Genomic DNA, 134114 nt, shown 5'->3' with positions numbered 1-134114 from the left:
GGCTCTGTGTACAAGATAGAGGATTCTATCCTGGGAAGCAGCAACTCTGAAAAAGACTTGGGGTCATGGGGGATAATCAGCTCCCCATGAGTTCCCAGTGGCCAAAGGGGTAAATGTGACTCTTGAAGCCATACATAGAGCAGAATCTCAAGTTAGAAATAGAGAGGTTCCATATTTGTGTACTGAGCACTGGTGCAACCACTCCTGGAAAATTGTGTCCACTTCTGGTGTCCACAGTTTGAGACAGATGCTGATACATTGGACAGGGTTCACAGAAGAGCCACATGAATGATGAAAGGATTAGAAAACACTCCTTGTGCTGACAGAGTACTGGAGCTCAATCAAAGAGAAGGTTAAGCGGTGAGCCTAAGGGAAGAAATATTTACTAATGAGCTCTTCACTTTAGCAGATAAAGGTTAAGAGCAGACAATGGCTGAAGTTGAAGCCTAGGACAATTCACACTAGAAATAAAGCGAGCATTTTTAACGTCAGGGTTTGGGAGCCATTCACCGAGGGTTGTGCTGGATCCTCCATAACTGGCCTTTTTTAAAAAAAATCAAGATTGTGTGATTTTCTAAAAAAATCCGCTCTAAACTCCTGTGGCTATTATTTTCAGGGAAATTCAATGGCCGATGTTAAACAGAAAGTCAGACCAGAGTGGTTCCCTTTGGCCTTGGAATTTATGAACCTGTGACTCGCTGTGGGTGTTTGAAATTTGTCCCTTTGGGATCCCCTCTTCCACCTTTCCTCTTGTCTCATCTTCTCTTTTCTCTTATTCCATTTCTTCCTGCTGATCTTCTTCCTGGGATCATTGTAATGAAAGTCTGCATCATCATGGAAATGCACAAGAGGACTGAATTAAGGGTGCCCAGGGCAACACTTATTTGGACATTTGCTAACAAGAGAACGTAAAATTTCGTAACCTTGTAATCGTTTTTGAAACTCTTGACTTTGTATTTCCTAATTATTTTATGGTTTATTTTATTGCTGAAAGCAAACTTAAGTAACGTTAAATGAAGGGTTTTTTGGTTTGTTAATTTACTTATTTTTTTAATATATAATAGTTTTTTCTTTCTATGTACTGTTTAAACAATGAAGCTCTTACTCATCTGTTGTTTTCAGTATATATTTTATTGCCATTTTTATCTTTGTGAAGGTCCCTTTTTCACCACTCAATGCTGTGTTTATCAGAGAATTGAAAGTAATCTGTATTAAAACAAAACTCATTTTATGCAACTTCAGTTTCCGTGGAAAGTTCTAAGCTATAACCCTGAATGTGCAAGGAGCAGATAATCAGTATCCAAGAAAAAGAGCTGGAATTTTTCATCTCATTTTCACCTAGTCCTTACTAAGGAAAGTAGCAAACAATTGTCCTTTGTAAAGAAACACTGCACCGTACTACAGTACAAACCCAAATGAGCACAGCAGGAGGCTATCCCGGGTATCCACATCTGGCCCTGTTTCATTACAAACTTCCTTTCTGTAATGATGTTCTGGTAATAAGGGGGCAATCAGTCGTCAAAGGTAGCTCTTGCCATGGTAGCCAGGTTGCTAGTCATTCTCCCCAAGTATGCAAATGAACTGGAGGGACAGGGTGCTGAGTGGTGGATCCTCTCTGATGTCACAATGCTACTGCTCAGCCAGCACCAGGTGGCAGCAAATGTGCAGTGTGTATGAGGGGAGGAGGGGAACAGGGTTTCCCAGGGCTCCTGTTTCCCCAAATTTCGTAAAGAAGACAACAATCTAACTACATAGAATACACATTAATGATGATTCCACACACATGATAATTAGTCACTGAAATTTGATTCAAGTCCCGCATGGCTTTTTTAGAAACAAGGGTTCCAAAAAAGGAGAGACCTTGTAAAACAGAAAATGTTGATGCTCTGGTGTATTTGCAGTTGTGTTAAAATTGAATACTGTGACTTTACATGTTGGGCAGGGTTTCTGTACGAGCTTGCATGCTAGGCAGCTCAGTAAGGCAGAACAAAATTGGGATTTAGCAGCAGTCAATCAGCAGGTACCCAGTGAGTTGTGCCTCTCTGTTATAGGCAGTAGCCTATGTTCTCTCCCTCTGATTTTTGGGTTCTTATGTACTGTTGTTCTGGTCTTAATATTGACAAGATATTGCAAACTTTCAGCAAGAGTATTTTATGTTTTCTCTAACTTGTCTGCTTGTGTGCCACAAAACATAACAGCCACAGTCTAAAAAAAAAAAAATAAAAAAAAAATCTGAAGCCAAAAGTCCTTTCGAAAAAAAAACAAAAAAGAAAGTTTTCCAGCAGAACAGTTAGTTCAGCTGGGAAATGTTGATTCCTTTTAATTGAGACATTCCCTGGGAACACGTCCGTCTCAATGAGATGTTGTTTGGTGGGCTTCCCGACCAAAATGGAAGAGTGGGAGAGTTCAAAGGTTGTTGTAGGAGAGTCACAGCATTGCCGCCCTCACTGCCGTCCTGCCTTCAGACCTGGGCTTGGAGGGAAGCAGCCACCAACCTTTCTGAAACTACAAGACATTCCCAAATGTGGAGGTGGCTCTAGCGGTAGCCACAGGGGTCAGAAGCCCTGAGCCTGGGCACCCAGAGATGTGGCTGAAGCAGAAGCTGCCAAGGCTAAAGACCTGAGCCCAATGACAGGCTGATGCAGTGCACTTGCTTCTGCACTGCCTCTGGAGGTGCATCTGATATCCCCATGGAGAGCAGCCATACAGGGGAAGTTCTGTCCCAAATCCAGAAGACAAACAGCTAGGAGGCCCCTACTGGGGTGCTCCTGCCTGGGGGGCTCCCAGCAGGACAGGGAGATCGGATTTCATGGGGCAGGGCTAATTCGATCTAGCCAAGAAAGGCACAACAAGAACCAATGGCTGTCAGCTGAAGCCTGAGAAATTCAAATGAAATGTAAGGCACACATTTTTTACAGTGAGAGACACTAGCCACTGAAACAAATTACCCAGGGGAAAGGTGGATTCTCTGTTTCCAGCTGTCCTCCCGTCACAACTTGTTGTCATTCTGGAAGGTGCCTTTTAGTGAATTACTACAAGCGATTGGGCTTAATATGGTGCTAAGTGTGTGAAATTTCATAGCCTGAGAAATAGAGGCCGGATTAGGAGATGGAATAGTTTCATAACCTCTATGAAAAGCTCAGTGTGGGGTGAGGAACAGACTCTGCTGTTTTACTGGGTAGCCTGCTTGCTCCCCAGAATCAATAATGAGCAATTGGGGTGATCCGGGCTGCAGCTTAAACATCCAGCTGGGCTGGCCAGGGGCAGACATCAGGCTGGCCAGGGAAAGGTGGGTGTGGCAGTGACTTCACAAAGGCCTTTGGCAGGAACTCAGCCTATTGGGCAAAGATGATGAGGCGTCTGTGACCTCACAGAGCTCCCTTGCCAACAGCCGGGCAGGACAGGGATGCGGGGCGGGGGGAACCTCAGAGACCCCTGTAACCTTGCTGCAGCAAGCCTCCATCTCGCGTTCTCTCGCTGAGGACCAAGATACAGTTGCTGTAGAGGAGATTCTGTGCGTGTGTTTTTTATTTCTTTGTGGATTTGTTTCAAAGATATTGTCATCTGTGTAGAAGGTAAGAAAAAATATAGGCTCTAAGTACAAGATAGGGGACTCTATCCTAGCAGATTCAAAGGCATCACCACCCTCCTAGTGAAAACATTTTTGCTAATATCAAAGCCTTCCACACTGCAACTTGAGATCATTGCTCCTTGTTCTGTCATCTACCAGCTCTAAGATTTCATGACAATCAATCTTTCATTAGGAAAATAATTCAAAAATACAAATACAAAAAACTTTGAGTGAAATCAATCCGTCCTGATCTTTAGTGTCTGGGAGTGTGGGTCTCAGGGACCAGACTGAGACCTTCATGGGCTAGTAACACCCAGGAAGCCAGTAAACTAATTCCAGTTCTCTTAGCATCCAAGCCTCCCTAATCCAAGGAACACCTGAGGGCTGCGGGAGACAGAGGGGTGCTGAGACGGTCTAACTCATGACTGAAAATACAGAGAGGTGTTATTGGCTTTGGTTGGGGGACAAGTAACAAATCTGTTGGGATTCTTACCCCAAACAACAATCGCCCATTGTCCTTTAGAGCACGGGGTCCCTAACACGCCTGACTTGCTCAAATCTCTCTCCTGCTAGGACTGAGAGAATTTCCTCCATCCCCCATGATACCGAGGGAAAGAGAAAAGAAGTGACCTCTCTTTGGTCACACAGCAAGGTCATGCCAGAGCTAGAAAGAGAAGCATAAGAAACAAGTTGTATCAAAATGTTTTGCATTTCAAACGAACTGATTTCTTAAACAAAGGCAATTTGATGTGTGGTTAGTGAACAGAAATGATACAACCGTGGGGTCGGGGCCGGGGCCGGGGCCGGGGCCGGGGCCGGGACTGGGACCGGCACCGACACCAGTGCCGCAGGGCCAGAGCTGCAACCGCAGGGCCAGAGCCGCAACCGCGGGGCCGGGCCTGGACTGTCACTGGTGCCGCGGCGCCGGTGGTGCAACCGTGGGACCGGCGCCGTCACCACAACCGTGGGCCCGGCACCGGCGTCGCGACCGCAGGACTTGGCCGGCACTGGCGCCAGAGCCGCAGCCGCAACCGCGGACCTGGGCCGAGAATGGTGCCCGTGCCGCGGAGCCACAACTGGGGCCCCGGGCCAGCACAGGCGTGGTGGAGCCGGAGCCGTGGGACCAGGCCAGGACCAGCACTGGCGCCGTGGGGGCTGGGCCAGAGGCGCGGGGCCAGGGCCGGGACCAGCACTAGCGTTGCGGGGGCCAGGCTGGAGCCGTGGGGCCAAAGCTTGGGACCCTCAGCTGGGGCCGGGACAGGACGGGGCTAGATCTTCAATGCAGGATGAGGATTTTGGTTTGAATTGATTGTTTTTTTAAAAAGTGCTAAGCAGATGCTACACTGTAAGAAGAGGCAACAGAATCAAAAACTGAAAGATTGTTACTAAAACCAATGAAGAGCTGCAGAGAGTGGAGACCCGGCAAAGCAAACAAATGAATCCTGTGAGTAACTAACCTGAAAGCAAATGGGGAAGAAAAACTCATCTGGGTAATTGTGGCTCTTGGGACAAAAATTGGGTTCCTGGTACATAGCCTGGCTGAGATCATCCCTTTTCCCTGGGATTCAAATGTCATTCTCTGTGTGGTGTCCTTATTTTATTCCTAGGAAAAGGATCCCCAAAGGAGGTGTAAGGATCCGGGACTCCAGTGTCTGCCAGAAGCTTCAGCCACCTTCACAGGTAGAAGTCACTGGTTTTCCTACAATGCCACTAGTGCTTTTCCTGCTCTCCAGGTCTGCTCCCTCCAGCAGGACAGAGACACCCCTTAACTCCCTGAGTCCTGATTTCCTGCCATTCAAGGGGCTGAGGGTTTGCATTGCCCCCACCTCAACCATCAGAGACTTTTCCTATGGGAATCTCCCCAGAGCAGGGGAGAAATCTGTTCTTCCATTAGAACCAGTCTGCTCAGTAAATCCACCCACACTGACCTCATCTCAGCTGCTTTGTTTATCTGAGATTAGTGGTATCTTTGGAAAACCCTTAGCGTGTCGGGGTGTGAGGTGGAGCAGGGGATGCAGGAGCACCAGCAGATTCCCCTGAAGAATACCACCCTGTCTTTCTCTGGTCAGGTTAGAGCTCACCGTCCATTGCGGAGGTGAAGACCGGATGAAAGCTGCTGGATTGACCTTGATGTGCCATGTCCTTGTGTGGATGAAGGACCTACGTCTCAGAGATGGCCAGCAGCAGATGTAACACGTGTGTCCAGGAATGGGCTAAATAACCTACATTGAGAGGTAAGTAAAATCGTGGCCACATGTAGACATCACAGGAATTGGTGGGGATTGACCCAGGGTCCTTCAACACAAGCCCCTCTCACTCACTGTCAACAAATCCAGCTCCACTCACTAGACCACACCCCATTGCAGAGCCCCAGATCCCAGGAGCCCTGATTCTCAGACCCAGGCCTCACATCACAAGGCCAAACCTCCTCCCATTCTGGGCGCTGTAGAAGGGACCATTGGCAAAACCCCCCTCTACATTCCCCCTGTCAGAGACTGCGGCCACGGGTGACAAGTGAATGAGCTGAGATCTCCCCTGTGGGAATCCGAGGGGCTGCACATTTGGGGTTTCACAGGGATGGCCTCTGGCAGCCATTGACAGAGTGTTCCTGGGAGGAGATTTTCCGTCTCTAACCAAGGGTTTCTGTTCCCCCAGATCTCAGCCGCTCAGCAGAATGTGGGAGAGCCGAGTGCTGATGGGCTAGAGGGGTCCCAGGAGTCGCTGTGCAGCAGGGGCAGGGTCTGCAGTCACCATGGGCCAAACCCTGCACTCCAGACAACCCAGGCTGTTTCCCTGGATTGTAAAGGGGAATTTAGCTTGGGGAATCGGTTGCTGGTGCCTATGTCCACAGCTGGGATGTTTTCATGAGGCTACTCAATGGTCCAAGAGAGAGAGGAGGAGCCTCTTATGTACCTCCCGAGCACCCGCTGGTGCCTGGACTGATTGACACCAGCTTATCAGGGAGCTTCCTATTTCCTGCTGCTTCCCTGAACCCGCTTGAGGAGAACAGACAGTCAACTGAAGTAGTAGGAGCCGGTTAGGCCCTTAAGAGGCTGAGATCTTCCCTCACTCAGGCCCTGCTACCAGCCTGCTTATTTGTCCCCTTCAAGTGAGTGTTGAGAGCCACTCTAGCTGGCACAGAACAGCAGTCATGAGTGAAAGAAGAAAACGCCCCCTCTGGGGCAGCATTCAGAAAAAGAAAGAAAGCAAAGGAAGCTTTTCTATTTAAGCAGGAAGGAGCTCTCCTGAGATACAGAGACACACATGCTCACGCTGAGCCTTCCGGCCCCAATGAGGATGTGAGTGGTGAGGAGATGCCTGATCTTCCAGTTAGTCAGAGTGCAGGTGACCTGGCAGCTACTGCAGCATCCATATCTCCATCTCAAGTGGATGTAACCATGCACATTCCTGAAGAAAAGTGTAGCTCAGAGAAGAGTGTGGTGGAGGCACAAGAAACAGCTGCTGCTGAGTTTAGTTCCTTAAATCTAGATGATCCAGGACCGTGGACCCACTTGAGCAATAGCCTGAAGGACTTACTTGTACTGCATGGGCCACAGCAAGTGAAAAACTTCATGTTCCCCAAAGACAATGAAAATAGAAGTTTCCATCCAACACATTCCTGGTGTGAAATCCCCAATGGTGACAAAGTAGAGAGGCCATGGCTTAGGTACTCCAAACCCCAGAATGCTGCCTACTGGTTTTGTTGCAAAGTCCTCCAGTCTAATGTTCCAACCACATTGTGTTCTACAGGAACAAAGGACTGGAAAAATCTGGCTAGAAATGTGGCATGCCATGAGAGGGCAGCAAATCACCAGAGAGCATTCCATAGGTAGAAAGAACTTGAGAGGAGCCTAAGATTAAAGGCCGCCATAGATGATCAGCATGAAGAGAAGATTGCATCAGAGTTCTGAAAAGGCTCTTTGCCATTTTGAGAGGGCTTGCTACCCAAAACCTAGCACTGTGTGGCACTTCAGATCAGCTGCATGTGCCAAACAATGGAAACTTCTGCATAGAACCTCCTCACCGCACAAGTTCCCCAATCCACAACCCTTTCTTTAATCATCATAATAATTCATAATAAACAAATGACTATTCATCAAAAGAAAGAAAGAACGTCCTAGTTCTTACATCTCCTGCTTTCTTTGTATGTGTCAGTCTTCTTTAGATCAGAGGGGCTTTGTATCAGGGCGTGTCCTTACTTTCTCTGTCTTGTAAAGCGAACACTATTGACACTGACGGATAAATAATGGAGACATTACCAAAAAAAAACCCCAACCCTTTGTCATAAAGACTGTTCTCCTCAGTAAAGCAAGCTATAAACATTAGGAAATGCACAGAGGACTAAAAGGCTGCAAAGTGAAGCACTCTCAAGTTAGGAAATAGCAGAATGAGCATTGCCTGTGCAACGTTAACTCTGCAAGAAATGAGGCAGGGACCCTACAGGCAACAGACTCCTTCAATACCCAGCCCCAGAGCAGAAAACCCTGTGCACTGAATGAGGAAGGGGTCCCGTGGGAAAAAAGTACTATGGGATCATGTCATCAAAGTCTGCATCATCCTGCAAATGCACAAGAGGACTGAATTGAGGGTGCCAGGTCAACACTTCTTTGGACATTTGCTAATCTGAGAATGCTTCACTTTGTCACCTTTCCATCCTGTTTAGAAACCTTGACTTTGTATTTCCTAATGATATTATTGATGAAAGCAAACGTAAGTAAGGTTAAATGAAGGGTTTTTGTTTGTTAATTTCCTTTGTTTTTTTTGTAATAGAAAGAAAATCTTTTATCTCTGTGCTGTGTAACGGGGTGACCCCCCGCTCCCGCCTGGAAGGGGTTGGAAAAGCCTGCAGAGGGCTGGGGCTGGGCAAGGTAAAACCCTGGCTGATTGGAGGAAGTGGCTGCAGCTAGGGCCACGCCCCAAACTGAGCAACAGGGCCTTCTAAGGGCTTGGCTACACTTACAAATTTGCAGCGCTGCAGCAGGGTGTGAAAACACACCCTCTGCAGCGCTGCAAATTGCGGCGCTACAAAGCGCCAGTGTAGTCAAAGCCCCAGCGCTGGGAGCCGCGCTCCCAGCGCTGTCCGTTATTCCCCACAGGGAGGTGAAGTACGGACAGCGCTGGGAGAGTTTTCTCCCAGCGCTGGCGCTTTGACTACACTTAGCGCTTCAAAGTGCTGCCGCGGCAGCGCTGCCGCGGCAGCGCTTTGAAATGCAAGTGTAGCCAAAGCCTCAGAAGGCCAGGGAAGCCAGAAGGATCAGTCTCTCTCTGGTTGTAGCGGGAGATGGGCCTGGCTGCAGGGAGCTAGAGACAGGTAACCTGACTGGAGCAGGGCCTAGCAGAAGGCCAAGAAGTCCTGGGAGTTGTAGAGGGCAGCCCAGGGGTAGGCCAAGGCAGCAGGTCCAAACCCTCCTTGCCAGTGCTGAATGGCTGATACTGCAGCCTGCCCCAGGGCACGGGGGTGAGACGATGACTGGCAGTAGCCGTATACTCAGGTGAGGTGGGGATAGTGGGTGGGGGGTTCCCTGGGCAGGGTAGACTCTGAGAGAAAGGGGTTACTGCCAGGGGGCAGCACCTCAGCTAAAGGGGCACCGGGTCCAGGGAGGGGCAAGGGGGCCAGGGGCCAGGCGGATCACCGGCCTGCAAAGGGCACTCAGGAGCTGGAATGAGCTGTTTCCCAGAAGTCACCAGCAGGAGGTGCCGTGGGGGTGAGTCCGCACCTCTACAAGCTGTTAAACAGTGAAGCTCTTACTCATGCGTTGGTTCAGTCTCTATTTTATTGCCATGGTTATCTTTGTGAAAATCCCACTTTTACCACTCAGGGCCGTGCTGATCAGAGAATTGAAAGTAATGCAATTAAACTGTATTAAGACAAAACTCATTTTATGCAACTTCAGGGTCAGTGAAAGTTCTCAGCTATAACCCTGAATGTGCAAGAAGCAGAGAAACAATATCCAAGAAAAAGAGCTGGAATTTTTCTTCTTGTTTTCACCGAGGCCTTACTGAGGAAAGTAGCAAACACCTGCCCTTTGCGAAGGAACCCAGCACCGTAGCGCAGCACAAACCCCACTGAGCACAGCAGGGGCTGTCCTGGTTATCCAGCTCTGGCCCTGTTTCATTACAAACTTCCTTTCGGTTCGGTGATGATGTTCTGGAACAAGGGGGCAATCAGCTGTCAAAGGTAGCTGTTGCCATGGCAGCCAGGGTGCTAGTCATTCTCCCCAAGTATGAAAATGAACCGGAGGGAGGGAGTGCTGAGTGGTGGGTTATCGCTGATGTCACAAGGCTACTGCTCAGGCAGCACCAGTGGGCAGCAAATGTGTGGTGTGTATGTGTGTTTGGGGGTGGGGGTGAGGCTTTTCCAGTGCTCCCGTTTCCCCAGATTTCCTAAAGAAGCCAACAACATAACTACACAGAATACACATTAATGGTGATTCCACCCACATGATGATTAGTCGCTGAAATTTGATTCAAATCCTGCATGGCATGTTTAGAAACAAGGGTTCCAAAAAAGGAGAGACCTCGTAAAACAGAAAATGTTGATGCTCTGGTGCATTTGTAGTTGTGTTAAAATTGAATACTGTGACTTTAAATGTTGGGCAGGGTTCCTGGGCGTGCTTGCATGCGAGGGAGCTCAGTAGGGCAGCACACAATCGGGGCGTAGCAGCAGCCAGTCAGCAGGTACCCAGTGAGTTGGGCCTCTCTGTTATAGGCAGTCGCCTACGTTCTCTCCCTCTGATTTTTGGGTTCTTACGTGTGGTTGTTCTGGCTCCTAAGAAACAAATTAGCGAGACTTTGCGAACTCCCAGCAAGAGTATTTTATATTTTCTCTAACTTGTCTGCTTGTGTGCCACAAAACATGAAAGGCACAATCTCATCCAAAATGAAATGAACTTATGAAGCCAAATGTCCTTTTGAACCCAAAACTGGAACCATTTCATTCTGGTAACGTTGATCTTACTGAAGCGCTTCACTTTTCCTTCCCCTTTCACAGGGAGGAGCCTAAATTAGGTTTCCCTAAATCCATGATTGGAATAGCGATGCAAAGCCTCACTAGAAGCCAAGCAGCTCGGAAAGAATGGGATGATCCCAATACAGTCGAACCCTGTTTATCTAACCCTCTATTATCCGGTTCTCCGTATTAACCCAACAACCAGAGCGCACACAGGTCCAGAAGTGGGCAATCTCTCCTATGGTCACTAGATGGTGCTGCAGCCTGGCACTTTCCCATTCATGCGATGATCCGACGTTTTGGTTAACCAATCTGGCCCTGGTCCCAATTCGATTGGATAAAGGGGGTTCCGCTCTCCTTGTGAGCGATGGTTTGATGCAGGGGATCTGCTGCTGGTGTTATTCCTTGTGGAAAAGTACAAATTGCAAAACTGATGGGAGGGGCCTTCTGAGGTGGTAGGGAGGGGTCACGCTGTTACCTGCAATGTACACAGGCCCCGCAGCAGGGACGCACCTCGGACTGTGCATAGAAACAGGTTAAAAGTGCATCACAACAGTCAAGCCGTTGTCAAGATGCTATTCTGTGCAGAGGACTGTAAGACAGCCCCTGTTCCTGATCTGATGCCTGAATGCCGTAGGGATATCCCACTCGAGAGCATTGAGGTGTGTGAAGAGGTTACCGTAACTGAAAAGACAGTGGTCATGGCTGTGCTGCAAAGTCACCGGCAGGTATTATCAAGCAAGCCAGGCCTGACTCAGAAAAGTTGCCTAAGATGAACAGTGTGGGATCACAGCCTGCACCCAGCAAAGCATGCTGCAGAACTGGTACATTGCAGCAGCAAGATCTTAAGGAGATGGCAAGCCTGCTGGACAGGGAATAATTAAAGAGTCAAACAGTCCCTGGGATGAGGAGGTTGTTTTGCTGATGTTTACAGGGAGCTCCTCCCGAGTGTGGGGGGCAGAATGGCAGAAAGCACAAAGGGGCTTGTTTGAAGATTTAACAAGTGAGTGATGGAGGCTAGCATCACGGGCCATGTAACTGCGAACACTGTGTGCCCTTAGCCCAGGGGTGGGCAAACTGCCCCATCTGCAGGCACCGCTCCTGCAGCTCCCATTGGCTGTGGTTCCCAGCCAATGGGAGCTACAGGGGCGGTACTTGGGGCATGGGCAGCGTGCGGAGTGTCCTGGCTTTCCCTATGCATAGAAGCTGGATTGGGGATGTGCTGTTGCTTCTGGGAGCCACATGGAGACACGGCACTCGTGTTTTTGTTGGTCTTATCTGGACTCTCTGCAATTGGTCCACATCTTTCCTGAAAAGTGGTGCCCAGAACAGGACACAATACTCCAGTTGAGGCCTAGTCAGCACGGAGTAGAGCAGAAGAATTAATTCTGTGTCTTGCTTACATCACTCCTTCTCTTACCTCCATATTACAAGTGACAAACAGAGGCAAAGGGAGACTAAACCCAGGTTTTTTTAAAGGTATTTAGGCCACAAAAATCCCTTTGATTTCAATGAGGATTAGGAACTGAAATCCCTTTAAAAAATCTGGCCCTAAGTGATTTGCTCAAGGTCACAAAGGAAGTCTGCAGTGGAGGAGGAATTTAAACTCAGACCCCTCAAGTCTTAGGCTAGTGCGATAACCTCTGGACCATCCTTCCTTTCTCATGCGTATGTATAGTGACATGTTTCTGTCTATCTAACCCCAGACATAACCATGTCTCTGTCTATCTATCCCCATAGAAAAACATCCGTCTGTCTAGTGTCTACCTGTCTGTCCCTGAACAGAACCATCTGTCTGACTATCTAGCTATAAAAACACTTCTCCATGTACACCTCCCTTTATTTAATTGTACAGTGATTTTAGGTGAGGGCTTTGGGAACTGAGATAATAGCAGTGGCAAATGGAAGTAATTTACAATCTGAGTATCTCCTCTTTATATCATCTGCTAAATTAACCAATATAGTTCAAAAGGTAGTGGAACACGCAGGGGGAGATGCCTATATTGCAGAAATAACATATCAGTGGATAAAGGAGAAGCTGTAACACCGTTACTGAACACTGTTTCTGAAGGGACATGGCGCCTTCCTTCATTATCTGGCTCACGTTCCATTTCCATATTGTTTTCTCCTGTAAATCACATGATCGAAATTTCTACACATTGACTTAATGAGTGAGAACTAGCTCATATTTGTACTCCAGTACTGATGAGAAAAACCAGTCCTCATACAGGGAGGAATAATTTTCTGGTGTATTGTCCTCCTCAGAGTGTCCTTCACCTCCTTGTTCCTCAGGCTGTAGATCAGCGGGTTCAGTATGGGGATCACAAGGGTATGGAACACGGCAACCGTTTTGTCCCAGTCCACTGAGCTGTCAGACGAGGGTCATAAATATGTAAAGATCAGGGTCCCATATAAGATGGAAATGACAGTCAGGTGGGAGGCGCAAGTGGAGAAGGCTTTGTGCCTTCCTGTCATGGAGTGGATCCTCAGGATGGCAAAGATGATGTAAATGTAGGAGATGAGGATGGTGAAAATGGTCCCTATTGGTTCTATGGCTGCAAAGATGAAATGCACTAGTTTATCAATGCGAAAGTAAGAGCAGAAGATTTCTTGGAGTGGGCGAATATCACAGAAGGAATGATCGAGGACATTGGAGTGGCCGAAGGAGAGACTGAATACGGTACATGTATGCACAGTGATATTGACACAGGCGCATAGGTAAGTGCGGAGATATAGAAAGAAGGAGACACACATCAGGGTCCAAATGGGGCTTTGAGTGATCACTACTTCCCACCATCTAACACAGATGTAATGAGGCTAAGTGGTGTCCATATAAAGAAATGAAAACTACTGATTATTCCTCAAGAAAGGCTTTTAATGACTTACAGCTATAAATGCAACACAGAAGACAAGCACAAGTATAAGTAAACTTTTTTACTACTATTTTTAATACTGCAGTACTAATATAATCTGAGATTAAATTATCCCAACACTACCATTCTTAATACTATAGTGTTAGTACAACTTGAGATCAAAACAGCTCGAGCAACCCAGACTTTACTCCATTACCTTATTTTGCATGCAACCAGACTTTTTTACTTTAAAACCTTACCCTACCGGGAATATATCACCTTCTAGTTGACCGCTCTTTGAATTGGTCAGATAGTCGGTACAGTTCAGGTTTCCTCGGTTCAGGGGGTGCAGGTCAGACCGATCAAAGAGAATAACTTCTTAGACCAAGACACACCCACACACCCACCTGAAGTTCTACACATTTAATCTCATCTGCCCGTCGCACTTTGAAGTAGGTCAACCAATCAGGTTAGGCCAAATTTAGTGTTATCGCTTTGGCTGTATAATTTATACTTACTTTTTTTCTTGTAGCCAATTATTGTTTTAGTTCATAAGTTATGCTCAAGGAGATAGCTTATTTCTATGTAGTCCATTGTCTCAACTGTGGTTTTCCTTAGTTTTCTAGGTAACTTACCTCTAAATGGGTTATTGGCTTGATTGTGGGTGAGGTTATCTTGATGACCTATGCCTAAAGGCCTAGCCTATCAAACCCACATAGGAATCAGTTTTTTGGCTGCAGCGTCTCTTAACCACAAGTTCCAAAGGTGGTTTCAATAACCCGGGGGCATGACCTATTATACCAGGGGTAGGCAACCTATGGCACGCGTGCCGAAGGCGGCACACAAGCTGATTTTCAGTGGCACTCACACTGCCCGGGTCCTGGCCACTGGTCTGGGGACCTCTGCTTTTTAATTTAATTTTAAATGAAACTTCTTAAACATTTTAAAAACCTTATTTACTTTACATACAACAATAGTTTAGTTATCTATTATAGACTTATAGAAAGAGACCTTCTAAAAACGTTAAAATGTATTACCGGCATGCAAAGTCTTAAATTAGAGTGAATAAATGAAGACTCGGCACAGCACTTCTGAAAGGTTGCCGACCCCTGTATTATACCGTATAGGAGTCAACATAAAATGTTGTCTGGTTGTAGGCATCTTTTGACCATTAAGTTGCAGCTTAATTTTGCAAAGCTTGCTTTTTAAAGCATCCGGAAGTTTTAGGCCTGACACTGGCAATACTGTTGTTCATCTTAAGCTTGACAACACTCTTGCCTAAATTAACCACAGTAAGAGCCAGCCACTGGCTGGAAGCAGACTCTCTTGGACATGATGACATTATAAAGCAATGGGTTGCAGATGGCCACGAAGCGATCGTATGCCATCACAGCCAGGAGGCAAAGCTCATTGTTGGCACAGAAGGAGAAGAGGAAAAACTGAACCACACACCCAGGGAACGAAATGTCTTTACTCTTTGCTAGGGAAATGACCATCGCCTTGGGGGCAATCACCGAGGAGTAGACAACATCTAAGAATGACAAGTTGCTGAGGACAAAGTACATGGAGCTGTGGAGTTGGGAGTCAACCCTAATCAGCACGATCATCCCAACAGTCCCCACCAGGGCACAGAAATGAATGGCAAAGAACACCACAAAGAGGAAGTTTTGCAGCTTTGCACTGTCAGTTATTCCCCAGAAAATGAAGCCAGTCACTGTGGTGCAGTTCCCTGGAGCCATTTCTCCTGTCATGTGCTCTGTGCCAGAGAAGAGGCAGTGGAGGGTAGGGCATGGAAGCAATGGGTACCACAAATATAAATCTGATGTCCTGTGCAGACTCGTGTTCTCTCTTAAGAGATGACTAAAAGGAAGTGTAATGTAGTCAGATTCCAAAGCCTCTGCTGGGCACAATCCAAAGTGGCAGCAGAGCACTGAGGGGAAATGTTTCTGAAAATCCAGCTTTGCTGTTTATCCAAGAGTTCAGAGTATGCGCTGTACGGCTTGTGCTGAAGCCCACTGTCTTTAGCGAGTTCGCCAATAGAAATCAGTGCCCCTCTGTCCATTGCACCGCACGCAGGCAGGTGGGGGCGGAGGGGTACAGACACCACTTGGATCAGTGCTCTCCATCCTAGCTCAGGCTTCGTTTGGTTTCCTTCATTTCCCCCCAATCCTGGTAGCTTATTCTGGGAAGTTTCTCAGGCAGCAGGAATTCTCAATGGCCCTTCAGGAGAACTGGGAGTGCAAACCTGCTAGGACCTCCGTAACAGCCAGGTCCCTACCAAATTCAGGGCTCACTTTGACTAATTTAAAAACTCTCTGGCCTTGAAACTGACCAATGTCACCATTTCAGATGTTTCCATCTGAAATTTCATGGTATTGTAACCATTGTTTTATTCTCTGTTTCTTGGTGTCCTCATATCACGACTTGCTGTCATCTAGAAGGTGCCTTTTAGTGAATTACAAGCAATTGGGCTTAATATGGAGTTAAATGTATGAAATTTCATGGCCCGTGAAATAGAGACCGGATTAGGAGATCGAATTGTTTCACAAATGATGCCTCTATGAAAAACTCAGTGTGGGGTGAGGAACAGACTCTGCTGTTTTACTGGGTGGCCAGAATCAATAATGAGCAAGTAGGGTGATCCGGGGCGCAGCTCAAACATCCAGCTGGGCTGGCTGGGGCAGGCATCAGGCCTGCCAGGGAAAGGTGAGTGTTGCAGTGACTTCACAAAGGCCTTTGGCAGGAACTCAGCCTATTGGGCAAAGATGATGAGGCGGCTGTGACCTCACAGAGCTCCCTTGCCAACAGCCGGACAGGACAGGGATGCGGGGCAGGGGGAACCTCAGAGACCCCTGTAGACTTGCTGCAGCAAGCCTCCATCTTTGCTGTCTCTCTGTGAAGACCAAAAGAGGATTAGTGTGGAGGAGATTCTTTGGGAGTGTTTTCATTTCTCTGTGGGTTTTGTAGAAAGAAATTGTTATCTGTGTAGAAGGTAAGAAAAAATACAGGCTATTTGTGCAAGATGGGGGACTCTAACCTGGGAAGCAGCGATCCTGAAAAAGACTTGAGGTGATGGGGGATACTCAGCTGGTCATGACCTCCCAGTGGGACGCTGTGGGACAAATTTGATCCTTGGAGTCATACATAGATGTGTTATTGGCTTTGGATGGGGGACAAGTAGCAAATCCATCAGGATTCTTGCCCCAAACAACAATCACCCATTGTCCTTTAGAGCACAAGGGCTCTAACACACCTGATGTGCTCAAATCTCTCTCCTGCTAAGACTTAGGGTACGTTTATACTTACCGCGCGGGTCGACGCGGCGAGTTCGACTTCTCGGAGTTCGAACTATTGCGTCTGATCTAGACGCGATAGTTCGAACTCCGGAAGCGCCGCGGTCGACTCCGGTACTCCACCACGGCAGGAGGAGGTGGTGGAGTCGACCTTGGAGCCGCGGAGTTCGCTTCCGCGGCGTCTGGACGGGTAAGTCATTCGAACTAGGGTAGTTCGAATTCAGCTACGTTATTCACGTAGCTGAATTCGCGTACCCTAGTTCGACCCCGGGGCTGTGTGTAGACCAGGGCTTAGAGAATTTTCTCCATTCCCATGATACAGCAGTAAAGAGAAAGGAAGTGACCTCTCTTTGGTCACACAGCAAGGTCATGCCAGAGCTAGAAAGAGAAGCATAAGCAAAAAGTTGTATCAAAAATGTTTTACATTTAAGACTAACTAATTTTTTTAACAAAGGAAATTTGATGTGATTAGTTAACCGAAATGATACCGTCTGGTCAACATGTGTTTCTAGACTTATGAACTAATAGATCCATCCCCTCACACATGGTTTTTAATCCATAGATTGAGGGAGGAAAACAAGTGTGACCTCCCTATGGCTTCTTTGAATTTCAACAAACTAGTCAATTGAAATTAACTATTTGAATAAACTGAAATGAAGAAAATATTTTCTGCACCTCTCAAGGAAACTACTGCTGTCCAAAGCTGGGTCAGCATTTCAGCGAACTTTGCTTTCAGGGCATTAGCTATCACATCAGTGGTGTGACTGCCTTAAAAAGTTGGCAGTGAACATGTTCCGCTTAATGTTATTTTGTCTCTTCTATTTAAATTATTTAAGAGATTGTCATAAATTTCACCCAAACAAAGGTTGTCAACTTCAAATTTAATTTTAAATGGAAGATTTTTTTTTTGGTCAAGCTGGGCCTTACAAATCTCTAAGGATGACAGTAGTAAATAACTTGATAGCATTCATCACCATACAAATTTTGACAGGTTTCCACACCCCTTTTAGGGCTTATGTCCCGCCTTCCCACCCCCCGTTTCCGTTGGCGCCAAAGTGTGGCGCTGTCGGCCATTTTGAAAAAATGTGTGCGTGTACGTGTTTGACTAGGGGAAGTGTTGTGTATGTTGGTGCTTGGGTACATGGAGAGAAAAAGGTTGAAAGAAGAGTGTGAGAGAGTGTAAAGAGGAAAGAAGAGTTTGAGTAAGGTTTAGAGGGAAAAAAGGAAATTTGAAAGAAGAGAGGTAAGTTATTGAAGAAAAGAGGCTGGTTATGAAAGAACAGAAAGATAGAACTTGAAAAAAGGAAATATTTGTTTTTAAAGAGCTAGTTTAAGAAAAAAGTTAAATAATATTAAAAACTAGGTTTAAAAAGGGAATTTACTAAGGCAAAACCTGTTTAGTAAGCACATGGCCAAAAACGATAAAGGGGTACTAAGAAAAAGGCATTTAAAATGATTAAAAACTAGGTTTAAAAAGGGAATTGACTAAGGCAAAGCCTGTTTGGTAAGCCCTGGTAAAACCATTAAAAAAAAGTGGCTAAGAAAAATACAATAAAACTATTGAATACCAGTGTAGGTTAAGAAAAAAAACATTTAAAACCATTAAAAACTAGGTTTAAAAAGGGAATTTACAAAGGCAAAGCCTGCTTGGGAGACACAGGGTGAAAAAGTGAATAAAAAAGCATTGAAACCATTCAATACCAGTGTAGGTCAAAAAAAAAAAGAGAGCCCCCTTTGCAAAGGGCAAAGATAGACAGCACATGGTGGAATCAAAAAGAGAGAGAGAAAGAAAATGAGAGAGAGAGAATTCTCACCTTTTACCTCTTTCTGTAGAATGAGGCAACTTTTCTGGTTCAGATCCTCTCAGACTTGGTATCACTGCCTTTGGATCAGCCCAATCAGAGGTGGTTTTACAGCAGCGTCATAGAATTTATTTTCCTGAACCAATCCTAGAGTCCCAAGATTTTAAACAAGAGCCAACTCCCTCCTTTCCCCCCTTCCCTTTAACTGTTTTATTCTTAATCTCCTTTATCAGCCACTTAATCAAAGAGGCTGATAAAGGAGGTGCTGTTGTCATCATGAACAGGTCTGACTACCAAAAGGAGGCCGCCAGACAACTCTCTAACACCAAATTCTACAGGCCACTTCCCTCAGATCCCACTGAGGAATACACTAAGAAACTGAACCATCTACTCAGGACACTCCCTACGCTAACACCGGAACAAATCACCATACCCTTAGAGCCCCAACCAGGGCTATTCTATCTACTGCCCAAAATCCACAAACCTGGAAATCCTGGACGCCCCATCATCTCGGGCATTGGAACTCTCACTGAAGGACTGTCTGGATATGTAGACTCTCTACTCAGACCCTATGTTACCAGCACTCCCAGCTATCTCCGTGACACCACTGATTTCCTGAGGAAACTACAATGCATTGGTGACCTTCCAGAAAACACCATCCTGGCCACCATGGATGTAGAGGCTCTCTACACAAACATCCCACACGCTGATGGAATACAAGCTGTCAGGAACAGTATCCCTGATGATGATGCCACAGCACAACTGGTTGCTGAGCTCTGTGCCTTTATCCTCAGACACAACTATTTCAAATTTGCTGACAATATATATCTCCAGATCAGTGGCACCGCTATGGGCACCCGCATGGCCCCACAATATGCCAATATTTTTATGGCTGACCTGGAACAACGCTTCCTCAGCTCCCGTCCACTCACGCCCCTTCTCTACCTACGCTACATTGATGACATCTTCATCATCTGGACCCATGGAAAGGAGAATCTGGAAAAATTCCACCACGATTTCAACAGCTTCCACCCCACCATCAACCTCAGCCTGGACCAATCTACACGGGAGGTCCACTTCCTAGACACTACGGTGCAAATTATTGATGGTCACATTAACACCACCCTATACCGAAAACCTACCGACCGCTATGCCTACCTTCATGCCTCCAGCTTCCATCCCGGGCACACCACAAGATCCATTGTCTACAGCCAAGCACCGAGGTACAACCGCATCTGCTCGAACCCCACAGACAGAGACCAACACCTACAAAATCTCCACCAAGCATTCTCAAAACTACAGTACCCGCACGAGGAAATAAGGAGACAGATCAACAGAGCCAGACGTGTACCCAGAGGCCTCCTACTGCAAGACAAACCCAAGAAAGAAACCAACAGGACTCCACTGGCCATCACATACAGTCCCCAGCTAAAACCCCTCCAGCGCATCATCAGGGATCTACAACCCATCCTGGAGAATGATCCCACACTTTCACAGGCCTTGGGTGGCAGGCCAGTCCTCGCCCACAGACAACCTGCCAACCTGAAGCATATTCTCACCAGTAACTGCACCCTGCACCATAGTAACTCTAGCTCAGGAACCAACCCATGCAACAAACCTCGATGCCAACTCTGCCCACATATCTACACCAGCGACACCATCACAGGACCTAACCAGATCAGCCACACCATCACTGGTTCATTCACCTGCACGTCCACCAATGTAATATATGCCATCATATGCCAGCAATGCCCCTCTGCTATGTACATCGGCCAAACTGGACAGTCTCTAAGGAAAAGGATAAATGGACACAAATCAGATATTAGGAATGGCAATATACAAAAACCTGTAGGAGAACACTTCAACCTCCCTGGCCACACAATAGCAGATCTTAAGGTGGCCATCCTGCAGCAAAAAAACTTCAGGACCAGACTTCAAAGAGAAACTGCTGAGCTCCAGTTCATCTGCAAATTTGACACCATCAGTCCAGGATTAAACAAAGACTGTGAATGGCTTGCCAACTACAGAACCAGTTTCTCCTCTCTTGGTTTTCACTCAACTGCTAGAACAGGGCCTCATCCTCCCTGATTGAACTAACCTCGTTATCTCTAGCTTGCTTCTTGCTTGCATATATAAACCTGCCCCTGGAAATTTCCACCACTTGCATCTGACGAAGTGGGTATTCACCCACGAAAGCTCATGCTGCAAAACGTCTGTTAGTCTATAAGGTGCCACATGATTCTTTCCTGTTTTATTCTTATCTAAAGAAACAGACCCCCCAGCATTTTCCTGCCATGTAGCCCTTTTACAGAGGGGTTTTTATAAAAGTTAAATCCATAAGCTTTTAGTAACACGCCATTTTTTAAAGTTTTTCCCCTAGGTTTTAAACTAACGGGGGTTATTTTTTTAGTAAAAACAATGTGAAGCTGCAGCAAAGCTCCTGTTAGCAAAGCAGCCTCTGTGAGTCAGCGGATCACAGAGAAGGAGTTTGCTTCTTTACCTTCTTTTTAACAAACACAGGCTAAAGTTACATTAAGTTTTGCAAAGGGAGAATGACTCGAAAAGACAAACCTAAAACACGTCCCTTTTATATTTGTGTTGTAATAAAAAAGAGCAGGCAGAAGCACCCCAGGTTTTTAGTAACAGACAGTTTATAAACCCCTTATTTTGTAAACCAGTGGATCAGAGAGAAGAAGAAGATTGCTTCTTTCCCCACTTTTTAACAAATAGAAGTGAAAGTCTTGTAAAGGGATAAACACTTGAAAAGACAGGCCTAAATGAAGACACATTTTTTAATTTAACCCCATTGGCATAAGTGTTTCAATGAAAAAGAGCAGGCAGAGGGATTTTTATAAAAGTTAAAACCATAAGCTTTTAGTAACAAACAATTTTTAAAAGTTTTCCCCTAGGTTTTAAACTAGCGGGGGTTATTTTTTTAGTAAAAACAATGTGAAGCTGCAGCAAAGCGCCTGTTAGCAAAGCAGCCTCTGTGAGTCAGTGGATCAGAGATAAGAAGGCTGCTTCTTTCCCAAACTTTTTAACAAACACAAGTTAAAATTACATTAAGTTTTGCAAAGGGATAATGACTCGAAAAGACAAACCTAAGATACAAGCCTTTTGTATGTGTTGTAATAAAAAATTATGCAGAAGCACCCTAGGTTTAAAACCGCAGGTTTTTAGTAACAGACGGTTTATAGTCCCCTTATTTTGTAAACCAGTGGATCAGAGAGAAGAAGTTTGTTTCTTTCCCCGCTTTTTAACAAATAGAGGTGAAAGGCTTGTAAAGGAATAAAACACTTGAAAAGACGAGCCCACCTGAAGACCCATAACCTTCATTTAGTCCCTTAGGCATAGGTGTTTCAATAACATGTAAGTCTGCAGAAACAACCCAGGCTTAAAAACACAGACAGCCTGTTTATGAAAGTTTTCCCCTAGGTTTTAGGCTCGCACTGGTCATTTTTTTTAGTAAGGACAGCAGGCTTTTGCAGCAAAGCAGCTGTCAGCCAAAACGGTGTCTGTGAGTTAGTGGATCACAGAGAAGGAGTTTGCTTCTTTACCTGCTTTTTAACAAACACAGGTTAAAGTTACATTAAGTGTTGCAAAGGGATAATGACTTGAAAAGACAAACCTAAAACACGTCCCTTTTATATTTGTGTTGTAATAAAGAAAGAGCAGGCGGAAGCATCCTAGGCTTAAAACCCCAGGTTTTTAGTAACACGGTTTATATTCCCCTTATTTTGTAAACCACTGGATTAGAGAGAAGAAGACTGCTTCTTCCCCCACTTTTTAACAAAGAGAGGTAAAAGACATGCCGAAATGAAGACACAGTCCTTTGGTATAGGTGTTTTAATAAATAAAAAAGAGCATGCACAAACAGTCTAGGGCTATAAAAGTAATGTATAGTGACAAAAAAAAGTTTTTGCCCCTAGGTTTTAGACTAGCACAGCTTATTTTTTAGTAAAAACTGTGAAGCTGCAGCAAAGCCCTGCTCTGCTCTTATCTAAACAACCAGGACCCTGTAACAAAAGCTAAACAACACATACTATAAACCATTTTAAAATGTGTTTTTTGAAGTAATGTCTAAACCCCCCCTCTTTTTAACGTATTAAATAAACACATGAAATAACAAATTTACCTGAAGACATGTTCCTTTATTTGTAGGGGTGTTTCAATAAAAAAACAAGCATGCAGAAACACCCCAGACCTAAACCCACAAAACCCTTACTAAGAAAAAGTCCCCCCCACCAAGGTTTTTAGTGTGAACCACTTGAAACAGCCTTTTGAAGGTCGTGGATTAGAAAAGAAGAAGATCCCTTTGAAAACCAGGCTGCCTGAAGACACTTTTTTTTTTATTTAGCCCCCTTGGCATAAGTGTTTCATTAAGATGTAAAAGAGCAGGCAGAAGCACCCCAGGTTTTTAGTAACAGACGGTTTATATCCCCCTTATTTTGTTAACCATTGGATTAGAGAGAAGAAGATTGCTTCTTTACCTGCTTTTTAACAAAGAGAGGTGAAAGGCTTGGAAAGGAATAAACAGTTGAAAAGACAAGCCCACCTGAAGACCCATAACCTTCATTTAGCCCCTTAGGCATAGGTGTTTCAATAACATGCAAGTCCGCAGAAACAACCCAGGCTTAAAAACACAGACAGCCTGTTTATGAAAGTTTCCCCCTAGGTTTTAGGCTCGCACTGGTCATTTTTTAGTAAGGACAGCAGGCTTTTGCAGCAGAGCACCAGTCAGCAAAAACATCCTCTGTAAACCAGTAGATCAGAGATAAGAAGGCTGCTTGTTTGCCTGCTTTTTAACACATACAAGTGAAAGTTATATTATGTTTTGTAGAGGAATAAACACTATAAAAGACAAGCTTATATAAAGACAGAGCCCTTTATTTAACATTTTTACATGCGTGTTTTAATTAAAAAGAGGGCATGCAGAAAACACGCCAGAGTGAAAACCACAGAACCTTAGTAACAGCTAGTTTAATATCCCCCTTATTTTGTAATCCAGTGGATTAGAGAGAAGTTTATTTTCCTTCCCATATATTTGAAGCATTATGTTTTTGTAAAGTTTATTATGAAAAAGCAGTGCTGCCTGAGCTGTAACAAAACAAGGCCCCTTTTAGGGATATTTTGTAGACGTTTAGTGAACTAAAAAGGCTTAAGATACTAGCCTGTTCTTTTTAAAATAGTGTTTTTAAAGTATCAAAACAACAACTGGGTAAGAATATGAAAACTGGCAATTGAGGGGAGTTTACATATGTGTTTTAATAAAAAACAACAACAACCCAAGATTGCTTTTAAAGTTTGGATTTATACAAAAAACACAAGAAAAAATAGCTTATGTAAAAAAAGTTAGCTGTATTTGTATTTTTCATAGCCACTTTTTTTTAATAGTTTTTACCGGGGCTTACTAAACAGGTTCTGCCTTAGTCAATTCTCTTTTTAAACCTAGTTTTTAATGTTTTTTTTAATGTTTTTCTTAACCTACATTGGTATTGAATAGTTTCAATGAATTTTTATTCACTTTTTTACCCTGTGCTTACCAAACAGGCTTTGCCTTAGTCAATTCCCTTTTTAAACCTAGTTTTTAATCAGTTTAAATGCTTTTTCCTTAGTACCCCTTTATTCTTTTTGGCCATGTGCTTACCAAACAGGTTTTGCCTTAGTAAATTCCCTTTTTAAACCTAGTTTTTTAATATTATTTAACTTTTTTCTTAAACTAGCCCTTTAAAAACAAATATTTCCTTTTTTCAAGTTCTATCTTTCTATTCTTTCATAACCAGCCTCTTTTCTTCAATAACTTACCTCTCTTCTTTCAAATTTCCTTTTTTCCCTCTAAACCTTACTCAAACTCTCTTTTTTCCTCTTTACACTCTCTCACACTCTTCTTTCAACCTTTTTCTCGCCATGTACCCAAGCACCAACATACACAACACTTCCCTTAGTCAAACACGTACACACATACATTTTTTCAAAATGCCCGACAGCGCCACACTTTGGCGCCAACAGAAACGAGGGGTGGGAAGGCGGGATATAAGCCCTAAAAGGGGTGTGGAAACCTGTCAAAATTTGTATGGTGATGAATGCTATCGAGTTATTTACTACTGATGATGATTCCACCACCTCCATAGGTCACACACAGTGGCAGGGAGACTGGGAATACAGGAAAACCAGCAATGAAAGCCAGGAGTCCTGACTCCCAACCTCCTGCCTCAGTCACTACGACAGGTCACACTTGGAGCCAGAGAGACTGGGAATAGAGTTCCACTGGAACTTCCCAGCTCTGGAAGGGAGTGTTCCTCTAGTGGTTAGTGCAGGAGCCTGGACAAAGGACTCCTGGGCTCCATCCCTGGCTCTATCCCTGACTCTCAGTGCAACCCTGAGGCAGCAGCTTCTCCTGCCCAGGCCTCTGTTTCCATCAGTGGGGCTGGGGACACGCCCTTACAGCCCTTGGGCCACCACACTTCAGGAATGTACGTGAAGTACTAGGAGACCTTGAGCTGGGAGGTGTCCTGCTGGCCGTCGGTCAGTGTTGTGACTCCCCAGCTGCTGGCCTGAGTTTATCCATCCCCTGGCAATAAAACATCATCTTGTTTTCACAGCCACTTTCGGTCTCCTGGCTTCTACCCCTGGCCTGCTGGCAGGGCATTGGGCAGCACCCTTTCCAGCCCACCTGGGTGTGGGAGATCGAGGAGGAGGATAAAGGAAGGACCAACACCGAGCATCTGCGATCCAGCTCCATCCCATCTAGAGCAAGTGAGTGGAGGTCACCAGAGCCATCCCCAGTGTGGTGGGAATGGCCCAGCTATAGAGCACCCAGCCCTTCCCTTGTAGGAGTTGGTTCCCCACGTTGAGAGTCTTTAGGGAGGGCAGAACCTGCCAGGTGCTGAACACCCACACCCCCAAGTAGTGAAATCAGTGGGAACTGAGGGCGACTCCTGCCTCTGAGGATTGGCACCTTGTGAACTTTCGCTGGGGACTATCCGGGTGCTGCTCTTTCTCTGGCCTGGGAGGGAGCGTGGCCTGGTAGGGTGGAGGGAGCTGCTTTCCCAAACTAATGGAGATCCCCACTGCTCTGAAAGAACGAGACTCCCCCAGTGTCACAGGGCCCCAGTGGTGAGGGGAAACATTGGGAGCAGCTTGTGCTGTGAGCTGCCGCCCGTGTGTGAGGATGGCAGCCAGGGGTGGCTGTAGACTAGCTGCCAGCAACTGGCGTCCTAGGTGACCCCTGCAATCGGCGACCCCACCCCTGAACCCCAAGGGCAGATCTAGGCAGAGGTTTTTGGTGAACTGGGAAACATTTTTCCTATTTTTTCCTTTTAATGTTTTTTAAGCATTTTTTTTAAACAAAGGCTTAATTATTCAGTTTGTCCATCCATCAGTCTGTCCAACCATGGGGCAGACCACGTGTGGGAATTGAAATAGTGATATCTTTATCATGTTATTTCTATGGGGTTTTTTAATGTGATTTTTTCCCCTCAAATTTGGCACCCCATTTAACCTGAAGGAGGAATTGCCTCAGCAGAGGGGAGGTGGGCAGGGGAGCAGGCAGGCCCTTTAATGAGAGGCTGCTTTGAACCCAGACTCATGGCTGCTCCCCACTCAGTTCCAGGATGGAGCGGTGGAAGCGGATGCTGAGGAGGAAGGCCGAGCAGGTGGCTCCAGAGCTAGAGGGAAGCAGCAGGCAGCTTGCCCAGGAGGAGAGAGGCCCCTCTGTCCCTGCGGGCAGGGAAGAGGCTTGTGGCCAGGCAAAGCGGAGGAGCTCCCTGGCATTCTGGAGGAGTATGCAGACACCAGCTCCCATTGCAGGCCCTGAGGCACCTTCTGGGCCCAAATGGAGGTGGCCAGGGTGCAGCTATGGAGGAGGGACCCAGGAGAGGGCAGGAGCCGGGCAAGGCAGCTGTGGGGCTTCCTTTACAGGAAGCAGAGAAGCCAGGAGCTGCACTCCAAGTCCCATCAGGAGCCATCTACCACCCCGGATGCTGAGGAGCCCCCCACCAGCCCAGAGCAGGAGATGGGCGACTCTGGGACCAGCACCAGCAGCTCTGCCTACTCCCAAGGGGCCAGCAGCCCCTCCATGGGGTCTGACAGCCCTGAGGCTGAAGGCTCCCTCTGTGCAGGTGAGGGGAGACCCAGGGGAAAGGGAGGAGGACTGGGGCGGTGGGGGACTAGTCACACCCTGTACCCATTGACTCGACAAGGCGCCAGGACTGACCCACGTGAGCCCCACTGACACCAGTGGGGGTGGCACAGCCACACCCTGCGGCAGGGGATGCTGGGCGGAGTCGGGGAGCTCCAGCCTCTCCTGGGAGGGGTGACTGCCATGAGGCCCTGAGGCTGAAGGGGCTGAGAGCATCTCTAGGAGGGGTAGGGTGGGGCCCTCGCCGCCATGGGGCTCCTTACAGAGAAGGGAAAACATGGAGCCTTCTCTGTCCACTGCATCCCCCCAGCAGCAGAAGGGATTATCCTTTCTCCTTCCCTCCCTGGTGCAGAGACCCCCAGTGCCCAGGTGTCGTGGGTGGAGGAGGAAGAGGAAGAGGAGGAGGATGTGTCCCCTGAACAAGACACCATCAGAGTCATCCAGCAGCAGCTCCAGGGCAGAGCTGAGGTACAAAAATGCCCCAGCTGTGCTGCCCCCCAGTCTGTCCTGCCTCTTGTTCCATCCCCACCCAGGCAGGGGGGCCTTGTCCCAGAGAATCCCTCACCTGCAATGGGGGGACACATCTCCTCTGTTATCTGGCACCCCAAAGTGGGAGCGTTTGTCCAACGCAGGCCAAGGTTTCCGCTCCCCGCAGACACTGTCCAAGTTACAACCCCATGTCTGTGCAGGGCGACACTGGTTTCGGGAAGGGGGCGGCTTTCCCTGTCCAACCCCATGGAGGTCCTGAGCCCTGGAGCTGGGTTGGGTTGGGCAGGGAGGTCCCTATGTAACAGGCTCGCTCTCTCTCCCCCCACCCCACTCCTAGTTGGTGGAGGACAGGGCCAAACAGCTGCGCTTCCTCCAAGCTGTCCCGAGTCTGTTTCTTGGCACAGAATCAGGAGTGGTACATTCTTTCAAAAGCGGCCCTTGTGGAGAGCATTGTTCTGGCTCCTACGAAACAAATTAGCGAGACAATTAGTGGAGAGCATTGCGGTGAGTGGGACCCCATGCCCAGCCCCTGGGGCGAGGGAGCCAGACATGGGAGGAAGCGTTAGTGGGGCCGGATGGGGAAGCAGAGGACAGGGGTTCGTGGGGCGGAGGGCTGGGGCGCAGGGAAGGGGATCATTGTGACACTGATCGGGAGCCGGCAGTGGGGGAATTGTAAACCCAGAGGGCGGGGAGGGAGGACTTGGGTGGGAGGGGGAAGGAAGTTTGATGGATGGGAGGAATGGGGGGCCCAGCTTGTTGGGGTGGGGGTGACACTGGCTGTTTCTGCAGAGCACTTTGGCCTCCTCCCTGGGAAGTGCCTGTGGGTCTGTGGGGCCTGAGTCTCACACGCAGTTTCGTTTCCTTGGGGTCTCCCAGGAGCTGATTGAAAATCTCCCCACGGTGTCTGAGCCAAGCTCCATCGTGTCCAGCTCCATGACTGCGGGTTACAATCTCAGGTACCAGGACCCTCCCATCCAGCTGCCCTAATGCTGGTGCTGACCGGGCCAGGGCCGGCTCTAGGTTTTTTGCTGCCCCAAGCAAAAAACATTTTTGGCTGCCCCCCACCCAGCGCTGGGCTTCCCCTGCCCGGCACTTCCCTGCTGCCCCAGCCCTGGGTTCTCCCCTCACTCACATACCCCAGCCACCCCAGCACTGGGCTCCCCCCTTTCCCTCCCACCAGTGCCCTCCCCCATCTCCCTGTCCTCCCAGCCCTGGGCTCTCCCCCCAACCTGCACCCTCCTGCTGTCTCAGGGTCACTGGTAACTCGCTCCCAGGGTGGGTCATTCGGCAGGAATTTTGGATGTGCACAAAACACAGACAGGATTGGTTCCCATATGGTTACAGAGCTGCAGTAAAGTGGAACAATTTTCAGCTTGTGTGATTGGAGGACGTCTGGATGCATATTATAAGACTGTCCTCCATAAATGAGGAAAAGTTGAGGTGCCTTTATTATTCTTTTGTTCCACTCTTTCTTTCTATGGGGAATTTGCCCATGCAATATCACTGTCTTCCTTTCAAACAAACAAAAAGGCACTGACTGTTGAAAATAGCAATTCCAGTCCTAATAAGCATTTCTTGCTCAATTTTATCCTACTTTTTCTACAGCAAGTTACAGTGGATCAGTATATTTGATTTGGGAGAAACGAAGTAAAAGCTGCCCAAACTGAGCTTGAGCACTCCTGAATTTTGAGGTGTTCAAATCTGGAAGGCAGGTGCTAGGGGTGGGAGAGGGCTGGGGCTCCATGGGGGAGCATGGCAGCAACTGTCTGGAGCTGCAGGGAGCCAGACACGCTGGTCTGAGTGGCACAGTAAGCGGTTTGTGGGTTGGAGAAGGGGCAGGGGGTTCCGGGGGGCAGTCAGGGGACAGGCAGCAATTGGATAGGCACAGGAGTCCAGGAGGTTTATCAGGCGACAGGTAGGGGGTGGGGTCCTGGGGGGAAGTTGGGTGGGGTCTCAGGAGGGGGCAGTTGGGGACAAGGAGAAGGGAGGCTTAGATAGGGGCTAGGGTCCCAAGGGGCAGTTAGGGGCAGGGGTCTCGGGAGGGGGCAGTCAGTGGCCAGGGGCTAAGATTTAAAGAGCTCTGGGCTCCCCACCGCAGCGGGCAGCCCAGAGCCCTCTGATTCCCGTCCGCGGCTGGGATTTAAAGGGCTCTGGTCTCCCTGCCCCTGCGGGCAGCCCAGAGCCCTCTGACTCCCTGCCGCGGCTGGGATTTAAAAGGCTCTGGGCTCCCCGCGGCTGCTGGCAGCCCAGAGCCCTCTGATTCCCAGCCGCGGCTGGGATTTAAAGGGCTCTGGGCTCCCCACCACAGCGGGCAGCCCAGAGCCCTCTGATTCCCTGCCGCGGCTGGGATTTAAAGGGCTCTGGGCTCCCTGCCCCTGCGGGCAGCCCAGAGCCCTCTGACTCCCTGCCGCGGCTGGGATTTAAAAGGCTCTGGGCTCCCCGCGGCTGCTGGCAGCCCAGAGCCCTCTGATTCCCAGCCGCGGCTGGGATTTAAAGGGCTCTAGTCTCCCTGCCCCTGCGGGCAGCCCAGAGCCCTCTGACTCCCGGCCGCGGCTGGGATTTAAATGGCTCTGGGCTGCCCGCAGAGCGCCGTGTGGGGGGGATTTAGAATCCCCCGGCGGGCCACACAGTGAGGCTCCGCGGGCTGCATGTTGTGCAGGCCTGGTCTACACTATGAAATTAGGTTGATTTAATATGTCAATTTTTGAGAAATCGATTTGATACAGTCGATTGTATGTGTCCCTACTTAAGACCATTAACTTGGCAGAGTGCATCCACAGTACCGAGGCTAGCATTGACTCTCAGAGCGGTGCACTGTGAGTAGCTATCTCACAGTTCCTGCAGTCTCCGCCGCCCATTGGAATTCTGGGTTGAGCTCCCAATGCCTGATGGGGCAAAAACATTGTCGTGGATGGTTCTGGGTAATTGTTGTCAGGCCCCTCTCTTCCTCCGTGAAAGCAAAAAATTGTTTCTCACCTTTTTCCCTGGGTTACTTGTGCAGATGATATACCATGGCAAGCATGGAGCCCGCTCAGCTCCCTGTCACCGAATGTCTCCTGAGTGCTGCTGGCAGACGTGGTACAGCAGTGCTACGCAGCAGCCTCCCCTTGCCTTGCCTTGCAGATGACAGACAGTGAAGTAGGACTGCTAACCGTTGTTGTCGTTCTGTGGGTGCTCCTGGCCGGCCTCGGTGAGGTCGGTCAGTGGCGCCTGGGCAGACATGGGTGCTCTTGGCTGGTCTTGGTGAGGTCAGTCAGGGGCGCCTGGACAAAAATAGGATGACTCCAGGTCATTCTCTTCTTTAAGTTTCGTCTAATGGAGATTCAGTCTTGCCTGGAATATCACGTCAGCTGTAGGCTTCTGCCTCAGGCTGCTCACCCAGTCGGCAGCACCACGCGGTCGCACCTACCCCAGCCTACCCCTTGCTCCCATAGCTCATGAAGCCTAGACAGTAGTAAGGAGCAGTTCAACTAGAGAACGAGCAAGTGCAGAATGGTGGTAGAATGTGCCTTTGGACGTTTAAAAGCTCGCTGGCACTGTTTAGTGACTTGGTTAGACCTCAGCTAAACCAATATTCCCATCATTATTACTACTTGCTGTGTGCTCCACAATATCTTAGAGAGTAAGGGGGAGACGTTTATGGTGGGGTGGGAGGTTGAGGCAACTCGCCTGGCCGCTGATTACATGCAGCCAGACACCAGGCTGGTTAGAAGAGCACAGCAGGGTGAGCTGCGCATCAGAGAAGCTTTGAAAACCAGTTTCATGACTGGCCAGGCTACGGTGTGAAAGTTCTGTTTGTTTCTCCTTGATGAAAACCTGCCCTTTTGGTTCACTCTACTTCCCTGTAAACCAACCGCCCTCCCTTGCCCCCTTTGATCACCGCTTGCAGAGGCAAGTCATTGTTGTTTCAAAATCATGGATTCTTTATTAATTCGTCACACAAATGGGGGGATAACTGCCAAGGTAGCTGGGGAGGGTGGGAGGAGGGAAGCACAGGAGTGGGGTAGTTGTAGGGGCACCCCCTTGAATGTCCTGCAGCTCGTCATAGAAGCGGCATGTCTGGGGCTGTGACCCGGAGCGGCCATTTCCCTCTCTGGTTCTTTGGTAGGCTTGTCTGAGCTCCTTAAGTTTCACACGGCACTGCTGTGGCTGTGGGTCCCTGTTATAGTCTCTGTCCTGCATGCCCTTGGAGATTTTTTCAAATGTTTTGGCATTTCTTTTTGGAACGGAGTTCTGATAGCATGGATTCCTCTCCCCATACAGCGATCAGATCCAGTACCTCCCGTTCGGTGCATGCTGGAGCTCTTTTGCGATTCTGGGACTCCGTGGTCACCCGTGCTGATGAGATCTGCACAGTCACCTCTGAGCTCACCACACTGGCCAAAAAGGAAATGAAATTCAAAAGTTTTCCTGTCTACCTCTCCAGTGTATCTGAGTTGAGAGTGCTGTCCAGAGCGGTCACAATGGAGCACTCTGGGATAGCTTCTGGAGGCCAATACCATCGAATTATGTCCACACTGCCCCAAATTCGACCCGGCAACGTCGATTTCAGCGCTAATCCCCTTGTTGGGGAGACATATAGCAATCAATTTTAAAAGCCCTTTAAGTCGTAAAAAATGGCTTCATCGTGTGGACGGGTGCAGGGTTAAATCCATCTAACGCTGCTAAATTTGACCTACATTCATAGTGTAGACCAGGGCTAACAGAGCTGGTTGAGGAGCTCGCTTGATCATTATTGCTAATTTTGTGCAAGACTTGGAGCACTGGAGAACTTCCAGAAGACTGGAAGAAAGCTACTGTTGTGCCAATTTTTAATAAGATTAAATAGGATGACCAACGTGCTTACAGACCTATCAGTTTGACACTCATTCTTGGCAAGATAATACAGCAGCTGATAAAGGATTCAATTATTAAAGAAATAAAGGAGGGTCATCAGAAAAATCACAGAAATGTTGGACTAGAAGAGACTTCAGACTCCAGTCTCCTGCACTCTTGGCAGGACTAATTATTATCTAGATCTGACAGGTTTTTGTCTAACCTTGTTTTCAGGGGAGGGATAGCTCAGTGGTTTGAGCCTTGGCCTGCTAAACCTAGGGTTGTGAGTTCAATGTTTGAGGAGGCCACTTATGGATCTGAGCCAAAAATTGGTCCTCCTAGTGAAGGCAGGGGGCTGGACTGAATGACCTTTCAAGGTCCCTTCCAGTTCTAGGAGATTGGTATATCTCCTATTATTATTAAAAAAAACCCTGTTCTTAAAAAGCTTCAATTATGGAGATTCCACAATCTCCCTTGATAATTCGTTCCAGTGCTTAGCTACTCTTACTGTTAAGATGGTTTTCCTAATGTGAGGTCCAACCTAAACCACCATTGTTGTAATATAAGCCCATTATTTCATGTCCTGTCCTCAGTGGCTAAGAAGAAATTTTTTTTACCCTCTTCTTTATAACAACCTTTTATGCATTTGAAAACTGTAATCATATCCCCCCTCCATCTTCTCTTCTCCAGACTAAACAAACCCATGTTAAAGGTCATGTTTTCTAGACCTTTAATTATTTTTGTTGGTCTCTGTAGACAAGCAGACTCACTCCTGGGGCACCTCCTGCTGATCTCTCAGGGAATTAGCTCAATTTCCAGCCTCCGGAGCGCCCTCTGCAGGCCAGTGATCCTCTGCCTCTTGGCCCCCATATCCCTCCCAGGATTCAGTGCCCTGTTAGCTGGGGTGCTGCCCCCTGGCAGTAACCCCTTTCTCTCAGGGTCTCCTCTCCCTGGGGAACCCCCACCCTCTATCCCCACCTCGCCGCAATATGAGGCTACTGCCAGCCATCATCTAGCCCCCACACTCTGGGGCAGACTGCAATATGCTACTCATCACTGACAAGGAGGTTTTGGACCTGCTGCCTTGGCCTACCCCTGGGCTGCCCTCTGCAACCCCCAGTACCTCTTGGCCCAATGCTAGGCCGCAGCCTGGGGCTTTTCAGGCTGGAGCTCCCCAGCTCCTCTGCCTTTCCTCAGCCCTGCTCCACTCAGGTACCCTGTATCTAGCTCCCTGCAGCCAGGCCCTTCTCCCTCTATAGGCAGAGGGAGACTACTGGGCATCTGGCTCACAGCCCCTTATAGGGGCCAGCTGGGCCTGATTGGGGCATGGCCACAGCTGAGCCTACTTTCCCCAATCAGCCCAGGGTTCTTGCCTCAGCCACAGCCCTCTTCTGGGCTGTTTTCTACCCCAAAGGGCAGGAGCCTTATTGAAAACCCGAGGGGGGGGTGGCTGGCACAAGGCCACCCACTTCTAAAGGCCCCTCCCCCAGCCTAGCGGGAGGGACCACTGGACCCAGGGACCAAATGAGAAAAAGGACATGGGGGACAACAAATGAGAAAAACAAGGACTGAGGTGAAGGTCATAGGTTCAAAACAAGGATACTGGATGGGGACACCGAGCAGAGAACCCTAGACAGTGCCCACTGCTCCTCAAAGGTGTCAAGGGAGCCAGCGGGCGCTGCCCAGTGGAACTTTGCCCGGATGCGTGAAACTAGGGAGGAACGGAAATAGGCCCCACAGTCGCAGAGCCCCCCCTCGTCCAGCATACTCCTCCTCCTAGTGTAGATGGAGAGTTTGGCCAGGGCCAGGAGGAGGTTGACCAGGAGGTCACGCAACTTCGTGGGGCCACGGATGGCGTGTGCAGAAAGGAACAGGTGCGGGGAAAAGTGCAGCCAGAACCTCAACAAGAGGTTCTGGAGGAGCCGGAATAGGCCTGCGCCAGGTTCTCCCTCACGCTGCAAAAGGGGCAGGCCTCAGGCACGGGTGTGAACCGCGCCAGGTACACGCCCATGCTCATGGCTCCGTGAAGGAACAGCCAACCGATGTCCCCGGCAGCCGTGGGACCAAGGTGGAATAAAGACTAGCCCACCGGGGCTTCTGACCCTCTTTAGGTGGAAGATAATCCTGCCATTTGGTGTCGGGGTGGGATGCGAGGGTGAGGAAATGCAGTGTGTGGAGCACGAGCATGTACAATTGGTCTCTAGACATGGTTTGGAACCAGACTGGCTGCAGGGTGTGCAGCCGGCTTGGAGTATGGGAACAGGAAGGCCGGGGGGGCTCGCGGAACAGGGGCTGAATAAAAATGTCCGGGGGCCCAGGCTGAGGGGTCGGCGGGGAACACCCTCTCGCAGGGTCTGCTGCAGGAAGATGAGAGAAACAGGTGACAAGGCGGCTTTCACCTCCTGAAGTACGCGCGGGGGGGTTGGAAGGGTGGCAAGCCCCATGTGCTGACCGAGCTCATGGGGATCCACCCAGTCCCTCCTGTCGTAGTCCAACCCTAATGGTTTCCACCAGGACCAACCTCTGGCACACCGAGGGAGACTCTGCCACCTGCACACGCAGATCGGGGTTGTGTAGCAGGGGCTCCATGAGGCGGTCCACCCCCTCGGTGGCCACAAAGCACCTGGTCACCGAAAAAACCTTCCAGGTCCTGAGGAGGTCCTGGTAGAAGACCGGCAGCTCAGAGAGGTCTTGCGGAAGAGCCCTCAGATCGAGATAAAGAAGCTGCCAGTCGTATCGGAGCCCTTGGAGGCGGCGGAGGAAGGCGTGTGCCAACATGCTCCACGCCAGACTGCCTGCACCATAAAGGCGTCTCTTCAGGGCCTGGAGGCGGAAGACATGGACCTGGCTACAAAGGCAGTCCAGGCCCTGTCCTCCCTCCTCCAGGGGAAGACTCAGGACCTCTGCAGAGACACAGTGCAGCCCCGGCCAGAAGAACTCCAGGGCCGTCCTCTGGAGCCTGGCCAGGATCCCCGGGGCCAGGCTCAGGGTGTTGAACCGGTGGCAGAGCATGGACAGGACTAGCTGATTCAGCACCAGTGGCCTCCCTTGCAGGGAGAGACACCGGAGCAGTCCTCTCCATCGCCACAGCCACTTGCCCACCCTGGCCTCCAAATCCTGCCAGTTCTCTGGCGGAGAAGGATGCATGGCGGAAAGGTAAACGCCGAGATAGAGCAGTGGACCTGTGCTCCACCGGATGGCTTGAAGCACGGGTGGGAAGGAGCTCATCTGCCACCCATCCCTGACCACCAGGCCAGAGCTCTTGACCCAGTTGACCCGGAAGGAGGAGGACGCCGAGTACACAGTCTGGCAAGCCTCCACCCGCGCCAGGTCACCTGGGTCCTGGACCATGAGGAGCACTTCGTCGGCGTACGCTGACAGGACCAATCGCAGCTCTGGCACCCGAAGCACCAACCCCGTCAGCCTCCGGTGGGGGAGACAGAGGAAGGGCTCAATCGCCGGAGCATGCAGCTGGCCCGAGAGGGGGCACCCCTGCCGTACTCCCCGCCCGAAGCTGATTGGCTCGGTCAGAGTCCAGTTGAGCCTGACCAGACGCTCTGCCTCAGTGTACAGCACCTGGAGCTGTAAAAGCAGCAAAGAATCCTGTGGCACCTTATACACTAACAGACATTTTGGAGCATGAGCTTTCGTGGGTGAATACCCACTTCGTCGGATGCAAGTAGTGGTGTATATATATATATATATACCTGCCCCTGGAAATTTCCACTACTTGCATCCGACGTAGTGGGTATTCACCCACGAAAGCTCATGCTCCAAAATGTCTGTTAGTCTATAAGGTGCCACAGGACTCTTTGCTGCTTTTACAGCACCTGGAGAAAGCCCACAAACTGGGGCCCGAAGCCGAATGCTCGCAATGTGCCCAGGAGATACCTGTGGTCCATCCTGTTGAACGCCTTCTCCTGGTCCAGGGACAGAAGGGTGAACAACAGACTATCCCTACACCCAAGCTCCAAGAGGTCCCAGACCAAGTACAAGTTATCAAAGATGGTCCGGCCCTGGCCAGTGTAGGTCCGGTCGGGCTGGACCACGTCTGCTGGCACAGACCCCAGCCGCAGCAAGATGGCCTTCACTACAACATTATAGTCCGTGCTGAGGAGCGAGACGGGACGCCAGTTCCGTAGGTCACAGAGGTCCCCCTTCTTCGGCAGTAAGGCGAGCACAGCTCACCTGCCCAAGAGAGGGAGGACCCCGGTCTGCAAGGACTCGGCACAGATGGTGATGAGGTCTGGGCTGAGAACATCCCAGAACACGCGGTAGAACTCCACGGTGAGCCCGCCCATGCCCGGAGATTTGTTGGTGGGCATGAGACGGAGGGTTTCTGAGAACTCAGCCAGAGAGAGAGAGGCAGCTCCAGCCAGTCTCGGTCACTCACACTGACCATCGGGAGTTCAGTCCAGCGCACCCTACAGGCTTCGGCATTGATTGGATCTGGGGAGAAAAGACTGGCGGAGAAGGCCCTGGCCCTTCCAAGCATCTCCTCTGGATCCGTGAGGGGGGTGCTGTCCTCTGCCAGGAGGCAGGTGACATGCTTTATAGCCCCCTCTTTTTCTCCAGGGCGTAGAAGAAGCGGGAGCTGTGATCCATCTCCCGAAGGAGATGGATGCGGGATCGAACGAAGGCCCGGAGCTCCTCCCGCTTCTCTCGGTATGCTGCGCAGAGGGGTGGATCCTCGGGGCCAGAGGCCAGATACCTTTCTAGCTCTAAGACCTCCCACTCCAACTGCCCTATCACCGCATCCCTCTGCTGGCTGGCGCCCCGGGAGTAGTTGCGGCAGAAGAGCGGCGCGCGCACCTTCCCCACATCCCACCACCATCTCACCGAGGGAAAGGCGCACTGCTGCCCCTGCCAGGCCATCCAGAACTCCTGGAAAGATGCCACAAAGCCCACGTCCTCCAGCAAGCTGTTGTTAAAATGCCAATAGGCCGGTCCCTGCCTCTCCGAACTGAGAAAGGCCATCACGGTCACCAGATGGTGATCCGAGAACAGGGCCGACCGGATGCGAGAGGCATGGGCCCGTGCCAGATAGAAACATGAGAAATAAATGTGGTCCAACCGGGAGTGGCATGACTGATTGTCCTCCACCCTGAAATAGGTGAAGGTGATGTCATCGTCCGGGTGGTGTTTGCGCCAGACGTCCACCAGGGATTGATGGTCCATGATCTCCCTGAGGATACCTGCGGCCACCTAGGATTTCTCGACTCCTGAGTGGTCCCAGTCCTTAAAGGTGGTGTTAAAGTCCCCGTCCAGGACCAGGCACTCATGAGGATCCAGGGTGCCGAGGAAGGCCGATGCCTGCCAGTAAAAACACACTCGTTCTGGGTTTGTGTTTGGGGCGTAAATGTTGACCAGGTTTAATGTCAGCCCCTCCACAGATGCCTGGACGTGCAGCAGGCAACCTGGCATGACCTCGGCGACCCCCAGGACTTCGGGCCATAGCTCAGGGGAGAACAGGATGGCCACCCCAGCCGAATGGGTGCCGAGGTGGCTAAATTATACCCCATCCCCCCACTCCAGCTGCCAGCTAGCTTCAGCAACTGGAGCCATTTGGGTCTCCTGCAGGAAGCTCACAGAGTACCCCCCCTCCCGAAGGAAGGAGAGCACCTGTCTCCTGTGGAGACCCACCCTACAGCCTGGGCATTTAAGGTGGCAAAGATGACGGCTTTCACAGAGAGGGCTGGGTGATCGACAGCCTCCAGCAGGCCCTGCAACAACCCATGTTTGACCCCAAAGGTCACGAGGGAGTCGCGGAACTTGCAGGAATGCCGGTAGGCCACAATGTCCTGCCTCCCGGTCCCTCTCCCCTCCCCCAAAAGGGCCCTCATGGCCTGAAGGACACAATGGAAGTCCCTCCAGCTCTGGAGGGCTAGCTGCACCTTACTCTTATAGAATCATAGAATATCATGGTTGGAAGGGACCTCAGAAGGTCATCTAGTCCAACCGCCTGCTCAAAGCAGGACCAATTCCCAACTAAATCATCCCAGCCAGGGCTTTGTCAAGCCTGATCTTAAAAACTTCTAAGGAAGGAGATTCCACTACCTCCCTAGGTAACTCATTCCAGTGCTTCACCACTCTCTGAGTGAAAACGTTTTTCCTAATATCCAACCTAAACCTCCCCCACTACAACTTGAGACCATTACTCCTTGTTCTGTCATCTTCTACCACTGAGAACAGTCTAGATCCATCCTCTTTAGAACCCCCTTTCAGGTAGTTGAAAGCAGCTATCAAATCCCCCCTCATTCTTCTCTTCTGCAGACTAAACAATCCCAGTTCCCTCAGCCTCTCCTCATAAGTCATGTGCTCCAGCCCCCTAATCATTTTTGTTGCCCTCCGCTGGACTCTCTCCAATTTATCCACATCCTTCTTGTAGTGTGGGGCCCAAAACTGGACACAGTACTCCAGATGAGGCCTCACCAATGTCGAATAGAGGGGAATGATCACATCCTTCGATCTGCTGGCAATGCCTCCCACCCCGCCATAATCGTCTCTCCCTTACTCTCACAGAGATTGTGAAGCACACAACAAGCAGCAATAACCATGGGTATATTTGTTTGGCTGAGGTCTGAGCGAGTCAGTAACGTGTGCCAGCGTCCCTTTAAACGTCCAAATGCACATTCTACCACCATTCTGCACTTGCTCAGCATGTAGTTGAACAGCTCCTGACCACTGTCCAGGCTGCCTGTGTATGGCTTCATGATGAGGCATCAAGGGGTAGGCTGGGTCCCCCAGGATAACTACAGGCATTTCAACATCCCCAACAGTTATTTTCTGGCCTGGGAAGTAAATCCCTTGCTGCAGCCGTTTAAACAGAGTAGTGTTCCTGAGGACGCGAGTGTCATGAACCCTTCCTGGCCTCTCACGTTGATGTTGGTGAAACGTCCCTTGTGATCCACCAGTGCTTGCAGCACCATTGAAAAGTACCCCTTTCGGTTTATATACTGGCTGTCCTGGTGCTGCGGTGCCAAGACAGGGATATGGGTTCCATCTATCGCCCCACCACAGTTAGGAAATCCCATTGCAACCAAGCCATCCACTATGACCTGCACATTTCCCAGAGTCAATACCTTGGTAGCAGCAGCTTAGTGATTGCTTTGGCTACTTGCATCACAGCAGCCCCCACAGTAGATTTGCCCACGCCAAATTGATTCCCGACTAACTGGTAGCTGTGTGGCGTTGCAAGCTTCCACAGGGCTATCGCCACTCGCTTCTCAACTGTGAGGGCTGCTCTCATCTTGGTATTCTGGCGCTTCAGGGCAGGGGAAAGCAAGTCACAAAGTTCCATGGAAGTGCCCTTATGCATGCGAAAGTATCTCAGCCACTGGGAATCATCCCACACCTGCAACACTATGCGGTCCCACCAGTGTGTGCTTGTTTCTCAGGCCCAGAATCGGCGTTCCATGGCTAGAACCTGCCCCATTAACAGCATGATCTCCAAAGTGCCGGGGCCCACAGTTTGAGAGAATTCTGTGTCCATGTCCTCATCACTCTTGTCACAGCGCTGCCGTAGCTGCCTCCTCCTTGCCTGGTTTTGCAGGTCCTGGTTCAGCATAAACTGCACAATAATGCGCGAGGTGTTTACAATGTTCATGACTGCTGTCTTGAGCTGAGTGGGCCCCATGCTTGCCATGGTATGGCGTCTGCACAGTTCACCCAGGAAAAAAGGCACGAAATGGTTGTCTACCATTGCTTTCATGGAGGGAGGGGTGAGGCTGAACCCAGAACCACCAGCGACAATTTTTTTTGCCCCATCAGGCATTGGGATTTCAACCCAGAATTTCAGTGGGCAGGGGAGAAGCAGGAACTATGGGATAGCTACTCACAGTGCAACGCTCTGGAAGTCGATGCTAGTCTCGATATATGGACGCACACCACCGAATTAATGTGCTTAGTGTGGCCGCATACACTCGACTTTATACAATCGGTTGCCCAAAATTGAATTCTGTAAATTTGGAGTAATCCCGTAGTGTAGACATACCCTTAGAGTGAAATATCAACCAAAATACCCCTGCAAAGAGCTCAGGGTACCTGAACAATTCATTAGGCTCACAAGAGCTAATGAAATTTGCTTTTCACCAGCAGTTAAACATTATCCCACACACAGAATGAATGAACGCATCCAGCCAACAAATCAAAGCTGCAAAACAGCCCCATTAGTGTTAGTGGTGTTGGACAGAAGGCTTTGGATTCTTCGATCATGGGATGGAGTTCCAAGAAGGAGGAGTGCTAGGCAGAGATAGGCTCCACCTAAGGAAGAGAGGGAAGAGCAGCATCGCAAGCAGGCTGGCTAACCTAGTGAGGAGGGCTTTAAACTAGGCTCACCGGAGGAAGGAGACCAAAGCCCTGAGGTAAGTGGGGAAGTGGGATACCGGGAGGAAGCACGAGCAGGAGAGTACAAGAGGGGAGGACTCCTGTCTCAGACTGAGAAATCGGGACAATCAGCGAGTTATCTTAAGGCCTATACACAAATGCAAGAAGCCTGGGAAACAAGCAGGAAGAACTGGAAGTCCTGGCACAGTCAAGGAACTATGATATGGTTGGAATAACAGAGACTTGGTGGGATAACTCACATGACTGGAGTACTGTCATGGATGGATATAAACTGTTCAGGAAGGACAGGCAGGGCAGAAAAGGTGGGGGAGTTGCGTTGTATGTAAGAGAGCAGTATGACTGCTCAGAGCTCCGGTATGAAACTGCAGAAAAACCTGAGAGTCTCTGGATTAAGTTTAGAAGTGTGAGAAATAAGAGTGATGTCATGGTGGGAGTCTACTATAGACCACCAGACCAGGGGGATGAGGTGGACGAGGCTTTCTTCCAGCAACTAACAGAAGTTACTAGATCGCAGGCCCTGGTTCTCATGGGGGACTTTAATCACCCTGATATCTGCTGGGAGAGCAATACAGCGGTGCACAGACCATCCAGGAACTTTTTGGAAAGTGTAGGGGACAATTTCCTGGTCCAAGTGCTGGAGGAACCAACTAGGGGCAGAGCTCTTCTTGACCTACTGCTCACAAACAGAGAAGAGTTAGTAGGGGAAGCAAAAGTGGATGGGAACCTGGGAGGCAGTGACCATGAGATGGTCGAGTTCAGGATCCTGACACAGAGAAAAAAGGAGGGCAGCAGAATACGGACCCTGGACTTCAGAAAAGCAGACTTTGACTCCCTCAGGGAGCTGATGAGCAGGATCCCCTGGGAAAATAACATGAGGGGGAAAGGAGTCCAGGAGACCTGGCTGTATTTTAAAGAATCCTTATTGAGGCTGCAAGAAAAAAACATCCCGATGTATAGGAAAAATAGTAAATATGGCAGGTGACCAGCTTGGCTTAACAGTGAAATCCTTGCTGATCTTAAAGGCAAAAAAGAAGCTTACAAGAAGTGGAAGATTAGAGAAAAGACAAGGGAGGAGTATCAAAATATTGCTCAGGCATGAAGGAGTCAAATCAGGAAGGCCAAATCACACTTGGAGTTGCAGCTAGCAAGAGATGTTAAGAGTAACAAGAAGGGTTTCTTTCAAGTATGTTAGTAACAAGAAAGTCAAGGAAAGTGTGGGCCCCTTACTGAATGAGGGAGGCAACCTAGTGACAGAGGATGTGGAGAAAGCTAGTGTACTCAATGCTTTTCTTGCCTCTGTCTTCACAGACAAGGTCAGCTCCCAGACTGCTGCACTGGGCAGCACAGTATGGGGAGAAGGTGACCACTCTCTGTGGAGAAAGAAGTGGTTCGGGAATATTTAGAAAAACTGGACAAGCACAAGTCTATGGGGCCGGATGCGCTGCATGCGAGGGTGCTAAAGGATTTGGCGGATGTGATTGCAGAGCCATTGGCCGTTATCTTTGAAAACTCATGGTGAACAGGGGAGGTCCCGGATGACTGGAAAAAGGCTACTGTAGTGCCCATCTTTAAAAAAGGGAAGAAGGAGGATCCGGGGAACTACAGGCCAGTCAGCCTCACTTCAGTCCCTAGAAAAATCATGGAGCAGGTCCTCAATTAATCAATTCTGAAGCACTTAGAGGAGAGGAAAGTGCTCAGGAACAGTCAGCATGGATTCACCAAGGGCAAGTCATGCCTGACTAACCTAATTGCCTTCTATGAGGGTCTGTGGATGAGGGGAAAGCAGTGGATGTGTTATTCCTTGACTTTAGCAAAGCTTTTGATACAGTCTCCCACAATATTCTTGCCAGCAAGTTAAAGAAGTATGGGCTGAATGATTGGACTACAAGATGGATAGAAAGCTGGCTAGATTGTCAGGCTCAGAGGGTAGTGATCAACGGCTCCATGTCTAGTTGGCAGCCAGTTTCAAGTGGAGTGCCCCAAGGTTCGGTCCTGGGGCCGGTTTTGTTCAATATCTTCATTAATGATCTGGAGGATGGCATGGACTACACCCTCAGCAAGTTTGCAGATGACACTAAACTGGGAGGAGTGGTAGATATGCTGGAGGGTAGGGATAGGTTACAGAGGGACCTAGATAAATTAGAGGACTGGGCCAAAAGAAACCTGATGAGGTTCAACAAGGACAAGTGCAGAGTCCTGCACTTAGGACGGAAGAATCCCATTCACTGTTAGAGACTAGGGACGGAGTGGCTAGGTAGCAGTTCTGCAGAAAAGGACCTAGGGGTTACAGTGGACGAGAAGCTGGATATGAGTCAACAGTGGGCCCTTGTTGCCAAGAATGCTAATGGCATTTTGGGCTGTATAAGTAGGGGCATTGCCAGCAGATTGAGGGATGTGATCATTCCCCTCTATTCAACATTGGTAAGGCCTCATCTGGAGTACTGTGTCCAGTTTTGGGCCCCACACTACAAGAAGGATGTGGATAAATTGGAAAGAGTCCAGCAGAGGGCAACAAAAATGATTAGGGAGCTGGAGCACATGACTTATGAGGAGAAGCTGAGGGAACGGGGATTGTTTAGTCTGCGGAAGAGAAGAATGAGGCGGGATTTGATAGCTGCTTTCAACTACCTGAAAGGGGGTTCCAAAGAGGATGGAGTTAGACTGTTCTCAGTGGTATCTGATGACAGAACAGGATGTAATGGCCTCAAGTTGAAGAGGGGGAGGTTTAGGTTGGATATTAGGAAAAACTTTTTCACTAGGTGGGTGGTGAAGCACTGGAATGCGTTACCTAAGGAGGTGGTGGAATCTCCTTCCTTAGAGGTTTTTAAGGTTAGGCTTGACAAAGTCCTGGCTATGATGATTTAGTTGGGTTTGGTCCTGCTTTGAGCAGGGGGTTGGACTTGATGACCTTCTGAGGTCCCTTCCAACCGTGATATTCTGTGATTCTGTGATTCTATGATTAGCCGCCCAGGAACAGCCCTCAACCCTCTATCAAATAAAGAAGGGCCTGTTAGGCTCTGGTGAAAGGGCTGGTCCCTTCTCCTGAACCCAGGAGCCAGACAGGGCCTTTCTGATTGGAAGTCAGGGCAGGAAGCTCTGGAGGTAGGTGGATATTGGTTAGGTTAGAGCACATGGAGGGGGAGCATGTCAGCTGTTGCACCATTTCATAGGGCTGCCCTGCCCTGTCTGCCCTGCTCTAGTCCTGTTGGCACAGGATGGGGGGGACTTTATGTAGGCTATGCAAGGAGGGAGGGAAAAACCTCTCTGTGCTCACACTGCCCACCTGTGTGAAGGCCGGGCAGAGTATGGCTCTTGTTGTTTATTCTCCACTGTGGAAGGAGAATGTGGCCTCTCAGTGAGTTTGTTTTATTTTGAACCAGAAAACTTGTGAATTACCTGGAACTGCAGCAAGGCCTCTTCTGCCTTGGACAAGGACTACTGCTGAGGTCTGATTAGTTCTGCACCCCTCTGGCACACTGCTTCAGTCAGAAAAAATATAGTGCTTGTGGGGGCAGAAAGCCTTGGCATATGTGTATGACAGAAATTGTTGTGACAGTGACTGAGCGAGCAGGAAAATGCCTTAAAAACTAAAGCTGTCACCACCCTTGGACTGTGTGTGTGTTTCTTAAAATCTTTTATCTCTGTGTACCATAAATGAGATTCCTGTAATTTACCAGTGATGGTTTCACTTTCAATTGGAAGATTCTAGATGCATGGAAAATGTTTCTGTTCAGATAAAATTGCTGTAAGTTAACCAGCAATATCTGTCTGAACAGACTGGAGTCAGACGTGCAATGCTACCGTAAATACTGAGACGTTCACTTGCAACACAGACCTGGTAGTTCTGAAGGTAGGACCCCTTCCTCCACCACCAGCCTCTGCCCTTCCCTATAGGATCCAGCAGGCAGGTGAGTGTCAGCCCCTGATTGCTCTGGGTGAGGCTCTGTTGTTCTTCATGGGAGCTGTTCCTATGGATGGGAGTCTGTCTGGGGCTCTCACTTTCCTACGCTGGAGGGTAGAGATAGGATACAGAGGGACCTAGACAAATTAGAGGACTGGGCCAAAAGAAACCTGATGAGGTTCAACAAGGACAAGTGCAGAGTCCTGCACTTAGGACGGCAGAATCCCATGCACTGCTACAGACTAGGGACCGAATGGCTGGGCAGCAGTTCTGCAGAAAAGGACCTAGGGGTTACGGTGGACGAAAAGCTGAATATGAGTCAACAGTGTGTCCTTGTTGCCAAGAAGTTCTAATGGCATTTTGGGTTGTATAATTAGGGGCATTTCCAGCAGATCGAGGGATGTGATCATTCCCCTCTATTCAGCACAGGTGAGGCCTCATTTGGAGTACTGTGTCCAGTTTTGGGCCCCACACTACAAGAAGGATGTGGATAAATTGGAAAGAGTCCAGCGGAGGGCAACAAAAATGATTAGGGGGCTGGAGCACATGACTTATGAGAAGAGGCTGAGGGAACTGGGATTGTTTAGTCTGCAGAAGAGAAGAATGAGGGGGGATTTGATAGCTGCTTTCAACTACCTGAAAGGGGGTTCCAAGGAGGATGGATCTAGACTGTTCTCAGTGGTAGAAGATGACAGAACAAGGAGTAATGGTCTCAAGTTGAAGAGGGGGAGGTTTAGGTTGGATATTAGGAAAAACTTTTTCCCTAGGAGAGTGGTGAGGAACTGGAATGCGTTACCTAAGGAGGTGGTGGAATCTCCTTCCTTAGAGGTTTTTAAGGTCAGGCTTGACAAAGCCCTGGCTGGGATGATTTAGTTGGGGTTGGTCCTGCTTTGAGCAGGGGGTTGGACTAGATGACCTCCTGAGGTCCCTTCCAACCCTGAGATTCTATGATACTTTAAAAATTGCTGCAGAAATTACTAAAATGCGCAGAGATCTTTGCAGTCCCTTTTCCATTTTCCTGTAACACAGACTGAAATAGTGTCTGTTTATTCACAGACTGAAATAGTGTCTGTTCCCTGGCAGCCGTGGTTGTACCCACTTCCCTGGGCTGCACCGACCCTCAATGGCTGCCTGAGTGTAGGGGAGATTAGAGGGCCTCAGTGCTGAGGTGTACTGAGGTCTGACTGTGTTGGAATTGCCAGCTATCACTGTAAGGGTGTGTGGTGGGGAGCGAGGAATTCCCTGGTCATACTTGCAGGCTAGAGGGCTCTGTAGATAAGCTTGTGATTGTGCCAGCAGTCAGTTTGCAGACAGCCAGCTTAAAGTAAGTTGGGGAGAGTTGTGCTTTACGGAGCAGCCTGCTTTGTCTCTCTTCTTAGTGTTGGGTTCTTGTGTGTGTGTTCTGAATTCTGAGAAAAAAAGTTATGTTTTTATTTAACTTCATAGAATCATAGAATCATAGAATCTCAGGGTTGGAAGGGACCTCAGGAGGTCATCTAGTCCAACATCTAGTCCCACACACAACTTCTCTCTGTGTGTGCTGTGAACACAAGAAGTGCCACCGTAACCTAGATTCCTGGTAAACCTTCCACCATCGGAAACCTTTGCCAGGATATCGGCTGGCATAAATCAGTATGACCCCTGGAGGAGAGCTGGAGACATAGGCAGTAGCCTCTGCAGAGTTCAGTTTGCAATGAAGTTTTTGTTTAAAACTTACTTTTTTCATCCTCTCTAAATTCCAAAAGATAAGTCAGCTCAGCCTGATTGTCGGGGGTGAGATCAAGTTATTGGGGAAAACGAGTTATTTGAACAAGGCATTGCTGAGCTAGGACACCTTGATTGTGAGCTGATTTTTTTTAACCTACACTGAATGAAAAACAATTGTCCTCTAGTGCAGGGGTGGGCAAACGTTTTAGCCCGAGGGCCACATAGAGGTACGAAACTATATGGAGGTCTGGGTAGGGAAGGCTGTGCTTCCCCAAACAGCCTGGCCCTGCCCTCGGGACCTCCCATCCCTGGGGACAGCAGGGGAGGGACGGGGGGCAGCCTCCTCGGCCAGGAGCTCAAGGCCTGGCAGGACAATCCCATGGGCCATAGTTTACCCACCTCTGTTCTAGTGGGACTCCTCTGATCCCCAAAGGAGGGAGAGCCTTTTATTCCTCCTGCCTCAGGAACTCGGTGACTCAACCGAGGACCAATGGGCCCTGAGCTCTTTGCACGTGTGTCTCCTTCTGGTGTCTGGAGGCATGTTGTCCAATACTGTCTCCTGTTTCCTAGGGCTTCCCCATTGGATTAGTCTGGCAAATGGGTGACACAGTGAAGAACAGGAGCCCACAAACTCAGAGCAGTGGACTTCCACTGCTGACATCTTCTGTGTGGGACCTGAACCAAGGGCCAGAATTGATAATATGAAGCTATTAGACCTCATTTCTTGAACCACAGATGAGAAGGCCCAGCGCTAACACTAAATTCTGCAGAACTTCGGCTCCCCACTCCCAACAATTGTGTTTAAACCTGAGCATGAACTATTTCACTGCTGTCCATTTTAGTAGCTGGGCTAGGGTAGAGGGTGGGAGGGCAACCTTGCGAGTGAAGTGGGAGTAGCTGAGGGGAAGGAAATGCCAAGGGAAGACAGGAAGAGGCAGGGGAGAAAAAGGAAAGCAGGGAAACAAGAGGATGGGGAAGGAGGAGGATCAAAGGACAGAGAATGGTGGTCACAGTGGTGAGCGTTTTCCCCACTGAGTGATGCTGAGCACGATAACAAGGCCCTGGAGAAGTAACACGGTGATGATAATGAACAGGGAATTTACTCTATTACTGCTCTTAATCTCCCATGGAGGCTGGTGAGGGCGTCACTTTGGAATGAGGAGAGTGGTGAGCCCTAAATGGATGCTCTGGCCCAGAGCTCATAATACAATGGAATTTGGCCCCCTGCACAGAATGAGATTAACACCCCTAGGCTAGAGGGAGGTGCACTGGCCTGGGAGCCAGGAGACCATGAGGTCTAGTCTCACTTCTTCCACTCACTCGTGTTAACAATTCTCTGCGCTTCACAGTATTATTATTGATCAAGGTGTCATGTCCCTACCTGAGGAGACCATCAAGGACCCTTGTCCCCCTTCTAACAGATGAGGTAACAGCGAACCTGAACATGAGATGTTGCACAAGCTCAGTTCTAGTAGCTTTAGGATCAGGACAGGTCTCTCCCACATGGCCACAGTGTGTCTCAGACTGATTGAGCCAAATCTGTGTGCTTGGTTCTGCCGAGCCACTTCTGCTAAGTCCAGTGAGACACACAGACCAATTTACCTAGCACATCCTATAATGTGATAGAACATCTGCGTAGGGAATGAGGAGGAGGCTGCAGGAAGAGCCAGGATGTTGGACAAGTCACTTAACCCGGGATATTTGGAGTAGGGGGTATTGGTAGGAGGGCTGGATTTGAGTCAGAGCTGGATAAGTGAGGGAGGCCCTGACCCTACTCTCCAGGCTGTGAGGAGCTGTGGGCCAGCAGCTGTGGGAAGAGTGGTGGTTGTGATTGTCAGTTTTGCTAAAAAGCAGCAAAAATGATTTTTAACCTCTGGCGAACCCCCTTGCTCTGCTTTACTCTTTCACTTTCTTCTTCAGCCTTGCTACGTGCAGGAATAAAGAATAAATTCTTCAGCCATTGAACAAGCATTAACAGAAAACTGCACGAGTTCAGACTGATACCCAACTGATTCTCTTTTCCAAAATGATTTTGCTTCGTAGCCTCACTTCAATTCATTAATTGTGAGGCACCTCCTGGACTAGGGGCCCATGTAACTGACTGTAGCTGGAGGACAGCAATTCTGTAACTGCTGAGAAGTTTCTCCTGGTTTCATAAGGTAGGTGGCAGGATTTTTTCATTCTTTATCTTGTTTTTAAATCCCTTGTCCTGGGTCAGCAGGGGAAGGGTAGTGCAGGGCAGCCCTATCAAGGGGTGCGGCAGCTGACATGCTCCCACTGCATGTGCTTTACCCAACCAATATCCTCGTACCTCCAGAGCTCCCTGCTCTGGCTTCCAATCAGAAAGAACCTGTCAGGCTCCAGGATACATCACAAGGGACCAGCCCCTTCACCAGAGCCTGACGGGCTCTTCTTTACTGGATAGAGTTACGGGAGAGGGTTGAGAGTTGTTCCTGGGCGGCTAACGGGGCAGTTTTGCAGCTTTGATTTATTGGCTGGCTGAGTTCATTCATTGTGTATGGGGGATAATGTTTTCCTGCTGGGTGGGCGCCAGCTATTGTGACTCTAATAAATTGTTCGGGCATCCGGAGCTCTTTGCAGGCATATTTTGACTGGTATTTCACTCTACAGACAGGCTAATAATAAATATGAGAGCTAGTCATGCATGTTGTCCTCTAAAGGAGGTGTCAGAGTTGCCTGGGGACACCAGTTATTTAACTCCTGCCTCATTTTGCCCCCCCACCCCCCCAGCAGCAATGTCCCACAACTCAGCCAGTCCGCCCAGGAGATGGGGCTTCCCTACAGAGGGTCCCTGCTCATGCTCACCCGGTGCTGTCTGCCTTTGATCTGCAAACACTCCATGCAAACTACTGCTGAAAGCTGGAACGAGCAGGGAGAATTGGTAGCTGCAGGGTGATGAGCTCCAAGTTCCATGCGGCCTCCGACTGCCCCCACCCACCTTCTTTGGCATGTGACTCCACAAATAAACAATGCTGCATAAAGCAAAATGTGGCCAGTACCAAGTACTCAGGGATGGCATAGAAAGAGCCTGATTGGCTCAGTTCCCAGTGAAATCCCAATGGACAACCTGCCCCAAATTCTCAGTTACTGAGGGACAATTTTCACTCATTGCTTGATGTATTTGCTTTCCCAACCAACTCTCTGTACAACTTTTCATGAGTGATGTACCCAAGTATTTGGATTCTAATATCTAAACTGAATTGTTAAATGTAATCCCTTTAATTTGGGTTATTGATGATTATGTATTTCTTGTGCTTTTGACTTTTAAAACAAACTTTGTCTTTATGGATAATCTAAGCATTATACCTAGATGTACAGACATTGTTTTCTTAACCAGTGTAAATATTATGTAACTTTTTTAACATTAGCTTTACTAAGCAACAGCTGGAAGTCCAGGGCTAAGGGTCCTTCCAGCCTCTCCTCTTCTCAGGCCCACCCAATACAGGAGGAACCCCAGGCTTCCTGCAGTGTTGCTGGTAAAAGCCCCCCACCCCACAGAGCAATGTTTTATTAGCTTTCTTGGCCTGCCACTGTTCACTTAGGAGAGGTCTCCATTGAGCAGACTTCTGCGATGGCCAGGTCCTCTCCTGAGTTGGTACAGTCCATTTGGATGAGGAGTTCAGACTTTCCCCTTTGGTGTATGATACTTTGCATTTATTGACACTGGATTTCATTTACTCTCCTGTTGCCCATTTCCTGCGTTGTTCAGGTCTCTCTGAAGTTCCTAACTAGGGTGACCAGACAGCAAGTGTGAAAAATCAGGACAGAGGGTGGAGGGTAATAGGAGCCTATATAAGAAAAAGACCCAAAAATCAGAACTGTCCCTATAAAATGGGACATCTGGTCACCTATTCCTCACAGCCCTCTTACGGCCTGACTAACCTCAATATCTTCGTGTCACCATCATCTATCACTACCTCACCACCCCTCACCACCCCATTCCAGCTCATGAATAAGTCTATGAAAGAACACAGGACCTAGTACAGAACTTTGAGGCCCTGCTGTTAATCTTTGGCCATGATGAAAACTGACCATTTATTCCCACTGTTGCCAAGCAGGTTTCTGATCCATGACAATATTTTGCCTCTCCCCCATGACCTGATTTCTTTAGTAGCCTCTTGAGAGGAACTGCGCCAAAGGCCTTTAGAAAGTCCAAGTAAATTACATCTACTATCCCTTTTGGCACATTCAAAGAATTCTAACCAATTAATGAGCAATGAATTTTCTTTTTAGAAGCCATGACAGTTTCCCCAGTTGATTGATGTTGCTGATGCCCCTGTTCTATTACTGAGCTGCACACAAAGATAATTCCCCAGGGCTCTGCTAGGTTGTTTGATCTTGTTGGTGCCAGGAACCTGATTCCCCGGAGGGGACTTTCTCTGCCTGAGGCTTTTGCTGAGCCCTGTGGGACCAGTCCTGCTTCAGGGTGCTGCCTGAGGCCCTCAGCCAGCTGTACAGCCAGCATGCACTGACTCCAGCTGGGCCCACCCTGGGATGCCAGTCCACCCTTATGGGCTGGATTGTGACAATCCAGGGCCCCAGTTATACAGCGTTCCCTGGGCCCTGCCCTTCTCCCCCATTTTCAGTGGCTGCATCAGAGACAACCCACACAAGAACGGTGTGCTAGACTGGCAAGGGCTGTGAAGACTCGCCTTTGGGCAGGCTGGAGTCTCTTTCCCAGATGGACAGGGACGGAGGCTGGGAGACCACCTCCTCCCGCTATGAGCTGCAGCTGGGTGGCAGCAGGACCCTCTGCCATGAGGAGTGGCACAGGGGGCTGCCTTGTGTGTGGTTTAAAAAAGACCCCCCCAAGCCCTCTTTGTAGCACAGGGCTGCAGTTTTGAACCAGCACAGAGTTCCCTGAGCTGAGGGCACGTGTAGGCCGGGGAGCTTTCAGCCAGTAGTTCTGGAACTTGTCTAGAAATCGTTCCTTTCAGAGTGGGTTTATTCCTGTGCCAGAGCTGGAGCTGGCCTGAGTTTGGGCCAGACTGTCAGCAGAATTCAGCACTTTCTGGGCGCCCAACGCGCTGAGTCCTTTGGAAAATCTGGTCTCAGCTGCAGGTGCTGGGCACCTCTGAAAGGTCTGGCCTGAATGTGGGGTTGTCACACTCCAGTGCCCAGTGGAGTCAGCGTAGTCACACCAGCTCTGCCTATTTACCGCGCTCATGTTCTGGATCGCAGGGTCACGCTCACTGACTCACTCACCCAGGGCTTGTGTGGTCGTCTGGACATCAAGGAGATGGAGGATTCCTCGATGTGCCCCGGCTCCGTGAAGTCACTGCCGCTGCTTGGCTTCACCATTTTCCTCATTTCTCTTCACCTTCCCCGGCTGGACTCAGGTAGGATTCCTGGGGCTTTAGGGCCTAGTCTGGCTCCCACAGAAGCCAGCAGCTGTGCTGGGGAAGGCTGGGCCCTCAGTTTGAGCTCTGTCTGAGGAAACTCAGGGGTTATGAGCAGAGCAGCAAAGGTGGCAGCTGGTGGGCAGAGGACCAAGGGAGTGTTGGGCAATAACTGTGTCTTGTGGCCTACAAGAGGTCCTCACAGCAAGTCTCCAGCTGGCAGCAGGTGGCGGCTGTGCCCAAAAATGTCCCCATGAGGCTGATTGATTTCTGGTTCAGTGGGATGTGTCCTGCCCCTAGGGGCAGTGGGGATGTATAGCTGGGTCCTGCTTGCAGGGACAATCTGTTCCGTAGAATGGCCTCAACAACTAGAAACTGCCCATAGCCTGGTCCTGTCCTCAGCAACTAGAAACCTTTGTCCAGAAATGCAATGGAGAGTTTTGGGGGCCAGGGATGCGTCTGAGTGTTCACAACTCGGGGGAGAGCTGGGTAGTGGAGATACTAGGAGACACCTGGTAATAATCTTCCCACTGGCACCAGTGGGGCCAGGATTTCCCCTCTGGTGCTCTGAAGAAAAGGGCAGACTGGCTTGGAGGGAGGGTGGGGGCTAGCTGGGGAGGGTGGGAAAACAAGGAGTAGCTCCCAGGCACAGCAGGGCTTTGGTCACACTCTTCCAAACTCTGGGAGAATTTACATAAAGTTACAAAGATGATTTTCAAATGGCAAAAATTAAAAAAGCGGAAACCTGGCTGAATCAGGTTTGATTAGAAGTGGTTTGAAAAGGCCAATTATTGTTGGTGGGAAGTTTTATTTATGGTGGGAGGGATAGCTCAGTGGTTTGAGCATTGGCCTACTAAACCCAGGGTTGTGAGTTCAAACCTTGAGGGAGCCACTTAGGGATTTGGGGCAAAAATTGGTCCTGCTAGTGAAGGCAAGGGGCTGGACTCCATGACCTTTCAAGGTCCCTTCCAGTTCTAGGAGATTGGTATGTCTCCAATTATTAATAATAATAATTTATTTAAACTATTTTTCAAAATTTCCTACCAATTGTTTTTTCTTTGTTTGTTTTGTCCAAAACCTGAGAAGTAACCTGACTGAGAATGTATTTTTTTACTGACAAATTTTCAGTTTTCAGACAAGTTTTATTTATGTTTTTTCAACATGAAGGGAAATTTTTGACTGAAATTGAAAATTTTCATTTTGCTCAAAAAGCCACATTTTGTCAAAAAAAGTTTTGATAAAAAAATTTCAACCAGCAGTAATTTTGATAAAGTGATCAGTTACAGTCCCTCTGAGCGTTCTGCCTAACTCTGAGACATGGCTGAAAGCAGGTGGAATGTAAAGCACAATAATGATACATATTTGATATGTTATAGGAAGCCAGGAAAAAATGACAAGAAAAGAGGAGTTGATTTCTAGGAGAAGGAGGATTTTAAAATGTTTTCCTAACAGTGTAGTAAAGGTCTCAGTGAGAAGATCACCTAGGAGATGTAATTAGGCCTTAAGGAGATATTGTGCCAAATCTAAGATGAAATTCTGCCTCTCAGGAGGTGCAGCCCAGGATAGAGCCTGGCTTTTAGCCACCTTTGCATCTCCAGGATCCTGGGCTGTTCCAGGGACTGCAACAGCCCCCAGTGTCAATTAGAGCACCCCTAGGGTTGCTCTAGCTTGCAGCAGCCTCCACAGCTGCTCTGCAGCCCTGGTATTGGCAGAACGCCAAGTGCTCCAGCCACACCATGTGATACACTTTGGTGCTCTGAGGATATGGTCAAGTATTCCAGCCCTGAGCCACTTCTGCAGAGGGGATTGCCCAACCCCCTTTACTCTGCCAGAGGAAGGTGAAAAGGCCAGAATCCATCTGTATATGATGGGCCAAGGCCACTCAGAGTCAGTGGCAGAGCTGGGAACAGGATGCAGGTGTTCGTGGCTTCTAGTCCCACACAGTCCCCCAGCCTCTCGGGGCTCACAGCATCACATTGCTTCCATTTATATGGCTGTCACTATGTCTGTGGTCTGCCCTGCCTTTAAAAGTCTCTTGGGAGTAACCCTTCAGCATGCCAGACCCCCAAGGGGTCACATTTTCCAAGAGGGTAGCCACCTGGCCTCAGTGCCTCTGAGACTGGCCTCTGGGCTCTAGCTCTCCTGTTTCTCATGGTGAGCTCTGCCCAGTGACTACAGGATAGGGTGTATTACTCAGCTGGAACACAGTGCTGGGAAATCCTTGGGTTAGCACAGAGGGGCAGGGGTTAAAACACGGCTCAGAGTGGCTGAAGCCAGGGCTCCACTGAGCCATGCTGCCGTGCATCCATCTGGACACTTTCTCTGTGTCCCTTTGCCTCTGAGTGCTGAACGAAAGGTCCTGTGTGTCTGTGAACAGTGTTCTTAACACAGGCTCCCTGACACTCCTCATCCCCTGTTCTCCTGCTGCCAAACCATGCTGAGTTCCAATGTCCAACCTGCATTGGCTCCCCAGCCATTAAGTGATAATGCCCCAGCCCTGGCTCTTTCTTTTTCTCTTCCAGACTGGATCCTGCGTTCACAGATGCAGGTTGTATTTAGTTCACTTTAATTATTCTGGTATGGAACCAGGTGGTAACATATTTCCCATATCTCATGTCGTCCATCTGTCTGGAGAAGCATTTTAACCCTTGTGCATTCTGGGGGTAACAATACAGAGTCTGGTGGGGAGACACACATTGTTGATAAAAATATTACAGTAAATTCCCATTTCCATTGCAATGAAATATTCCTAGTTCCATGTTAGCTACAGTTTGATTTGTCCTGGTTCCTTCTACAGTGAGTTTCAAGGTGATTGGACCCGATCGCCCCATCAGGGCCCTTGTGGGAGAAGATGCTCTGCTAGCCTGTCACCTCTCCCCCAGGATGAGCGCTGAGAGCATGGAGGTGCGCTGGTTCCGATCCACGTTCTCTGCAATTGTCCATCTCTATCGGGATGGGAGAGATCAGGTTGGCCAGCAGATCGCACCGTATCGAAGCAGGACTAAGCTACTGAAGGACAGTATTGCTAATGGGACTGTCTCCTTGAGGATACACAACATCACCCTCTCTGATGAAGGGACTTACGGCTGCCTCTTCCAATCACCCACCTTTCATGAAGAAGCTGTCTTGGAACTAGAGGTGGCTGGTCAGTAGCACGGGGTGTTGTTTACTCTTCCCAGCACCAGTGAGCACTGGTCAATGGTGTGTCTCACCCCCACCCCCACGGTTCTGGTCTGCTCCGACTAGTCACCTCTCACAGGAAAGGCACCAGAGACCTAGGGAACGAGGCCGACTGCTAATGGGTTTGATGCGTCGGCTGCCAACTCCTCAGACCCCCTGGAGTAACCAATTCCATGTCCAGTTCCTCCACCCCCCAGCTGCTGGGGCATCTGTCTGAGCAAGGATCAGTCCCTGCCTATTTCCCTGACCTCTGTTCTGGGGACATGCCCCAGACGTGGCTGCTCATCCCAGGGAGCATGACCCCTTCTCCCACAATTTTCTTGGGCACTGAGAAAGTTTGTGGAAATCTCCCAGAAGCCTCTGCTTCCAGGAGCTGATAGAAGACCTCTAGGTAGCACGGTGTGTCTATGACTTGTGAGATACCCTGAGGTCTGTGCAGCCACAGGTGGTGACTGGAGCTTTGTGTGTGATCTACCCATCACGTGGTAGATCTGTATGTAACCTCATGGTGAGTGAGGACATTGCTGCACCGCTGGGCTCACACTGCCACAGTCCCGCCACTCCAGTCTGCACCAGTGCAGTTCTCTGGTGGCCCCAGGGTGTAGCAGTGACACAGGTTCACTCCATTCCCTTCCAGGTCTGGGCTCCACCCCTCACCTTTCTGTCGATGGCTATCAGCATGGAGGGATCCACGTGGTGTGTGAATCGGCTGGATGGTATCCGGAGCCCCAAGTGCTGTGGAGAGACCTCAGTGGGCAGCGACTAGCACCAGTGATGGAGAAAATATCCCAGCGGGCTGACGGGCTGTTTGATACTCACAGTGCTGCTGTTATAACAGACGCTTCGAACCAGAACCTGTCCTGCTCTGTCCTCAACCCCCGTCTCGGCCAAGAGAAAACAGTGAAGATGCACATAGCAGGTCCAGGACCGGCCTTAGGGAAAATGGCACCCTGGGTGACCTTGTATTTTTCCACCTTGGCACCTATGGATGCAGTGCCCCCCTATTGCCCCGACCCCTGTGGGTGCCCTCCCATTGCCCCAGGCCTCCACCGGCTCCCCACAGCCCCAGGGTCCCATTGCCTCTTCCCAAGAATAGAGTAAGGGAAGGAGGGAATCAGGCAGGTGTGTGGGGGCGGGGAGAGATGGACCTATCTTGTGCTAGTGCAGGGAAGCTGAGAGGTGGCGCTCACTGATAAAACTGAGTGGGATTTCACACATCTAATCTGAGATGTATGTGTGAAACTATTTGTAAAATACACAATAACAATAATAATGAAAAAAACCCTTCTCCCCCAACCCCTCCTGCTCCCTGTTCTCCCCAGCTCCATCTCCCCTAAACCCTTCTGCACCCCCTTCTCTTCTAAACGCTGCACTCCCATCCTGTGCCTCAACCCCTGCAGCCCTTCTGCCCAACTCCCTCCTACATTCCTTCTTTCCTAGCCTCGTACTCCCCTCCTGCACCCCAACCCCTGCACTGTGCCACCTTCTTCCCTAACTCTCTTGCGCCCCTCGTCCCCAACCACCTTCTACACTCCCTTCTCCTCTCCTATTCCCCATCCCCCTAAACCTTTCTGCACCCCCTTCGCAGCAAAGCCCTGCACTCCCATCCTGTGCCCCATCCCCTGCACTGCACCCCCTTCACCCCTAATCTCAGCAACACTCCTGTGCTCCACCCCTCCACCTCCTTCTCCCCAGCCCCCTTTGCACCCCTTCTTTCTTAGCCCTTCACTCCCTTCCTGCACCCAGGTGGGGAAAGAGACCTGGATGCTAGGGGCAGCTGGCATTGCTGCTCCCTCTCCCCTCCAACTCCTCGCTCGCATTGCTCCTCGTTCCCCCCCTTCCTCTGTGCCCCCTAGGGGGCTGTGAGGGGGGAGCGAGGAGCAGCATCATGGCTCCATGCATCCAGGTCACTGCTCCCCTGGGCTGGGTAAGGGGGGTGGGGCAGAGAGCAGCAGCTCCTGATGCCTCCCAGCACAGCCCAGATGGGGCAAGTGGCCTGGATGCAGGGAGCCCTGGCATTGTTCCTTGTTCTGCCCCCTCCCTAGGGGGCACGGAAGAACATTGCGGGGACAAGCTGTATCTGTGCATTGCGGCTCCCCCACCATGTTCCTCCACCAGGAGGAAGCAGGAGAAATCTGGGTGCCCCCTCACATGGTGCCTCTGGGAGTTTGCTGCACTCCTGTGCTGGCTGGCAGCGAGCTCCTCTGACAGTGCCCAGGGCAGTCTCCCAGGTGCCCATCCCTAAGGCCAGACATGAGCAGGTCAGAGCCCAGCACAGCCAGAGTGCTCGGCACCAGCAGAACAAAGGCTCTCACAGCAGACGGCCTATCAGCAATGTAGCCAGGGCCTAGCCAAGTTCAGTGACCAGGCTAAAGCTTGGGCTTCCCTCAGCCTCATGGGATGATCCACTTCTCCGCTCTCAAAAGGCAGACCAAACAAGCCTGTGAGATCCTCCCAGACCACCACAGGATGCTGCAGACTCCCCTTAACTCCTGCTGCTGCCACATCAATTCTGTCTGGGTTTCAAATCAATGTAACTTTGCCTTGCAGATGTGTTCCTCCCAAGGACCAATCCCTACCAGGTGGCTCTGTCCGTGACCCTGGCTGGTGTGTTTCTTCTCATCCTCTTGGCCAGTTACTGCTTCTGGAAGCAGCACAGAGGAAAAGGTAGGGTGACAGAGGGGAAGGAATGCTGTGGGACCGGAGAGAGGGTCTCCTGAATTCAGAGAAGGCTGCCAGGGGGCTTCAGTCCCATGCCATGAAGAGAGATTTGAGTGAAGTCAGTGAGAGGGCAGGAGGGAGAGGGAATGAGCAATGGAAGAGAGGAGCTGAACTTACCCTGGGGTGGGGGGATGTCCTGGATGAGCCACGACTCTGTGTGTGAACTGAGAAGCACCAGATGTAGAGTCACCCCTTTGGATCTCATTGTAGAATAGAATGTACCTGTCCCTAGGTGCTCAGTGGACGTTGGAGTCGCCCAGTCTGAAGCAGGAATGAGACCTAGAAAACTGGCCATGGATCTGTATTGTCACTTGTATCACACTAGCATCTGTGAGCACCACACACACCTATTGGGAGACAGTCCTGGCCCCAATGAGTTTATAATCTAATTAGGGCAGGCACGTGAAGGGCAGGGGGGAAACTGAGGCACAAAGCAGGAAAAGGACTTGCCCAAGGATACCCTGCAAGTCAGTGGCAGAGCTGGGAATAGAGCCCAAGTCTCCTGAGACCCAGCTCATCATCCCATCCACTGCCCAAGCTGCCTGCTAATGTCCCTGTACTGAACAGGCCTGCTTGCAGGCAACCAGGAGCAGGAGCTATTCATCAAGGTCCCTCCCACATCCAGCAAGACTTATGGGGCTGGTGAGGCTAGTTAGACCCAAAGGGCATTGAAAGCATGTAGGGCGATGGGGGATGGCACCATCCACCCCCTTTAAACATAGTCCTTGTCTACATCCAACCACTGTGTTGCTGTAACCCTACCAGGATATGGAAAGCAGCACAGGTGGCTGGTGTGGATCCTGTTAGATAGGGATGAAGGCGCTTACCCCAGTAGAGCTATTGCCACTGGGGAAGGGGAGAAGCTATAACGCTATGAGGCACCTTTGTCCCAGTGTAATTGCATCCACACTAGGGGTTGTATCACTATAACTATTTGGGTAAAACATCACACCCCTAACCACCATAGCTAGATATGCTATCTGTGCACCGGGCCTTAGTAATTACAGCCCAGTGACATTCATTAACAGGAGTGATATCACTGTAAATGTGACACTGCAATCTTACATGTCACCTTCTCCCCCCTAGATGCTCAGCAAGCTGAACTGAAGAAAAAGATACGTGAGTGTCTATTACTGCTACTGTTGTTGTTAATAACGATAAATTAAAAAACAGGCTTGTGGATGTGACCCACTGTGAGTGTGTTACAGGCCCCCTGTGAGCCAGTTTACAGAGCCAGGTTCTTTAGCTGGGGCTGTAACAGCTCCTCTCCTCTGTGGAATGGGACAGGGAACCCGTGACCTGTGCACCAGTAGATTATGTACTTTCTCTATCCCAATCAATACAAACACTGGATAAGCCCCCATGATTGTGATAACTGCCCTTTTGTCCAACACACTAGGGACTCAAGTGAGAATTTCTGTGTCTGAGTTCCTGCTGATGAGTGTTACGCTCCTAGCACATAAACAGAGAAGTTAAATGCATGCTTCCAGAAAGTGCATGTATGGTTTTAACGTAACACGATGACATTGCATGGCCTCCAGAACCCCAGCACTGCTGTAGTAATTTAGTTGGAATAAACAGTTAAAGATGACAGCACAACCATGGCACTGTTCAACATTAAACAGAGTTAAACACCTTTGGGGTTTGGTATCCAGAGACCTCAGCCTGCTTTGTACCATGGCAAACACACCATTAAAAATCTTGTAACCTTTCATTAAAAATACAGAAAAGAAGGAAAACAGGTAAAGCATTTGAAATGTAAAGTATTACATGAGATTTTTGTTTTTATGACATCCCCTATTCCCTTTGTCTTTAATGAAAGACTTTAGAAGGAACTCCCACCCGCACCTGTGGCTGACAGTCTCTTAGATGGTATTAAAGATGGGAATAAGTGTCCTTTTTGGAGAAAAGAGAAGAAGTTAGTAGAGACAGGCTTGAACTGTGCAATGATCCATGTCTTGGCTAGGCTATGCCTACCCTGAGGAGAGGCGGAGGCAAACCAGCACTGTGGAGTTAACCTTACATTTTAAACTTAATAAAGGAAAAACCCCCAGAAATTTGGCAGGAACAACAGAATCATAGAATATCAGGGTTGGAAGGGACCTCAGGAGTTCATCTAGTCCAACCCCCTGCTCAAAGCAGGACCAATCCCCTACTAAATCATCCAAGCCAGGGCTTTGTCTCCTCTAAGGAAGGAGATTCCACCACCTCCCTAGGTAACCCATTCCAGTGCTTCACCACCCTCCTAGTGAAAAAGTTTTTCCTAATATCCAACCTAAATCTCCCCCACTGCAACTTGAGACCATTGCTTCTTGTTCTGTCATCTTCCACCACTGACAACAGCCTAGCTCCATCCTCTTTGGAACCCCCTTTCAGGTAGTTGAAATCTCCCCTCATTCTTCTCTTCTGCAGACTAAACAATCCCAGTTCCCTCAGCCTCTCCTCATAAGTCATGTACTCCAGCCCCTTAATCATTTTTGTTGCCCTCTGATGAACTCTTTCCAATTTTACCACATCCTTCTTGTAGTGTGGGGACCAAAACCGGACACAGTACTCCAGATGAGGTCTCACCAATGCCAAATAGAGGAGAATGATCATGTCCCTCGATCTGTGGGCAATGCCCCTACAAAATGCTGTTAGCCTTCTTGGCAACAAGGGCACACTGTTGACTCATATCCAGCTTCTCGTCCACTGTAACCCCTAGGTCCTTTTCTGCAGAACTGCTGCTTAGCCATTCAGCCTCTAGTGTGTAGCAGTGCATGAGATTCTTCTGTCCAAAGTGCAGGACTCTGCATTTGTCCTTGTTGAACCTCCTCACATTTCTTTTGGCCCAATCCTCTAATTTGTCTAGGTCCTTCTGTATCCTATCCCTACCCTGCAGCATATCTACCACTCCTCTCAGTTTAGTGTCATCTGCAAACTTGCTAAGGGTGCAGTCCACACCATCCTCCAGATTGTTAATGAAGATATTGAACAAAACCAGCCCCAGGACTGACCCTTGGAGCATTCCACTTGATACCGGCTGCCAGCTAGATATGGAGCCATAATAGAAAGTATGGAATAATGATAGAATAGAAAGTAACATCAAATACTCACTTAGGAGAATATTAAATCAAACAAACACATCATGGCACAATTTGAGGACTTCAGGAACTCAGCCAGAGGTTATGGGTCTATTACAGGAGTGGGTGGGTGAGGTTTTGTGGCCTGCGATGTGCAGGTCAAACTAGATGATCATGATGGTCCCTTCTGGCCTTAAAGTCTGTGAGTTTATGGCAGAGCAGCACAACTCTTTGCCTCCTTGTCTAGGCTGGCTCTTTGCACACCGGCTGCTGGAGATGTGGTAAACAGTGAAGTGACAAAATTTGCAGGTGATACAAAATTACTCAAGAGAGTTAAGTCCAAAGCTCCCTACAAAGAATTACAAAGAGATGTCACAAAACGGGCTGACTTGGCAACAAAATGTCAGATGAAATTCAATGTTGATTAATGCAAAGTAATGCACATTGGAAAACATAATCCCAACTATACATATAAAATGATGGGGTCTAAATTAACTGTTACCACTCAAGAAAGATCTTGGAGTCACTGTGGATAATTCTCTGAAAATATCCACTCAATGTGTAGCGGCAGTCAAAAAAGCAAACAGAATGCTGGGAATCATTAGGAAAGGGCTAGGTAAGAAGATAGAAAATATCATATTGTCTCTATATAAATCCATGGTACGCCCACTTATTGAATACTGTGTGCAGTTCTGGTCATCGCATCTCAAAAAATAGATAGGGAAAAGGATAACAAAAATGATTAAGGGTATGGAACAGCTTTCATGTAAGAAGAGATTTAAAAGACTGTTCAATTTAGAAAAAAGACAAGTAAGGGGGGATATGATATAAATCAGTAAAATCATGAGTGATTAGGGAAGTGTTATTTACTTTTTCAGACAACATAAGAACCAGGAGTTACCAGGTAAAATTATTAGGCAGCAGGTTTAACCCAAACAAAAGGAAGTTCTTCTTCAAACAATACAGAGTCAACCTGTGGAACTTGTTGCCATGGGATGTTGTGAAGGCCAAAAATATAAGTGGGTTCAAAAAAGAATTAGATAAGTTCCTGGAGGACAGGTTCATCAATGGCCAAGATGGTCAGGGATTCAACCCCATGCTCTGGGTGTCCCTAAACCTCTGGCTGCCAGAAACTGGGACTGGGCAGAGGATGAATCACTTGGTAATTGACCTGTTCTGTTCGTTCCCTCTAAAGCCTCTGGCACTGACCACTGTTGGAAGACACGACACTGGACTAGCTGGACCACTGGTCTGGCCATTCATAAGGGTAGGGGGAGAGATAGCTCAGTGGTCTGAGCATTGGCATGCTAAACCCAGGGTTCAATCCTTGAGGAGGTCATTTGGGGATCAGTCCTGCTTTGAGCAGAGGGTTGGACTAGATGATCTTCTGAGGTCCCTTCCAACCCTAATAATCTGTGTTTCTATGTGCTCAGGCCCCAGATCACACACTGACAGAGCCTTCAAGCAGGACCAGGAGCCCCCTCACACTTACAATGCAAACTTGTCATTTTAACACAGTCTCCAGTACCCTACAGTCAGCACTGCCTGACATGAGCCTATGCATGACAACAAGTAGTTCCAACTGGCTCAGGCCAGATCCTCTGAAAGGTGCAGTCCACCACTGCTAGGGGCAGTAACATCTTGTATTCTCTTGATGAACTAGCAATTGGCTGAGCCCTCAAGGGTTAACTCATTGTTGTTAATGTAGCCTCACAATCTACAAGGCAGAAGGAATGAAGGGAAGAGAGACAGCATGGCAGAGACAAACTCTGTGTGTGTGTGTGAGTGAGAGAGAGAGAGAGAGAGATGTGCATTTCCCCTTTAAGTAGCTGATCCCTGTCTGAAGGACACTGCCTTGTTAATTAGATCAGCAAGCTGAGATCCACCTCAGCTGCTGCCAGGAAGCTCCCTCTGGGACTGTTGTGTGTTCCCCCTGCTGTATATGGAGATTGGGTAAGCGAGTGCAGGAGCGGGGGGGAGGGGATTCCCTTACATTAGCCCCTTCCCCCCTCACCCCGCCAGCAAGCAGGAGGCTTGGGGAGCAGCTCCAAGGCAGAGGGCAGGAGCAGCACACTGCAGTGCAGGGCCCCCCAGAGAGGGGGGGCAAGTGGGGCAATTTGCCCCAGGCCCCGGGCTCCACAGGGGCCCCCAAGATAACGGCCGAGGCTCCCTCCCCGGCCCCGCCTGACCCCGCCTCTGCCCCTCCCCCGGAGCCTCAGTGCATCCAGCAGCGTCCCTGGACAGCGGGGGAGCGTGGCTCCGGCGGTGCCCCTGAGCCCCTCCCCGCTCAGAGCCGCGTGGGGAGGGGGCGGGGCTGCGAGCTCCAGGCTGAGCTCAGCTCCCTCCTTCGGCCCGGAGCTCGCAGCCCCGCCCCCTGACCACGCGGCTCTGAGCGGGGAGGGGCTCAGGGGCCCTGCTGGAGCTGCCCTGCAGCTGTTCAGGGACGGTCCTGGATGAGCTGAGGCTCCAGGTGAAGGGGGAGCCGGGGGTAAGTGGCTGGGGCTGGGGTCGGAGAAGGGGCAGGAGGTCCTGGGGACAGTCAGGGGATAGGGAAGGGGCAGAGGTTGGGGGTTGCTCAGGGGACAGGGAATGGGGGGGGTGGATTGTGGGCGTTTTCGGGTCTGTCAGGACTCAGTGGGGGGGTGGATAGTGGTCCAGGCAGTCAGGGGACAGGGAGCAGGGGTGGGGTCCCGGGGTGGTGGTTGGGGTGGGGTCTCTGGGGGATGGTGAGGGGACAAGGAGCAGGATGGGTCGGGGATTCTGAGAGGGGTGGGCAGTTGGGGGGCAGGAAGTGGGTGAGGGTCGGATAGGGGGCAAGGCCAGGCTGTTTAGGAGGCACAGCCTTCCCTACCCTAAAGCTCATTCAGCAGTTTGAGGCTTGCAGAAGAGCCAAGCTGTTAGCTTTTCCATTAGGGCTCCCATCCCTTTCACTTCTCAAATGCTGAGTTATAGTCTGTATTTAATTTCAGTGCCATAGGGAGATTCATGTCAGGGGAGGGCAGCTTCGTTTAAAATTAGCCACTGGGGGAGGGATCACATGAGAAGACCAATATCCTTCCCAACCCTACCAAGGGAGATCCCCCTCCCCTGCATTGCCTGAGGCTTCAGAGGGGTTAATTCAGTGGGGTTCTCAAACTTTTATACTGGTGACCCCTTTCACATAGCAAACCTCTGAGTGTGACCCTCCCCTTATAAATTAAAAACACTTTTTAATATATTTAACACTATTATAAATGCTGGAGACAAAGTGGGATTTGAGGTGGAGGCTGACAGCTCGCGACCCCCAGTAATAACCTCGTGAACCCTGAGGGGTCCTGACCCCCAGTTTGAGAACCCCTGTGTTAATTTAATTTTAGCACCCTGTGTCCATTCACATGCATGTGCTATTTTGAGCATTTCAGTTTTCACAACATAGGCTCATCCCAGATTCTGGAACAAGCTCAAATGCTCAGTTCGTGGTGTATGTACATAAGCTATAACTAAAGACAAACCCACAGTAACCGTCTCCAGTTTGTGAGGGACCCCATGGAGCCAGTCTCTAGGAAACAGATAAGTGCATGGAGGTTAAGTCCATTAATGGCTATTAGCCAGGATGGGTAAGGAATGGTGTCCCTAGCCTTTGTTTGTCAGAGGGTGGAGACGGACGGCAGGAGAGAGATCATTTGATCATTACCTGTTAGGTTTACTCCCTCTGGGGCACTTGGCATTGGCCATTGTCGGTAGACAGGCTACTGGGCTGGATGGACCTTTGGTCTGACCCGGTATGGCTGTTCTTATGTTCTAACCTAAATTAACCCAAAGTTATGGAGATAGATATGAGTCAAGGAAGCCAGCAGAGTATCAGAAACCTGGAAAAATCTCTGCCTGGATGGGCTCAGGCATTTGGTCACAAGCTGAGGTGGTTCTGGATTTTTTTAAGCATTTTTTTTTATTGTTTCTTTAAACAATCAAACACTGGAAGCAGCAAATATTTGGCTACGCACTTCTGAAACCCCAAACCATATTCAGGTTTTGGCAGACTAATTTCAGCTTTTCAATTAAAAAAAAAAACAAATTTTGAAAGAAAGCAGACATTGTCCGTGATTTTTTTCTGCTTTTTAAAAACCCCTAGTTTTTGATCCAGAAAAAGTTTTGACTGAAAATATTTGTCCAACCCTTTTAACGAGCTTTAGTGCCTTTTAGCACTAGCTGATGCTGAGAACCAGTGATACCTTGTAAAGAAGTTTTCTCAAAACTGGGTTTGTGCCGAGATGCAGGTTTATTTTTCCCAAGGCCGCCCGTGGTGCGGAGTAAGTGGGGCAATTTGCGCCGGGCCCCACAGGGGCCCCCACGAGAATATAGTATTGCAATTTTTTTATGGAAGAGGCCCCTGAAATTGCTTTGCCCCAGGCCTCCTGAATCCTCTGGGCAGCCCTGCTGCAGTGGGGGGAGGGACAGCTGAACTGCCGGCAATTGCTAGCCTGCTGGGCAGCTGCTGCACAGGGAACTTAGGGGAGCGGGGAGCTGATAGGGGGCTGCTGGTCCACCCTGATTCCAAGCCCCCACCAGCTAGCTGCAATGGGCTGTTCTTCCTGCAAGCAGTGGACAAAGCAGATGCCTGCCAAACGAGTTATAAGGGAGCATTGCACAACTTTAAACGAGCATGTTCCCTAATTGATCAGCAATGTAACAACAAAACAACGTTAACCGGTATGACTTTAAGTGAGGAGATACTGTAAGACAAAGGGTGGGAGGAAGGAAGTATCATTCTTCTTTGAGTAGTGTCCCTGTGGGTGCTCCACTGCAGGTGTATTTCATAGATTCATAGATTCATACACTCTAGGACTGGAAGGGACCTCGAGAGGTCATCGAGTCCAGTCCCTGCCCTCTTGGCATGACCAAATATTGTCTAGACCATCCCTGATAGACATTTATCTAACTTACTCTTAAATATCTTCAGAGATGGAGATTTCACAACCTCCCTAGGCCATTTATTCCAGTGTTTAACCACCCTGACAGTTAGGAACTTTTTCCTAATGTCCAACCTAAACCTCCCTTGCTGCAGTTTAAGCCCATTGCTTCTTGTTCTATCCTTAGAGGCTAAGGTGAACAAGTTTTCTCCCTCCTCCTGATGACACCCTTTTAGATACCTGAAAACTGCTATCATGTCCCCTCTCAGTCTTCTCTTTTACAAACTAAACAAACCCAATTCTTTCAGCCTCCCTTCATAGGTCATGTTCTCTAGACCTTTAATCATTCTTGTTGCTCTTCTTTGGACCCTCTCCAATTTCTCCACATCTTTCTTGAAATGTGGTGCCCAGAACTGGACACAATACTCCAATTGAGGCCTGACCAGCGCAGAGTAGAGTGGAAGAATGACTTCTCGTGTCTTGCTCACAACACACCTGTTAATGCATCCCAGAATCATGTTTGCTTTTTTTTGCAACAGCATCACACTGTTGACTCATATTTAGCTTGTGGTCCACTATAACCCCGAGATCCCTTTCTGCCGTACTCCTTCCTAGACAGTCTCTTCCCATTCTGTGTGTGTGAAACTGATTGTTCCTTCCTAAGTGGAGCACTTTGCATTTCTCTTTATTAAACTTCATCCTGTTTACCTCAGAGCATTTCTCCAATTTGTCTAGATCATTTTGAATTATGAACCTATCCTCCAAAGCAGTTGCAATCCCTTCCAGTTTGTTATAATCTGCAAACTTAATAAGCGTACTTTCTATGCCAACATCTAAGTCGTTGACAAAGATATTGAACAGAGCCAGTCCCAAAACAGACCCCTGTGGAACCCCACTTGTTATACCTTTCCAGCAGAATTGGGAGCCATTAATAACTACTCCTTGAGTACGGTTATCCAGCCAGTTATGCACCCACCTTATAGTAGCCCCATCTAAATTGTATTTGCCTAGTTTATCAATAAGAATATCATGTGAGACCATATCAAATGGCTTACTAAAGTCTAGGTATACCACATCCACCGCTTCTCCGTTATCCACAAGACTCGTTATCCTAGCAAAGAAAGCTATCAGATTGGTTTGACACGATTTGTTCTTTACAAATCCATGCTGGCTATTCCCTATCACCTTACCACCCTCCAAATGTTTGCAGATGATTTCCTTAATTACTTGCTCCATTATCTTCCCTGGCACAGAAGTTAAACTAACTGGTCTGTAGAATCATAGAATCATAGAATCTTAGCGTTGGAAAGGACCTCAGGAGGTCATCTAGTCCTACCCCCTGCTCAAAGCAGGACCAAACCCAACTAAATCATCCCAGCCAGGGCTTTGTCAAGCCTGACCTTAAAAACCTCTAAGGAAGGAGATTCCACCACCTCCCTAGGTAACCCATTCCAGTTCCTCACCACTCTACTAGTGAAAAACTTTTTCCTAATGTCCAACCTAAACCTCCCCCTCTGCAACATGAGACCATCACTCCTTGTTCTGTCATCTGCTACCACTGAGAACAGTCTAGATCCATCCTCCTTGGAACCCCCTTTCAGGTAGTTGAAAGCAGCTATCAAATCCCCCCTCATTCTTCTCTTCTGCAGGCTAAACAATCCCAGTTCCCTCAGCCTCTCCTCATAAGTCATGTGCTCCAGCCCCCTAATCATTTTTGTTGCCCTCTGCTGGACTCTCACCAATTTATCCACATCCTTCTTGTAGTGTGGGGCCCAAAACTGGACACAGTACTCCAAATGAGGTCTCACCAGTGCTGAATAGAGGGGAATGATCACATCCCTTGATCTGCTGGAAATGCCCCTAATTATACAACCCAAAATGCCATTAGCCTTCTTGGCAACAAGGGCACACTGTTGACTCATATTCAGCTTTTCGTCCACCGTAACCCCTAGGTCCTTTTCTGCAGAACTGCTGCCCAGCCATTCGGTCCCTAGTCTGTAGCAGTGCATGGGATTCTTCCACCCTAAGTGCAGGACTCTGCACTTGTCCTTGTTGAACCTCATCATATTTCTTTTGGCCCAATCCTCTAATTTGTGTAGGTCCCTCTGTATCCTATCTCTACCCTCCAGCATATCAACCACTCCTCCCAGTTTAGTGTCATCTGCAAACTTGCTAAGGGTGCAGTCCTCACCATCCTCCAGATCGTTAATGAAGATATTGAACAAAACTGGCCCCAGCACGGACCCTTGGGGCACTCCACTTGATACCGGCTGCCAACTAGACATGGAACCATTCATCACTACCCGTTGAGCCCGATCATCTAGCCAGTTTTCTATCCACCTTACCGTCCATTCATCCAGCCCATACTTCTTTAACTTGCTGACAAGAATAGTGTGGGAGACTGTATCAAAAGCTTTGCTAAAGTCCAGTAATAGCACATCCACTGCTTTCCCCTCATCCACAGAGCCGGTTATCTCATCATAGAAGGCAATTACGTTAGTCAGGCATGACTTGCCCTTGTAGTTTCCTGGGTTGTTTTTATTTCCCTTTTTATAGATGGGCACTATATTTGCCCTTTTCCAGTCTTCTGGAATCTCTCCCGTCTCCCATGATTTTCCAAAGATAATAGCTAGAGGCTCACATACCTCCTCTGTTAGCTCCTTGAGTATTCTAGGATGCATTTCATCAGGCCCTGGTGACTTGCTGGCATCTAACTTTTCTAAGTGATTTTTAACTTGTTATTTTTTATTTTATCTTCTAAACCTACCCCCTTCCCATTAGCATTCACTATGTTAGGCATTCCTTCAGACTTCTCGGTGAAGACCGAAACAAATCAGTTATTAAGCATCTCTGCCACTTCCAAGTTTCCTGTTACTGTTTCTCCTTCCTCACTGAGCAGTGGGCCTACCCTGTCCTTGGTCTTCCTCTTGCTTCTAATGTATTGATAAAAAGTCTTCTTGTTTCCCTTTATTCCCATAGCTAGTTTAAACACATTTTGTGCCTTTGCCTTTCTAATCTTTCCCCTGCATTCCTGTGTTGTTTGCCTATATTCATCCTTTGTAATCTGTCCTAGTTTCCATTTTTATATGACTCCTTTTTATTTTTTAGATCATGCAAGATCTGGTGGTTAAGCCAAGCTGGTCTTTTGCCACATTTTCTATCTTTCCTACCCAGCGAAATAGCTTGCTTTTGGGCCCTTAATAGTGTCCCTTTGAAAAATTGCCAACTCTCCTCAGTTGTTTTTCCCCTCAGTTTTGATTCCCATGGGACCTTACCTATCAGCTCTCTGAGCTTACCAAAATCCGCCTTCTGAAATCCATTGTCTCTATTTTGCTGTACTCCCTTCTACCCTTCCTTAGAATTGCAAACTCTATGATTTCATGATCACTTTCACCCAAGCTGCCTTCTACTTTCAAATTCTCTATGAGTTCCTCCCTATTTGTTAAAATCAAGTCTAGAACAGCTTCCCCCCAGTAGCTTTTTCAACCTTCTGAAATAAAAAGTTGTCTGCAATGCAGTCCAAGAACTTATTGGATAGTCTGTGTCCCGCGGTGTTATTTCCCCAACATATATCTGGATAGTTGGAGTCCCCCAACACCACCAAATCTTGGGCTTTGGATGATTTTGTTAGTTGTTTAAAAAAAGCCTCATCCACCTCATCCACCTGGTTAGGTGGCCTGTAGTAGACTCCTAGCACGACATCACCCTTGTTTTTTACCCCTTTTAGCCTAACACAGAGACTCTCAACACTTCCGTCTCCTATGTCCATCTTCACCTCAGTCCAAGTGTGTACATTTTTAATATATAAGGCAACACCTCCTCCCTTTTTCCCCTGTCTATCCTTCCTGAGCAAGCTGTACCCATCCACACCAACATTCCAATCATGTGTATTATCCCACCAAGTTTCAGTGATGCCAACAATGTCACAGTTGTATTTATTTATTAGCACTTCCAGTTCTTCTTGCTTATTACCCATACTTCTCGCATTTGTATATAGGCATCTAAGATACTGGTTTGATCTTGCCTCACAGTTTTGCCCTGACCCTCCTTTCTCTCTGCCATTATAGCCCATGCTCCCTCTTTTTTCCGACCCATCTCCCAGGTCTCCATGTTCCCCACTTACCTGTGGGCTTTGCTCACCTGTCCCCATCGAACCTAGTTTAAAGCCCTCCTCACTAGGTTAGCCAGTCTGTGTCCAAATAGGGTCTTTCCCCTCCTCAAAAGGTGAACGCCATCTCTGCCTAGCAGTCCTTCGTCAAAGCATCCCGTGGGCAAGGAAGCCAAAGCCCTCCTGATGACACCATCTTTGCAGCCAGGCATTCACCTCCATGATGCATCCTTCTCTGCCCGGGCCCCTACCTTTGACAGAAAGAATTGAAGAGAATACCACCTGCGCTCCAAACTCCTTCACCTGTACTCCCAGAGCCCTGTAGTCACTCTTGATCTGCTCAGTGTCACACCTCGCAGTATCATTTGTGCCCACATGGATGAGTAGCATGGGGTAGTAGTCAGAGGGCTGGATAATCCTCGACAATGCCTCCGTAACATCTCGGATACGGGCCCCCGGCAGGCAGCATACCTCCCGAGATGAACTGTCAGGGTGACAGATGGGCACCTCCGTCCCCCTCAACAGAGAGTCTCCGACCACCACTACCCTACGTTTACTATTCACAGTGGTGGCAGCAGACCTCCCAGCCTTAGGGGTACGAGGCTTCTCCTCCTGTACCAAGAAGAGCATAATGGTTACCTGTTACCACGGCGGGAGGGTTCGGAGCAGGGGTGGAGCACTGCCCACTGCCAGAAGTAACCAGCTGCCAGTGTCCACCCTGAGCCATCTCCTCCTCCACCAGTGGTGTGTCAGCAGTCCTGCGTACTGGGACAGCTACCTCAGCTGTCTCCACATGGACACTGTCCAGAAATTGCTCGTGGATTCGGATGCTCCTCAACCTAACCACCTCCTCCTGTAGCTCCCCCACCTGCTGCCTGAGAGATTCCACAGGTAGGCACCTTTCACATTGGATGTCCCCCCAGCCTGGATATCAGTAAGTGGAAATTGCAAGTTATAGTCCCTGCAAAACCACACCAGGATCTGGGTAGAAGCATCCATGCTCAGGTGCTCTCTGTGGCTACAGGCGCAGTTGGAGGAGACAGAAGCAGTGCTGGCACAGGTGTTGTGGGTCTTCCTAACCATCGTAAGCCTCCCTCTGTCAAACTCCCTCTCAAACTCCCCTGTCTGAAGCTCCCTGTCCACTCTGCTCCCCTGGTCGCTCTGCCTCCGGCTTTTAAAGCCTGCTTGCCCAGGTCTGTCCCACCCCCTCGTGAGTCACACTGGGGAAGGCCAATCAAAGGCAGTCAAGGGAACAAGATCAGGCACTCAGTCCCAACTGCCACAGCTGCTGTAACTGAAACTGAAGTCACCTGAAATCAGAATCACAATTAAAATTCAAACAGTCGAGCACACTCACTCACACCAATGGCTAGTACTCTGACCTGGTAACCTGTTCAGCAGCGGTATCTCTTGCTCTCCCTCTCAACGTACCCTGTCTGCAGCTCCCTATCCGCTTTCTGCCCCCTATGCCTCAGGTCAGAGATTTTAGGTAGCAGTGTCCGTTCAGCCCCCACAGACACTGTCCCTGTCTCGTGCCCTGCATTAGGGCTCTATAGCGTTGCACAGGCAAACTGCCCTCAGCTCCATCTCAACCGCCTTGACCTGAGATGGAGCCTCAGCAGCCTCCGAGTTGAGAATACCTCATGTGTATTTTACTTTCTGTTTTGAGTTATTAGAGTTCATTCATTGCATTTCAGTCAGTTAGTGTTAATACTCCCCTTCTGTTCCCTTTTCTCCAAAAAAAGGACAATAAAACAATCCCCCCCTCTTTATTTTGTTATAAGACTAGCGAACTCCCTGTCCGCAGTTCTTTCTTGTCTCCTCCCTCTGAGGAAGTGAAACCTGGACAAAGTATGCCTGGCTCTTCCAGGTTTAAATGTTGCTTCTCCTACCGTGAAGCAATTCCAGTCAGTGATGTACATTCCCACTGCATTCGCTGTCTTGGAGAGTCACACGTGCCTAAAAAGTGAACTTTCTGCCTGAAATTAATATCAAGGGCTAGGAATAACCTTGAACTAAAACTATGACTACTAATGATGGAAAGTTCACTCGGCTCAGCCTGTGACCCTGGCCCCTGGGACACACACCCCACCCACCCCCATACAACAGTCTCCAAAGTGGCCGAATCCACCTAATTTCTCGGCTCAACACTCTATGGCAGCTTTGAAGAGGAAATTTTTGGATTCCTCTCAAAAAGCCACAAAAAAGCAGGCTACAAGTCATTGGGTAGAGAATCTACCACAAAGACATGAGCCTCAACAAGATCAACCACCTTGGTACTGACTGATCTACAACTGGGTACCCACGAGACAACTGGCTCCTTGGGTACTGGTACCATCAGTAAGCCTAAAAACCCAATGGGCACAGGCTATGGGAGTTCGGTACCATTGGGGCAGGGGAAAGGGGTGGTAAAGAGAGAACCAGCTCCTCTAGCTCATCTCTGATATAGTGCTCTAGGGCCTTGATACCACTACTTTGACTCTGCCGAAGACCAGAACAACACTACTGGCCATTTATCAGAGTGCAAAAGTCCCCCACTACTGTCAGCTTCTTCTACATCAGCCATTCCACTCAGCTTACCTCAGTGGTACCACCTGCTATTCTGGTATCACAGGAATTTCATTTTCCTACAGACTTGCTGGTTTCAGAGATGCCTGAGTCGCCCTGATTCGGCACAGACACGTTCTTGGTCCTGACCACATCTCGGTGCCCAGACATATATGCAGTACCAGTGGAGTCTCCCACAGCATCCATGACAGCTCCACTTCTTCCAAGTGACGATGAGGAGGATGAAGATGAAGATGACAAATTCTCCTCGGTCTCCTTGGAAGGCTCTCTGTCCCACCCAGAAATCTCTGCAGAACCATCTTACCACCATGAGAGACATGATCCATGCAGTTGGTACGGACACCCTTGGGTGCACCCATCAATGCCCTTTTCACTCCCTCAGTGACCATACGGGGACCCGTGGGCAGCCTACAGACTCCAGTTCTTGAGGGCCCCTAGTGTTGCTCATCAGGATAGGACAAGGCTGTAAATCAACATAGACTCATAGACTCATAGATTTTAAGGTCAGAAGGAACCATTATGATCATCTAGTCTGACCTCCTGTATAATTCAGGCCACAGAATCTCACCCATCCACTTCTATAACAAACCCCTAACCTATGTCTGAGTTATTGAAGTCCTCAAATTGTAGTTTGAAGACCTCAAGCTGCAGGGTTAAAGTCTCTTTTACCTGTAAAGGGTTAACAAGCTCAGTAACCTGACGAACACCTGACCAGAGGACCAATCAAGGGACAGGATAATTTCAAATCTCTGTGGAGGGAAGTCTTTGTCTGTGTTCCTTGTTGGCTCTGTGTTCGCTCTTTGGCTTTAAGAGAGGCCAGACATATCTCCAAGTTTTCCTAAGTATTTTCTTCTATTCAGTCTAATGAGTATTAGAAAAGCGGACTAGTCTTATAATTTAATTTCTGCATTTGCAATTGTGTGTTTGCTGAAGAATTCTTTATTTCTGTTTGCTGTTACTTTGATTATTCTGAGAAAGGAGGGGAGGAAAGCCTCTCCAGTTCTTATAAGTTAGACCCTGTAAATTTTTCCATCCTGGTATTACAGAGATAGTGTACTTTCTTTCTTTCTTTCTTTTAATAAAATCTTTTCTTTTAGAACTTGATTGATTTCTTCCCTTGTGTGGATTTTCAGGGGAAGGGGAGGGGGGGAAAAGTGAATCCCTCTTTGTTTTGATTCAAGGAATTTGAATCCAGGTATCTCTCCTAAGCACTAGGAGAGGGGAGGGGGGAAATGGGTTGTTTCCCTTTGTGTTGAGATTCAAGTTTGAATCTGTGTTCCCCAGGGAAAGTTTTGGGGGAACAGGGAGTGTGTCAGACACTTAAAACTTGACTGGTGGCAGCAAGAATCAGATCTAAACTAGGATTTTAGTTTAGAGGAGTCCATGCAGGTCCCCATCTTGTGGATGCTAAAGTTCCAAGTGGGGAATAAACCTATGACAGAAGACCTCAAGCTGCAGAGAATTCTCCAGCAAGTGACCCGTGCCCCATGCTGCAGAGGAAGGTGAAAAACCTCCAGGGCCTCTGCCAATCTGCCCTGGAGGAAAATTCCTTCCCGACCCCAAATATGGCGATCAGCTAAACCCTGAGCATGTGGGCAAGACTCACCAGCCAGCACCCAGGAAAGAATTTGCTGTAGTAACTCAGATCCCACCCCATCTAACATCCCATCACAGACCACTGGGCATACTTACCTGCTGATAATCAAAGATCAATTGCCAAATTAATTGCCAAAATTAGGCTATCCCATCATACCTTCCCCTCCATAAACTTATCAAGCTTAGTCTTAAAGCCAGATATGTCTTTTGCCCCCACTACTCCCCTTGGAAGGCTGTTCCAGAACTTCACTCCTCTAATGGTTAGAAACATTCATCTAATTTCAAGTCTAACCTTCCAAGTGTCCAGTTTATATCCATTTGTTCTTTTGTCCACATTGGTACTAAGCTTACATAATTCCTCTCCCTCCCTAATATTTATCCCTCTGATATATTTATAAAGAGCAATCATATCCCCCCCCCAACCTTCTTTTGGTTAGGCTAAACAAGCCAAGCTCTTTGAGTCTCCTTTCATAAGATAGGTTTTCAATTCCTCGAATCATCTTAGTAGCTCTTCTCTGTACCTGTTCCAATTTGAATTCATCCTTCTTAAACATGAGAGACGAGAACGGCACACAGTATTCCAGATGAGGTCTCACCAATGCCTTGTATAATGGTACTAGCACCTCCTTATCTTTGCTGGAAATACCGTGCCTGATGCATCCTAAAACCACATTAGATTTTAACGGCCATATCACATTGACGGCTCATAGTCATCCTGTGATCAACCAATACTCTGAGGTCCTTCTCCACCTCCGTTACTTCCAACTAATGTGTCCCCAATTTATAACTAAAATTCTTGTTATTAATCCCTAAATGCAGGACCTGGCACTTTTCACTATTAAATTTCATCCTATTCCTATTACTCCAGTTTACAAGGTCATCCAGATCTTCCTGTATGACATCCCGGTCCTTCTCTGTGTTAGCAATACCTCCCAGCCTTGTATCATCCGCAAACTTTACTAGCACATACCCACTTTTTGTGCCAAGGTCAGTAATAAAAAGATTAAATAAGATTGGCCCCAAAACCGATCCCTGAGGAACTCCACTAGTAACCTCCTTCCAGCCTGACAGTTCACCTTTCAGTATGACCCGTTGTAGTTTCCCCTTTAACCAGTTCCTTATCCACCTTTCAATTTTCATATTGATCCCCATCTTTTCCAATTTAACTAATAATTCCCCATGTGGAACTGTGTGAAATGCCTTACTGAAATCGAGGTAAATTAGATCCACTGCGTTTCCTTAGTCTAAAAAACCTGTTTCCTTCTCAAAGAAGGAGATCAGGTTGGTTTGGCAAGATCTACCTTTTGTAAAACCATATCTACCTTTTGTAAAACTATGGCAGACAGCACCGTGTTAAAACAACAACCTATGGCAAAAACTTAAAATAACTTGAAAATCATATTTTTAGGTGTCCCTGCAATTTAGGATTGCTAATTACCAAGCTCTTATGGTGAATTACAACCATATCAATTATTTTACATTAAACACCTTCACTGACCATCTCCCAGCAGCTTCAGGTGATCATTGTTGAGGGGCAGCTTCTTGCAAGGACATTGTTGCAGGCCCCTCTCTAAACACCGCTGGCACAGCTGCCTGCTTCATCTCAACAGCAGTGGGCATGTGGAGGGCTTCTTGGCTTCACCTTTCTGACTTTCCAAGGGAAGTCTAGTCTACTGTGGAGGTCCTTCCATTTGAAGGATCCAAATCATTTGCAGAAAAAATGGATGAATCCCTCCACAAACTAAAAGACTCTAGAGCCATGTCGTAGGTTTCACCCCCACTCCGGACTTTAGAGTATAGCTATGAGGACCTGCATGTGAACCCCTAAGCTGAATTACCAGCTTAGATCTGGTTTTGTTGCCACCACTCCCAAGTACTAACTCCCTTCCCTGGGTAGTCTTAAGAGACTTCTTCAAAAATTTCCTGGTGGACACCGATCCAACTTCTTGGAACTTAATAGAAGGAGAATTTAACCATCCTCCTTCCTTTCCCCCACCAATTCCTGGTGAGTCCAGATCCAATCCCCTTACATCTTAACACAAGGAAAAATCAATCAGGTTCTTAAAAATAAGACTTTTAATTAAAGAAAAAAAAAGTAAAAGAAAAAAAACCTCTGGGAGCGATTAGCATACCAGCTACTCTCACAGACAACAGATTCAAAACACAGAGGATGTTCCCCTGGGCAAAAACTTAGTACACAAAAGAATTCCCAATTTGATTATTCCTCTAATTGCAAAAGACAAAGTCACAAAAGAAAATAAACATAAACCTATTTATTCTTTTCTAAAACTTACTACTCTGATAAGAGGCTTGATCTTTTTCACTCCGGCCAAAACTGAAACTGACTAAAGGAAGGAAACTTCCCTCCTTCCGTTTGAAACGTCTTGTTCCCCCATTGGTTCCTCTGGTCAGGTGTCAGCTAGGCTAGGTGAACTTTTTAACCCTTTACAGGTAAAAGAGGCATTAACCCTTAACTACCTCTTTATGACAAGCCACTTTGCATTCACTGAGAATTTATGCAACTGCACAAAAAAGGAAATATAATAAATCACAGATGACAGACATCCCAGCCTCATAAATTTTCTCCTCCCCAGAGGCATTATGAACCCCAACAGAAAACACAATGAATAAATAGAAGATCAACTGCCCCACAATCATCAACATTACAGCCATCTACATCTATGAATGAATTCTGATGTGTTGTCTGAGGCCCCGAGTTACCACCCCCATTTTAATTTGCTGCAAAAACCCCAAAATCACCATTAGTTTGGCAACTGCCTTGCTCTTTTTCATCAAAACTGGGACCAAGTGGATTTTGGAGATTATCTCCACAGGATATTCGATCCATTTTACCTCCCTCACTCCTGCCTACCCCCCACCCTGGCCCTCCTCAGGAACCCGTCTCATGAGCAGCTTTTACATCAGGAAACAAGCTATCTTCTGAACATAAGGTTCTATAGAACCAGTTCCTACTCAACACAGAGGGAAGGGCTTCAACTCCAAGTACTTCCAGGTACTGAAAAAGAATGGTGATTGGAGACACATTCTGCATCTAAGATCACTCAACAAATTTGTAAAGATACAGTGCTTCAAGAAGGTTACTTTGGCAGCAGTAATCCCATCTCTGGACCATAGGAACTCGTTCTCGACCCTTGACCTACAAGATGCTTATTTCCATATCGCGATCCACAGAAGGTTTCTAGTATTCACTCTGAGACAAGACCACTTTCATTGTCTGCACTCAGAGTGTTCTCAAAGGTCCTTCCTGTGGTTGCAGTGCTCCTTCGCAAACAAAGAGTGATAATATTCCTGTATCTGGATGATTGCCTGCTCAAGGCATGCTCCTTTGATGATGCTTTGACACCCCCACAAAAGACTGTGGACCTATTCCTCCAACTGTCTCTAAAAGTAGACATCCAAAAGACCATATTAACTCAAGTATAACATCTGGAATTCATAAGGGCCTACCTAGATGCAGCAGATGCCAAAGCCTTCCTCCCCTTATGCAGGTTCAACACTATAGACAACTTAATCTCGACCACCCTCAGACCTTGGTCAGAATTGGTCTTCAACTACTGGGACACATGGTAGCAGGCACCTTTGTAATAAATCACGTGAGACTCCACAAATACTGCCTTTAGTGATGGTTCAGCACAGTATACATACCAAGCACACACAGTATAAACAAACTTCTATTGATGCCCTCAACAGTCAAAAACTCCCTCGACTAGTGGAAAGATCCTCCGAATGTCTGCTCAGGAGTTCCCTTCACTCAACCACCCTCAAACTCTGAACAAAGACTCTCTAGATGGATTTCAGACTCCATTACCCATTGCTATCACACTTATGGCATTCAGCCTTCCTGTACAGGTCAAACTCACTCCAGGAGATCTCTCTCTACTTACACCCCCTTACTCAAGAATGTTCCAGTCACAGACATGTGCAGAGCAGAAACTTGGACATCTGCTCACCCATTTGCTGAACATCATGTAGTCACCCACAACTCAGCAAAAGCACCTTAAAAGTGTGGGGGGGGGGCACAGGCCCCATAACTGTGGTTCCACCCCACATGCCATGCCCCCCCCAAGGCACCGCCCCTGCCCCTTCTTCCTGTGCTCACGCCACCCATTCCCCCCAAGGCCCTGTCCTCACACCACCTCATCTCCCCAAGCCCCTGACCTTGCACCAACCCTTCCTCCAAAACCCCAATTTGACCCCTCCTTCCCCACAAGACCTTGCTTGCGGCTCACTCCTATCCCCCCACACTTGACCTTACAGCTGCCAAAAAGTTGGGGGAGGGCCTAACCCCTTGATCCCCCCTGTTCCGGCACCCCTGCATCTGGTGCTATATTTTATTCCAGTGTCTGATGCTCAGTACTAGACTCGACTCTGAAACTCCACCCCTCCATTAAGGGTACTGCTGCAGCGTTGCTGAGAGCAGAGCAACCATAGAGACACCACTGAAAGAAGACGAAAGGGTTACTCACCTTGTGCCGTAACTGTGGTTCTTTGAGAGGTGTGTACCTGTGGGTGCTCCACTACTTGCCTCCTTCCCCTCTGTTTTGGAGCTCTTACCTGTGAGCTCTGTGGTAGAGAAGGAACCGGGGGCAGTTTGTCTGCACAGTGCTATATTGACCTAATGCAGAGCACAAGATGGGGAGAATGTATGTGTGGTCCAAACAGAAACTGCTACCTAAAATCTCTGATGTGAGGCCCAGGGGTATGAATACACAGAGTGGAGTACACAGAGGGACACATCTCGAGGATCTGCAGTTACTGCACAAGGTGAGTAACCCTTTCTTATCCCATTTTACACTCAGGGAACTGAGGCCCGGAGATCAGGGCCCCAATTCAGCTAGAATCAGGCTTAACTTTAAGTGTGTGAATAATCCCATTATTATAAGTCAGTCTCTCACTGTCAGGCATTTTTTTCCAGCCCTCAATTAATTTTTGTGGCTCTTTTCTGCATCAAATTCTCCAGTTTTTCAACGTCTTTTTTTCAAATGAGGTCAGCCAGTTGTTCAGGCAACCCCACAGCCAGGTGCACTGGCTGCCAGCCACTGCTGGAGTGGCTCAGGGCAGCTGGTCCCAGGGACCACCTGAGCAATGGTCCCTCGGGCGGCCGGAGCAGCTGCTGCTCAGTGGCCCCTGGCAGCTGGTGCCACTGGCCCTGCTCCCCCTCCAGCAGCGGCCCCCCTAAGATTTATTTAGGGGTACTTATAGTATAAGTTATGAACTGGTCACGGTGAATTTTTTTGTTTATTGCCCGTGACCTGTCCACAACTTTATCTAAAAATAACCGTGACTAAATCGTAGCCTCATGCATGGTACAGGGGTGACTGAGTGAAGGTTTAAGGTCTGTGATATACTGGAGGTCAGACTATGATCCTGCTGGCCTTAAACTCTGTGAATCTATGAGTTTCTGTAAAATAGCAGCTCTTTGCTAGTATTAGAAGGGACCATTGCCTCCCAGAATCTCACCTCTTTCACTCTTCTTTCTTTAGAAAATTTACAATCTGAACTGGAGAAAGAGAGAGGTAAGTTCCTGGGACAAGTTCCCTGAAATAACAGTAGAAATAACCCAGTTAATGTAACAACATGAAACCTCACCTCTTTCTTCCTTTTCTCCTCCAGAGATTTTGCGCTCTGAGCTGGAGAGCGAGAGAGGTAAATGTCTGGGCTCTCAGGAGGCTTGAACGATTTTCTCTCACTGTACATAGTCAGACAGACTTTGGCTTCTGTCTCTGCGCTATCTGTTAGGAGAGGCTCTGGGAATCAAACGGACGGGGAGCTCTGACTAATCACAGAGGCGGGTAACTGCTCCATAGATAAGGTTGCTGCTCAGTTTCCATCATAAGCCTGATTTTAGCCCCCTCTTTTCAAATCTGCACACAGGGGAGTGTCCGTATCCAAAACTGGGGGGTCTGCCTGGGCCAATGTACCTTTTTGCTACTGAATTTGAAGGAATGGTGGGGTGGGGGGGATCCTGATGCCCTGGAAACGGGCTCAGCACAGTCTCAAAGTCTCCTAGCACTCTCTGACCCTTTGAGGCACAAACTCAGTGAGAAGGAGCCAGCTGATGTTGCTGGGTCCATGAGCTGAGATCCAGTGTCCAGGGACAAGGGTTAGCTCATTAAACCCTCACTTCCACGTTATCAGGGCTTAGCCCCTCGCCAAGCTGCCTGGCACATGGGGAGTGTGGACACTACACCACAGGTGAGCCCGGCTAGGGCAGAGCCATGGGAGCCCAGTGAGGGTCAGATGCCAAGAAGGGGGGTGTGATCCATGGAGAGATCTATGAGGATGGAGCTCAGGCCAGGAGACCTGGGCAGAAAGAGGCCAGCAGAGAGCACAGTGGAGAGGGCACAGTGGCCCTTTAAAGGCACATTCCCTAACCCAGGAGCTGTTGTAGAACTCACTGCATATTCATGTCTCTCTGTTCGCAGAGAAATCCCTGGCTGAACTTGGTAAGTGCCATGTGCCTCCTTTCCCGCATATGACATTGGGTCCTATGCCAGCAGGCATGCTCCGGGGACTGCTCACCTCTTGTGTGTTTGATTTCAGGCTGGAGTAAAGTCAGCAAAAATTCAGGTGAGCGAAGCTGGTATTTTAATGACACACACACACACACACACACACACACACACACACACACACACACACACACCCCACTCTGCTGCCCACAGATGCACACATGCCAGAAGTCACAGGGAAAGAGCAGTATGGTCAGCAAAAATGCCAGATTCGTCCCCAGTTTCCTGGCATGAAACAAATGCTCACACTTAACTATGGAGTCACGAGTGCTCCAGTGTAATTGCAATACCTTAGAGTGCTCCTGAGGCCAGGAACTTACCCGCTGTCAGTTCAGGGGGGTAGGTGCTCACAGAAGTTGGTAATTATGGTTCAGAGTTGGGGTTTTACTGGACACACATGGTGAATTCTCATGTATTGTGTTGTTAATTGACTTCATGAATTAGAAGGGTTCTAGGAAACTGTAAATTACCTTAACTGGCTGTGGGTAATTGTCTTAATGCTTTTTGGACTGTGGTGAAATCTCTGTTTTTACAGAGCTGTCAATCAGTAGCTCTTTGGCCAATTCAGTTCAAATTTGGTAGAAAAATTCTACCTCAGACCCAGACCAAATCTACCAAATTTGAGCCTGATACGACTCTGTGGGTGTTAGAATAGAGGGCTCCCAACTCAGGTGTAGATTGGAGACTCAGTTGTGGTGTTAGCTGTGGAGATGTGGGAGCGGCCCCACAGCACAGATTTTGTGGTAGGTGACTACTGAGTTAATGTAATGGATGAAATGATGACCGTGTGTGTAACACCTGTGCTCACTCCTCACAGTGCCCTCGGTAGAGGTTACAGACAGGCCCAATGGAAGCTAGAGGCATTTCCAGCTCTTTCAGGGGAATCATTTGCCCCTAGTGCCTGGGAGGAGCGCTGCAGTGAAATGAAGAGAAGCAGGTCCCCAGGAGGTAGAGGCTGGAAATCAGTGTCCTAGCTAAGTAGAGCTGGGTGGTAGGATGGGAAACAGCCCCTATGGGTTGGGCTCTGCCCCTGATGCTCTGCCCCATCTCTGCAGCGATGGTGATTCTGGATCCGGACACGGCTCACCCCAGCCTCCTGGTCTCTGAGAATCGGCGATCTGTGAAATGGAGAGGCCTGCGGCAGGATGTGCCTGACAACCCTGAGAGATTTGACTGTGAAACCTGCGTGCTGGGCTTGGAAGGGTTCACCTCGGGGCAACACTACTGGGAGATAGACTTTGGAGGTGGTAGGACCTGGGCTGTGGGGGTGGCCAGAGAGTCTGTCAGGAGGAAAGGCTGGATCAACTTTTCTCCTGAGCAGATGATCTGGGCCGTGGATCAGTGTGGGAGCCATTACCGGGCTTGCACTTTTCCGGATACCCTCCTGCCCTTGACTATGAGCCCCGGGAGGATCGGGGTGTATCTAGACTATGAGCAGGGCCTGGTGTCATTTTATCAACCTGGTATGGAGACCCCAATCTACATTTTCACCACCTCTTTCACTGGGAAGCTCCACCCTTTCTTCTGGGTGTACTCCCCAATCACGCTGTGTCCCTGAGATATGGCATGGGGGGAGATAGCACCTCTCATTGGGGCCCAGCACTGCCCATGTGAGTCTGGCTGTTCATTGCACTGAGCTCACACAGAGGTGGCTTGAAGCCACTTTGCTTTTCAGTGTTAAAGTGGCTAGTAACTTCTGAGGATGTGGCTGCTTCCGGCTGAAGGCATGTGCAACATGCCAGCAGCACACTAAAGATGTGCAGTGTATGGATACCAAATACATCATTCCTTCTTTTCTTTGTATATGCACAGCTCTAATGCAATTGGTCTGGCAGTAAGGATTGCTCATTGGATGAGTATTTATGCTAATCAGTACATGAACACTAGAACTGGCTGGAAAATACATTTTAACATTAAATAAAAATATCAAAGAGGTGTTTGTTTTGTTGTTTTTCTGAAATGGGCAAATTTTTCATTTTTCAAAATTTCACATTACCTATTTTTTATTCTCAACATTTGGGATTTTACAAAATGAATATTTTCACTTTTGAAAATGCTACCATGTGATTAAGCTGAGGGCTCAAAATTGGCAAAGCAGAAGGAATCGTAATATTATGGTGATGAGTAAGAAGCAACATAGAATAGAACCCAAAAACAATACATAATAAGATCCTCCCCTCCCCAAATAAAAGGTTTAGTTGCAAATTTTGTAGTAATGCAAAAATCTCAAGAAAATCCAAACATTTTCACACAAAAAATCAGTTTTTCAAAACTGGCCAAATTTCCTCAAAATACTTTTTTAATTAAAATATTTGTTCAGCTCTAATTAACACCTGTAATTGCATATATCAATGAATGTTTCCTAGTTCTTAGTTCTGTAATTTCTGAACTGACCATCATAGATAAGTGGAAGTCAGGTCACAAGGAGTAAGAACATGTGTCAAACTATGTCCTGAAATATCACATTGTCCACAATGGATAAAAGGCTCCAAGAAAGCTGATTCCTAACCAGTAACCATGTTCTGTGACAATATTGGTGAACAAAATGGAGTCAGAGGAATGGAGGGAGCTCCAGTTCTCTAGATGAGTGTTGTACCTTTGTTGCCAAGAAGGCTAACAGCATTTTGGGCTGTATAAGTAGGGGCATTGCCAGCAGATCGAAGGATATGATCATTCCCCTCTATTCGACATTGGTGAGGCCTCATCTGGAGTACTGTGTCCAGTTTTGGGCCCCACACTACAAGAAGGATGTGGAAAAATTGGAAAGAGTCCAGTGGAGGGCAACAAAAATGATTAGGGGGCTGGAGCACATGACTTATGAGGAGAGGCTGAGGGAACTGGGATTGTTTAGTCTGCAGAAGAGAAGAATGAGGGGGGATTTGATAGCTGCTTTCAACTACCTGAAAGGGGGTTCCAAAGAGGATGGATCTAGGCTGTTCTCAGTGGTAGCAGATGACAGAAAAAGGAGTAACGGTCTCAAGTTGCAGTGGGGGAGTGTAAGGGTGTGGACTCACCCCTGCGATGCCTCCTGCTGGTCATCCTCAGGAATTACTTCATTTTCCAGCCAGGAGCACCCTCTGCAGGCTGGTGATCCTCCTTACCACTGCTGGCCCGTGTCCCTCCCAGGACCCCCGATCCCCCTTTAACTGGGTGCTGCCCCCTGGCAGTATCCCCACAGTCTGGGTCTCCCCCTCCCAGGGGAACTCCCACCCACTATCCCCACTTTGCCTCAGTCTTGGCTACAGCCCAGTCTCCATCTAGGCTCGTTCACTGGGGTTGACTGCAGTGTCAGCCACTCATCACAGGAAATGGGGGGTTGGACCTGCTGCCTCTGGCTACCCCAACCCCCACCACCACTGCCCCCTCCACTACCCCCGCAGGCTGCTTACCATCAGCCTCAGCTCCTACCTCTGTGCTGGGAGAGAAGCTGAGCCCTGCTTAGGGGGCGGGGCTTCTCTGCTTAGGGGTCCTATAAAGGTAGCCAGCCAGTCAGGCAGCAGCATAGACAGCTGCAGCGGCACTGAAGCCAGCAAACAGAGCTGTAAACAGGGGAGTTTCAGTGGGAGTTGACAGGGGGAGGTTGCGGGGGAGACTTAGAGACCTAGGCAGAGGAACTGACAGGCTAGTGAAGGGAGTGGGTGGTGTTCTACCAGTGTTCTGGTGCCTGTTGGGGGTTTGTTTTGGTTTGTGTGTCTTGGACTAACAGGTGTTAGGTGGGAAGGCTATGACCGATACAGAGGCAGCAGTGAAAGACACAATGAGGATGACCGGATGTGGAAGCTGCGGCATGTACATGATCTTGGAGGGGGTACCTGATAAGAGTTTCATCTGCATGAAGTGTCGCCTGATAGAGCTGATGGAAGAAAAGATCCGAGGACTGGAGATGCAGGTGGAAACTCTGGTCAAGTTTAGAAGGGAGTTGGAGTGGATGATGGAGCAAAGACATGAGGAGGCTGAAGGGACAATTTCAGACTTGCAGATGGAAGCAGGACCAAAGAATTCTGAGGGGAGACTGCTGGGTGACGACAGTGGATGGTGGAAGCATGTGACTAAGAGAACTAGGCAGAGGAAAAGACGGGCCAGTGAAGAAGAAATAGAGCTCAGGAACAGGTTTGCAGAGTTGGAAAATGAAGAAGAGACACAGCAAGTGGTCGCTGAAGGTGAGAGGGCAAGGAAAAAGAGAAGAGCAGCTAGCCCTACCGGAAGCGGAGAAGAGTCAATGGAGACAACACCAAATATGAGCCCCAGGAGAACACAGGATGGGTTGTGGAGGATTGCAAGGGTGAATAGGAATCGAGAGGACTTGCAGCCAGTGGGAGCAGGGGATAGACCGGAGAATCACACCGTCACCAGGAAAAGGCAGGTCTACGTGATTGGGGACTCCTTACTGAGAAGAATAGACAGGCCTGTAACTAGAGCTGATCCGGAGAACAGAAGGATGTGCTGTCTGCCAGGTGCTAAGATACGGGATGTGGACCTGAGGTTGAAAAGGATCCTAACAGGAGCAGGAAAGAATCCGCTGATTGTCCTTTATGTGGGAATGAATGATACGGCTAGATTCTCGCTGGAACGTATCAAGGGAGACTATGCCAGACTGGGGAAGATGCTTAAGGAAATCGAGGCTCAGGTGATCTTCAGTGGGATTCTGCCTGTTCCTAGAGAAGGGCAACAGAGGGGTGACAAGATTATGGCAATCAACAGATGGCTCAGGCAGTGGTGCTATAAGGAGGCTTTGGGATGTACGGCCACTGGGAAGCATTCATGGACAGAGGACTGTTCTCTCAGGATGGACTTCACCTGAGTAAGGAGGGAAATAGGCTTCTAGGATGGAGGCTGGCACAACTGATTAAGAGAGCTTTAAACTAGGCATTTGGGGGCGATGGCTGGGAGATGTCCAGGTAATCTCCACGCTGGAATTTAACACTGAGAGGGAAGAAAACAAAGTAAGAGAGGATACAGCCGTGGGCAGAAGAATGGACATAAGGAGGAAGGGTAGTGTAGATACCAGTCTAATGGGTGAGGCTGGTGGTAGAATGTCTGTGCCTAACCCCCAGGTAAAGAATGTCAGTGAAGCCAAACGGCAAAAATTAAGCTGTCTGTACACTAATGCGAGGAGCCTAGGAAACAAAATGGAGGAACTAGAGCTACTGGTGCAGGAAGTGAAACCGGATATTATAGGGATAACAGAAACGTGGTGGAATAGTAGTCATGACTGGAGTACAGGTATTGAAGGCTATGTGCTGTTTAGGAAAGACAGAAATTAAGGCAAAGGTGGTGGAGTAGCATTGTATATCAATGATGAGGTTAACTGTAAAGAAATAAGAAGGGATGGAATGGATAAGACAGAGTCTGTCTGGGCAAAAATCACATTTGGAAAGAAAGCTACTAGAGCCTCCCCTGAGATAGTGCTTGGGGTGTGCTACAGACTGCTGGGATCTGATTTGGATATGGATAGAGACCTCTTTAATGTTTTTAATGAAGTGAACACTAATGGGAATTGTGTGATCATGGGAGACTTTAACTTCCCAGATATAGACTGGAGGACAAGTGCTAGTAACAATAATAGGGCTCAGATTTTTCTGGATGTGATAGCTGATGGATTCCTTCACCAAGTAGTTGAAGAACCAACAAGAGGGGATGCCATTTTAGATTTAGGTTTGGTGAACAGTGAGGACCTCATAGAAGAAATGGTTGAAGGGGACAACCTTGGTTCAAGTGATCATGAGCTAATTCAGTTCAAACTAGATGGAAGGATAAACAAAAATAGATCTTTGCCTTTTTATTTCAAAAGGGCTAACTTTAAAGAATTAAGGAAATTAGTTAGGGAAGTGGATTGGATTGAAGAACTTGTGGATCTAAAGGCGGAGGAGGTCTGGAATTACTTCAAGTCAAAGTTGCAGAAGCTATCAGAAGCCTGCATCCCAAGAAAGGGGAAAAAATCATAGGCAGGAGTTGTAGACCAAGCTGGATGAGCAAGCATCTCAGAGAGGTGATTAAGAAAAAGCAGAAAGCCTACAAGGAGTGGAATATGGGTGGGATTAGGAATGAAAGCTACCTTATTGAGGTCAGAACATGTAGGGATGAAGTGAGAAAGGCTAAAAGCCATGTAGAGTTGGACCTTGCAAAGGGAATAAAAACCAATAGTAAAAGGTTCTATAGCCATATAAATAAGAAGAAAACAAAGAGAGAAGAAGTGGGACCGCTAAACACTGAGGATGGAATGGAGGTTAAAGATCATCTAGGCATGACCCAATATCTAAACAAATACTTTGTCTCAGTCTTTAATGAGGCCAATGAGGAGCTTAGGGATAATGGAAGGATGACAAATGGGAATGAGGATATGAAGGTAGATATTACCACATCCGAGGTAGAAGCCAAACTCGAACAGCTTAATGGAACAAAATCGGAGGGCCCAGATAATCTCCATCCAAGAATATTAAAGGAACTGGCACATGAAATTGCAAGCCCATTAGCAAGAATTTTTAATGAATCAGTCAACTCAGGGGTTGTACCGTACGACTGGAGAATTGCTAACGTAGTTCCTATTTTTAAGAAAGGGAAAAAAAGTGATCCGAGTAACTATAGGCCTGTTAGTTTGACATCTGTAGTATGTAAGGTCTTGGAAAAAAATTTGAAGGAGAAAGTAGTTAAGGACACTGAGGTCAATGGTAATTGGGACAAAATACAACATGGTTTTACAAAAGGTAGATCGTGCCAAACCAACCTGATCTCCTTCTTTGAGAAGGTAACAGATTTTGTAGACAAAGGGAATGCAGTGGATCTAATTTACTTCGATTTCAGTAAGGCATTTCACACAGTTCCACATGGGGAATTATTAGTTAAATTGGAAAAGATGGGGATCAATATGAAAATTGAAAGGTGGATAAGGAACTGGTTAAAGGGGAGACTACAACGGGTCATACTGAAAGGTGAACTGTCAGGCTGGAAGGAGGTTACTAGTGGAGTTCCTCAGGAATCAGTTTTGGGACCAATCTTATTTAACCTTTTTATTACTGACCTTGGCACAAAAAGCAGGAATGTGCTAATAAAGTTTGCGGATGACACAAAGCTGGGAGGTATTGCTAACACAGAGAAGGACCGGGATATCATACAGGAGGATCTGGATGACCTTGTAAACTGGAGTAATAGGAATAGGATGAAATTTAATAGTGAAAAGTGCAAGGTCCTGCATTTAGGGGTTAATAACAAGAATTTTAGTTATAAATTGGGAACGCATCAGTTGGAAGTAACAGAGGAGGAGAAGGACCTCGGAGTATTGGTTGATCACAGGATGACTATGAGCCGCCAATGTGATATGGCCGTTAAAAAAGTCAATACAGTTTTAGGATGCATCAGGTGAGGTATTTCCAGCAAAGATAAGGAGGTGTTAGTACCGTTATATAAGGCACTGGTGAGACCTCATCTGGAATAATGTGTGCAGTTCTTGTCTCCCATGTTTAAGAAGGATGAATTCAAACTGGAAGAGGTTCAGAGACGGGCTACTAGGATGATCCGAGGAATGGAAAACCTGTCTTATGAAAGAAGACTCAAAGAGCTCGGCTTATTTAGTCTAACCAAAAGAAGGTTGAGGGAGGATATGATTGCTCTTTATAAATATATCAGAGGGATTAATATTAGGGAGGGAGAGGAATTATTTAAGCTTAGTACCAATGTGGACACAAGAACAAATGGATATAAACTGGACACTAGGAAGTTTAGACTTAAAATTAGATGAAGGTTTCTAACGATTAGAGGAGTGAAGTTCTGGAACAGCCTTCCAAGGGGAGTAGTGGGGGCAAAAGACATATCTGGCATTAAGACTAAGCTTGATAAGTTTATGGAGGGGATGGTATGATGGGATAGCCTAATTTTGGCAATTAATTTTGCAACTAATCATTGATTATCAGCAGGTAAGTATGCCCAGTGGTCTGTAATGGGATGTTAAATGGGTTGGGATCTGAGTTACTACAGAGAATTCTTTCCTGGGAGCTGGCTGATGAGTCTTGCCCACATGCTCAGGGTTTAACTGATCGCCATATTTGGGGTTGGGAAGGAATTTTCCTCCAGGGCAGATTGGCAGAGGCCCTGGAGGTTTTTCGCCTTCCTCTGCAGCATGGGGCACGGGTCACTTGCTGGAGGATTCTCTGCAGCTTGAGGTCTTCAAACCACAATTTGAGGACTTCAATAACTCAGACATAGGTTAGGGGTTTGTTATAGAAGTGGATGGTTGGGATTCTGTGGCCTGCGTTGTGCAGGAGGTCAGACTAGATGATCATAATGGTCCCTTCTGACCTTAAAGTCTATGAGTCTGTGAGACTCAGCTGCTTGCCTGGTCTGCCACACCCTATTTCCACCACTTGGGCCTGCAACTGCAGCCAGCCACATATTGACTTTGTACAAGTGCTCATGGGCGCACGCACCCCCCCTGTACTGACCCCTTGCAACAGGCCCCTCAGCTTTGCCCCTTGCTGCCTGCCCCATTTGCCCCTTGCATCCTTTTGCCCCTGCCCAGATTCCATCTGTTTGCCTGCCCCGCCCATCTCCCTGTGTTGCTTTGTTTGTTTGTCCCACCCCAGCCCTATGGTTGGCCCCTTGGTTTCTCTGCCCCACTCCCAGCCTGGTTGCTCCCCTTCCTTTGTGGCCCCGCTTGTCCTGATTGGCCCCTCCACTCGTGCGCCCATGCCCCTTTCTGTGCGCTTGTGCCCCTCCCCTGTTTGAGTTTGCCCCTGTTACACTGCACCCCACATTGCTATTGTGCCCATCCCCTCCCCTAGTGCAGCTAGAGGAGCCGGATTCCAATCCTGTGTCGGTGACTGACCCCCCCAAGTCCTTGATAGCCCCCTTATCTGCCCCCCGCCCCATTTCGGCACCCTCCTCCCCTGCCTACAGCCTAGCGGGGAGCAGTGGTTGACCTGCTTCCCTTTCCCCCTTCCTTTCTCTGGTGTTTCCCCTCCCTCCCTGCTCATCATGGCAGGAGACACGGCAGGTGGGATCCCAGGGGCAGACCCCGCCCCCCCGACAACCCGCCTAGTCTCTACCTCAACCACCGCTGCCGAACCACCTGCCACTGCTCCCGCTGAAGCGCCGGCAGCGACGAGTGATGGGGTGACCTCCGCTTCTGTCACGTCCCTCGCCTGCTCTGATTCTGTGGGAGCCCCCCCAGCCAGCAGAAAGGGCCAGGGCAAAAAGAAAGGAAAGATCCCTGTAGGCCCTCTATGGCAGGGACTGCCACCACTGCCGTGGCTCCTCCACTGGCCGTAGTGCCCCTCCCCGCTGTTGCCTCCATCAGCTCTGTGGGCGCCCCTCCCCCGGCCCTCAGGGCGTACACCGAGGTGGCGGCAGCCCCCCCGCCTGCCACTACGTCATCTCCCCCAACCACCGTGGAGGGTGCGGCAGGGGTATCACCGGGCTTGGGAGAGGGCCCTCCCCAGGGGGAATCTGCCTCCCATCATGCTGTCCCACCTTTACCTCCTCAAGTCCTCGAGGTGTCATCCCTGCCCCCGAGCCAACCCCTGTCAACTGGCCCGCACGATGCCATGGAGGGCTGGACCCTAGTACAGGGAAAGCGGGGGAAGGCTCGAGCTCCGCTCCTACCATCCGATGTGGAAGCTCCCTGGAAGACCAGGAAGGGGGCCACGGACACTGAGCCTTCCACCTTGCCCATGGGTATGTTCCATCAGCCAGTGCTGGCTGGGGAAGACGTGGAAGCAACAGAGGGTACCAACATCCCTCCTCCACAGTCCCTCCTCACGGAGGCCCCCGATGAAGCCCCTCCCACCCCCTTGCCACCTACACTCCCTGCATTGTCCGAGGCAAGCGTTGCCTCGGGCGCTAGTGGGGAGGACCCCGGGGTGGTGGGAGGTGAGCTCCCTTCCATCTATGAGGAGATCGAGGCCCTGGGTCTGACCCCGGTCACCCAGGGGGAGGATGACCCTCTGCCAGCGGGCCTCGACCTGGCCAACCTCACCCCAGCTCCCCCTTCCCCGTTCTCCCTCCTCACAACCACTGCTTCCGCTCCTGCTTCCGAAGGTCTCCTGGACTCTTTGACCTGCCTGGCCACGGGTGGCACCCCATTGACGGCCGCCGAGCCTGTTGAGGCGACGGCCGGTGCCTCGCGGCTGGGACCAGAGTTAACAGAGTTATCCCTCGGTGGCATGGGGCAACCGAGTTCCTTCCCACTGAAGGTTATCCATCTCCTGATGCCATGGCTGTCACACCTGCCATTAAGCCTGAGCCCAGCATCACTGGAGACCCCCTCCCTATCCCTCAGACCCCTGAGCCTGACCAAGAGGAGCCACCTCCTGGCAGTCCAGCTCCTGGGGCCCAGGATCTCATCTCTGTCCCTCCCCCCGACCCTACTCCTGACCCCGGCCCTGCCCTTCCTTGTGATCCTGTCCCTATCCCCTCCATCTCCCACGATTGTATTGCTGCCCCTGGGGCCATCTCCTTCCCTTTCCCAGAGGATGACCCCCAGGGAGTGGCCTTTGTGTTTCCCTGTCCTGAACTACTAGGGGCTGCTATCTTCCCTCTGCTACCCTCCATTGAGCCAGGGTCTGAGGCGGGCCATGTGGCGCTGGCCCATCAGGCGCCAAGTAGAGGGTCCACCCCTTGCCTGCCCGTCTCGGTGGGACACAGGGATGTGCCAGAGGCCCCACCAGTGGATTACTGGAGCCCAGTGACCCCCCCCATACACTGCGAGAAGAGCTGCGGGAGTTTTTAGAAGACATCTGTGGTTTCCACAATAAGGTATCGCTCGCTCTCCAGCGATGGAGGGATTTTCCTCAAATCCTCCAGGCCACGAGGGCTCTCATGGGGGAGGGAAAAAGGACCGGGAAGCAGGGCACGACAGCTTACCAGCGGGTCTGCAGCTTCTGTGACTCCTTGCTCACCTTCGGAGTGGGTCACGGTTTGCTGCGCGGCCCAATGAGGGCCATGAACATCCCCAGCCCTTCTCATGGCACTCATCACCTTTGCAACGTTGAACACCTGGGGCTGTAGGGTGGGTCTCCACAGCAGCCAGGTGCTCTCCTTCCTTCGGAAGGGGGGGTACTCTGTGGTTTTCCTGCAGGAGACCCATACGGATCTGGCTGCCGAAGACAGCTGGTGGCTGGAGTGGGGGGCAGGGTCTACTTTAGCCATCTCACAGCTTGTACGGCTGGAGTGACTACCCTGTTCTCCCCCGACCTACGGCCCGAGGTGCTGGGGGTCGCCGAGGCTGTGCCTGGCCGCCTGCTGCACCTCCAGATCCGCATGGAGGGGCTTGTGGTCAACCTCGTTAACGTCTATGCCCCAACATCAGGACCGGAACAGCTGCGATTCTATCAGCAGGTGGCTGCCTTCCTTGGCTCTTCGGATCCTCGTGAATGCCTGGTCCTGGGCGGGGACTTTAACACCACCTTTGAGGAGTGGGACCACTCGGGGACCGAGCAGAGCCCGGCTGCCACGGACATCCTTCGGGAGATTGTCGACCATCAGTCCCTGGTGGACGTCTGGCGCAACCACCACCCGGACGATATCTCCACATTTACCTATGTCCAGGTGGAATCCCATCGGTCATGCCACTCCCGGTTGGACCACATCTATTTGTCATGGGCCCAGTCCTCCAGCGTCGGGCCGGCCCCTTTTTCAGATCACCATCTCGTCACTGTGACGGCCTCTGTCTGTGTGTAGAGGCCGGGGCCGGCCTATTGGCATTTTAACAACAGCTTACTGGAGGATGTGGGCTTCGTGGCATCCTTCCAGGAGTTCTGGCTGGCTTGGCGAGGGCAGCGGCATGGTGGTGGTAGGATGTGGGAAAGGTGTGCACCCGGCTCTTCTGCCGTGACTACACCCGGGGCGCCAGCCGACGGAGGGATGTGGCGATAGAGCAGTTGAAATGGGAGGTCTTAGAACTGGAGAGGCATCTGGCCGCTAGCCCTGAGGATCCATCCCTTTGCGGAGCATGCCGGGAGAAGTGAGAGGAGCTCCAGGCCCTCCAAGATCATCGGGCCTAGAGTGCTTTTGCTCGATCTCGCACCCGCCTCCTTCGGGAGATGGATCGCGGCTCCCGCTTCTTCTACGTCCTGGAGAAAAAGAGGGGGGCCAAGAAGCACATCATCTGCCTTCTGGTGATGTGCCTTTTTTGTCAAATTTATGCTACAAGTTTTAAATAAGGTAATAACTTGTTTATTCAAATGTTTAATCCTTTTTACTTTTTATTTTTGGTTGTGTTATTTTGCATAGTTATGAATAGAATTTTGGTGCCATTTGTTTTTAATTGTAAATTTGATAAAAAATATATTTATATTTGCCAAATGTATTGTATTAATTTGGTAACAAGTAATTTTGCATTACTTTACATTTAACATTATTTTAAAACTCTGTTATATGGAAATAAGAAAAGCCCATCTTTCAAATATTAGTTAGTGCTTCTACCATTGCTCTACATATGCCAGTACATGTTTCCCCACTATCTTTTTTAAATTCATATGGACCCCCCTTACTGGCAATCCAGCGGGTCCAAGAGTTATCAATCTCTGAGGGGATCATAAGGGAGGGGATCAGGGGGTTCCCTAGCACGAGGTTTGCTGCCATGTTGGATTGCGATTCTTACCACAGCAGGTTCGCTTACTCACCAGATCAGCGATCGGGGTCACCAGTGTTGTCAAAGTAGTACCGGTGTGGTGCTCTGCTTTCTCCAATGTTGATATCACTCGGCTGCGTGCGTGAGTTCCCTCTGTGTGCTGCCCCAGCTCTTCGAAGATAGCTGACACAGCAGACCCGACGAGAACCCCCAATAACCACAGAGTCCAGTAAGATGAAAAGCCACGTCGGCTAGGTTTATTGCGACCTCGGACACCCGTGTAGGGTCCCCGTAGATTACTTAGTCTACCGGGCGTACTGCGAGAGAGTGCCTCTTGGCAATGGACTCAGCTCAGTCAGTGGCGGGACTTTCCACTGCCCCCTCGGCTGGACAAAGACACCGCCCCAGGGATGCATCTTATACACAGGTACAAACAAGTTACACATCACACCTGACGTATTGAGGGGCCACCCCTCTACGTAGCAAGGTACAACCTTTCTACGTATTTAGGTGGGGCCACCCCTCTACGTAGCAAGGTTCAACCTTTCTACGTATTTAGGTGCCGTCTTTTACCTTGTACATGTTGGTTCGATCAAAACAACTCTATTCATCATTTTACCCTTTTGCCCCTGTCATTGGGATGGGCCAGCCTGTTCTTTGTTATTTGTGTGGAATGTGCAAGTATGTGAATGTTCTGATATCTGGTGTTCAGTACCTTTTAGGTACATATCTTCTTGCAGCATCAGCCCTTTCCTTGCCAGCTTCTGTGAGCAGGGCCTGCCTCTGGCTTACAGCTTAACTTTGCTTTATGTTAGCAAAGTCTTGACCATTACTTTAGTTTAGGCCTCAGGCCTCATACCAGGCCTCTGATACCAAGGTTTATATCTTAGGGCCTCCTCTTATTACAGATGGCACCCCCCTCTCAGATCCAGCGGAGATGTGCGAGAGGGCTTGGACCTTCTACGCATGCCTTTTCTCCCCGGATCCGACCGATCCTGCCGTTTGCAGAGTGCTCTGGGATGGGCTCCCGACGGTCAGCGCGGGCGCCCGGGACCGGCTGGAGCTGCCTCTCTCTCTGGCCGAGTTCTTGGAAGCCCTCCGCTGCATGCCCACTAATAAATCTCCAGGCAGGGACGGGCTCACGGTGGAGTTCTACCACGTGTTCTGGGATGTCCTCGGGCCGGACCTCGTCACCGTCTGGGCCAAGTCCTTGCAGAGCGGGGTCCTCCCTCTCTTGTGCAGGTGAGTTGTGCTTGCCTTACTGCCGAAGAAGGGGGACCGAAGTGGCGTCCCGTCTCACTCCTCAGCGTGGACTACAAGGTAGTAGCAAAGGCCATCTCGCTACGGCTGGGGGCCATGCTGGAGGACATGATCCACCCAGACCAGACCTACACCATCCCGGGCCATAGCAGCTTCGATAACCTGTAACTGGTCCGGGATCTCTTGGAGCTGGGGTGTAGGGATGGTCATTCACCCTCCTGTCCCTGGATCAGGAGAAGGCATTCGACAGGGTGGACCACGGGTATCTCCTGGGCACTCTGCGAGCGTTAGACTTCGGATCCCAGTTTGTGGGCTTTCCCCAGGTGCTGTACGCTTCTGCAAAGTGTCTGGTCAGGCTCAACTGGACCCTGACCGAGCCGGTCAGCTTCGGGCAGGGAGTGCGGCAGGGGTGTCCCCTCTTGGGTCAGCTGTACACTCTGGTGATCGAGCCCTTCCTCTGTCTCCTCCACAGGAGGTTGATGGGGTTGGTGCTCCGGGAGCCAGAGCTGCGGCTGGTCCTGTCGGCGTACACTGACGATGTGCTCCTCGTGGTCCAGGGTCCAGGTGACATGGCGCGGGTGGAGGCTTGCCAGACTGTGTACTTGGCGGCCTCCTTCGCCCGGGTCAACTGGGTCAAGAGCTCTGGCCTGGTGGTCGGGGATGGGTGGCGTGCGAGGCCATCTGGTGGAGCATGGGTCCGCTGCTCTATCTCGGCATTTACCTTTCTGCCACACATCTGTTTCCGATGGAGAACTGGCACAGTTTACAGGGCAGGGTGACAGAGCGGCTCTGGAAATGGACAGGACTACTCGAGTGCCTCTCCCTTCGAGGGAGGGCACTGGTACTCAATCAACCAGTCCTGTCCATGCTCTAGTACTGGCTCAACACCCTGGTCCCGGCCCTGGGCTTCCTGGCCAACCTCCAGACAGTGATTCTGGAGTTCTTTTGGCCAGGACTGCACCGGGTCTCTGCAGGGGTCCTTCTGCCCGCCCACTTCCCAGAACCCAGTAGGTACAGGGAGGTTTAGGTTGGATATTCGGAAAAACTTTTTCACTAGGAGGGTGGTGAAGCACTGGAATGGGTTCCCTAGGGAGTTGGTGGAATGACCTTCCTTGGAGGTTTTTAAGGTCAGGCTTGACAAAGCCCTGGCTGGGATGATTTAGTTGGGGATTGGTCCGGCTTTGAGCAGGGGGTTAGACTAGATGACCTCCCTTCCAACCCTGATATTCTATAATTCTATGATTCTATGATCATGGGGTTCACAGCATCCAGGAAGGCTTATCCTAAACTCAAAATGACAGGCATGTCCTACACCAGCTAAATGGGTTCATGATTCTAAGGAATGGTAGGAGGGAAAACAGTAAAATAAAGACAATGGATTTCAAGAAGAAAGACTCTAGCAAACTCAGGGAGTTGGTAGGTAAGATCTCATGGGAAGCAAGTCTAAGGGGGGAACAACTGAAGACAGTTAGATGCTTTTCAAAGAGACATTATTAAGGGCACAAGAACAAACTATCCCACTGCATAGGAAGTATAGGAAGTCTGGCAACAGACCACTCTGGCTTAACCAGGAGATCTTCAATTATCTAAAAAGAGTCCTACAAAAAGTGGAAACTAGGTCAAATGACAAAGAATGAATATAAACAAACAACACAAGTATGTAGGGGCAAAATTAGAAAGGCAAAGGCACAAAATGAGATCAAACTAAATAGAGACATGAAGGGTAACAAGAAAACATTCTACAAATATATTAGAAGCAAGAGGAAGACCAAGGACAGGATAGGCCTGTTACTCAATGGGTGGGGTGGGAGAAATAATAACCAAAAATGTTGAAAAGGCAGAGGTGCTTAATGACTTCTTTGTTTCAATTTTCACCAAGAAGGTAAATACCAGTGAAAATGAGGTAGGATCAGAAGATGCTAAAATGAGAGGGGAGAGTTAAAAATTATTTAAACAAATTAGATGTCTTCAAGTCACCAGGGCTTATGAAATGCATCCTAGAATACTCAAGGAGCTGACTGAGGAGATTTCTGAGCCATTAGCGATTATCTTTGAAAAGTCATGGAAGACAGAGGAGATTCCAGAAGACTGGAAAAAGGGAAATAAGGACATCCCAGGGAATTACAAACCAGTCAGCTTAACTTCTGTACCCAGAAATATAATGGAGCAAATAATGAAACAATCAATTTGCAAACACCTAGAAGATAATAAGGTGATAAGTAACCACCAGCATGGATTTGTCAAGAACAAATTGTGCCAAACCAACCAGATAGCTTTCTTTGACAGGGTAAGAAGCCTGGTGGATAGGAGTGAAGCAGCAGATGTGGTTTTGATGCAGTCTCGCATGACCTTCTCATAAACAAGCTAGGAAAATGCAACCTAGATGGAGCAACTATAAAGTAGGTGCAAAACTAGTAGGAAAACCATTCCCAGAGAATAATTATCAGTGGGTCACAGTGAGGCTGGAAGGACATAACAAGTGGGGTCCTGCAGGGTTCAGTTTTGGGTCTGGTTCTGTTCAATATCTTCATCAGTGATTTGGATCATGGCATAGAGAGTGCACTTATCAAGTTTGCGGCTGATACTAAGCTAGGAGGGGTTGCAAGTGCTTTGGAGGATAGGATGAAAATTTAAAATGATTTGAACAAACTGGAGAAATGGTCTTAAGTAAATAGGATGATATTCAATAAGGACAAATTCAAAGTACTCCACTTAGGAAGGAACAATCAGTTGCATCATGCATACAAAATAAGAAATGACTGTCTAGGAAGGAGAACTGCAGAAAAGGATCTGGGAGCCATAGTGGACCACAAGCTAAATATGAATCAACAGTGTAATGATGTTGCCAAAAAAAGCAACAATCATTCTGAGATATATTAGCAGAAGTGTTGCAAACAAGACACAAGAAGTAATTCTTCCGCTCTATACTGCACTGATTAGACCTCAACTGTGGTATTGTGTCCAGTTCTGGGCACCACATTTCAAGAAAGATGTGGACTGTCATAAACAGATAGTTAAGGGTTAAAGTCTGTTTTACCTGTAAAGGGTTAACATGTAGTACCTGGTGACCACCTGACCAGAGGACCAATCAGAGATAAGATTTTTTCAAATCTCTGTGGAGGGAAGCCTTTGTCTGTGAGAGAACTCTTTTTGGATCTAAGAGGACAGTCATGTCTCCAAGTTCTCCTGGAGTAGTTTCTACTAATTAATAGTGAGTATTAATTAGAAAGGCGAATTAGTCTTATGATTTGATTTCTATATTTGCAATTGTGTGTTTGCTAAAGGAAATGCTTTATTCCTGTTTGCTAATATTGCTTTTACTGAGAAAAGGGGGAGAGGGGATTCTCTCCAAAGATTGATAAGGTTATACCCTATGAGTGTCCAGCCTGGGCTCATAGAGATTCTGTATTTTCTTTTTATTCTTTAATAAATTCTTTTCTATTAAGGACTTGTTGGTCTTTCCTTGGGTGGATTCTCAGGGAAAGGGGAGGGGGAGGTATCCCTCTGTAGTTGGATCCCGGTATCTCTCCTAGGAAAAGGGAGGGGGGAGGAAGCAGGGGGAATGGTTTGTTTCTCCTGGGTGTAAGAACTCCATGGATTTGGGGCTCTTGGAATCCCCTAGGATTTTGGGGAAGGACTGTGTCTCAATTCACATTTCCTAATTGAGTGGTGGCAGCTTACTAGATCTAAACTAGAATTTTAGTTTAGAGGGAAACCAAGTCAGGTCCCCACATTGGAGCCCAACAGTTCCAAGTGGGGGTGAGACCTTTGACATGGTGGCATGCGGGTCCTCACCTTGAAACCCCCCAGTTTCAAGTGAGGGTAGACCCATGACATGGACAAATTGGAGAGAGTCCAGAGAAGAGCGACAACAATGATTAAAGGCCTAGAAAATATGACCTATGAGAGAAGATGAAAAGAACTGGGTTTATTTAATTTGGAAAAGAGAGGACTTGGGAAGGGGAGGGAACATGATAATTTTCAAGTACATAAAAGATTGTTACAAAGAGGAGGGATTAAAAATTATCTTAACCTCTGAAGCGAGCACATGAAGTAATGGGCTTAAATTGCAGAGAGCAAGGTCTAGGTTCAACATTAGGAAAAACTTCCTAACTGTGAGGGTGGTTAGGCACTGAAATAAATTGCCTAGGGAGGTTGTGGAATTTTTGGTTAGACAAACACCTGTCAGGGATGGTCTAGATGGTGTTTGGTCCTGCCATGAGTGCAGGGGACTGAATTAGATGACCTCTCGAGGTCCCTTACAGTCCTATGAGTCTATGATCTCCTGTTTTAATTGGATGATTTAATGAGTCGATGACCAAAACCAACATCGTTTGTTAATCCACTGACCTACAGAATCAGTCTCAGTTGTGACACGGATTTGATCATTGTATTCACAGATTCCAAGGCCAGAAGGGCCCACTGTGATCATCTAGTCCAGTGTGGGGGTTTGCGAAATGTTACAGGGGGTTCTCAGGAGAAAATTCCGTAATGGCGGATGGAGCTGTCCCTAGGGACCCCAGGCAGCACTGGGCCAGCAGGCTGGAGCCCCTGGACTTCCAAGAGCTAAGCAGATCAAAGCAAGCATCTCTATCACACTGAGGAGATTTAAACCTCAAGACTCCTTATATGAAATGGAAAGGGAGGTGCATATTTTTTGCTGTTTTTAAAATTAAATAGGCAGCTAGTACTGTTTTTTAAATTATCAAGAAAAGTTTAAACTTTGTTGTAACATGCGGTGTTTGCCTGGACTGCTCAAGACCTGAATGCTTGTGTAGGAGGAACTGAGTTGGCTTCTTAAACATCTTCCTGCTGGTTCACATCTGATATTTCTTGATGAAACATAGGAGCCTTGTCTTATAATAGGCTTATTCAAAGTGATACAAGCTACAAAAGTGAGATCTCGGAAGTGTGTTGCCATTTCATAATGTAATACAAATACTGTAATGATAAATAATACTAATAAATAGTGTGTAATAAGCATGTCATAAAAACAAATTTTATATTTCCAAGATCACTACTTTTATTATTTATACTCCAGTGAAGGAGAAAATTCCTGGAAATATTCATTTTTAGGAGGGGGTTCGCGAGACTTGACATTTTAGTGAAAGGGGTTCACAGGTTGTTTAAGTTTGGGAACCACTGATCTACTCTGATCTCCTGCGTAACACAGGCCAGAGACCTGCCCCACAATAATTCCTGTTTGAACTAGAGCAGATTTTTTTAAAATCATCTACTCTTGATTTAAAAATTGTCAGCGATGGAAAATCCACCATGACCCTGGGTACATGGTTCCCAATAGTTAATTACCTTCACTGTTAAGCATGTATGCCTTATTTGTATTACTTTTGTCTTAATTAGTTTAATGAAGTTGAAGTAATTTTAGACTAAGAACTAAAAATTTATGCCTAAGAACTGCTTGATAATTCCTTTTAATAAAACCCATAAAACTTGCCCAGAACTGGTTTGTTCTTTCAAATTGCAACATGGATCCAGAATCAGGAGGAATCCAGCAAACTAGTTGAGTTACCTGAGCGCCACTTGGCCCTCTCCTTAACTTAGAGCCTTTTCCCTTCACAGAGTTTATATAAAACCTTGTCTCTCTTGTTCATCTTTGTTCCTACTGTTTAACAATACTTTTCAGAAGAGTCTGTGTGGTTGCTCTGTATTCATTGCTGGTCACAGCTGCAAAATGGAAGAACGGCAGGTGCTAAACCCAGTCAGATGTGCAGTAAGCCCAGTGCATACACAGGCTGCTGTAATCCAAGGCCTGGGTGGAGACTGGGACACTTGCAGGAGCCTGTCCAGGTAAAGGTAGGGTTACCCTACATCCAGGTTTTCCAGACGTTGCCTCTTTTTGCTCCTCTACCCTCTGTCCCAGACAGTGCAGCTCAGAGAGATCCCCAATTGGTCCTCTTCCCCTCCCCCCCTCCACCCTGCATTTGCATCTGATTGGTTCCTCAGAGCTGCTGGATCCCCACCCCCACCCAGGCTACAGCTCTCAGCCCTGGGGAGGGGGGAGGCCCGCCGGGAGGCACTGACAGCTGATGCTGTGTGCTGGGTCTGTGCCAGCTGCCATGCCACTGTGACAAGGAGTGACACTGCCCCCTCCTCAGGAATTAGGCCCTAGGTATCCCCTTCAGCACCCCTAAATTCCCCCTCCAGTACACACACACAGACACTCCAGCACACACCCCTTCTACAACTCCAAACTATACCCCCTCCTCCAGCAGTGTCTTCTTCTGGGGAGTCTGACACATGGTAACCCGCACAAGGCCTTTCATGTACCCCTTGGAGATGGCAGGTTCCAGGGCTTGTACCAGCAGGTCGGGTTCCAGTACTAGAGCTGGTCTGGCTACAGAGCCTCCGGCTCAGAGAGACACCACAGATGTGGCTGCCACAAGATCCTTTAATGCTCTGCCCAGCATGGCGGAGGTTAGCTTATATAAGGTCTGTTACACACAGCACCACCTAGTGGCTGGACAGTGTAATACAGTTAACCATGCCATTTCAAGCCCTGACACTGGAAGGGTTGATTCAGAGAGCCCAGAGAGGGGCCAGAGGTGCAGGTAACCCCATAACCATGACAGGTTCCCTCAGATCTGCCCCTTTACCATGGCCATGTGCTCTACCACCACCTGGCCCCAAGCAGCTGTTACCACCAGGCCTGGTGCAACCTCCCCTGGGCACCAGTGCAGCCACTCCAAACTATCTCAAGTACAGCTGGACAAACTCTGGAGGGGTGTGTGCCGCACAGGAGTGATGCACATGCCTCCTAGCTGCAGAGGCGGCAGGTGCCCCTCCCCTCAATATTGCCCCATCCTGCTGCTCCTGGCTGGGACTCTCCTGCTAGGTGTGCAGCGCACAGGGTGGTGAGAGGTGCTGATGTCAGGATGACCCCCTGCCCCTGTACCCATCTCCGCAGAGCAGGGAAGGGGAGACAGGGCTCAGGAACAGAGGAGGAGAGCTTTCAGTCAGTGTCTTAAAGAGACAGCTCATGCATCTCTCAAATTTCCCCAGAAGCCAGCACACACACTGTCCCCTGTCTCTCTCTCTCTCTCTCTCTCTCTCTCTCACACACACACACACACACACAAAATCCTGTTTCTGTCACAGACACTCTCTTTCACACACACACACTGTCCTGGCTGTCTGTGTCACACTGTCACTCACACTCATGGTCCTGTCTCTGTGTCTCTCTCACACACACACACTGTCCTGCCTCTGTGTCACATTCACCTCCCAACACATACTGGTATTATTTTTGTTGTTACTACTTGGTACTTCCTGCAATGCACATCTATTCTCTGCAATTTTATTCTTTCAAAGTGTGTTTTGACTGGTCTATGCATTTCATAATTTTATTTCTCTTATACTTAAATGTACTTCAAGTAGTGAGTTCTAAAACGTCCAACCTATCCTGGCTGGAATAATTGCCCCTGTGGTAACTTGTTAAACATAGATCTGATATTGGGAGTTTTGTTTATACTGGGGTGCCTGTCTGGACATGCCTCGGTGCACAGAACACAATGTATTGCTCACATGGATAAAAAAGTATGAGGGAATATACCAGCCGTCACGGCCCAAATGTCAGGTGGACCCGCTTCATAGGGGGCCCATTGTCTATTCTGCCCCAGGGCCCACAATTGCTGTCAGCAGGCCTGCCCCCAGTATTTGCAACTTCAACTGCTTCATTCTGAGGGCCACCAGGAAAAGGTCAGTGGATCAAATTTCAGATTAGCTAGTTAAGGGTAGTGCTAGTGGACTACAACTAAGAGATACGGGGTGAAACTGAGCAAAGAAAAAAATGGGGTAAATGGAGAAATAGTGTTCAAAAGGCAATGAAAAGATAAACATGATAACTCGACATGTCTATTCCACATCTAACTTCTAATTTTAAATAGAGTTGAGTAAATAGAGTAAATGAAGCCACCTTATTCAGCAAGTGGAGTCACATTTTTTTAGGTTTGTGATATATAGACAGAAAGATCATAATTTCCTCAAATTTATTCAACAGATATCTTGTCATAATGTTTGCATTCTGGATGGCCCAATATTCAAAAATCAGGATGTGTTATTTAATAATGAATGGTCATATATCATACCGCATTGTCTCTATTCTGTTCTGTGCCTGGGTGAATGTGCAGCTATGTCACAAAGTAAACACACTTGTGTGTCTAACTTTTGTATTCTCTGTCCACACACTTTTATTAAACCCTATGCCCCCACCTATGGGGCTAGCCCCATGTGATGGGCCTTAGGGAGGGAGCACCCCCTGACTCACCTAACAGGCCTCTCCAGCCTGTCTGGGTTGCGGGAGGCACAACCAAAAACATCTGGGGGGCATATGACCCTGTGTGCTCCCCCTCCATGTGTTGCCTCTGGTAGGGGTGAAGATATACTTGCTCGCCCCAGGTGCCAAAATGCCTGACTATGGCTCTGTTCTGGGGGAAGATTGGAAGGATAGGGAGATTTTGATTTTTAATATATGTGTGGAGTAGAAAATATGCTGCTGTGTTGTTTTGTGAGGATTTCACCATTGCATCATCTAATGGATGGCGAAAATAGCGGTTCTGTTACACTCTTATATAAATCCAGATACATGAATACAACATGTGCCCGAGAAATAGTTAAACATCACAGCCTGTCAGTTAGGCTACAGGTGTTCTAGTGCCGTGTCAGATCACTGTTTACCAGGAAGCCTGTGGGGTTTGATCTTTGAGGTCAGACCAGTTTCAGTTTTTGCTGGAGGTAGGATCATTTGCCCAGTTCAGAGTTTTGAATGAGTAGGCACTCAATATGGTTTTATTGTTAGACATTGTACTTTGGATAGTAATAAAACTGTATGGGAGCCCTAAGAGCATGCTCTGATAGCCAGGGCTGTAGCTGTTCCTCATAGCCCCAAAAGGCAGGGTTAGATATAGCTTTATGGAGGAAAGGGAATACCACTAGGGGCTTGTAACCCCTCTACCAACATATGTAATAAGAAAATACTCACTTCCCACAGCCTAACCACCGCTTCCTGCAGCTCCCATTGGCCAAGAATGGTGAACCATGGCCAGTGGGAGCTGTGGGCAGCTGTGCCTGCTGATGCTCAACGTCACCAGACTCCCACCACCCACCAGTGGCTAACCCTGATGAGCTGTGTGCGCCCCGCTGTTTGAATACCTCTGCCTTAGACTCTCCAGAACATCTTGCCATCCAGACAAACTGGACTTAGTGATAAATGGTCGCTTACTCCAAAAACACACAATACTCAGGTTGTTTCCAGTACCAAGAGATCAGTCATTTACTCCAATCAGGTAGTAGAGTAGATCTTACACCAAAGATACTGCCTGTAGCCAGTCCTGTAATAAACTATCTAAAGGTTTATTAACTAGAAAAAAGAAATGAGAGTTATTTAAAAGTTAAAGCAAGCAACCATATACACACAAATGAGTTACCAATTCAAAGTGTCTTTCAGGGCAGACCCAGTATGTAGGAGATTTCTGGCTTCAGTTTGCTATCTGTAGCCCTGTCAGAATTCAAACAGCCAAGAAGATGAGAGGTTTGCCTGGGAAGAAGAACAAAGGACCGGGGAGGGGCAAATGGGATTGTATAGTCTGGGCTGCTGGAAGAAGAGACACTTCTAGACTGGAGGCTGGGAGAGAGTTCTGGGCTCTGGATGAGCCCAGATGAACTTTGCTGTAACTTTTCCATTCTCTGTACTAACCAAGGACTTTCTACACTGTGTTCCAGACATCTAACAAACCCTTCTGTTTGTACAGCCCTGGCTGACAGTCATTGCAGATTAAGGACGTCGAGGTGGGGGGGCATTGCTCCCTTTGGGCGTGCAAGTCTTCCCCAGGTATCCAATTCAGGTGGACTCACTGCAGGGAGGATGGAAGCAGCGGAGCTGAAGGCCCCAGAGTTCAGTCCCAGGAGGTAGTGAAGCCAAGGGGCTTACCTCAGAGAGTGAGTGTAACCCGAAGGGGGTTGGCACACTAAAGGCGTCCTCCAGGGACTATTTCTAAAAGTTCCCAATTGGAAAAAAGTGAGATAAAGTTAAAAAGAGAGAGAGAGAGAGAGAGAGAGAGAGAGAAGTGGGCATAGGGAAATTGAAAGTTGCATGGCCTAGCAGACTGAACACTGGACGGGACCTCAGAAAAGTTTTGTTCTTGTCCTGTATTTTCAACTTACGTTGGACAACTCAGTTCCCCTCTTTGTGCTTCAGTTTTCCCATCTGTAAAGCTGGGATAACTTGGTATCACCTGTGAGGAGCAGCAAACACTAGTGAGAACAGAAAATAAATAAATTAATAAAGAGGCCAAGAGAGATTACAGACATGGACAAAAAAGTACAACATGAGAGTCAACCTCAGAAAATGCAGCTAATGTAACTGAAGAAAAATAATTCAAAACCCCAGGTGCAATGGGAAGGAGAGGCCTTAGAACCCAGAAAGGCTCAGAGAGATGTAGGGGGAGGGTTGGAGCAAATTAGATGTGAGTTTGCAGTATGACATGGCTGCAGAAAAGGATGCCATTATATGGGCTGAACACAGAGGCACCTAAGAAACAATGAAGGGACAGAACAGGCCCTTTCTTGGGAGACTCCACCTTAAACAGTCAGTTCCATAGGCACTGACTCTGTGGGTACTCTGGGGCTCAAGCACCCTCGGAAAAAAATAAGGGGTGCTCAACACCCACTGGTTCCGCAGCCCCCAGGCTGGCCATGGACCAGCTGTTTGGCAGCCCCATCCATCAGGTGTTTTGTGGCCTTGGGGCTTGCCGCAGCCGCTGCTCCTGTGACAGGAGACGCTCCTCCAGCAGCGTCTTCTGCGCCTCTCCCCGCCCTGCTCTGCCTCTTCCCCTGAGACCCCTGCCACTCTCTCCTCTCCGCCCCCTCCCCTGTCACTCACCCTTTAGACAGGAGGGGGCAGAAAGGAGTGAGCGATGAGAGGGAGTGGAGAGGAGCGAGCGGCAGGTGGGCAGGCAGGGAGGCCTCAGGAGAGCAGGCAGACAGGAGTGGGCAGCAGGCAGGGGGAGCCTGGGGGAAGGGGGCAGACAGGAGTGGGCAGCAGGTGCGGGGAGCCTTAGGGGAGGGGGCGGAGTAGCAGTGGGGGCTCAAAGGAGAGGTAGACACCAGCAAAAACAAAAGTCAGTGCCTGTGCTCAGTTCAGCCCTAGGCACATTACCAGGAAGATATTGACAAACTGTTATGAGTTCAGAGAGAAGTCCCAAAAATATTCAGAGAATGAGGGACGGGGTGTACTGTGGGGAGTGACTGAAAGAGCAAAATCAGTTTGATGTCTCAGTGGTGTCTTGCTCCCCCAGGGTTTATTTTGAGCAGCTGAGTACTTACCAACGGTATTGGGCCAGATTTTCAAAGGTATAGGAAGAGACCAAAGTGTTTAGAGGAGACATCAGAGTATTTGGGAGATCGCAGATGATAAAGACATTGCGGAGGTGGGGCACACTTGGTAGTGGTGAGGAGAGAGAAGTGATGCTCTTAGATATCAGCTAAATGTATGTGGTTGTGCTGGGTGTGAAGCAACACCTGTAATTGAGTATTTCCTGGTGTTCTGGTGAGTCTGTGGTTTGTATTTTCTTGTTACTCTAACACTAATATTCATTGGAGTGAGTTGTGGAGTGACCTCTAGCTGAGCATTTCCTGCTTTCTAAGGGTTGCGTCTGAGATACTAAATCCCACATGCCACACACATACAGGGAGCAGAAGCCCTCGCTATGCAGCAGCTACCATAGCTCCAGCTTGGCAGAAAGTTTTGTAGGTGAACATTCTGTGTTTCTATGAGCATTTGTTGGGGCATTTAGGACACTGGGTTTAATGTGTGCCCTTGTCTATTGTGGACTTTCTGGAGTGTTACTGAATAGGGATTGTACCACATCTATATGGGCAGCCAGGCTATTTTCAACACCAGCCCAGAGATTAGATGAATCTTTCATTGACAGCTATTATCAAAAATGGGTGATTTTCCTAGCACAGATGGGGCCACTGAGTCCCTCCCATTTTCCCTGCAGGGAGGTGCTCTCAGTGATAGGGGGATAAGCTTATCAATGTTCCTCAGAGGACAAAGGTGTTTGTTCAGTCTCCTGGGAGTAGCTCCTTGGAACTGGACCAATACAAATACAGCCAGGACCTTTGGACTGACCCAATTGCTGAGGAGTGAGGCACCTTTCTGCTGTGAAGTGAACAAACCTCAGGATAAGTGGTGGTGACAAGGAACTTGTTCATTCTCTCATACAAAGAACAATGGCAGCTGCAGATCCTTTAAAAGCCATTAAAGATGAAGCTACTTGTTCCATCTGTTTGGATTTATTTAAAGACCCTGTGACTACTGAGTGTGGACACAGCTTCTGCAAACAATGTATCACTCAGCACTGCAAGGAAAAGGAGTTTGACGTTGTCTGTCCTCGGTGCAAAAAGAGGTTCCGAAAGAACGACTTAAGACCAAACAGGGAGCTGAAGAATATTGGTGATTCAATATCCCAGTTATTAAGTTCACAAAGAGTGGAAAAACCTGTAGGAGGAAATATGTGTGAGAGACACCAAGAGCCTTTGAAGCTGTACTGCAAAGAGGATCAGACCCCCATTTGCATGGTGTGTGAAAGATCCCAGGCTCACCGAGCTCACACTGTGGTTCCCGTGGAAGAGGCTGTCCAGGAGTACAGGGTAAGGAACCTTATTTATCTTTGTTCATTAAAATTCAGAGGAATATAGTATGGAGTGGTAAAGCTTGTTCAGGAAGGAAGGCAGAGTAAACCTGTGGAACTCATTGCCAAGGGATGTTGTGAGGGCCAGAAGTAAAGCTGGGTTCAGAAAAGTTCATGGAGGATAGGCCCATCAATGGCTATTAGCCAAGATGGCTAAGCCTCAGACTACCAGAAGCTGGGACTGGACAACAAGGGATAGATCACTTTATAATTGCCCTGTTCTGTTTATTCTCTTGGAAACATCTGGCTTTGGCCACTGTCAGAAGACAGGATACTGGGCTAGATGGACCATTGGTCTGACCTGATACGGCCGTTCTTATATTCTGTACATATCACCACCACCACATTAACTCTGCCCTTTGCAGGGCAATAGACACTGGAAATGGTACAGTTAAGGTGAGTCCACAATAAGCAGACATGAAGAAAGAGTAAGAGAATGTGCCAGTGGTTGTCTGTGTTCCATGGATTTGAATTCCAGCATGTGCCTGCATGCACAGCACCTGAATGAGTGTTAGGTGCAGCTCTACTGAGCAGTGGAAGGATTAGCTGGTGCAGCTTGGCAGAGCTGTCACTGTAATATGACAAGAGGGGCAGGTGTATCTTGAGGGATCAATCGTGCCTCATTTCACTCTGATCTCTCTAGGATGTCTCTCCAGAGGTGCACTGGGGTTTTTCTTGCCTTAGGGATTGTCTGCATTCTGGTGTCAGACATGCCAGTGGTCCCCGAGGATTACTGAGGGGTTCATGAAGGCAATGGCTCAGAAGGAGTGCTCAGGACAAGGGTGGTAACTTTTGCAGGTCTGGAGTGGTTTGTGTGGAGCACACGCCGTATTTGAGTGTAGACAGATGCAGGTAACTTCTGTTTGCTACACTGGACCTAAACCCAAGTTTTCCCTCCCCTCCTGGCTGTTCTTCCTGCTGGATGGAACCAGGAAAAGGGTGTCAGAGAGGAGCAGGTGGTGGGAGCAGCAGCAAGAGCAATCAGATGCAGCAGCAGGGTCAGAATTTGAGGGGCTCTGCCCCACAATGCAGCATGTACCATCTACCCCAGCCAGAGCTGCCAAGTCTTCTGTGACTCCTTGTCCTACCCCAGCAACGGCTCGGAGCAAGGTGTTAACCACAAAGAGAAATTTATGTGAATATGCAAACTGTATGCATATATGCTAATTAGCACATTAAATAATTTACATAGAATACCACACATGGAGCAGCACAAAACTTGGCCACTGTGGTCAAAGCTGAGATTCTGCATTGTCATGTGAGGGAGATTATGTGTTGTGTGTTGCTTTCTCCATTGGAGGAGGAAGGGACACTGGCCAATGTGATAAGCGTGCAGGGAAGGACATGGTGGGGAGTATCCCCTTCCTTGGCAATTCCTTGCTTTTATGGATTTAGATCAGTGGGGTTAGGCCTTAGGCCACTTTGACTCATCTTTAACATCACTTGTAGGATATCATAATAGGGCCTAGAGGAAGGTTCCCTCGTGACACAGAAGTAATATTTCCTGCTTCAGAATCTAAATAGGAAATATAAAGTGTGACCCCATCTAATAACATTGCTGCCTCTTAGACTCCAGCAGTTAGCTGGTATCTGGGGCTCACTGGGTTGTTTCCATTCACAGGAGAAATGGATTATACAAATCAAGAGTTTCTTTGGGGCAATCCTGTTTATTTAACGCACACAATAGAAAGAAGCAACATCCTGCTGTTCCCTTGCTCACTGTTCCCAAACCCCTGTCTCCTGCCAGTCCTGTGCCCCGGTGAGCTCTGTCCGGCCAGGGGGCCTCTGTCCTTCCCATAATGTGTCCCCCTTCCCCGCACGTTTCTGGCTCACTTGGCCCTTCTCCCCAGCAACTGGGCCAGGGTGGAGAGCAGAGGGAGCGGCATGGATCAAGTGTTGTCCTTCCGGCTGAGGGTAGCTGCTCTGGGTCTCTGCGTGTGCAGCTGGACACCGCCTCCTAGGTCCTAGTGTCCACCTGTTTCCTGTAGAATGATGAGTGCCTGGGGGAGCAGGGCAATGGGGGTGGAGGGGAAGAGGCAGTGGAGAAGGGGGATGGGATAAAGCATGGGGAAGAGAAGAGGATGAGGGAGTGGGGATGGGGAAGAGAAGGGGCCACAGAAATGGACAGTGGGAAGCAGGAGACGGGCATGTGGCGTCCCCTTGGCAGGAGCAGCAGCCCCAACAGGGAGGTGGCCATAGCAGCACCAGGAGGCATCCCTGCAGCAGCCAGTGCCTCAGCTCCCGCGCTCAGGTCACCACAGCCGGGGCTCCCTTGTTAAGCCAGCGCATCACTTCCCACACCGGCAGCCCAATCCAGGTGTGGGAGAGAGCCAGTGAGCCAAGGGACCTGGCTCCAACGTGCATGTATGTGTACATGCATCCACGTGCATGCTTTGCCCCGCCACAAAGCTAGTAGTCAAACTACACCTATGTTTGCACATTGCAGACCACAGAACCTCACCCACTCCTTCAATAGTCCCATAATCTCTATCTCAGTTACTGAAGTCCTCAAATCTTGATTTAAAGAGTTCAAGTTACAGAGTATCCATCATTTACGCTTGTTCAAACCAGTCTGGGACCTGTGTCCCATACTACAGAGTAAGGAGAAACCCCCACAGATTTGCTGCCTCTCTCACACACAAAGCTCATTGAATAAGCCCATTGCCCCTCTCTTTGCAGTCACAGAACCCCTCAGCCCACATGGTTTAGCTTCTGATCAGGCCTTGACATTAGGACCATTGCCTTGGATGGTGGCTTCTTTCTATCCAGCTATCACACTACATAAAGGGGCTTTATTGTTCCTTTTGTTTAGCCTGAAAGGAGCACACCAATCATCTTTAATCCAGCTATGAATGTTTATAGATTCAAGATCCACTTGATGGCAGCTATTAACCCCTTCCAGCATAACTATGTATTTTTTTCTTTTGTAACTTTTTTTACTAAAGGAAACAGTAACGAAGCACCTGGAGGTAATTGAGTCCACCTGTCAGAAACTGCTCCTGCTTGAGGGCAAGGACTGGAAGCACTTTCCTCACAGTGCACAACAGGAGAAGGAGCATCAGAGATTGAAGAAACTAACTGACAAAGTAGCAACACTTTTAAAGGTAAACTCCTCTGTGGAAAACTGCTATTAAAGGGGAAGTCTCAGGTGGTCAGTGATGAGCAGCTGACAATCAGTTCTGCTTCTGCCACACGAACAGCAGCATATCTGTTCAGCCTGAATGACAATTTTCCATTAAAAGAACAAAGGAAGAAAGAACAAAAGCAGAGAGCGCACCATGTGTGTGTTAGTTCTCTGTAATAGCCTGCAGATGCACACACACATCTATGGATCTTGCAAATAGACCTCTGCCTTTAACGACTGGGCCCTACGGAGGAGGAGACACCCAGCTGGAAGCACAATACATGGGCTGTTGTTTTTACACCAGGGGGACAGATTTTCAAAAGAGCTCACACTGAGCAGCTCCCACCCATTGAGCACAGATGGGAGCTGAGCTCTGTGGACAAACTGTCCATTAAGGGCCAAATGGCAGCAAGTGCAGGGGATGCAGAGAGCCCCTCCCACACCACACACAAGCAGGTCGCAGCCATGGTTTGGCGGGCTATGCTCAGGTGCTGCCCAAAATGCTGACATGCCTGGCAGGCTGTGTCTAGGTACATCCAGTACGACTGCACATATCTTCCTTATAACAATCTGAAATGGAATTCTTGCTGTGAGCAGAAACAAGGGACTTCCAGAAAAAAAATTCTGTAGATCAGATTGTAAAACAAACTCCAGAGTGTCAGGTTTAAACCATATTGCAGAATGGCATCTGAATGTTGTTGTTTTTCTCTTCCCTTCTAGATGGATATAGAGAGCCGCAAGCAAAGGTGAGTGTATGAAATTCATAGGGCTGTGGGTTCATATACACAACAGTGTAAAGGGAGCTTGACAAAGTGGACAGTACTAGATGCTAGATCCCAATTTCAACTCTATTCTTCTCAGTCACCCTGCTTTTTTACAGCAGTAATTTAATTTCAGCAGGAAGTTTAACATGTGTAAAGCTATGGGTACACTACAGAGCTTACTGCGGTGAAGCTGCACCAATGCAGCTGTGCCACTGTAGCACTGCTAGTGCAGACTCTCTAAACCAATAGGAGAGAGTTCTCCTGTCGAATTAATAACTTCAGTTCCCGTGAGAGGCAGTAGCTATGTCAGTGGACAAAGCTCTCCCACCAATGTAGCACTGTCCCCACCAATGCTTAGGTTGATGTAACATATTGTCATTCAGGTGGGTGGCTTAGGGTATGTCTACACTACAAGAGTAGTTCGATTTAACTTAGGTCGAATTTGTGGATTCGACCTTATGAATTCGAATTTGTGTATCCACACTAAGGACACTAATTCGACTTTGTGAGTCCACACTAACGGGGCAAGCGTCGACATTGGAAGCGGTGCATTCTGGGCAGCTATCCCACAGTTCCCGCAGTCCCCGCTTCCCATTGGAATGCTGGGTAGAGCCCCCAATGCCTGCTGGGGGAAAAATGTGTCGAGGGTGGTTTTGGGTAACTGTCGTCATTCAACCGTCACTCCCGCCCTCTGTCCCTGAAAGCGCCGGCGGGAAATCTGTTACCACACTTTTCTGGTCAGTGACAGTGCGGACGCCACAGCACTCCGAGCATGGAGCCCGCTGCGATCATCGCTGCACTTATGGCCGTTGTCAACTCCTCGCATCTTATCGTCCACCTCTTCCACAGTCAGCTGCTGAGAAATCGGGCGAGGAGGCTCCGGCAGCGCGGTGAGGACATGAAGTGTCAGAGTGGCACAGACCTCTCACAAAGCACGGGATCCCGCGCCGCGGAGATCATGGTGGCAATAGGTCACGTTCATGCTATGGGACGGCGATTCTGGGCCCGGGAAACAAGCACGGACTGGTGGGACCGCATAGTACTGCAGGTCTGGGATGAATCACAGTGGCTGCGAAACTTCAGGATGCGTAAGGGCACTTTCCTTGAACTGTGTGACTTGCTGGCCCCTGCCCTGAAGCGCAAGGACACCCGGATGCGAGCAGCCCTGAGTGTGCAGAAGCGAGTGGCCATAGCCCTCTGGAAACTTGCCACGCCAGACAGCTACCGGTCAGTAGCGAACCACTTTGGCGTGGGCAAATCTACCGTGGGGGTTGCTGTGATGCAAGTAGCCCACGCAATCGTTGACCTACTGCTCTCAAAGGTAGTGACCCTGGGAAACGTCCAGGTCGTCATAGATGGCTTCGCCGCGATGGGATTCCCAAACTGTGGTGGGGCTATAGATGGGACTCACATCCCTATCCTGGGACCGGCCCACCAGGCCAGCCAGTATATTAACCGAAAGGGCTACTTTTCAATGGTGCTGCAAGCACTGGTGGACCATAGGGGACGTTTTACCAACATCTACGTCAGGTGGCCGGGCAAGGTTCATGACGCGCGTGTTTTCAGGAACTCTTGTCTGTTTAGACGCCTGCAGGAAGGTAGTTTCTTCCCGGACCACAAAATAAGTGTTGGGGATGTGGAGATGCCTACAGTGATCCTCGGGGACCCAGGCTACTCGCTAATGCCCTGGCTCATGAAGCCCTATACAGGCACCATGGACAGTGACAAGGAACTCTTCAACTACCGGCTGAGCAAGTGCAGAATGGTGGTGGAGTGTGCTTTCGGACGTCTCAAGGGGAGATGGAGGAGCTTACTGACTCGCTCGGATCTCAGCGAAACCAATATCCCCATTGTTATTGCAGCTTGCTGTGTGCTCCACAATCTCTGTGAGAGCAAGGGGGAGACCTTTATGGCGCGATGGGAGGTCGAGGCAAATCGCCTGGCTGCTGATTACGCTCAGCCAGACACCCGTGCGATTAGAAGAGCCCAGCGGGAAGCGCTGTGCATCTGGGAGGCTTTGAAAGCTAGGTTCCTCAGAGAGCAGGGTAACCTATGACTGTCCAGTCTCTTTACAGAGAAGCTGAACCTGCCCCTGTTTCAGTTACTATTGACTTTTTTCAGTGGTTACATACCCCGTTCAGCAGGTTTCCCCCCTTCCAACAGACGTTTAAAAATAAAGTTATTGGAACATTTTTAATTAACAAAGTTTTCTTTACTAACGAATTCGCGTTAAAGGGTTCAAACAGGGATGCAGACTGTGGTGGGTACGGTGTGCAGTGATGTACAGACCGCTTCTACACTCGAGGACTGACAGGCTCCTGCTCCTACAGCGGTCTCTGGGGGGAGGACGGTTACCGAAGGGTGTGCAGGAAGGGGTGGGTTTGCAGGAAGGGGTGAGGGGTGTGTGGGAAGGGTGAGTAGGTGTAGCGGGATGATGGCTCTGGCTGGGGCTCAGGGCATCGGAGAGGCTCATGGCTAGGGTGGAAGGGCATGGTAAGGGCAGCCTGCCTTGCCATTTGTGGATGCCAGGCACTCGGACCCTGGGGCAACATACACCTCCCAGACTGACCTGGGGCAGCAGACACCTCCCAGAGTGACCCGGGTGCCTAGTGACTGCACTCTGTGTGTGACCTGCTGTTGATCCTGCCCCCCCATGTCTGTACCCTGGTAATGGTGGCTGTTCTATGCAATTAACAAACCCCTCCCCCCCCTTCACAAAAAATCTTCTGCAAAGAAACATGACGGAAACAGTAATGAACAGCAAACTATTTTTAATACTCAACTACACAGTTGGGGGATGAAACTGGGATTTTGGATTGGGTGAGCCAGGAAGGGAAGCAATTCTCATACTTTAGGGAATGAGAGCTGTTTGGTACATGAGTGCTCTGCTGGGGTGGAGTGACAGTTTTCACGGCCCCTAGCGCCCCTCCTTCTTGTGATTTTGGGTGAGGGGGGGACAGGACTTTGTGGCGGGGGAGGGCGGTTGCAGATACAGTTCAGGGGGGCTCTCTGCTCCTGCCTGTGGTCCTGCAGTACATCCACAAGGCGCCGGAGCGTGTCCGTTTGCTCCCTGATTAGTCCAAGCAGCGTTTGAGTCGCCTGCTGGTCTTCCTGCCGCCACCTGTCCTCCCGTTCGCTGTGTGAGCGCTGCTGCTGAGAGAGGGTCTCCATCCACTGGCTCTGCTGGGCCGCCTCGGCTCTGGAGCTGGCCATCAGTTCAGCGAACATCTCGTCCCGAGTCTTTTTCTTTCGCCGCCTAATCTGCGCCAGCCTCTGTGAGGGGGATGCCAGGGCAGTTCGGGAAAGAGCCGCAGCTGTGTGATGGGAAAAAGGAAGTGATTTCCTTGCAAAGATACATGTTTGCGAACACTGAACACAGTCTACTCTGTTTCTGTGAACAAGACCATATAGGGCACCTATCTCATGTGTTCTCAGGACAAGTTCGAATTTTCGGCATTCGCTTTCATTGCCTGGGGTCTTGCACTGGAGATCAGACAAGTGGGGCAGGACAGCAGAATCCGTGTAGCAGCCAGGCCTGGTAAGCCGTAAACTTTAGGCTGCTTAACAGTTAATGGATAGCAGTGCCCTCCTGCTGCAGGCAATCTGGAAAGCATAAAGTCTGACCCTGTTCCAGCCCCTCGCGGCTGTCCCTGGGAAAGATCCCTGTATGCTTTCCCTCTGCAGCCTCCACCACGTGGCTGTTAAACGACGGTCATTGTTATGCAAAGGAAAAGTCAAGCATTCACAATAGTAACATTACAGTAATTCCCCTAATTAGATACAGCAGTCGCCGAGCGAGATCACCCTGAGGCGGGTCACTAGGAGAGACAGAGAGCGCATGCTGCGTGAATCCCTGCACAGACCAGGGCCCTATGCTGCCATGCTCGTCGAGGCAATGCTCCCACTGTACCTGAGGATGGCCTGGCGTGGAAGAGTGTGCTTCCACGGAGCACCCAATAAGGCACCTCTCCCCAGGAACCTCCTGCGGAGGCTTTTCGAGTACCTCTATGAGAGCTTCGTGGAACTGTCCCAAGAGGATTTCTGTTCTATCCCTATATGTATTGACCTTCTTTTCATATAGTTTTTATTCCTGTTTTTTTAAAAATAAATGTTTACATGTTTATAGCACTTACCGACTGATTCTTCCCCTGATTCAGAGTCCGGGTTAATGGCCGGGGAGGGTTGGTAGGGGATCTCTGTGAGGCTGATGAAGAGATCCTGGCTGTCGGGGAAAGCAGTATTGTAAGCGCTGTCGCCTGCCTCGTCCTCCACAAACCCTTCCTCATCTTTCCCATCCGCGAACATCGCCGAGAAACTGCCCGTCGACACTATCCCATCCTCAGAGTCCACGGTCACTGCTGGGGCAGTGGTTGCAGACCCACCGAGAATGGCATGCAGTTCCTCGTAGAAGCGGCATGTCTGGGGCTGGGCTCCGGAGCGTCCGTTTGCCGCTTTGATTTTTTGGTAGCCTTGTCTCAGGTCCTTGATTTTCACGCGGCACTGCGTTGCATCCCGGCTGTATCCTCTGAGTGCCATGGCTTTGGAGACCTTCTCGTAGGTCTTTGCATTCCGTTTTTTGGAGCGCAGCTCCGAAAGCACAGACTCATCGCCCCACACAGCGATCAGATCCAAGACTTCCCGGTCAGTCCATGCTGGGGCCCTCTTTCTACTCTGAGATTGCATGGACTCCTCTGCTGGAGAGCTCTGCATCGCTGCCAGTGCTGCTGAGCTCGCCCCGATGTCCAACCAGGAAGTGAGATTCAAACTGGCCAGACAGGAAAAGGAATTCAAATTTTCCCGGGGCTTTTCCTGTAAGGCTGATCAGAACATCTGAGCTCAGACTGCTGTCCAGAGCATCAACACAGTGGTGCACTGTGGGATAGCTCCCGGAGCTACTAAGGTCAATTTCCGTCCACACATAGGCTAACTCGACATAGCCATGTCTAATTTAGCGCTACTCCCCTCGTCGGGGTGGAGTACCGAATTCGAACTAAAGAGCCCTCTAGGTCGAACTAATTAGCTTCCTGGTGTGGACGGTTGCACGGTTAAATCGAATTAACGCTGCTAAATTCGACATAAACTCCTAGTGTAGACCAGGCCTTATTCACACCCTCCAAGTGACATAACTTATACCAACCTAAGTTGGGTATTGTGACAGACTCAGGCCAGCGGGGTACAGGAGTCTGGTCGAGGGCAAATATACTGGTCACTGGCTGAGTAGTTTTCTGTTCCCTGAGTGACCAGAGAAGGGGCTGCACTAGAGTTATCAGGAACCTGCTAGAACCAATTCAGGCAGACAAGCTGATTAAATCACCTGTAGCCAATCAATTCAGGCTAATCAGGGCACCTGGGTTTAAAAAGGAGCTCACTCCAGTCAGGGAGGGGGGAGCCAGAGGAGAGGAAGTGTGTGTGAGGAGCTGGGAGCAAGAGGCGCAAGGAGCTGAGAGGGAGAGGCTGTGCTGCTGGAGGACTGAGGAGTACAAGCGTTATCAGACACCAGGAGGAAGGTCCTGTGGTGAGGATACAGAAGGTGTTGGGAGGAGGCCATGGGGAAGTAGCCCAGGGAGGTGTAGCTGTCATGCAGCTGTTACAGGAGGCACTATAGACAGCTGCAATCCACAGGGCCCTGGGCTGGAACCCAGAGTAGAGGGCGGGCCCGGGTTCCCCCCAAACCTCCCAACTCCTGATCAGACACAGGAGAAGTTGACCCAGACTGTGGGGAAGATCACGGAGGTGAGCAAATCTGCCAATAAGCGCAGGACCCACCAAGGTAGAGGAGGAACTTTGTCATAGTATGTACTTAGCCTAAGTTACAGAAAGGAAAGAAAATAACAAAAGACATTTTTCCCCCTTCTCCTTTTCCTCCATGTGACTGGAAAGATCTTAACTGGCCACTTCTCCCTTGCAATCTGTCCTAACTACTCATGCTAAACGATCTGTTCCACCTTGTATTTAGCTGTGACACTCTGATTATTACCTTTTCCCGACCTGAAGAAAAGCTCTGTGTAAACTTGAAAGCTTGTCCATCTCACTAATAAAAGCTGGTCTAATAAAAGATATTATCTCACCCACCTTGTCTCTCTAAAGAGATTTTAGAATTTTTCAGTGATTTGGCCAGTCCATATCTGCTAAATCTTATGTTGCTATGTTAATCATTTGTAGGCTATTTTAAACGTCTTTCTTCCCTTCCTTCCTTCCTTCCTTCCACTCCTACCCCTACCTTCAGTAAATTGAGTTAATGGATAAAGAGTGGGGTTAATGATTAGAATAATTATTGTGTTTAGGTTTGGAGATGTCACTTCTCAGACACAGCCACCTGAATCTGAATGGAAAGGCTTCTCCTCTGGAAGGAAAATTGCCATGGACCCAGAGTTACAGGGACACAAAGGTATCACAATGGGTCTGGTGTCTGTGCATAAGGATTTGGGGGTTTATGGAGTTACCAGAATTGATCAGCACCTGGGAGCAACATATCAGTCTCTGTGTAATGGAACCTGAGACCACAGACCATTCAGCTCAGGCCATCTTCATACTGGCCCATGGTGGTCACCATTTGTCCAGGAAAATGTTACTCTTGTCCCTGTGACTGGGTCCTGAAGGGAGTCCCTTCACTCCTGACTCAGGGCATGTCTACACTAACCGGGGATCAACACTGATGTGATCGATGCACTGGGGGTCAATTTAGCAGGTCTAGTGGAGAACCGCCAAATCAATGGCAAAGCGTTCTCCTGTTGACTCTGGTACTCCACCAGAACAAGAAGCGTGAGGTAAGTCAACAGGAGTTGAATATCTTAGGGCAACTTACCCCATAGTGGTGACAAGGCCTCAGCCTCTTGGTTCTCTCCAGCAGGCAGATGGCCTGTTCCCTGTGACCTGCTGGAATTGGGGTCTTGGCCAGTCTTTTCCTTTATAGACTGTTTTTCATTTTCTCATTCCCAGTTAGCACTTTGAATTTGCATCACTGGCCAAACACAAATGTGAAATCCAGGTAATCAGGTCATTTTTTTGTCCTTCCAAATGTATATGCATCACACAATTCCTCCCACAGCTAATAAGTGGCCTTTAGCTCCTTCCCTTTCCGCCTTAAGGACATTACATCTTAAATTTCAAAAGTGCCCCTGATTCTGGGTGCCCAACTGAGATTCCAAAGACCTGATTTTTCAGTGCTGTCGAAGAACAACACTTCCCATTTAAGTCAAAAGAGGCTGTGAGTGCTGAGCACCTCATCAAAATGGGGGAGAGGGGGGTTGGGTGTCATTACCCAAAAATAATAATTTTGGAAGGTCCTTTAAAGTAAGTCTTGAGCAGATTTCACTCACTTTCTGTTGCCAATAAAACAGCTCTGCAGGAGACACGAAGAAGTCAAGATAAAAGTGGCTCTGAGGGTGAGTGGTTCTGTGGGGTGGGGAGGTTTGTAGCTGAGGTGCAGGTGATGGAATCTAGTCAGAGAAACTCCTGCTACTTTTCAGCTGGAAGGGGGATGGGCAACAGGGGCTGGGATGCTTCACAACAGGGAACATGGTGTAAATAACCCACAATTACCTCACCTGCAGAGAGAGAGAACATCAGAGAGCAAGTGTCTGTGAAACAACAGGAGACGGCAAGTCACGTCATTCATATCTGTGAAGAGGCTCCAGATCCCAAATATGGACTGGACCATGCATCCCTAGATCCAGGAGTTCACACTATCAGCAACACAAGAGAAGATGATGAGCACAAGGTACAAAATAACAATTTAGCGTAAATGTTTCCACTACTGGAAATATCACTATTTCTACTCCAAGAGCCAACTGTTAGTGCCTGGCTGGGTTGCTTGATTCATTGGGTAAAGCCAGCATTTATCTCTCGGGATTTCAGCCAGCCTGGTACCCAATGGGCAGCCAACTTTTGTCAGTTTGAATTGCACTGAATATGACCTTGTTCTTGTGCTGTGAGACTGTGGGAACAGAAGCTTCCAATCTTCCTTCTCGAGGCTATTCATTATTTTATATATTTCATCATGTTTCCTCTTATTTATCTCCTTTTTAAGATTAAACAGTAGCTTAAATATTTCTCTCCAATGTGTGGAGAATGGATTTTATTTACCATCATATTGCCCATTGCCCAGGTCTGTTTAGATCTCTCTGAAGTTCCCCATAGTCCTTTCTGCTCCTGAATAGCCTAAAGAACTATGTGACTTCTGCACATTTTGCTCCCTCACAGCTCACCCCATTTTACATTATTTATATTAAATAATTTGGGACCTTATATGGAACCTTGAGTTTATGCTGTTAACCTTTGGCCATGATGAAAACTAACCATTTCATCTACTCTTTGTTTTCTGTCACACACAGTTTTTGATTCATGACAATAGTCTGTCTCTCACCCCATGACCACTTAACTTCTTTTTTCTCTTTAAAATGGAGATATACCTGTCTCATTGAGCTGGAAGGGACATTGAAAGGTCAACACATCCAGCCCCCTACCTTCACTAGTAGGACCAAGTACCATCACTGATGGATTTTTGCCCCAGAGCCCTAAATGGCCCCCTCAATGATTGAGCCCACAACCCTGGGTTTAGCAAGCCAATGCTCAAATCACTGAGCTATCCCTTGTGTGGGATGTTTTTGTCAAAGGTCTTTTGGAAGGCTCAATAAATTATGTCAACTCATTCATCTTTATCATGCACCTTATTGACACATTGAAACAATTCTGAGAGATCAGAGAGACACAATTTTTCTTTGCAGAATCTGTGCTGATTAGTCCCTATCACATCATGGTCTTCTGGATGTTTTCTTTTTCTGCTTTTAATTGTTATTTCAACCAATTTGCTGGGCACAGATGTAAGGTGTAATATTTCCCTCCAACCCTTTGGAACAGTGGCTGTGCTTAATGACAGATTACATAGTTTTGTTAGCTGCTCATGTAACACTTTCTGGTGTGGTGTTCTGTCCCATCTAGTGGCATTGAGATTAGAGAGAGAGCAAGAGAGAGAGATTAATGAGTTTGCTCTATAGCCTTAGCTAATAGCCAGTAGGCTTTTAGTTCATGTGATAGAGGCTCATGCACTAAGCTCCCGAGATCCCAGGTTCAATCCTGCCCATCAACAACCACAAACTGTTGGTGTTACACTCAGCTTCAGCCATTTCATACTTAATCCCCTTCAGAAACCTGCAGGCTCCTGGTGAATGATTTCACTTTTGAGGAATTTCAGTGCCCCGTAAATGCACCACCAGTACCACCACCCCTTCCACCATCTCCTCAAGCCCCTCCCTGGTTGGTCAGCAGTGCTGTGTTGGGGATAGGAAGCCCAGATGGTGGTGTGGGGCTGGAATGCTATGGGAGGCACCAGCTGTTACACAGAAAATGACACCAGAGAGGCCAGTGCAAGAGCACCAGCCAGGAGGAATCAGGGCTTGGCTCAAAGCAGGACCAATCCCCAACTAAATCAGATGGATGTGCACAGCTCCTTCCTCGTATACTAGGCTTAGATTTGGGGTAGGCACTTGATCTCCATTCTCCCATCCTTTCCTCTGTCCAGCTGGTATGGGCATTACTCACAGGCCCATCAACTCCCCACCTCTCCATGGCCCCTCCCAGCTTACTAGAGTCACAGAGTGGTAAGGGGGTAGTGGGAGCTTGTAGCTGCATGGTGAAGAAGTATGCTCAGGAATGTCCTGTGTCTCTCCCCCCAATTATGCCCATCTCACTGTCACCACTGCTTCAAAAAAAAGGGAAATTCCTTGCCAAAAGTTTTGTTAACAGAGTTAAAGTTGCCCAGTGCTGCCTTGGGCATTGCAGAATGTCTGCTGCCTCCACTCTTAAACCTCTAACACTCAACTGCCTTAACTCTGCCCTCTGTCTTAATTAATGAATTAATAATATTATAACACTCCAGATAATTCTGAGCACAGCAAGGCCAGAGCACACAAGTACCGTAGAATAAGCTGTAGTACATTGCTATGTAGACCACCACACGGCTACAAATTCCCATGGCAAGAATAGACCATTATAACTTAAAAAAGTAGACTTGACAGACTCCATTTTTTTAAATAATTTTGATGGATAATTCCAACGTTTATTTTTAAGCATTTTATTCAATGTTTATCTATTAAATTGTCATAATTGCATGAAATTATGGGAGGGTCAGAAAATGATACCAAAATATACAAAGTAAATATCTTTAAATTGAACTCTAATAAGTTCTCAAGCAGCATTTTTCTTAACTTGTCTATCTGTTAATTTTAATTATTATCAATGAAAATATATTTTCATTCATTTGTGTATGTGCAGTGCAATGTATGTTAACAACATTTATTGATAAAAATCTAGCTCTTCCAAATCTATAAATACATCAGCACAGAAATGAGGGAGCCCTCATGTTACAGATGTACCTCTCCACATCTGGCAGAATAGAATTCTGTATCCTAGAAAGCAATGACACTGAAAAGACTTAGGGTTGTGGTGAACACCCAAATTGAAAGTGAGTTCCTAGCATAATGCTGTAGCTAAGTGGGCCAGTGTGATCCTTGGATGTATGAAGGAGGGGAATATCAAGCATGGAGGTAGTTTCACCAATGTCATATATGGAGGTAAAACCACCTCCATGCTTGATATTTCCTTCCTTCATACATCCAAGGATCACACTGGTCCTCTTGGCTCCAGCACTATGCTAGGAGCTCACTTTCAATTTGAGTGTTCACCACAGCCCCAAGTCCTTTTCAGTGTCACTGTATTCTAGGATACAGTCCCCCATTCTGTTAATGTGACCTGCATTCTTTGGTTTTTGACTTTACAATTACCTGTATTTAAACAAATGTTGTTCGAATAAGCCCACCTTATCATGTGATCTAGATCAGTCTGTATAACATCATTATTTACCTCTTCTTCAGTTTTTGTGTCATCCATCCGCAAATGTTATCATCAATGGTTTTATGTCTATTTCCAGGTCATCCATAAAGATACCCAATAGTATTAGTTCAAGTACAGATCCCTGTGGCACATCACTAGAAACACCCTATTAGTGATGATTCCGTATTAATAGATAATGTCAGAGATGTATCACTTAGCCAGTTTTTAATCCATTTAATATATAACCTATTGTTTGTGTAATCAGAATGATTTCCAAGACATAATATAAAGGATGACTTGCGAGAGAGGACAAAGGTGGAAAGCAGAAGGTGATGTCTGTTGTTTTGTATGTCAAACACTCCCCAGTACAGAACAGAATTGGATTTTTCTTTTGTTTCTCTTTCTTCTAGGTGGATGTAAAGGGCAGCAGGGAAAGGTGGGTTTGTGTATTTTACTATGATGTGCTGGGAAGTGCCAGGAAAGCTCCCTGTTGCTCCCTGTTTGTAAGCGCTGAAGAAAGTTGTTACTGTTGCCAAGATGTTACAGCTGCTCAGTGCTGCTGATCTTGGAGCTTCAGAGGACTTAGCTTGCTGATTCAGCAGATCGCGATGTCTTTCATAAGAAAGACCACAGGCTTGGTCTGTTGGCAGAGGTGCTCAGCCAGGTTTATTAACGACAAAGCATTGTACTAGTGCCCCATAGGAGCTACAGGTTCACTAACACATGTATGCCCTCAGCAATGATACCAGCTCAGTCAGCATACCAGGATGCTGTCCCCTTCGCTGGCCAAAGGTGCCCTCCTATGACTCCTCCTTTTATACATTGATACGAACAAGTTACGTATCATACTCCTGACATTGCTGAAAGTCTTTGGGTTAGAATAAAAGAGGCAAAAAGCCAGGGTGATGTCATGGTAGGGATCTACTACAGACCACCTAACCAGAGAAAGTAGGGCAATCGGCTACTTATCTTAGATGCATGTACACAAACACAAGAAGCCTGGGAAACAAGCAGGGTGAACTGGAAATCCTGGGACAGTCAAAGAACTAAGATGTGATTGGAATAACAGAGACTTGGTGGGATAACTCACATGACTGGAGCACTGTCATGGATGGGTATAAACTGTTCAGGAAGGACAGACAGGGAAGAAAAGGTGAAGGAGTTGCACTGTATGTAAGAGAGCAGTATGACTGCTCAGAGCTCCGGTATGAAACTGGAGAAAAACCTGTTACCTAACAACATAAATACGGACGTACTGGGTCAGACCAATGGTCCATCTAGCCCAGTATCCTGTCTGCCGACAGTGGCCAATGCCAGGTGCCCCTGAGGGAGTGAACCTAATAGGCAATGATCAAGTGATCTCTCTCCTGCCCTCCATCTCCACCCTCTGACAAACAGAGGCTAGGAACACCATTCCTTACCCATCCTGGCTAATAGCCATTTATGGACTTAGCCACCATGAATTTATCCAGTTCTCTTTTAAACACTGTTATAGTCCTAGCCTTCACAACCTCCTCAGGTAAGGAGTTCCACAGGTTGACTTTGTGCTGTGTGAAGAAGATCTTCCTTTTATTTGTTTTAAACCTGCTGCCCATTGATTTCATTTGGTGACCCCTTGTTCTTGTACTATGGAAATAAGTAAATAACTTTTCCTTATTCACTTTCTCCACATCACTCATGATTTTATACATCTCTATCATATCCCCCCTTAGTCTCCTCTTTTCCAAGCTGAGAAGTCCTAGCCTCTTTAATCTCTCCTCATATGGGACCCTCTCCAAACCCCTAATCATTTTAGTTGCCCTTTTCTGAACCTTTTCTAATGCCAGTATATTTTTTTGAGATGAGGAGACCATATCTGTATGCAGTGTTCAAGATGTGGGCATAACATCGATTTATATAAGGGCAATAATATATTCTCTGTCTTATTCTCTATCCCCTTTTTAATGATTCCTAACATCCTGTTTGCTTTTTTGACCGCCTCTGCACATTGCGTGGACATCTTCAGAGCACTATCCACAAAGCCTCCAAGATCCTTTTCCTGACTCATAGCCAAATTAGCCCCCATCATATTGTATGTATAGTTGGGGTTATTTTTTCCAATGTGCATTACTTTACATTTATCCTGTTGAGAGTTTTTGGGTTAATCTTAGAGGGAAGAGCAAAATGGGTGATGCCATGGTGAGCAGACCAGGAGGATGAGGTAGACGAGGCTTTCTTCGGACAACTAACTGAAGTTTCCAGATCACAGGCCCTGGTTCTCACTGGGGACTTCAATCACCCTGACATGTGCTGGGAGAGCAATACAGCAGTGCACAGACAATCCAGGAAGTCTGGGACAACTTCCTGGGTACAAGTGCTGGAGGAACCAACAAGGGGCCGTGCTCCTCTTGACCTGTTGCTTACAAACTGGGAAGAATTGATAGGTGAAGTAGAAATGAGTGGCAACCTGGGCAGCAGTGACCATGAGATGGTTGAGTTCAGGATCCTGACAAAAGGAAAAAGGAGAATACGGACCCTGGACTTCAGCAAAACAGACTTTGACTCCCTTAGGGAACTGATGGGCAGGATCCCCTGGGAGGCTAATATGAGGAGGAATGGAGTCCAGGAGAGCTGGCTGTATTTTAAAGAAGCCTTATTGAGGGCGCAGGAACAAACCATCCCAATGTGCAGAAAGAATAGCAAATATGGCAGGTGACCAGCTTGGCTTAACAGTGAAATCTTTGGTGAGTTTAAACATAAAAAGGAAGCTTACAAGAAGTGGAAACTTGGACAAATGATCCGGAAGGAGTATACAAATATTGCTCGAGTATGCAAGGATGGAATCAGGAAGGCCAAAACACGATTGGAGTTGCAGCTAGCAAGGGATGTGAAGGGTAACAAGAAGGGTTTCTATAGGTATGTTAGCAACAAGAAGTAGGTCACGAAAAATGTGGGCCCCTTACTGAATGGGGGCGGCAACCTAGTGATTGATGATGTAGAAAAAGCTGAAGTACTCAATGCTTTTTTTTCCCACTCAGTCTTCCCAGACTAAGTCAGCTCCCAGACTGCTGCCCTGGGCAACACCATATGGGGAGGAGGTGAGCAGCCCTCAGTGATGAGAGAACAGGTTAAGGACTATTTAGAAAAGTTGGACATGCACAAGTCCATGGGTCCAGATCTGAGGGTGCTGAGGGAGTTGGCTGATGTGATGGCAGAGCCATTGGCCATTATCTTTGAAAACTTGTGGTGATTGGGAGAGGTCCCAGACAACTGGAAAAAGGTAAATATAGTGCCCATCTTTAAAAAGGGGAAGAAGGAGAACCCAGGGAACTACAGACCAGTCAGCCTCACTTCAGTCCCCAGCAAAATCATGGAGCAGGTCCTCAAGGAATCCATTTTGAAGCACTTGGAGGAGAGGAAGGTGATCAGGAACAGTCAACATGGATTCACTAATGGCAAGTCATGCCTGACCAACCTGATTGCCTTCTATGATAAGATAACTGGTGCTGTGGATCTGGGGGAAACAGTGGACATGATATATCTTGACTTTAGCAAAGTTTTTGATATGGTCTCCCACAGTACTCTTGCCAGCAAGTTAAAAAAGTATGGATTTGATTAATGGACTATAAGGTGGATAGAAAGCTGGCTAAATTGTCGGGCTCAATGGGTAGTGATCAATGGCTCCATGTCTAATTGGCAGGCAGTATCAAGTGGAGTGCCCCAGGTCTTGGGGCTAGTTTTGTTCAACATCTTCATTAATGGTCTGGATGATGGGATGGATTGCGCCCTCAGCTATTTCACATAAGACACTAAGCTAAAGGGAGAGAGAGATTCACTGAAGGGTAGGGATAGGGTCTAGAGTAGGGTGACCCGATGTCCCAATTTTATAGGGACTGTCCCGATTTTTGGGTCATTTTCTTATATAGGCTCCTATTACCCCCCACCCGCTGTCCTGATTTTTCATATTTGCTCTCTGGTTACCCTAGTCTAGAGTGACCTAGACAACTTGGAGGATTGGGCCAAAAGAAATCTGATGAGGTTCAGCAAGGACAAGTGCAGAGTCCTGCACTTAGGAAGGAAGAATCCCATGCACTGCTACACGCTGGGGACTGACTGGCTAAGCTGCAGTTCTGCAGAAAACGACCTGCGAATTACAGTGGACAAGAAGCTGGATATGAGTCAGCAGTGTGCCCTTGTTGCCAACAAGACTAACGGCATATTGGGCTGCATTATTAGGGGCATTGCCAGCAGATTGAGGGAAGTGATTATTATTGCGTCCAGTTTTGGGCCCCGCACTACAGAAAGGATGTAGAAAAATTGGAGGAAGTCAGCAGAGGGCAACAAAAATGATGAGGGGCTGAGGCACATGACTTATGAGGAGAGGCTGAAGGAGCTAGGGTTATTTAATGTGCAGAAGAGAAGAGTGAGGGGGATTTGATAGCAGCCTTCAACTACCTGAAAGGGGGTTCCAAAAAGGATGGAGCTAGGCTGTTCTCAGTGGTAGCAGATGACAGAACAAGGAGCAATGATCTCAAGTTGCAGTGGGGGAGGTCTAGGTTGGATATTAGGAAACACTATTTCATTAGGAGGGTGGTGAAGCACTAGAATGGGTTACCTAGGGAGGTGCGGAATCTCCATCCTTAAAAGTTTTTTAATGCTCAACTTGACAAAGTCCTGGCTGGGATGGTTTAGTTGGTGTTGGTCCTGTTTTGAGCAGGGGGTTGGACTAGATGACCTCCTGAGGCCTCTTCCAACCCTAATCTTCTATGATTCTATGATGAAGAGGTGGATGTGGCTTTTTTAAAATAATTTACAAAATCATCCAAAGCACAGGACTTGATGGTGATGGGGGAAAATATTTTGGAAAATAACACAGTAAGGCACATATTATCCAACAAGTTCTTGGGATGTATTGGAGATATTTTTTTATTCCAGAAGGTGGAGAAAGCTACTAGAGGAGAGGCTGTTCTAGATTTGGTTTTTTACAAATAGGGAGGAACTGGCTGAGAATTTGAAAGTAGAAGGCAGCTTGGGTGAAAGTGATCATGAAATGATAGAGTTCATGATTCTAAGGAATGGTAGGAGGGAGAACAACAAAATAAAGACAATGGATTTCAAGAAGGAAGATTTTATCAAACTCAGGGAGTTGGTAGGTAAGATCCCATGGGAAGCATGTCCAAGAGGGAAAACAACTGAAGACAGCAGTTTTTGAAAGAGACATTATTAAGGGCACAAGAGCAAACTATTCTACTGCATAGGAAAGATGGGCAAAATGAGGAGGAGGGATAGCTTAGTGGTTTGAGTATTAGCCTGTTAAACCCAGGGTGGTGAGTTCAATCCTAGAGGGGGTCATTTAAGGATCTGGGGCAAAAATCAGTACTAGGTCCTGCTAGTGAAGGCAGGGGGCTGGACTTAATGACCTTTCAAGGTCCCTTTCAGTTCTAGGAGATAGGTATATCTCCAGTTATTATATTTTGTTATTATAATGGCAAGAGACCACCCTGGCTTAACCAGGAGATCTTCAATGATCTAAAAATCAAGAAAGAGTCCCACAAAAAGTGGAAACTAATTCAAATTACAACAGGTGAATATAAACAAATAACACAAGCATGTGGGGGCAAAATTAGAATGGCCAAGGCACAAAATGAGATCAAACAAGCTAGAGACATCAAGGGTAACAAGGAAACATTCTACGAATACATTAGAAGCAAATGGAAGATGAAGAACAGGGCAGAATCATAGAATCCTAGAAGATTAGGATTGGAAGAAACTTCACAGGTCATCTAAAAACAATAACAGAAAATGTGGAAATGGCAGAGGTGCTTAATGACCATCTTGTTTCAGTTTTTACCAAGAAGGTTGGTGGCAACTGGATGCCTAACATAGTGAATGCCAGTGAAAATGGGGTATGTTCAGAAGCTAAAATAGGGAAAGAACAAGTTAAAAATTACTTAGACAAGTTAGATGTCTTCAAGTCATCAGGGCCTGATGAAATGCATCCTAGAATACTCAAGGAACTGGCTGAGGAGATATCTGAGCCATTAGAAATTATCATTGAAAAGTCATGGAAGATGAGAGAGATTCCAGAAGTCTGGAAAAGAGCACATATAGTGCCTATCTATAAAAAGGGAAATATGGACAACCCAGGGAATTACAGACCAATCAGCTTAACTTCTGTACCCAGAAAGATAATGGAGCAAATAACGAAGGAATCAATTTGCAAATATCTAGAAGATAATAAGGTCATAAGTGATAGTCAGCATGCATATGTCAAGAGCAAATCATTTCAAACCAACCTGATAGCTTTCTTTGACCGTGTAACCAGACTTGCAGATGGGGGGAAGCAATGGACGTGGTATATCTAGATTTTACTAAGGCTTTTGATACAGTCTCGCATGACCTTATCATTAACAAACTAGGGAAATGCAACCTAAGTGGAGCTACTATAACGTGGGTACATAATTGGTTGCAAAACCGTTCCCAGAGAGTATTTATCAATGGTTCACAGTCATGCTGCAAGGACATAACGAGTTTCTGCAGGGATCAGTTCTGGGTTAAATTCTGTTCAATGTCTTCATCAGTGATTTAGATAATGGAAATAGAAAGTATGCTTATAAAGTTTGTGGATGATACCAAGCTGGGAGAGGTTGCAAGTGCTTTGGAGGATAGAATGAAAATTCAAAATGATCTGGGCAAACTGGAGAAATGGTCTGATGTAAATAGGATAAAATTCAATAAGGACAAATGCGATGTACTCCACTTAGAAAGGAACCATCAGTTGTACACATACAAAATGGGAAATCACTGCCTAGAAAGGAATACTGCATCCAGAAAGGGATCTGGGGGTCAACAGTGTAATTCTGTTGCAAAAAAAGCAAACATAATTCTGGGATGTATTAGCTGGAGTGTTGTAAGCGGGACACAATAATTAATTCTTCCATTGTACTCCATGCTGATTAGGCCTCAACTGGAGTATTGTGTCAGGGATAGAGTATCCTGTTAGGGATGGTCTAGATGGTGCTTGGTCCTGCCATGAATGCAGGGGACTGGAGTTGATGACCTCTCGAGATACCTTCCAGTCCTATGATTCTATGATTTCTATTATTGCTATTTACCACCTTTCTCCTTTTACCTGTGAGTTTGAACAAAACATCCTCATCCATTAACTTGTCACCCCCTCCTTATTTCATGAGGGGACTGTGTCTTCCTGTGCCATCTCTTTGGAATGCACTTGAGTAGTTACTTGAGAGATCTGTGTGTTTTTGTACCCTCCTCTCTGGTCAGGAATGTGCATACTTGGTGTTAACTAATACTTAGTGTGTTGTTATTTTGCCAAGGCCAGGCCAACTTTAGTTCACACTTTTAGTTATGCCTAGGGCTCCAGCAAGGCCTACACTCATGTATCACAAAGTGAAGAGTGAATGATCATGTGAGAGAGTCACAAACACTCGCTCCCATCCTACCCTATTCCTCATAGACTTGTGGGTATTTAGATTTTTCACAGAGTCATTTCAATCCACTGAGAGAGGTGGAGAATGAAGAGAAAGGAAGAGAAATAGGAGACTTGTTAGAAATCCCCTGGGTCATGTGGAGTTGTCTCCCCTGCTAACCCTTATGTACTTAATTAGTAGACCAGTGATTAAATAATAGGTTCCATTCTTCCCCTGGTAATTACTTGGGTCCCTGGATGAAAAAGGGGGTGAGTGATTTGTGCGAGTGTTCAGTTTGGAGTGAAATCCAGATCAGTGAGGGGTTATTTTACCACTTGCCCTGCAAAACTGGGTGCCTCACAATGCCTTGCTGCTGTATCTCCCAGCCTCAGACATTCACAATCAGCCTACCAGTGTGCAAATCACACCCTCAGTGTCTGTGTGCTAGACCATCCTGGTCCCACAACTCTTACCCCAGCAGCTTGGCTACAGCCCCATTCTGGCTTCCATCAGTGACCCCAACAGTCTCCAATCCCGAATTTTCCCCAAACCCTGCTTTCTGCAATGTCCAGTCCTCTCCTCCTCGGCAGTTCAGAAAAATAATAAGGTCAATTTGTTCCTCTATAGACACAAAACCACTTCTTCACTGGGCTGAATACACTCTTCTTGTTACTCTGAATAGGTCCTTCCCAGCCAGCTTTCTAGACTGGAAACATCTTGTCTAGAGGGTGCTACCAGATTTAACTACATATGAAGTACAGTTACATACAATTTCAGATATAAAAATGATACATGCATGCAAATAGAATAATCATATTCAGCAAATCATAACCTTTCCAATGACACCTTATAAGACTTATCTTACAAAAAATACATCATAATTATGCTACAATCATATCATAGTAATATCACTGTGAAGAATATGGGGTGCAGTGTCATATACCGCTCTTGTGTTTGCCAAAAAGAAAATTGTTCAGCTTCCTGCCATCCCCAAGATGTCTTGATGGGCCTGTTCACTGCTTATAAGTAAATTGAGGGGAACCCACATTCCTTTGTTTAGGACAGATCTGTTTCTGATCCCCTCAACATACCTGGTTTAAACACACTTGAATTATAACTACAGAATATACCCATGACACTTATTTTTCATGTACACATCCATCATTCAAGAGTATTAATGATCAGTGAGTTATTGGTTTTCAAATAATACCTCAAAAGGCATATTTTGTACAAAAGGTTATTACAATAGTGCGCAGCATGTGAATATAGGGGAGCTCAGTGTCACAGTAATGATAGTAAACATTGGGTTTAGGTCTGAAGATACAACATCTCTGAAGACAGCAGTGGAATTTGTACAGACCAGGAAGGACAGAGCTTCTCCTGGCGTGAATGTGGCCCCACAGACTAAGCTACGAGGGCATGAAGGTAAAGAATGGGAACCCTGCCTCTGTAAGAAGTTATCTTTGTATTGAATTTAGTACCTGGAGTCAGCAAGGCCTGTACATTGTCTGTGAACCTAGTCAATCCAGCTCTCCCAGGGCCTACACCGGGCTCTTTTCATGAAGGGGAAGAGCTGCTCTCTCGTGTCTGACCGGTTCTGAGAACAGCTTTTCCTTTGTTCTTGATTTGTGTGTGCAGATTTCCCCTGCCCTCAACAGCAAACATCTCAGGCCTATAGAAGCCCTCGATATTTTAAAGGGTAACCGGCTGTCAGCTGGGGGGGTTTGTGAGGAGGGGAGTTTTATAACTGAGAGGCAGGTGCTGGAAGCTTGTCCAGGGGTTGTTACCATTCAGCAAGTGGGTGAGGATGGCAGCAGGGCAGGAGAATGCTTCCGGCCAGGGCAGTACTATGTAAATAACCCAATAATTGTGTCACACACAGAGAAATGCATGGAAACGCTGCAGGAACAGAAAGAAACTAAATCCCACATCTGTGAAGAGGCTGAAACTTCCAAGCCTGTGACCAGAAGGAAGTACCAAGGCTTGAGAGATTCTTTATATGGTGTCATGAGGACATTCAAGCAGGTATTTAATGTATGGGAGGCCACAAAAATCCTATGAGGCTCTGGCTTAGAATGTATAGTCAATCACAAACAGAGACACCAGAGGTGAAAGTAATTCGGTATGGTACGGTCCGGCATACCGGCAAGAGCCAGTACGCCGTGCCGGACTGCACCGGCTTCCGCGGTGGGGATTGAAAGTGCTCTGGGCTCCCTGCCGTGAGCTCCGAGCCCTTTCAATCCTGCCTGCAGCTCGGCGCCTGGGCTGGGGCCGGGATTTAAAGGGCTCAGAGCTCTCGCAGCTGCGGGGAGCCCAGCACCCTTTAAATCCCACCCGCAGCTCCGACAGTCAGGCTGGGGCCGGGATTTAAAGGGTTCAGAGGAGCCCAGAGCCCTTTGAATCCCACCCACAGCTCCGGCAGCCAGCCTAGGGCTGGGATTTAAAGGGCCCAGAGCTCTGCGGCGGCCGGAGCCCCAGGCCCTTTAATTTGCCCCGGAGCCCTGGGGGCTCCCAGCCTAGGGTGACCAGATGTCCCGATTTTATAGGGACAGTCCTGATTTGGGGGTTGTTTTCTTATATAGGCTCCTATTACCCCCCACCACCTGTCCCGATTTTTCACACTTGCTGTCTGGTCACCCTATCCCAGCCACTTCTGCAGCTGGGATCCCCAGGTTGATTTAAAGACCCTGGGGCTCCCAGCCACAGCCAATGCCCCAGGGCCTTTAAATCTTGAGAGGCCCTGCCTCTTCGGGTTGAGGCCATGCCCCCCTCAGGACTCCGGCAGTACCGGTAAATCCTGTAAGTTACTTTCACCCCTGAGAGACACACAAATTTTAAAATATTGAATTGATTTCATTCACCTGTTGTTCTTTTTTAATGATTTTTTAAAGAATTCACCTCAGCATTTTTAACATTATGAATCTATAATTAGTTATCAAACATCTCAATGAGCATAACACAGAATGCATCTCTCTTTCAGTGCATGCACTTCCACTCATAAGCACAGTTTCAAAGCACTTTAAACTGCCCATATCCCATTGAAGGTTAATGGAAGTTGGGTACCTGACTTCCTTAGGCTTCTTTGAAAATCCCAGTCCAAATGAATTGTCAAAAACACAAAATCATCACTGACAAAATTTGCAGATGACACAAAAATTGGGAGTGTGGTAGGTAGATAATGAAGAGGATTGGTCAGTGGTACAGAATAATCTAGTACAAGAATTAGTAAACTGGGCACAAGCAAACGATATGGGTTTTAATATGGTTAAATGTAAACGTGTACATCTGGGAATAAAGAATGTAGGCTTTATTTACATGATGGTGGACTCTATCCTGGGAAGCAGAGACTATGAAAAAGGTTTGGGGGTCATGGTAGATAATCAGCTGAACATGAGTTCCCGGTGTGATGCTGTGATCACAAAGGCTAATGCAATACATAAAGAGGTGCATCTTGAGTTGGAGTAGGGAGATTATTTTACCCCTATATTTGGCATTGATGTGAATAGTGTCCAGAATAGTGTATCCAGTTCTCTTGTCCACCATTTAAGAAAGTTTTTGATAAAATGGAGAGGATCCAGAGAAAAGCCAGGAGAATGATAAAAAGGATTGGAAAACATGCCTTCTAGTGATAGACTCAAGGAGCTTAATTTATGTAGCTTACCAAAGAGGAGATAAAGGGGTGACTTGATTACAGTCTATAAGTACCTTTGTGGGAACTGTAGTGGGGCAGTTACCTCGCTCCTGAGAGAAAAGGCTGGGCTGACTGGGGAGGCAGCCACAGCTGGGGCCACGCTCCAATCAGGCCACACCTGGCCCTGTTATAAGGGCTCAGGGAGGAGCTGGGTCAGTCTCTCTCTAGCTCCGGAGAGAGAAGGACCTGGTTGCCTGGGAATAGGGTACCTGAGGTAGAGAGGTGCTGGGGAAGGGCAAGAGGAGCTGTGGAGCTCCAGCCTGGCAACTCCCCAGGCTGAGGCCTTGTGCAAGGCCTAAAGAAGGTATTGGGGCTACAGAGGTGCAGACTGGGGTTAGGCAAAGGCAGCTGGTCCAACCCCCCCATTGCCAGTGATGAATGGTTTACAGACTTCAGTCGGGCCACAGTGAGTGGGAGCTAGATAGTTACTGGCAGTAGCCACTGAGGCAAGGTGGATTTAGAGGGTTAGGGGTTCCACTGGGAGGGGAGACCCAGACTGTAGGTTATTGCTGGGGGCAGAACCCTGAAGAAAAGGGCATTGGGGTCTGGGAGGGACATGGGGCCAGTGGCAGGCAAGACACCGGCCCGCAGAGGCCGCGCCGTATGCTGGAAAAGAGCTAGTTACCGGATGACCAGCAGGAGGCACCACACCAGTGAGTCTCACCTCACTACAGGAACAGATATTTAATAATGAACTCTGCAATCTAGCAGGGAAAGACATAACATGATTCAGTGTCTGGAAATTGAAGCTTAACAAATTAAGCCTGGAAATAACAGTTCAAGTACCTAATCATTGGGACAACTTAGCAAGGATCCTGGTGGATTCTCCATCATTGACCATTTCAAAATCAAGATTGGATTTTTTTTCTAACAGATCTGCTCTAGGAAATATCTGGTGGAAGTTCTATGGCCTTTGTCATAGAGATGGTCAGTCTAGACGAACACTATGGTCCCTTCAGTACTTGGAATCTTTGAATCTATGAAGTTTAGATCCCACTTCATTTTTATACACACTAACCATCAATAAGCATTCTGTCTGCACAACTCAGTCATCAGCCTGTCTCACTAATAATGTCTGGTTCCATGTTTGGGGCACAGGACGTTTGCACAAGTAGATGTGATCGCTGTGTGATCAATTGTGCTTTAGTAGTTCACTTGCCCATGGGGTCTTACAAGGGATAGATAAACCTGAACCCCTGGCGGCACTGAGCCCCTGCTGAAGAGGGAGAACGACTGCCCTCCGTGAGCCCTGTGCCACATCTGAACAACATTTTATCTGTTGTGTGGGCATGTACAGAAGCCAGAGCTAGCCTAGCCACTGCTCAGTTCAGACAGAGTACGCTACTTTGGTTTGTGTGGTCACTGGTAAGATGCAATCATGTGGTAGGGAGCAATTATGTGGGCAGAATCTCTGACTTTCCCAGGACATCGCTACGAAAGCTCTAAGGTCTCCAGCTGTGAATTTCCAAACTGTCAAAAAAGTGGGATTCTTATACAGATAAATTTCACTCAGCGAGTCCTGGATTTTAATGGCTATTTATTTATTAATGACATCATTCTTGTAAGGAATTTTGCCCTTTAGTTAATCTCAACTTTAACTACCCTTCAGCGCAGCATTTGGTGTGGGATGATCTCTGTGTCTGCAGAATCATTCCAGAGACATGTGTGAGAAATGGAATGTGACTGTCTCTGGGTCCACAATGAAATATCAGTGTAAATGGGAAATGACATTTCTACGTGACTGTGCTAAATGGAACATCCAGCTTCACCGAGCATCTTCCTGTTAATTTCTGATCAGACATTCTTGCTCTCACAGGACATGAAGGATGAAACAGGAATAATTTCTGCAGTTCAGAGAGTGATACAATCTCTAGATCACCAA

The 134114-nt window shown here is 48.2% G+C and overlaps 2 protein-coding genes and 1 long non-coding RNA gene across 3 annotated transcripts; 2 read left to right on the top strand and 1 right to left on the bottom strand.

Moving 5' to 3' along the window:
• Positions 1-12902: 12902 nt before the first annotated feature.
• On the bottom strand, positions 12903-15111 carry LOC123371182 (olfactory receptor 1009-like). Its single transcript, XM_045018480.1, has 2 exons — positions 14661-15111; positions 12903-13129 (listed from the first exon to the last, which is right to left on the bottom strand). The coding sequence occupies exons 1-2, from the start codon at positions 15109-15111 to the stop codon at positions 12903-12905; spliced, it is 678 nt and encodes a 225-aa protein (XP_044874415.1).
• Positions 15112-16240: 1129 nt separating this feature from the next.
• Positions 16241-26538, top strand: LOC123371961. Its single transcript, XR_006580025.1, has 3 exons — positions 16241-16364; positions 25070-25223; positions 26074-26538. It is a non-coding gene; the product is annotated as an uncharacterized LOC123371961 (long non-coding RNA).
• A 17480-nt stretch (positions 26539-44018) lies between these two features.
• LOC123371950 (butyrophilin subfamily 1 member A1-like) lies at positions 44019-81561 on the top strand. The gene is made up of 12 exons (XM_045019865.1): positions 44019-44165; positions 47786-48024; positions 51068-51225; positions 54023-54370; positions 55043-55324; positions 56956-57072; positions 58213-58245; positions 78854-78886; positions 78984-79016; positions 79796-79816; positions 79914-79940; positions 80938-81561. The coding sequence occupies exons 3-12, from the start codon at positions 51126-51128 to the stop codon at positions 81438-81440; spliced, it is 1497 nt and encodes a 498-aa protein (XP_044875800.1). The 5' UTR covers positions 44019-44165; positions 47786-48024; positions 51068-51125; the 3' UTR covers positions 81441-81561.
• Positions 81562-134114: the final 52553 nt, after the last annotated feature.

The sequence above is a fragment of the Mauremys mutica genome, chromosome 5 (assembly GCF_020497125.1).
Source record: "Mauremys mutica isolate MM-2020 ecotype Southern chromosome 5, ASM2049712v1, whole genome shotgun sequence".
Taxonomy (NCBI): Eukaryota; Metazoa; Chordata; order Testudines; family Geoemydidae; genus Mauremys; species Mauremys mutica.
Note: the sequence above shows the minus strand (reverse complement) of the source record. Positions and strands in the feature narration are given on the sequence as shown.

Coding starts and splice junctions, on each gene's coding strand:
- LOC123371950 (XM_045019865.1), top strand. CDS start 51,126: ATGGAGGATTCCTCGATGTGCCCCGGCTCCGTGAAGTCACTGCCGCTG. Junction 51,226..54,022: donor CCTTCCCCGGCTGGACTCAG/GTAGGATTCCTG, acceptor TTCCTTCTACAG/TGAGTTTCAAGGTGATTGGA. Junction 54,371..55,042: donor CTTGGAACTAGAGGTGGCTG/GTCAGTAGCACG, acceptor ATTCCCTTCCAG/GTCTGGGCTCCACCCCTCAC.
- LOC123371182 (XM_045018480.1), bottom strand. CDS start 15,111: ATGGCTCCAGGGAACTGCACCACAGTGACTGGCTTCATTTTCTGGGGA. Junction 13,130..14,660: donor AGTGGCTGGCTCTTACTGTG/GTTAATTTAGGC, acceptor GCCCACTCCAAG/AAATCTTCTGCTCTTACTTT.